Source organism: Coffea eugenioides, chromosome 3 (assembly GCF_003713205.1).
Source record: "Coffea eugenioides isolate CCC68of chromosome 3, Ceug_1.0, whole genome shotgun sequence".
NCBI lineage: Eukaryota > Viridiplantae > Streptophyta > Magnoliopsida > Gentianales > Rubiaceae > Coffea > Coffea eugenioides.
Genome location: NC_040037.1, coordinates 6,018,719 through 6,159,658, shown reverse-complemented (window position 1 = coordinate 6,159,658; position 140,940 = coordinate 6,018,719). Strand labels below are relative to the sequence as shown.

At 35.8% G+C, this 140,940-nt stretch overlaps 15 protein-coding genes across 19 annotated transcripts in view; 8 read left to right on the top strand and 7 right to left on the bottom strand.

Moving 5' to 3' along the window:
- LOC113765624 overlaps positions 1-2,603 on the top strand; it is a 2,992-nt gene extending 389 nt beyond the window's left edge. The window contains exons 2-4 of one of the 2 annotated variants that reach the window (XM_027309863.1): positions 663-888; positions 1,115-1,267; positions 1,586-2,603. In XM_027309863.1, the coding sequence (XP_027165664.1) occupies positions 663-888; positions 1,115-1,267; positions 1,586-2,262 (1,056 nt within the window). In that variant the 3' untranslated portion in view covers positions 2,263-2,603. Of the gene's footprint in view, positions 1-662; positions 922-1,114; positions 1,268-1,585 lie in introns of both variants that reach the window. The other variant, XM_027309862.1, reaches the window with a different exon arrangement.
- A 14,625-nt stretch (positions 2,604-17,228) lies between these two features.
- On the bottom strand, positions 17,229-20,428 carry LOC113765863 (putative disease resistance protein At1g50180). The gene is made up of 2 exons (XM_027310110.1): positions 19,393-20,428; positions 17,229-19,021 (listed from the first exon to the last, which is right to left on the bottom strand). Exons 1-2 carry the CDS (start codon positions 20,426-20,428, stop codon positions 17,229-17,231), a joined length of 2,829 nt encoding a protein of 942 aa, XP_027165911.1.
- Positions 20,429-25,087: 4,659 nt separating this feature from the next.
- LOC113765862 (pentatricopeptide repeat-containing protein At4g33170-like) lies at positions 25,088-26,770 on the bottom strand. Its single transcript, XM_027310109.1, has one exon. The coding sequence runs from the start codon at positions 26,768-26,770 to the stop codon at positions 25,088-25,090; it is 1,683 nt and encodes a 560-aa protein (XP_027165910.1).
- Positions 26,771-31,256: 4,486 nt separating this feature from the next.
- Positions 31,257-33,664, bottom strand: LOC113765480 (cysteine-rich repeat secretory protein 3-like). The gene is made up of 3 exons (XM_027309678.1): positions 32,584-33,664; positions 32,094-32,207; positions 31,257-31,982 (listed from the first exon to the last, which is right to left on the bottom strand). Exons 1-3 carry the CDS (start codon positions 33,365-33,367, stop codon positions 31,975-31,977), a joined length of 906 nt encoding a protein of 301 aa, XP_027165479.1. The 5' UTR covers positions 33,368-33,664; the 3' UTR covers positions 31,257-31,974.
- Positions 33,665-37,407: 3,743 nt separating this feature from the next.
- On the top strand, positions 37,408-41,950 carry LOC113765706. Of its 2 annotated transcripts, XM_027309949.1 has the most exons (8): positions 37,408-37,771; positions 38,594-39,099; positions 39,200-39,272; positions 39,411-39,491; positions 39,586-39,649; positions 40,550-40,637; positions 40,728-40,812; positions 41,586-41,950. In XM_027309949.1, exons 1-8 carry the CDS (start codon positions 37,466-37,468, stop codon positions 41,622-41,624), a joined length of 1,242 nt encoding a protein of 413 aa, XP_027165750.1. In that variant the 5' UTR covers positions 37,408-37,465; the 3' UTR covers positions 41,625-41,950. The 2 variants fall into 2 exon arrangements, 1 of the variants encoding a protein (XP_027165750.1); XR_003467763.1 differs by lacking the exon at positions 41,586-41,950 and having other exon boundaries at positions 40,560-40,637.
- A 732-nt stretch (positions 41,951-42,682) lies between these two features.
- On the bottom strand, positions 42,683-51,036 carry LOC113765018 (pre-mRNA-processing factor 19 homolog 1-like). Its single transcript, XM_027309069.1, has 18 exons — positions 50,918-51,036; positions 50,738-50,823; positions 49,503-49,574; positions 49,261-49,323; positions 48,581-48,667; positions 48,165-48,318; positions 47,976-48,097; positions 47,668-47,784; positions 46,862-46,957; positions 46,727-46,786; positions 46,320-46,394; positions 45,030-45,134; positions 44,789-44,905; positions 44,596-44,688; positions 44,397-44,493; positions 43,714-43,765; positions 43,494-43,564; positions 42,683-43,332 (listed from the first exon to the last, which is right to left on the bottom strand). The coding sequence occupies exons 1-18, from the start codon at positions 50,928-50,930 to the stop codon at positions 43,217-43,219; spliced, it is 1,596 nt and encodes a 531-aa protein (XP_027164870.1). The 5' UTR covers positions 50,931-51,036; the 3' UTR covers positions 42,683-43,216.
- A 9,662-nt stretch (positions 51,037-60,698) lies between these two features.
- Positions 60,699-64,144, top strand: LOC113767027. The gene is made up of 7 exons (XM_027311200.1): positions 60,699-60,740; positions 62,029-62,192; positions 62,265-62,455; positions 62,504-62,820; positions 63,053-63,238; positions 63,603-63,731; positions 63,962-64,144. Exons 1-7 carry the CDS (start codon positions 60,699-60,701, stop codon positions 64,073-64,075), a joined length of 1,143 nt encoding a protein of 380 aa, XP_027167001.1. The 3' UTR covers positions 64,076-64,144.
- Positions 64,145-70,379: 6,235 nt separating this feature from the next.
- Positions 70,380-74,227, top strand: LOC113765606. 2 transcript variants are annotated; one of them, XM_027309836.1, is made up of 4 exons: positions 70,380-70,537; positions 70,694-70,776; positions 71,706-73,532; positions 73,798-74,227. In XM_027309836.1, exons 3-4 carry the CDS (start codon positions 71,838-71,840, stop codon positions 73,960-73,962), a joined length of 1,860 nt encoding a protein of 619 aa, XP_027165637.1. In that variant the 5' UTR covers positions 70,380-70,537; positions 70,694-70,776; positions 71,706-71,837; the 3' UTR covers positions 73,963-74,227. The 2 variants fall into 2 exon arrangements, with proteins under 2 accessions (XP_027165637.1, XP_027165639.1); XM_027309838.1 differs by having other exon boundaries at positions 70,380-70,541.
- Positions 74,228-75,896: 1,669 nt separating this feature from the next.
- On the top strand, positions 75,897-84,865 carry LOC113765861 (probable inactive histone-lysine N-methyltransferase SUVR2). Its single transcript, XM_027310108.1, has 12 exons — positions 75,897-75,968; positions 77,328-77,566; positions 77,808-78,264; positions 78,363-78,428; positions 79,034-79,105; positions 79,397-79,492; positions 79,903-81,101; positions 81,254-81,516; positions 82,005-82,071; positions 82,185-82,235; positions 82,611-82,707; positions 84,511-84,865. Exons 1-12 carry the CDS (start codon positions 75,908-75,910, stop codon positions 84,528-84,530), a joined length of 2,688 nt encoding a protein of 895 aa, XP_027165909.1. The 5' UTR covers positions 75,897-75,907; the 3' UTR covers positions 84,531-84,865.
- Positions 84,866-86,165: 1,300 nt separating this feature from the next.
- Positions 86,166-90,517, bottom strand: LOC113765860 (probable disease resistance protein At1g58602). The gene is made up of 3 exons (XM_027310107.1): positions 89,479-90,517; positions 87,436-89,216; positions 86,166-86,808 (listed from the first exon to the last, which is right to left on the bottom strand). The coding sequence occupies exons 1-3, from the start codon at positions 90,515-90,517 to the stop codon at positions 86,650-86,652; spliced, it is 2,979 nt and encodes a 992-aa protein (XP_027165908.1). The 3' UTR covers positions 86,166-86,649.
- Positions 90,518-93,010: 2,493 nt separating this feature from the next.
- Positions 93,011-97,761, bottom strand: LOC113764876 (putative inactive disease susceptibility protein LOV1). The gene is made up of 3 exons (XM_027308916.1): positions 96,689-97,761; positions 94,196-95,973; positions 93,011-93,572 (listed from the first exon to the last, which is right to left on the bottom strand). The coding sequence occupies exons 1-3, from the start codon at positions 97,734-97,736 to the stop codon at positions 93,444-93,446; spliced, it is 2,955 nt and encodes a 984-aa protein (XP_027164717.1). The 5' UTR covers positions 97,737-97,761; the 3' UTR covers positions 93,011-93,443.
- A 2,198-nt stretch (positions 97,762-99,959) lies between these two features.
- On the top strand, positions 99,960-102,485 carry LOC113765859. Its single transcript, XM_027310106.1, has 3 exons — positions 99,960-101,414; positions 101,522-102,308; positions 102,421-102,485. The coding sequence occupies exons 1-3, from the start codon at positions 99,960-99,962 to the stop codon at positions 102,483-102,485; spliced, it is 2,307 nt and encodes a 768-aa protein (XP_027165907.1).
- Positions 102,486-109,478: 6,993 nt separating this feature from the next.
- On the top strand, positions 109,479-115,050 carry LOC113764877. 2 transcript variants are annotated; one of them, XM_027308917.1, is made up of 4 exons: positions 109,479-111,124; positions 112,783-112,869; positions 112,983-113,086; positions 114,341-115,050. In XM_027308917.1, the coding sequence occupies exons 1-2, from the start codon at positions 109,836-109,838 to the stop codon at positions 112,796-112,798; spliced, it is 1,305 nt and encodes a 434-aa protein (XP_027164718.1). In that variant the 5' UTR covers positions 109,479-109,835; the 3' UTR covers positions 112,799-112,869; positions 112,983-113,086; positions 114,341-115,050. The 2 variants fall into 2 exon arrangements, with proteins under 2 accessions (XP_027164718.1, XP_027164719.1); XM_027308918.1 differs by lacking the exons at positions 112,783-112,869; positions 112,983-113,086; positions 114,341-115,050 and having other exon boundaries at positions 109,479-110,756; positions 110,842-110,918.
- Positions 113,060-117,538, bottom strand: LOC113765858 (putative inactive disease susceptibility protein LOV1). The gene is made up of 4 exons (XM_027310104.1): positions 116,491-117,538; positions 115,476-115,589; positions 113,831-115,392; positions 113,060-113,206 (listed from the first exon to the last, which is right to left on the bottom strand). The coding sequence occupies exons 1-4, from the start codon at positions 117,536-117,538 to the stop codon at positions 113,078-113,080; spliced, it is 2,853 nt and encodes a 950-aa protein (XP_027165905.1). The 3' UTR covers positions 113,060-113,077.
- An 8,584-nt stretch (positions 117,539-126,122) lies between these two features.
- On the top strand, positions 126,123-127,517 carry LOC113765857. Its single transcript, XM_027310103.1, has one exon. It carries the CDS (start codon positions 126,123-126,125, stop codon positions 127,515-127,517), a length of 1,395 nt encoding a protein of 464 aa, XP_027165904.1.
- Positions 127,518-140,940: the final 13,423 nt, after the last annotated feature.

Genomic DNA, 140,940 nt, shown 5'->3' with positions numbered 1-140,940 from the left:
TTGTTGTTGAAGAAGAGTATTTTCGAATGAGTTTGGTATAAAAGTAGACTATCTTGGCTCTCGTAGATGAATGATTGCGTATGTATTGGTAATTTCAGATTACCAATGTTTTTATTATCACAACTTTTGCATTCCTAATATCTGTAAATAGAAGCAATTTTTGGAGTTAATGCTTATCAATTATGAGGAACCGAGCTGTTAGAAGAAACTAGGAGGATAAAGCGTAAATGGTGAAGGAAAATTTGAATTGTTTTTAATTCTCTGACCAGTGAAAGTCACTGATCAAACTATGGAAACAAAAGCTGTTGGACAGAATTCGGTCCTCTATCACCAACCAAATGAAAATTTTCTTCTTATATATGCCTTCAAATGACAATGAGTTGCTGCATCTACTTATGCCCCTTTCACGGATAGAGGAAGGGACAAAGTTGGAAACTTTTCTTATTTGTCTGAACTGCATTGATTAAGCGTTCTCGGTGCATAGCTTCTAGATGGTAGAAGAAAATAAAATATACCCTCTTGCTCCCAACTTTAGTTTCTCTTTGATAATTTGGACGAGTTTTGCACATCAATTGCATGGTTTGTATATAGTGTCTAGAAGAAAGAAGTTTTTTATATCTTACTTGGCTAGGAATATCAAAGGGCTTCAAAATTGGATGCAGGACAACATATACTGGCACAAAACAGAGAGTTGGCTTCAGCAAAGATTTGCTGAGATACATCCTTTCTGTGAAAACAATGGATTCAAGGTTATTGGTTATCAATGGCGAACTCTTCACTTTAATGATGATACTCGACAAAGCACGGTTAAAATCATGGCTGCTTATGAGAAGTCCGATCCTGCTTCTGTTTTCTATATGCAGCAGCCACATTGTCTGGCTGTTCCATGTAATACTTGCTTTTTCTTTTTCTTTTCTGGATGTATGTCACCATAATTTCTCTCAAGCTAAATACCATGTTTGTAGTTCACTGCTTCAAACTTGTTTATATTTAACTAACTGGGATATGATGTCTTAGTTACCTGTCATGTTGATTGATAACTGTTTATGAAAATTCACTAATTTAAAATGTTTGTATGCTTTAGCTTGATGCTTATACCAGAAGTTTCTTGCAGATGTGAAGAGCATGATATCCGCTGGGTTAGTTACCATCTCATCTTGCAACTTTGATCTCAATAGTGCTATTTGTGGGAAGAAAATCATGAATGTATTATGCATTGGTCATGGTGGGGGAAGCATACCTCTCTTTATGGCCAGTAAAATTGAAGGTTAGACAAGAAAATGTTTGCCTTGAGGTCTCAGATGTCCAGTATCCTCCAAACTCATGTAACAAGTTTTTCTACTTGCATTCATGCTGATGTAAATTATTGATGGTCCATTTGTAAATTTGCTTTCTGCTGGTGTGCAAGTCTGCATCTCTCACTCTCTCTGTGTTCTGGATGCCTTATTATGGTTATGTTAGGAAAAGGTTGCAATCTTGATCTTGCTGAACTGCAAAGATTGCTATAAATGGATTGGTCTTTTTCTCTTGCCATCTGTTACTTTGTATTTTAGGAAACTGACATTGCATTTCATGCTTTCTTCAGGTGCCGTAGTTCACATAGTTGAAATTGATCCCCTTGTTATTTCAGCCTCAACTCAAGCAATGGGGTTCCCACCATTTGCAGTAATGATGATGTCTGGGGAACGTGCTTGCCCAGAGCCTGATCCCGTTAATGAAGTATTATGGAAAGGGATTCATGAGAGACTCCTATTATACGAGTCAGATGCTGAGAAATTCATTTCTGAGACAACCACCCTGTATGACATTGTTTTCATTGATGCCTATGACAGTGACGACATCTTTCCTCACAAACTATGGGACCCACATTCCCCATTTCTTAAAACTCTAGCAAACAAGCTGCATCCTGAGCATGGAACAGTAGTCCTGAACCTTCATTCAGATACAGACTTGAGTGTTGATACATCTGTTTCACCTGTCTTCTCCGTTTTGCCAATGGGGAAGTATGTCTTTAGCGTGTGCAGAGCCTATAAAGATGTATTGCTGGGGGATAGGAGCTTGCATGGTGGGTTGGCATACACAGTTTCTGTGCCTTGGGTGTGTAATACCTCCCTTGTTGTCTCTAGAGGTTTTGGAAAAGCTTGCAGCAGGAATATGGTTTTCAACTCCCTTCTGTCCTCATCTTTGCAAGTTGAAAATATCCTTCAATTGCCATTTTCATGTCTGCACTATATTAAAAGAGGTTTCACCCTTTTTGATTGATCATCTAAGATGGAGCTTAATGATTTTAACTTCTCAAATGAGCTTGGAGGGGATAAGTTGAGTTTGATTAACTTTACACGTTCTCCAAGAACAAAAAACAGTAGTTGTGTTAATATAGAGGAAGAAAAGAAATCAGAGCTCTCCCCTTGATGGCAAACTTCGCATGTGCACCAGGAGTTTGGAGGGTCATCATCTGGAGATCTGCAGTTCATGCATCATACATGTCTGCTCTCGAGGTTTCTACTAATTCTTGCACAATGGACTCCTGGTGTGTTGTTGTTGTATACTTGGCGTTAGTGCCTTCCATCCTGCCATTACAGTTGTGCTCACAATTGATATGAGTTTTGACGTTTGTATGTTCAATCAATCTATAAATATACATAAGTTAGCTTGATTCTTCCATTTTAAAACTCAGGCTGCCAAGTGCCGATTGCTAGCCAAATCTATCCACTTCAACTTGACGGTTTCTATCCTCATGTTCAAGCCATTATTTTGCCATGTCAGAGCTAAAAATGCATAGCAACATAAAGCATTATGATACAAGCTCAATACGAGGAGAAAATCCTTGAATTTATGAAATGTATATCAAAGCACAAAGAAATCTTCAAAAAAAAAAGGGATAAATCTTCATCATTTACTAGTCATAAAATCCAATTAGTCGACAAATTTTGAAACAAGAAGCTGTCAATTTCCAGTAACTTCTCGGTAAACTGACCTAATTGAAGCTACCAATGCTTGTATATCATCCGAAGATCAAGGACCATCAAAATTATCAGTTTTAAAGAGAAAAAAAAAAGATCTTCTGGCTAAATTTATAATATGTTGAACCCTTCTCTCATTACGAATTGGTTTTCAGATAGAAACCTAAATTCTAAGATTTTGAAATGCAATAACAAAGATTAGTAAGACGACAGCTGACTAGGTTCAATTACTTAACCAAGATTAATTGTGAATTCAGGACAACTATGACAACTTAAGTTGGATGAGAAACACTTAAGATTATCTAGTAATTGTTGGCAAGTTACACTTGTCGATAATCCAAAGAAACTGACTTCCAAAAAAAAACTATAGTACCAGATATAATAGGGAAAAATGCACTTTTCATCCTCAAAGTTTGCGGGGTTGACCAATTTCATCCTCAAAATTTAACCCCAAACACATTTCATCCTCAAAGTTCTGTAATTTTGACCAATTAAGGACAATTGACGGGAATTGGAGGACAAATCAAATATTGGGACGGAACTTTGCACGTGAGAAGCACAATTCGTCAGATCCAACTTTATACCCAACATAACCGGGTCAAACTGAATGGATCCACTTTTTCTAACGGACAAAAAACACAAAATAGCAAAAGGAAAAAAGCTCCTGTCTTCTCCTTCTTTCTTCTCCGTTCTCAGCCCTAAAAATTTTTTTTGCCAATTGTTTCATCCATTTTTCGAGCATCTGCTGGCAAGAAGGAAGGCATAGACGGCATCCGTGGAACATTTTAGGTGAAGAAAAAAATGGCATTGCGGAAGAAAGAGCTCCACATTTGTCCACCTCCAAATTACGGTATTTATACCCAAAATCAACAACTACATTGCATAAAGATATCTATTTTTTTGGAGAAGGAAACCTGATATGTGGTCCCTTGTGTTTGTACTTTTTCCCCACTACAATTTACGGCTATTTTTTTTTTCAAATCTGGCCATTTGCATGAGGTATAAATAAATCCAAAAATTTGTCTTGTTTTGATTATTATAGTGTGAATGTGGTCCCTTATGTCTGATGATAGTTGCCGCTTGACTATAAATTTGTGATGAGAGTGATTAATAAACAATAACACTTGGTATATTTTGCCGGCCATGTGTATCTGACCATGTGTATGGAAAAAGTGCAAGTGGTCCTTGTTTGGTAGTTTTTGTGTGGGTCAACAGTTTGTTGTGCTGAAATGATGAAGCTTTTTTTTTTCCTAAAGAGTTTGATCTATATTATTTTCTTTAACTAGAAACGGGCAGCACATTTATTACATTAAGATGTCACCATGGAGGCCTCATTTCATATACTCCTGATCCCCATTACGAATGTGGAGATTTGTGTGTTTTTTACTATGTTGAGAGTATAGGTCTAAGTGTTTTCGAAGTGGATAGATTAACTGAGAGTGTTGGTGTATATGGTCATAAGGTGTACTATGATTGGAAAAATAACACCTTTAGGAGGATAAAAAGCAGTAGGGAGTTGAATGGTTATGTTAAGGGGGAGGTTGGGCCAACTAAGGAAGTTAACTTATATCTTGAAGTATCTTTTCATGAAATTCTAGTGCAACAACTTGGTTATGATCCGTATGAGGTAGATGAGACAGAAAATGAACTCCAAAATGGTGATGGTAACAATAATATTAGGGATGAAGGACAAGGAAGGTGTGCTGCTAATAATTGTGATAATGATTCCAACGCAAGTGATGAGACTTTTTTTTCAGCTATTGATTCAGATTATGAAATAGGCGATGATGCTGATGATGGTATATTTCATGATAATGTTGACAAAAATGCTGAATGGTTGGAAGTAGACAATCACAGGAAAGAAAATGTGGTTCCTGATCCTTTGAATGAAACAGAGAAGGTTCCTGATTCTGATGAAACAGAACAGGTTCCTGATTCTGAATCTGATTTTGAAAACATTCATGAGTCTGATGATGAAGAGTCTAAATTGAGGTCTCGTACTTTTGATCCTAAGCATATTGACAATCCAAAATTAGAGCTGTACATGTCCTTTACAAGTCTGAAACTTTTCAAGACTGTTGTACATAATTATAGTGTGAAACAAGGCAGGCCTTGTAAGTTTGTGAAACAAGATAGAGTGAGGGTGAGGGTTGGATGCAGAAATAGTGAATGTAATTGGGTTATATATGCTAGAAAATTAAGTGGGGATAGAACTATTCAAATAAGAACATTTGAAGATAATCACACATGTGATTTTACATATGATAACCCTCTTGTGCATTCTGGATGGGTAGCTAAGAAGTACTGTGAAGAGTTTAGGTGTAATCCTAAATTAGATTTGGAGTATTTTAGGAAGACAGTAATGAAAGAAAATAGGTGCTCCTTCACAAAAAATCAAACATATAGGACAAGGAGAAAAGCAATGAAAATTGTTCAAGGCAGTGAAAAAGACCAGTACAGCAAATTAGGAGTTTATATGCATGAAATTCTAAGATCCAACCCTGGTAGCACTGTTATAATGAAAACTGTTGATGATTTTAGAGACTCAAAAACAGGGAAAGACAGATTTGAGAGGCTGTACATCTGTTTTGCTGGAGTGAAGCATGGTTTCCTAACTGGATGTAGGCAGTTTATTGGAGTAGATGGTACTTTTTTGAAAGGATCAGTAGGAAGAGTTTTGCTAGCAGCTGTTGGAGTTGATGCCAATAATGGCATTTTTCCAATAGCATATGCTGCAGCAGAGGGTGAAAGTAAGGACTCATGGTGCTGGTTCTTCAAACTATTGAAAGAAGATTTGAAGATTGAAAAGGATTATGAGTAGACAATAATGAGTGACAAACAAAAAGGTCTAACTGAAGCATGTGATATGATTTTCCCAAATACAGCCCACAGATTTTGTGTGAAACACTTGCACAATAACTTTTCATCTGCTGGGTTCAAAGAAGAAGGTTTGGGGAGAGCATTATGGACTGTTGCCAAAGCAACAACACCAGCCCAATTCGTTAGCAGAATGGAAGCAATGGCTGAAATTTATATAGAGGCAGCCAAGTGGTTTGATGACAAACCACCAAGTCAATGGAGCAGAGCTTATTTTAGCACTCATCCTAAATGTGCTATGTTATTGAATAACATCTGTGAGTGCTTCAACAGCAAAATTCTTGATGCTAGGGAGAAGCCAATAATTGAGATGTTTGAAGCAATACGGTTGTACATGATGCAGAGAATGCAAAAAAATAGGGATCTGGCCAAAAAGAAGTGGCAGACTTATCCTTACTGCCCCAGAATTCTTCACAATATGCAGAAAAATATAGATAGAGCACCTGACTGTTTTCCATTCAAGTCAAATGATGATCTTTATGAAGTCAGTTACCCATATGATGACCAATATGCAGTGAACATTAAGGAACAAACATGCTCTTGTAGAAAATGGGAACTAACAGGTATTCCCTGTCCCCATGCCATTGCTGCATTGTGGATGGCTAAAAAGGATCCTCTGCTATATGTTTCAAAATGGTATACAGTGGAGACATATATGAAGTGCTATGAAGGATCAGTGTGTCCCATGAATGGAGAAAGTGAATGGGGGCTTACTGATGTTTGTAAAGGTCCTTTGCCACCCTTATATGGGAGAGCACCTGGAAGGCCTAAGAAGCTGAGAAGGAGAAGTGCAGAGGAGGTTCAACAAGCCAAGGAAAAAACTAAGAAGAAGGTGACAAGAGTGGAACAGATTAACAAGTGTAGATACTGTCATCAAAGGGGACATAATATGAGATCCTGCAAACTTCTCAAAGATGCTCAAGATCCTGCAGTTGCAGAAACTGATATTAGTTCAAGCCAAGTTGCTGCTTCTACCAACAATCCAGCTAGCCAAGATGGAAAAAAAGTTGTAAGCTGTTTTGATGACTTGTTACAGCTATCTTTGTTATTTGGTATATAAATGACATGTTTTCCTTTTAAACTGTAGGGAACAAAGAAAACCAAGAAACCTGCTGCTGCCACTTCAAATAAAAGGGTAGAAAAACCTGCTACATCTTTTGATTTTTTTGTCTTTATGCAATTTGACTTTTGCTACCTCATTGTTTTGTGCAGAAGAGACATAGACGTACAAGAAGAGTTACAGTTGCAGTTTGTAATGATGATTCAAACACTGAACATCAACAGGATGCTGAGCCACTGGTTGAGATTGAGATAACATCCTCTGCCCCAGATCAAGTAGACCAGGATATGTACGAAGTGTTTGGGCTGTCAAGGTCTCAAGTGAAATATAGCACCAAGGAAGCCAGAACACAAACTAAAGAACAAGTACAGATGCCCTTCAGAATTAGAGATGTTCATATGCATGTTGCTGCTGCTGCCAAGGCGGATTTAAGTGTTCCTAGTTCATCTAGATCGAAGGGAAAGGAGAAACTACTGTGATAGGAGAAACAACATGCTGAATTTTCTTCAAGCCAAGCTGCTTTTGTTCAAGCCAAGTTGCTGCTTTTGTAATTAGTGAATGACTTTTGTTGTTTCAACTTTTGCCTTGCCTAGTAATGATGGAAGTGCAGGCTGTAATGTGATAGCTGGCTTTATTTCATTTATGGACCCATGTTCAACAACAGTCATGTAGTTTGCTTTATTTTATTTGGAATGCACTTTAATTGTATTGAAGTTATGATATACATATATGGCAGCTGTTTTCATGTTCATCTGTTTGTATTATTTGCATTTATTTTTCAACTTGGTTTATCAGTACATGTGGGACAATCTTGGTTTATCAGCTTAGTTGCCAGCTTGGTTTATTTGCATTTGTTTTTCAACGTGGTTTATTTGCATCTGTTTGTATTATCAGTACATGTGATTTATCAATTCATGGCCATTTTATATATATGATATGAACAACACTTTGACAAGGACCATTTTCTTACACTCAACGCATAGCTTTACAAACAAAATAAATTGCAGAGTTCATAATTGCATTGTTGCCAAATACATTTCCCTTCCTAAATCCCACATTTTACATAAATTGCAGAGTTCATTTGGAGCCTTTGTACAAACAAAATAAGTCCCTTTCTATACCCTGCAATTGGATATTACTTCAAAGGGAAAAATGCAACTCTCGTTCCAATAACAAACACAGGCAGCTTCAAAATGTTCTTCTGCAATTTTAGCAAAATCACTCCAATGTTAGCAGCAACTTGCCTCCCTTTACTTTTCCCTCGCCTTTACTGCTCCAACTCAGTACTAGCAAAACCACCAAAAGCACAATTATCGTAATAAAAAATTTCTCCCTCTTACGCATTCTTTCAACTTGTTCTTCCATTTTGTTAATCTTTTTCAGCAAACCAGGAATGAGAACTCTCCCTCTTGGACAAATTGGCTCATCAACCCATTCAAAGTACCTGCATCTCTCGGGTCTCTGCTATAACAATAATGACATTTCAAAGAAATTAGTTAGCTAAATTAACACATTGAAGGACCAACATTTTTAGACAAATATTTCTTACCGGCCATAGAGAGCAACCAAGGAATCTTCTTCCCGGATTCTCGCTGCGCCAACAGGTGCTCATTTTTGTTCTTAACCCACGGTTGCAGAATGGAGTCGATGAACCACTGGAGATTTCAGAACTTCTGCTCCTCATTTAGGCAAAAATGAGAGCACAGGGAGCTCCACTGCCAGATGCTCTAAGGATGAAATGTTTAAAGCTGCAAAGATTGGCAAAAAAATTTTGGGGTTCAAAGGCAGAGGGAAAAAGGACAACAATGGAGCTTTTCGTCCGTCCGTTGCATTTGTTCCTTTAAAGTTAGCTCCATTCGGTTTTACCTATTTTTTGTTGGGTAAAACCGTTGGTTGTAACGGTCAATTGGATATTTCCAGTCAATTGTCCTTAATTGGTCAAAATTACGGAACTTTGAGGATGAAATATGTTTGGGGTTAAACTTTGAGGATGAAATTGGTCAACCCCGTAAACTTTGAGGATGAAAAGTGCATTTTTCCCGATATAATATCTTAGTTAATCGGTTAATAGTAAAACCAACATGCTTTTTCTCGTTCGTTACTAGTCATTCTTTATTGAGGATCAGATAGAGCAAACATTGAGAAAGTAATAATGCTTATTAAAACAAAGAATCTAATTTATGAAGCTGAAAAATCACTAGGCAGAAATTTGGATCCCGACACATACACCAATATGGACAGCAAAGTAATAGAAGCAGGAGAAGGATCACAAATAGAGCAAACTAGATGACTAGATGCAGATAGCAGTATCAGACGACATTCTTCAAAGTAATAGATGTTTGATCAAGTCACTTGTATGAAGTTTAGAATACCTTTTGAGCGTGCATTTCTTTGCCATGGCTCTGAGTTGATTGATTGTGGCCATTGATGTAGTACAAAAGAGTAACTTGAGAGACTTCTTAACACCAAATTCATTCACTGCATGAAAGTTGGAGATCAGATCGATTTCCTCCTTGAATAAAGCTTTCATCCTTCCCTCGTGCATCTTCTGAGCGGCTTGGAGATTGCTCAACTCTTCACCTTTCTTGATCAAATGGGGGAAGTACAGATTTCTTCCTTGTCCCTGATGACTGACAAGCTGAGTTTATGTTCACAGCCGAGGCAACATTGAAACTTTTCTCTCCACTAAAGTCTGGATGAGTGTCCTCTTTTACTTTTTTGTTCGTAGAGTTATTCTTGTCAAGGATCCTCCTGAAATTTTTCATAGAAGAGAGTTTGTGCACCATTTCCATAGCAAGAGATGATTCTGGAAGTAGTCCTAACTCAAAGTCAAGTATGGTTAAAGGCATGTCTGGGAGTTTGGGACTCTCTAATTTCAAGATGTTTGACTTGAATGGTTCCGTTCCAATTCCTTCAGTATGCTGCATTGGATTCAACAGTTGTGGTTCCTGTCTCTCCTTCATCAATGGCTTTCTTGCCTCTTTGGTTGTGCTATTGAACATCTCTGAAGATGATTCTCCAAATAAGCATTTGAAATCAGAAAGCCACAAATCTTCTTGCTTCATTATCAGGGCAAATTCCGTTGCCCCCAATGCTTGTGGAGTGCCTATCCAATTGGATATTTGAGCATCTGTATCATTTTCATCTTTTGTTTTGAAAAGAACTCTTCAGCTTTTGTTTTACAGGATCTGTCATGCAAACCGAAGCCATATATGCGAGCTGGAACATGTTCTGAAAAAAGAAGAAAGGAAGATACTGTTTCTTAGTCATATAAGAATCATTTCCGAAATGAAAATTTAGCTTGTAGATATTGAATCCTTATACTTTGTACGGGAAAAAATTTGTCAAAACTCAAAATAAAAAAAAAAGCATTGAGAAAGTCATAATGCCTATTAAAATAAAGATGCTCATTCATGAAACTGAAAAATCACCTGGTAGAAATTGGGACCCCAACACATACACCAACATGGATATCAAAGTAATAGAAGCAAGAGAAGGATCACAAAAAAACACACACACACACACATGTAGCACGCAATTTGGACCCCGACACAGACACCAATATGGACATCAAAGTAATAGAAACAGGAAAAGGATCACAAATAGAGCAAACTAAATGATTGGAATCAGACGGGAAACTAAATGACCGGAAGCAGATAGCAGTATCAGACGACCTTCTCTAAAGTGACTCCTAGAGAAGCTTGATCAAGTCACTTTGTTAAGTTTAGAGTATCTTTCAAGCTTGCGTTCCTTTGCCATAGCTCTGGGTTGAGCCATCGGCAAAACCTTGAGATTAATTGTGGCCACTGATGTACAACAAGAAAGTAACTTGAGAGACTTCATAATACCAAATCCATTCGCTGTATGAAAATTAGAGATCGGATTGATTTCATTATTGACCAAAGCTTTCATCCTTCCCTCGTGCATCTTCTGAGCGGCTTGGAGATTGCTCAACTCTTCACCATTCTTGATCACTGAGGGGAGTACAGATTTCTTCCTTGTCCCTGGTGGCTGACAAGTTGAGTTTGTACTAACAGCCGAAGCAACATTGAAACTTTTCTCTCCACTAAAGTCTGGATGAGTCTTCTCTTTTACTTTTTTGTTCACAGAGTTCTTCTTATCAAGGATCCTCTTGAAAGTTTTCATAGAAGAGGGTTTTGTGCTCCATTTCCATAGCAAGAGATGATTCTGGAGGTAATCCTGACTCAAATATGGGGAAGGGCATGTCTGGGAGTTTGGGAATCCTTGATTTCAAGAAGTTTGACTTGAATGGTTCTGCTCTAACTCCTTCAGTATGCTGCATTTCATTCAACAGTATTGGTTCCTGTCTATCCTTCTTCAATGGCTTTCTTGCCTCTTTGGTCGTGTTATTGAACAGCTCTGAAGATGATTCTCTAAATAAGCATTTGAAATCAGAAAGCCACGCATCTTCTTGCTTCATTATCAGGGGAAATGCCGTTGCCACCAATTCTTGTGGAGTGACTATCCAATTCGTTATATCAGCATCTGCTGTCATTTTCATTTTTTTTTTTTTTAAAAAAGACTCTTTAGCCTTTTGTTTTACAGGATCTGTCATGCAAACTGAAGCCATATGTGCGAGTTGGAACATGCTATTGAAAAAAAAAAAAAAGAAACAAAGAAAAGAAAAGAAGATACAGTTTCTTAGTCATATAAGAATATTCTCTGGAATGAAAATTTAGCTTGTAGATATTGAATCTTCATACTTTGTAGGGAAAAGTTTTTGTTAAAACTCAAAAAAAAAAAAAAATAGAGCTAGCATTGAGAAAGTAATAATACTTATTAAAACAAAGATGCTAATTCATGAAACTGAAAATCTCCCGGCAGAAATTTGGACCCTGACACGTACTAATATGAACATCAAAGTATAATAAAAAAACACACACGCATGCATACAATTTGGACCCCGATACATACACCAAAAATGGACATCAAAGTAATAGAAGCAGGAGAAGGATCACAAATAGAGCAAACTAAATGACTAGAATCAGAAGGAAAACTAAATGACTGGAAGTAGATAGCAGTATCAGACGACCTTCTCTAAAGTGACTCCTCGAGAAGCTTGATCAAGTCACTTTTGTTAAGTTTAGAATACCTTTTGAGCTTGCGTTCCTTCGCCATGTCTCTGAGTTGAACCATCAGCAAAAACTCGAGATTGATTGTGGTCACTGATGTAGTACAAGAGAGTAACTTGAAAGTTGGAGATCGGATCGATTTCCTCATTGACCAAAGCTCCCTAGTGCATCTTCTGAGCAGTTTAGAGATTGCTCAACTCTTCACCTTTCTTGATCAATGGGGGGACTACAGATCTCTTTCTTGTCCCTGGTGACTGACAATTCTGAGTTTATGCTAATAAATGAAGCAACATTGAAAATTTTCTTTCCACTAAAGTCTAGATGAGTCTTCTCTTTTACTTCTTTGTTGGTAAGAGTTATTCTCGTCAAGGATCCTCTGGAAATTTTTCATAGAAGAGGGTTTGTGCTCGATTTCCATGGCAAGAGATGATTCTAGAAGTTGTCCTGACTCAAATATTGGGAAGGGCATGTCTAAGAGTTCGGGAATGACTAATTTCAAGTCGTTCGACTTGATGAAACTTTTCCTCTTAGAAAATCACAGTTACCAATAAAAAGTTTTATCTCGCTTTAGTTTCAACCATTCATGCTGATGACGTTGATGAGTGCGCTAATTTTTTTTTTTTTTTTTGTCATCACTGTGATATCCGGGTCTACACCCCCGACTAATCGCACAGCGCTCCAGCAGAGTAGGTCCAATCGATGCTTAAGAAGATAACAACCATTGCTTTCACTAGTGTGCTAATGCTATCATTATTATTAGCTTTCACTATTGCATAAAGTATTTGAATACGTGACAATTCTTAAGGACCCGAAATTTCATCTTACTTCCAGACGGTTTCCAATTCACTTAAGCCATGTAATAGCAATTTCGTCTTCCTTCCCGATTATAAAAGGAATAATCAGATTAATGGAAGTAACAATACCACATTAATCCGCACCCTGGCAAAAAAGAAGTATTGAATGTCTCGCTTGGGAACTTTATTTCTTTCTTTACGTGAATATAAAACATACAAGTATGTAGCATCTAGAGGCAAGTCAAAGTATTATAGGTATAGTACTAATAATATGCACGTGTGTTGCACGTGGGTGAAATTATTAGTAGACAGTAGTTTAATTTTTAGGCTGAAGAAATAAAATTTGAATTAGTTATTGTTGAAATGTGTGTATTATAATGATATTTTGAATTAGTTATTTTTAAATTATATGTATATATATATTAAAGGGACAAATTGTACCATGAAATGTATATGATTTAAATCAATCAAATGTAATAAATTAAAATTAGTTCTAAGAAATGGAACTTTGGTTTCAACCTTTGATCTTCCTTTTGGTTTTTGACTTTTTCTAGAGACCATTAATCTTCTCATCCAAATTTCTTTTAAATCTTAATATTACCTCAATCACTTTGGAGTATATTATGTAAAATCACTTTCTATTATATGAGCCTTCATTAAATAACTTTTGAAGTGAAGTATGATTTATCTGATTTTTTTTTTATCAATTTGTGTGAGCATTTAGAATAGAAGCAGAATTTAAAAATAATGCAAAGAAAAAAAAGAAAATTAAATAACTAACATGACATGTAGAGATGTGAATTTCTTTCTTTTATTTTATTGTTAGAAAATGCTTATCTGTGTTAAATGAAAAACATATATTTTAAAAACTTGTTTATGTTATCTTTTAGGTAATCTAAGTTTTATTCATGATCAACTTTACATATGGGAATGCATTGTTAGAAATTAAGAAGGTTTCAGTACCTAGTAATTAGCATGAAAGAAATCATGCATTTAGAAATATAAGGTATCACTCCTCTTTATAAACTTTTTTCTCCCTTTGTATTACATCAGACTTTAGTTATAATTTGGTAATTTTTTATGGCAATTTAATCTTTGATTTCATACTTTAAGATGATGTACATGTCTCTTGTCTTTGTTATTACTTTAGAATTTTTTATATATGATATATTTGATATTCTCATTAATCTTTAATGAATTACAGTGTATAGATTGTTCTTATCCCAAATAAATTTACAAAATAATAATGTGCACTATCTCCTTTAATATGTAAATCAAGAAAGGAAAATTGAGAAAGGGAAAAAAATAGATGATTAAATTGACAATGTTGATTTTGAACTCCAAACTCCTAATGGAAATATCATGTTACAAACTTCCAGATTTTCAATAGCTTGTTACCTTCAAAGTTTGTAGTTCAAGAAGAATTCGTGCGAAGTGATTCATAGGGCTCATTTGGCAAATGAGTTGTTTGAACGTTTGTCTAAAATTTTACTATAATTTACTGTAGAATTTGTAAAAAAAAACTAGAGAAGAAGTACCCGCACATTGCGCGGGTGTTAGGTGCCTATGATTAAAGAGAATTTTAAGATAGTTGTTTGTTAGTGGTTGTGTTGTTATTTTGTGGAGTTTTGAAAGTATTTAACCTGATGAGAGAGTCGGTGAATGAAGATAAGATTGAAATATTAGAGTAAATGATAATATTTCACAGCATAGGTTTCAATAATATATTGTCTGCATTACATATATGAATCACTTATTACATGCAGCAGAAAACACACCATAACTAAATTAATTAAGGTGCTTTTTTAGTTTACCTTATTTTACATACCCTCGGGAAAACTTTTTCTTGTAGTTGCTCCAAAACTATTACATCATAACCACACCATTCAAATTACATAGACCAACCAAATTTGTGGGAAAATCTTAATATTACAACTAAATTACGCAACTCAATTTTCAAATTTTACAATGGAAGCAATCACCCGACGCTACACACCACCAAAATGACCCACATAAACAATAAAATTAAGAAACAAAACTCATCTCAATTTAAACCACCAAGAATAGTTTCACCTGAAAACCATTTTGGAACGTAGAGTATAAAGGCAGCAAAAATAACCCAATCTCGAAAGTTGAAAGGAAAAAAGACGAAGAATGCAAAGAAGAAGGCATTCAAACAACCATAACCAATACTCAGGCATAAATTCATTAAATACCCATATTTTCTTCAGTTTAATTGAGATGTAAATGGCAAAAACAACTGAATATCCTCAAGCGCTAAGATTACAGTAATGTGTCTTCATTTCAATTGCACAATAAATACCACACTTCAAGTAAATGTGTCTATGACACCATTTAAGTAATTACACCAATGCATAAGCTTGTATGACTTATACCCGATGCAAAAACGATTATAAAATAATCTCATATTCCAAAAATACCCCATGTTTTCACAAATAAATGTTTTAAATGTATAAACATGAAGAGATTTTCATAAACATACCAAAACACATGCTACCATCACTTGTACCCAAAGTTAAAAAAAACCTCCACATCATTCCACGTTTCGAAAATGTCTCTATCCATGGGGTTGAAATTCAAAACCCCTCTTTGATTTCAACTCATTCTTATATAGTATAAGAATATTTAAGATATAGTATAACAATGGGTTTGATGTTAAAAAAATGTCATTATTTTAATTTGACCCTCGTATGATAAAATAATATACAATCATCTTATATTCCATACTCTCATATTTACTTAACTGCTATTACTATACTCATCCACCATTGCATAACTGTTATTACCATGCTTATCCGCTATTACTATGTTCATCCCAAATCTTCTTGCCAACTTCAATAACCCAAAAAAAAAAATGGAAATCCTAGTGCTTTGCAATTAAATTTTTTTAATTGCAATTGATCCGTTAAAATTGGCATATTTAATAAATTCAATACATAAAATTGATGTAATTAGCACAACTTAATTAATGAAATTAGTGTTATTTGTTTAATTCAATTTACTTTATTACGCAAGTTAGTTGATAATTAGTTTATGTTATTTAGTATATGATTAGTTTAATTAGTTTAGTGATTTAATTAGTTGAATGAATTAATTTTAAGAGGTTCGATCAAATGAATTTAGATGTATTTGACGAGGCATATATTGAGTTTTGATTAAGTAGCCATTTAGTCGGGGCAATTTAAGTATTTGAAACACTAGCTGCATTTAATAAATAAAATACATAAAATTAATGTAATTAGCATAGTTTAATTTCGAAACTAGTGATATTAGTTTAATGCAATTCACTTTATTATGCAAGTTAGTTGTAATTATGGTGGTGGTGAAATAAAGTTGATAATTAGTTTATGGTGGTGCTGAAAAATCAAGACTGGCAAATGAGAATGCAAACTTGGCCAGGGAAAACCGGTGCCTTCACCAGCTAGTAGAGCAATTCACTATATGGAAAGGTGCTGAAATATTAGAGAGATAAAATCAATGGATGAAATACTAGTAGTAGTAAGTAGTAATTGAATATTTTCAACCCCTTTTCCCTTAAGAATCCATCTAGCAGGTTTTGTGCAGATTTCTTTTATAAAGTCCCTGGCTGCCGGGCCTTGTCAGCCTAGCAGCCAGGGACTTTATAAAAAAAATAAAAATTTTCCGCTGCTGGGCTGATGGTGTCAGAGCTTAAAAAAAAATAAATTTGCCTTTTTGGTTGTCAGTCCGGCAGCCATAGATTTGCAGCACCTCTTCTCAGAGCCATTAACATCTGACTTTTCTTTTTTACAACGATATTACGAGTAATTAGCCTACAGAAACAAACTAAATGGTCGTACTCAACCAAACACACTGTATTTTTCTGTTTGCGCAGCTCCTCGTCATTGCAGAATACGATAACTTGAAGCAGACGTTGAATCCAGTGGATGCTAGCTTCTTGATGCCTTGATCCCTTGCTCTCTTTTAGGCTAGTGTGTCCTTCTGTTGTGTTCCTTCAGGCTTAAGTTAGTGCGTGTTGCTGTTTCTTGCTTAATACCACTTTAGTTTTCCTCAGAGTTAAGTGGGATGCTGAAGTATTCTGAGACACAATGTGCCGCAAAATAGGAGATTTCATGGCTGTTGTTGGGTACAGGTTTGTGTGCCTTGGGTCTGTTATAAATCCGCTGTTGCCTATTAACTGTTTTGGAAAAGCTGACTGCAGAAGCATGAATCTGAACTCTCTTCATTTTGAGGTTCTTGAGCTTGTATTTCTACCAAAGCTAAGGATTCTCGTCTGTAATAGAAATATAAAGAATTAAAAGATCACAGCTGACTAGGACCAACCATCTTTGTACTCGATCAAGAGCAATTTTAAACAGATTGCAACTATTCCGTACCACATTAATGTTTCTTGGTAAAACAACTATTCGTGAAACTTGTTACCTGACAGCCTGCTGCTACTTCACTGATCGTAGTGGATAGAAATTGAAGGAACATGTTGGATTTTGTAGAAATCTGCTCCTTCTTGGCCATCTACCACCTTGACCCTGTCACAAAATTCGTTAGGCATACCACCAATCACTAGCTCTTTGAGGCCTAGAGCAGACCTTAGTCCATGTGGAATCATAGCTAGTAATTCACAGTACCAAATCTCCAGATGAGAAAGATTGGGCATACATCCTTCATCCAGCCGCCAGTATTCTAAGTTGGGTAGCCTACAAAGAATTAGAGACCCAAGTTGTGGAAAACCAGACTCATGGCAAATCAAGAAATCACCCATATAGGATTTATAACCCAGTGTGAGGGATTGCAGCTGAGGAAGCTGCGCTAGTGTTTCCATTGGATCTTCTTCCATATAATTGTCTGTCAAGCGTAATGCAACAAGGCTTTGTAGGAATGGCTGGTCATATTTTGGAAACTGGTTCAATTGTGCTTCAAAGTACAAACTTTGAAGGCATTTACAAAGAAGCACCTCCTCCAAAAGAACATGCCCTTGTTCTGAACTAATAAAATTGCAGTCACCTATGAAAAGGTCTAACTCCCTCAAGTTTGGACAGTTCAGGCTGATCCGATTCATCAAAATTTGAAGGCTTTCATCATCATTTACTTTTGCATAGAGTATCCGAAGATTCTCGAGGTGCAAAAGATCAGCAATTTCATCCGTCTTACTATCTAATGCCCAGAGGGTCTCCAACTCGCTTAACCCATGTAACTGCAGTTTGCCCCCTTCATCCATTGTAGAGTGTTTGAAACTAAGAAATAAGTGTTTCAATCGTTTCATTTTCCACAGAACATTTGGGATTTTTATCTCATTTTTCACTTCAAGATCCAAGGTCTGCAACAAGGGCAAGTCAGCTACTGCTGATGGCAATTCATCCAATTTGCAGAATTTCAAACTTAAAAGCCTCAGATGGACCAAATTTGGTAATTGTATGGGCAGCTTTTTCCCATCAAAATCAAATCCTTCAAATTTTAGAACTCTAAGAGATTTGAAATTTTTTAGGACTACACCCTGTGGCCAGAGCATTTGCGGTTCCCAAAATCCAGCAACTGCTTTCAGGCAAAACAGCGAGCGCAATTGTTGACAATCCTCTAGCGCACTGCTTACCGTAGCAGCACCATCTTCCTCATTTTGAGCATGGATGACTAATCTGTGAGCATTATTTGTGAGAGAATATGAATGCAGCAACGGTTGTGGTTGCACACCTTGAAAATCTACAACCCTGACAAATTCTTCTTCTCTGCCTTTCTGCAAACACAAGTCTCTCATCATGTCATGAAGGCGACAAGAGACAAACTTCCTGGACATCGAGGACTCGTGCAGTTTCAATTGAACCATTGATCTGCGGCCTAATTCGCTCAAGTATCTTTGTGCAACTTCCATCAGAGTTTCTCCGCTTCTTTGGTGTTCTTTCAAAACCATGCCTTCTGCCATCCATAGTAAATACAGATGTTGTGGTCTTATGTCCTCATCCTCCTTAAAATTGCCCAAATAGAGGAAACATAGCTTTAAATGATGTGGCAGCTCATTGTAACTTAAGGACAAGACTCGGGCAATCGATCCTCCATCTCTCTCTTCGTCGTCTTCCACCTTGCTTAGATATGAACCAATGTATCTATTCACCATTTGCCATTCTCTGAAGGAATTTTTGTCTTTGAGAATTCCTCCTAGTACAGTAATAGCCAATGGTAGGCCTCCACACTTGGATACCATTTCAATCCCAACATCCTGTAGATTTCTTTCAATCTTCAAATCTGAAAGGCAAATGTGACACATAATCAGTTATTGCAAGTTTAGTACTCCCCATGTGATGATCTAATATTTTTGGTTTGATTTACCCTTTCCCTCATGATAGATCATACGTTTTCCATCTATTATGCTGATATCCCTGAGAAGATGTCATAGAATTAATTAGAGTATACATGTTATTCTTAGCTGATCTCATAGCATTTTATGTACTTAGCATTACAAAATTGTATGAATTGTCTTCTCAATTGCCATATCCCTTAAATCTTGCTACTTTCGTCACACATAGATCCAAGTTTTATGTTAACCATCAACCCCAAGAAAAATTAATCCATGTAATATTAATATTCATACACCTTACTAAGACATGAATGCTGACCTGCTCGCTTTCTTGCAAAAGCGATCTTTTGTAGCAACTCCCAGCCTTCCATTTCATTCAAGCATTTAAGCTCATAGAGACATCCTTTTTTTGCAACATTCCTGTTACGAGTTGTGAGCAAAACTTTGATGTCCCGTTCAACAACAGGAAATGCCGCAAGCAAGCTTTTCCAATCATCCACTTTCCAGATGTCATCAAGAACAACCAAACATTTTTTCTCTATCTGCACTTGATGAAGTTGTTGGACCAACTGCCTGTGTCCCATGAACTTGACATCCTCCTGCTTTTGGGGATGAAGCTGCATCAACAGATCCTGTAAAATGGCTTTCATTTGACCTTCTTGCGTTACACAAGTCCAAGCAAAACGTTCGAAACTCCGTTGAACGGCAATGTGTTTGTAAACTTTCCTAGCCAGAGTTGTCTTGCCAAGACCGCCCATTCCCCATATAGAAATGACACGATGGCGTTTGTCATCATCAATTACTAGTGACACCAAATTAGCTATATCATCCTCCATTCCAACGAAGTAATCCTCAACCTCATGGGCATAAGTTTGCCGTATCCATTGTTGGAACTTTCGATCATCATTCGCTGCACTTGAGCTTTCTGCTTCACCAATAGCTCTCACATCATACATTTGGAGACTTGCAGTGAGGCTACTTAGATCACTTTTGACTTTGGTAATCTCCACTCCTATGTTATGAAGAGATCTAATCTCAGCAAATGTGCCGGAAACTCTTTTAAGAACTTTCTTGACACCTCTATGTCCTGATGATCTCCTGGACGCAACTTCAATAGCAAACGTCTCGACGAGATCTTCAATCCTATAAGCAAGACTCCTGATTTCCCTCAGCCAATTGCGAATTGTTTCATCTTTGCAGTTTCTGGCATCTGCATCTTTTAGGAAGCAGAGCATTCGCTTTAGCTCTCTCCGGACTTCTTCAACTTGATCCGTCACTCCCGACAAGAATCTTGCTTCATCTTTCAACATATTTCCAAGCGTTTGCAGAACAAGCGAGACAATAGCTCCAGCCATTTTTTTTCCCTTCTGAAATTTCGGAGAGCAAAGCAAGCTAATAGCTTTGAAGTTCTTGATAATTAATCAGCTGATAGATGATGGGCTAGTGACACATTTCCAGCATATAATACCAGTAAGCCTGAGGCCTGATTTTGTTGACATTGAAGCTGCCGAGAAATGTTCCGGTTCAAAAACTAGTAGCGTGAAAACTTGCCACTAACTATTAACTAATGATTCTGCAATTTCCAGTGCAATAACCTGTTTAGTTGTGTACGGGACCTGCAGGCCGTGTTCTTTGCTATTTTTTTGTCTCAATAAACAATCATATCATTGAAATATGGCCATTGACATTATAGTGAGTATATATTAAACCAACTTGCCTGGAATGCTGGGGGCATGGATAACTCAATAAACTAGACTTCTTCATCTTTTGGTCTTAAATTGGAATTATATGGCAACAATGTCAAGCGCACGATACTGGGGATATCATACCCACCCACTCTTCGCCCCACACCATCTTGACTGAATACCAGTATACCGCCCAACCTCACATTATCTATGAACAATGATATTGGCGTCCTCAGTCCCAACTGAAGCTATAATGAGGGACCTAACTCTGCAAAATTTTGTTGACACTGAAGTTGCTGGGAAATGTTGTGGGTCAAAAACTTATAGTGTGAAAACTTGCCACTGACTATTGTCTAATGATTCTGCAATTTCCAGCGCAATGGCCTGTTTAGTTTTGTACAGGATCTGCTGGCCATGTTCTTGTTTCTCAATATACAATTATATCGTTGAAATGTGGCCTTCCACTTTAAAGTGAGCAGTTAAGGATGCAAATGAGTCGAAATCAAGTATTAGCCTTAGTGAACCTGAATCTCAAGTGAATTTTATCAAAATCGAACTCGAACTCAAACTCAAACTCGATAAGCTTTCAATATAAAACTCGACCTCAAATTCGAACTAGTCAAACTCGAATACGAGACTGCTCGAGTTTAAAAAATGAAAAATATTTTATCTTTAAAAAATAAATAAATTATTTATTTTCCTTAATAAATAATAAAAATATTAAGAATATATATGTATTTTCACTATTAAAATTATATATATATATATTGTTTTAAATTGGAATTATGTTACAAGGTCAATGGCACAAATGCACAATAGTTGGGGTTGGCACCCACTCGTCGCCCCGCACCATCTTGACTGAATTTCAGTACGCCGGCGGGCCTCGGATTATCTTTTAAAAACGATACTGGCATCCCCAGACCCAACTGAGCAACAAACACCTCTCTCTTTGATCAAATGCAATGTTACAACCCAACACAACTCTGTAAATTGATTGAGTATTCTCCATCAGGTAAAATTGGAACCTCTCGTGCTTGTGAAACTCAAAAGAGCAGTACTAACTACCTAAAGAACCAAAAGTGCATGTACATTACTTAACCTGTAAGCTTTTCACTACGTAGAATCCTAGCTTTCCATCAACATGTAGTAATTCATCGGCTCCCCTGTAGACCCGTTCTGGTCGGTCAGATGGTGGTTCATTTTCCATCGGCTTTTCTATAGATTCAGTTGGATCTCTTTCTAAATTTAGTTGGAGTAATGGTAGAAGTAAAGTAATAAGTGATAAATGACAAAAAAAAAAAAAAAAATCAACATATAGTAATTTAGGTCACCTCAACTAAATCAAATTTACTTGTTTGACCAATAACAAGAAAGAAAAACTACATCAAATACTTGAATAGCTTTAATGCCAGCTAAGAAGAGAGCTAACATTTATGCCTCCAGGTTGAAATTTGAAGACAACATATCTAATTGTGTGCCAACTGGGCTTTGGAGAATATTGCTAATATCTAGCGGTCTTCAAAGATTGGTTTGAACAGAAAAATTTGATCAAACCATTTTAAAACAATTTATACTGTTTTAAGACTTGAGGTACACACCTCAAAAAATAAAACCTTAAGCTACACGATCCCAATTGCGGTTTTGACTTACAAAAACCGAAATAAACCAGTACTTTTGGCATTAATTTGGGTTATCTGATTTTTGGTTTTGTAAAAAAAGACAATAATGCATTTTCCCTTTTTTTTTTTTTTGGGAAAGCCTACAATAATTATATTGCTACTGGCAGTTAACTTTTTTCCCCTTCAATAGAGTAGTCAAATAATTCACCACTTGTTTGTAAAAAAAATATTCATGTAATACCCACTTAAAACATTGGTTATCATTCAATAATTTAAACTTTTAAAATTATTTAAAAAATACTAATTTCTCTTTTTATGCATCTAAGTTAAGAGTTGATGCTCATAGATACCGTACCAAAAGGGACCGTAAGATGAAGCGCTTTGTTTTACTTACAAGTCGGAATCAATTGGTTTGAAAATTTTTGGTTTCCAGATTGCAGCCCAAAATCGAGCTGAGCTTTCAGAACTAAAAGCCCAGTTTACTGACCCATTAATGCACCGCCGTCCGATATCACACGGCGTCGTTTGTTCAACAAGAAAGATCGCGATAAACCCTCCAAGCTTATTCCTAACGAAAACCGAAAGGGTTTAAGACTTCCAACTTCTATAGAAGTGCACGAGAAAAGCTTCCCTTTTGTCCTTCAATCACACAATTCCAATGGCGTCTTTCGGCGGAAAACGGGCTCCGGCGAACAGATCCAGGTCCGACCGCCGGGCGGTGATCTCCGCAAGAGCATCATCCGAGTCTTCTTCAATCGTTGATAAAGGCAAACGGGCAGCCTGCGACGCGGCCTACGTTGGAAAGAAGCTTCTGAACAGCACAGGCAAAGCAACGTGGTATTTAGCCACGACTCTTTTGATCTTTGTGGTTCCCCTCCTCATAACAATGGATCGTGAGCAGCAGCTTGAAAATTTCGAGCTTCAGAATCAAGCGCTCCTTGGGCCTGCCCCTCCTCCTCAACAAGTCCATGGCCCGCCCATGTGATGATTCTATTTTCTCGACTCTCTGGTTGTTGTGGTCGTGGAATTTAACTTGTTAGTTAGTGAAAATTCTGGGTTTTATGTTTCTTTTTGTAAGTTTTAGGGTGGCAAGAGAAAAGCGTTGTGAATTTTAAGGTTTAAAAGTAGTATAGTAGATTTTCGGTGGAGAAGACTCGACTTTCTGTTCAGATTGATGATAATTAGCTTGCTATTAGTATTTTGGTAACCAAATGGTTGATATTTTTGTGTCTGTGTCATTCTCTTCTTTTTTTTATGTGGGATATGATTGATGAATGACGATGTGATGTAGTGTGGAAATACAGCAGTAACCAAAGATTGAATCTTTTTGGCTGGTGAAGTTCAGTTGGTTGAATTCCTGTTGATGGGATATGGTGTTGAGAAGTAATCAAAGATTGGGTCTTTTTGGCTTGCTGAGTTCAGTTACATATCTGCATACAAAGGATCAGTCCTCCTGTCTTCAGGTTAACTTCTGTTGATTTTCCTGAATGGCTTATTTCTTTGACAATTGAGGCATAAAGGAGATGGAGTAAGCTTAGAAAGTTTTAAAGACGCAACTTTGGTGCGTTGGTTGAGGAATGTGGATCCTTATTAAGATTTCTTTTATGCTAGGAATTAAGCTCTATATGGATTATTATGGGCTATTGCTTTGTTCACTGAGTATATTTTGAAGGAGCTACGGCTCTGTTCACTGAGTGCATTGAAGGTGTAAAATTAGTTCCGAAATTCCCCTGCTAGTGTCGTGGCATTGTGGCAATAGGATGAGACAAGTTTGATAGCGATTTGCAGTAGATGCATTGCACATGTTTGAGAATAGGTTGACCTGAATATGGATCAAACGTATCTTCAAGAGTCATGATTTTTGCTGAAGTGCATCCTGAGTTGAAACTACAACTACAGAGCATATACCGAAGTATGCTGATTTCTTATGGGCTAAATCAGTGGCATGGGGCTTTGACTACCATCTTATTGGAAGGTTCTAAAGTCAAGACACAGAGGGAGCAGGGAGGAGGTCTTGACAAAAAAGGAAAACTCATATTTAACCCCAGTAAAAGCAAATAATGAATTAATAAATAAACTTGGAGATTTGTTTACATGAAATCTATGTCAAGGAAACAAGAAGTAAAAAAAAAAAAAAAAAATTCAAAAATGGGATTCATTGAAAGAAGTTAATCCAATGCTGATCTCATCTTCAAAGCCCCTGGAATGGAAGCACATTCATTCGTCAAATAATAATAATAAGTTTGATTCTACAATCATGTCTTTATATGTGCCTTTAACTGAATGCCTGCGCTGTCTTCAATTACCAGGAGCCATCCTGGATTGTTTGAAAGAAAGTCGATGTCACTAAATGATGCTTCAATGCTGACCCCATCTTCAAGCTCAATTATATACTTGCTTGAAAGCCCAGGAGTGAAACATATTCATTCATCAACCACAAGGTCACGGAGACAATTATATAGGCCAAGAGTTTCCCTTGCAATTCTGTCAGGGCTTTATTCCCTTGCAATGACTGCACCATCAACCACAAGGTCACTGAGATAATTATATAGGCCAAAAGTTTCCCTTGCAATTCTGTCAGGGATTTATTCCCTTTCAATGACTGCACCATGCAACCACTGCAGAAGCAAGTGAAAAAAATTCTTCTAGGTGTTCTTCTCTGGCTGAAGAGCATGGTTATGATTTTTTATTTTTTTTTTTTGTAAATAAATCACCAGAAATCTCCACAGTTACAACTACCATTAGAGAACATATGGTATCTGTTAACATCCCTGACAATAATCTCCCTCTCTACCACTATGCTGAAATACTTAAAAGCCTCATGACAGTCCCTACAAATCCTCAAATTCTTAACAATTCTAAATGCCTTCCCTGGAGGTGCTGCCTCACACAAAACCCCAAAAGCCAGAGCCAACTTCTCGCTATGAGCCATAAGTACTTCCTTCTTCTCCTTCCTGTCAACATCATGCAACACCTCATCTAAAACTGGTTTATATCCTAATTTCTCAATTTGTTGCATTAACTCGGCTAACTTAGCATAGATTGCATCCATCCTTTCATGTCTCTTATCTGCAGCTAAAAACTCGTGAAGCTCACCTTTCACTTCGATCCAGCTCCTCCCACCTTCCTTTCTCACATCCATCTCTTTCATTATCTTCCTCACATCCTTAACCTCATCCCACCTCTCTACACCTGCAAAAGCATTTGCCGATATAACATAAGCTGAGTCATCGTTGGGATCCATCTCCAACAACTTCTGACCCATCCTCCAAGCCATGTCAGCGTTGCCATGATATGCAGAAGTAGATAACAATACTCGCCATACCGCTGCGTCTGGCTCAAATGGCATTGTCAAAGCAACCCCCTCTGCCTCCTCTAACAATCCACTTCTTCCCAATGCACCAATTAAACATGTATAATGCTCAACCCCAGGCTCTACATGATAACCCACTCTCATCTTTGTGATCCAACTCCGACTCTCCTCAGCTAACCCAGAATTATACAGTGCAGTCAAAACTGCCAAAAAAGTATAATCATCCGGTTTGAACCCTCTGGCTTCCATCAACTGAAAAAGCTGTAACACATGGTCCTTATCTCCCTGTTGTGCATACCCTGCCATCAACGCATTCCATCCAAAAATGCTCAACGCCACATCTAACTCATCAAATACTCCACGAGCGTCCACGACAAGCCCGCATTTCCCATAGGCGTCAATCATCGCCGTTCCCACAACAATATCCGAATTCAAACCAGTCACCACAGCATGCCCATGAATTATCCTACACTGCTCAAGCACAGCAAGCTCAGAAACAGCCTTCAAAGCCCCTGAAACGCTCTGTATTCTCGACTCCACCCCAGACCTCCTCATCTCCCCAAAATAACACAAAGCCTGAACAGGCTTTCGATTCTGTGCCAACCCATTAATAATCGAAGCATAACAAACAGCGTCCCTCTCACGCATCCTATCAAACACCTTACGCGCACCGTCAAGAAACCGGCTTTTACAGTACAAGGAAACCAAAGACGAAGCCGTAAAGGGGTGGGAATCACAGGAGAGCTTAAGGGCAAGGGAATGGAGTTGGAGGGCAACAGATAGGGAGGAAAGTGAAGCGCAAGTACTGAACAAAGTAGAAAAAGTACGGCTGTTTGGGAGGGTGGACTGCCGGAGCATGGAAATAAAATGGTGGAAGGCAAATGGGGTGTTGGAAAAAGCAGAGATAAGAGCTGTCCATGACACAACATTCCGGTCGCGGATGGAATTGAAGATGCTGAGGGAGTTAGCGTGGAGATTGGCTCTAGAGTAAAGGGTGATAAGGCTGATAAGCAAAGTTCGGTGGTGAGTTTTGATGGCTTTTGCATGTACGATGCGGGGGTCCGTGTACGGCGAGGACATGTTCTCTGACCGTGTTGGAATAACCTAAGGCACATTTATGTACTCCTTAGGTTGAACAATAATGTGTGTGTTTGGCTAAGAGATTATTTAATATATTATTTAGAATAATTATGATAACATTTATTTTACGATGTGATGTATGTAAAATAAAAAAAATAAAAAAAATGTATTAAAAAATCTATTTATGATATAAGCAAATAATTCTTCAACAAATAATTTCTATCAAAACACACTAATATAATAGAATTAATTTTCTATGCACTGACAGTGTATACACTTTCACTATTAGATACATAACATATAATTCGAATTTGAATTTAAAACCCAAATTTTGTATATGTGTGTATCCAACCATAATAGTGCATATATTATTAGTGTATATAAGATTTACTCAACATAATAACGAACAAGTCACTAAGCATCTCTCTCATTAGACCTTCATTTTTGGCTTTTCGGCATTATCAAAAGCAAACTTTCGGGCATCTAAGAATTTGCTAATGTCTTAATTTTTTGGTTAAAACTTGGTCTTAAATTTTTCTTTTCTATCTAAGCTCTTAGGTTTTATCTTGTTTGAATATCATGAGATGGAACACTTTTAGATCGAATATTCTATGGTCAAGATCACATGCACCTTGAACCAGTTCCCTATTCTAATCTCTGAATCCATTTCAAGAACATGCATGCATCTCAATCTTGAGTGGAATTATTTTAACTCTACGTGCACTTAGACTAATTCATCCTAAGAATGAATGAATATACACAATTTGTGTCAAACTAATTCACCCTATTTTGCTAAGGCATCTCTCTTAAGCAAGTGAACACTGGGAACCATTGAGAATCGATTAAATGATCCCATCTAAGGATTAATGTTAGTAACTCGTTACTCTAATGATACAATCATACAATTGGCCTCCAAAACGTTTTGGATTGAAAAAGATCAAACACTTCAATTTCAGATGTGGTTTTCATTGATTATACACAATTTGACATCCTTCCGTTATGAAGAGGAGACACTAGTTATAAAGCCTCTAATTCCAGAACCGACCACTTCTGCTTGGAGATTGTGGTCATTGAGTCAGGCAAGATTTGAAGGTTGGTGCATTTGGACGTTTGGTCATTGAACAATTTGGGGTGGGATTTGCTGTGATACCTTCCTCACTGGATGTGTGAGAAGCTTTTTTGGATTTAGCAAATGGTATTAATCTATAGATGGCGAGCCATGTGAAGGGCTCTCATCGATCAAGAAATAGTTGCATCTCGCCTGGTGTTTAGATGCAATGGAAAATTATGGAAGGCCGCTTTGAGCATTATAGGTAGATGCTGAAAAGAACTTGCTTAGGATCTCCCTTGCAAGATTCTATAGATGAGGGCACTTTAGTTTCCTGTGAATTAGTGCCTTATCATTATCATTATCATTATTCATTATTATATAAAAAGTATGAATCTTTACATTAGGGAGTGTAAGCAATTTTTTATCTTAGTTTTTGTTATTTTTAAATTACCCTTATGTCTTTTAATGAATATTAATGCATTTTAATGTGGCACTAATTAAAAGAAATAAAACACTCCAATTGATTACATCTCAATAGTATTAATGATAATTATAATTAAAATTTGCTCATTAAAAATTATTTACCGACCTTTGGACTCCATCTCCAATTATTATATGTATCAAAATTTCTTAATTTTAGTATGAAAATTTTCTCATTAGTCATTAATTGAGATTGTAAAAAGAAAATCAATGTCAAAAAATCGATACTTTCTAGAAAATAACGAAACATAAAGGGGGAAGAGAACCCTTGTTCATCTATATATCTTCATACAAATTTTATGAGCAAATTTTATAATTATGCACTTTTTACAAATATGAAGAATTTTTCATGTTGCACTAATGGAATTTCAATATACAAAAAAATTATGACACCTTTATAAGTGAAATATCATTATTAAACTAGAAAAAGGAAAATCTAAAATAGCACCGTACAAATCATTATTATCATTAATAGCAACTTCTCAAAACAATAAAAATGAAAAGAAATTGAAAACTGTTCATAAAATGGCATAAAGTAAATAGCAAATGAATTGAAAAATTAGAATACAATTCAAATAATACCAAAGATAACAACTAAATCACTAAGACAAACATTATTATTGACAATAATATAGTAATGCTTCATTTGTATTAGTTTGAGCAAACCAAGTCTATCCATCAAGTCAAAAGCTATCTCCAATGATAAAATAAAACTTATAATACTTAAAATAAAGAAGGGTAAAAAATAAAAAAGCCCCCTGTGGTAAACCTAATACACAGAAAAGCCCCCCGTGGTTTCAAAATATACAACACGACTCCTCATACTTTGAACTAAATTGTAAAGGTGACGGAATCCGTTAAACTTAACGGAAATGGTCAAAATGACCAAAATACCCTGATATAATTAAGCAAAAGACAGCTCAAAAAAATCATTTGTTTTATTTTCTAAATAGAGAGAATTGAGGGTTAAGGGGTAGAATTGGTATATTTGATAAAAAATAGGTATAAAATTTTTTTTTTAGGTTCCAATAAGTCATTTCCGTTAAGTTTAACGGATTCCGTCACTTTTACAATTTAGTTCAAAGCATGAGATGTCGTATTGTATATTTTGAAACTATAGGGGGCTTTTCTGTGTATTAGGCTTACCACAGGGTGCTTTTTTATTTTTAACCCAATAAAGAATGATAAAATAAAAATGATATCCAAATTGTTTTCAGTGATGCCTAAAATACCCTTATTTTTCTAATGATTACATATATTTATTGTATTGCAATATTGGTAAATAATCGTAATAGTTATGAAATGAAAAACTTTAAAATTAAGTAAATTTCATTCCAATTCCATGATCATATAAAAAACTAATACTGAAATAAAAAATATTGTGCTCATGTGAAAAAAGTAGGCTTGTTGCTTTTGCCTTACATTTGATTGTGCTAAAAACATGAATAAAAGAAAAGGATAATAGAAAAAGCCCAACTATTTCTATCTATGAAATTTCAATTGTCAGAATATACAAGACAAAATTTTTACATAGTGGCTCATTTATACTCCATTATTGACAAAAATAGAATTAACATAATACAAAGAAATCAAATTACATGTATGTTTATTTTTCTAGCTTAATTATATTCTTCATTTATAAAAAAATTTAATGATTGTGGTTTATATGTAATAGAATTATGAATATACAATAATTTTGGTAAAACATGATTTTATCTGTGACGCCCCACTTCTCCCAAGGGCATCCCACGTTCGCCCTTGGGAGAAGTGGAGCGTCACATTATCAATATTTGATACGTTAGAGCTCAAGCTATAAATCAAAAAGTATTTGATTCATGATTCCGAATTCAATCATAAGAAACATGTTAACTGCATTGAAACGTTTTCTATCTCTTTTCATTTAATAAAATTTTAAAAGCAACTAGCTAAAGAAAATAAATAACATAAGAATACTATATTATGATGTTGATGAACAAAATTTCATAAAAAAATTTTAGCATCTAAAAAATAATATATTTTAAGATATTACAATTACGTTTGCACGTGAACTACTAATCAAATATTCAACAAGATTCTCCAGTCCTGAAGCAAAAACAAATGGATGTTCAATCTACCGAGGCAAAAACATTTAATTTTATGCACAAGTATGACCGCTAGTGTAACAGTTTCAACTGTCAAAGTTCGATCCCTTGAGATGCTCAATCTGCAATAGAGCTCCCATTCTCTCCTCGACTCAGTAGTTTTCATGCAATTCTTGCAGAGTTAAACGATGACTTGATCATGAAGTTCTCAACATAGGAAGCTCTCAAATTACCTGTCGCGATAACTAATTTTCATGAGGCTTTAAGCTTGATATGGCAAACGTCCCAAGGAACACCTTGAAGACGTTAAAGAAGCCAGAAGTTTTCTTCTTTTGTTTTTTTTTTTTTTTTTGGGTAAACTAGGAGTTGCATAAATAAAAACTTAGTCAGGGCAAAGAAAGTGTCTCCTGACTATTACAGTCGAAAATAATACTTCAAGGAAGACAGACTCCTCTGATGTCCTCATCAAAAAGCAAAAGAGGGTTCTTGAGGACATTGGATAAAACTGAAAGCAAGAAAACTAGATCCACAGTTTAAACTTCACCAAGTGCAACTAGGCAACAATAGCATCCATAGAATCACTGCAACCAGTCTAGTTTTACTTCCGGGCATCTACTAGAGAAGTTTTCTATATGATGGAACCTTCCATGGTTGATCTTAAGTTCAATGGTGGGAATTGAACAGACCAGTTGATTCAGTGCAACTAAACTAATAATGCATCAAACAGGCAATGAGCTGAAATAGACATCAGGGTACTAGAATATCAGACTTAAGATAACAGATACTGCTAAGCACCTGATTATAATGTTTGAGCAATTAAAACTGAGGAAAACTTCAAACATGTAGTCAAGGGCTGATCGAAAAAGTATAGATGTAACTTCTTAGTCATCAGTTCTTTTTTAGCTGATGGCCAGATATTTATCAGAAATAACTAGAGACAACACTTTACCATTTAGAAGACTCCCATCTCAGCTCATACAGGATTAAAATGTGAGGATACATTCCATCATTGTAGTTTTCTTTCTTTGACTTGCAATACTTAAACTACCCTGTTTCCTTTTTTCCTCCTTTTCCCTTTTTCAGCGGAATCAAATGAGGAAGCAGACATATATACATAGGAGTACTGAACAAACACCCTTTGACAAGGTGTTAAATGATAACCTAAGTATGTTACACTTCCAGACACCACCACACACACACAGACAGGGGGAGAAAGAGAGAGAGAGAGAGAGAGAGAGGGAGGGAGCTTTATAAAAAGCAAAAAAGTTTCGAGGAAAATGGAGGAGCATTATTCAAGACAAGGAAGAAAAGAGAAAATATGCACATGGCAGTATGAGAAAAAGGCCAAGATCCATTAGTACTCTTCCTCATCTTTTTCAGACTCGACAAGCATACATCTTACATCCTCCTTTTAGATGCAAGCATCCCGTCCTCAGTTTCATGCCCCAAAATTTGTTTCTGCCTAACAGTGAGAAGTTTTCCCGCAACTAACTTCTTTCCCCTCTCCTCCCTTCCACAATCTCTAGAAAAATAACAAACTCAGAGGAACCATTCACCTCAAAAAACTTTAGTTTACAAAAACAAGGGCTCCTTCAAGAATCTGCAGAACAACAGCACACCCATAAATATGATAGAATAAATTAAGAAAGAAAGATTTATAAAAGCAAATGATGGTACACAGGAATCCACCACCATAAATAATCATACTTACCATCATGTTTCTTCATTAAGTTTTTAGTAAACAGCAGGCAAATAACCAGAAACCCCACTCCTGCTGCCCCTCCTAATATTATAGCCACTGTCTTCCCTGTACTTTGCCCTGACCCTACATTGACCAAATGCAACCCAAATTCAATATTAATGAACACACATTGGACTATTAGCAACAAATCTAGAGATTGAGCCCGCAAATCTAGGCCAGACAAACATCTTGTTAAGAGTGATCACCATTAAAAATTAAAAGCAAATCACTCATCCCATACTCATTACATTATTCGATACACTCTTGGCCACTAGACTCATTAAAAGAGGGAGACAGCTGCCAAATCTGTAGTCAATTAAACTACACTTGCTGCAGAAAAAGTTTAAACAACTAAACAAACGCGTCAAAAAAGAAAATCTAAAACATGTAGTAAGATCATAACCAGCAGATGGAACTAAAGCAGGAATAACTGTTCCCAAAAAAAAAAAAAAAGGAATACCTGTTGAAGCAGTTTCAGGAGATGAGAATGAAGAAGAAGATGATGATCTTTTAGGAGCCCCATTGGGATAATAACTATAGCTAACAAAGCATTTGTCAAGATAGATTTGGCCGGAAATAGAGCTTCCACATTCAGACTGAGCTCTTTGAACAGCAGTTTGCACACACTGACCGCAATCAGAAGCGCTCAAATCGCCCTCACACTGCCCCAACACATAAACAGACTGATAGCTAGTGGTATAGAAACCATTTCCGCTTCCTATCCCATTTTCCAACGAACTCAAGGCGGTATCTCTTCTTTCCTCAAAACCAGCTCCACCAATATTTTTTCCACTACAAGTTTTGAACAACATTTCCATTCCTGAGACTTGAGGGAACCCTGCAACCTCATACAGCATGTAGCATCCTTGAAGCTGAATTCTTGCAGCAGTAGGCTTACCGCAGAGCTTGTCTATAAGGATAGGGAGCTGGCTAACACAGTTATAACAGTCAACATTGGAAAGGTCACCCCTGCATTGAAAAAGACCACTTATGTTGGTTTGGCCACTACCAGTGTTAGCCTTGAAAAACTTGTTCTTTGAGGATTGTGCAATAAGACTTCCAAAAAGAGCCGAAATAGCTTGTGAATAAACCCCCGTTGGATCTGATAAAGCCTGCTGAGCACAGCCCTTATATACCAAGTTGGTGTAGTCAGATGCAGATTTAGCTAATGGGATAAGCTGAAGAAATGGTAAAAAAGCCAGAGAAAGGGAGAACAAGCATAAGGGTCTAATGGGCAACCCCATTTCCGGGTAGCTTCTTGATGAATCAAATCATGGTTTTACTGTGTCTGGGAGGAAAGTTTTCAGGGTTTTGAGAGATGGGTTTTGGTTAAAAAGTGAGGAAAGATTGAAACTTGGTACCAGTATTGAATAATGGGATTCAATTCAACTACCCCAAAAATGATTTTTTTTTTCTTCTACCAAAAAAGGGTGTAGGTTTTGATGCTGTGGTGTTTGGGATTCGCTTTCTTTTTGGCTGGCACAGTTCTCACCTCACCTCAACCTATCTTTGGATGTGCAGACTGCAGAGGAAAGAAGGTAGGTCGTGTTTGAATTGTAATTTTTTAAAATTTTTATGAAAAATATAATGTAACAATCTCATATAAATGAAATTAAAAAATTCCTTTTCAGACAAGACTCCAGGAAGATGTGTTCAATGTGCAAAGTGAATTTGATAATTGAGGAGTACCCAATGGATAAAATATTATTATTGTTCTCACTGGAAATGGCAGTACCGATACTTTTGTTTCAAAAAAAAAAAATTCTTTTGCTAGGTAGTGAGTACTACATATTTTTTGAGGAGGATGAGAACAAAAAAGATTAAAATATACCAGCTCATAAAGTGGGGAAAATATTCTCTTGCTAGCACTTAGCAGAGAGGGGGGGGGGGGAGCCGATGAAAGAGAGAGAGAGAGGACAGTGATGGAATTTGGAAGTGTACAAATCAGTTTGACCAAGTAGATACTCCTTGCACTTTTAATCAATCAAGAACTTTGAATTTGAATAGTGGGGTACAATCGTGACATTTGTTCTCATCCTGTGAACATTTATTGATGATTAGGCAGAACGAAATCTATGTGACTCAAGAAGCAAGAAACAGGTGAGCTTCTTTAAAGATCATCTTGTCAACTGTCAAAAGAGATTAAAGCATTCAGCACATTGGAGGAGAACTCGTCACTAGATATTCTTTGTTTCGCTTTCACGCTTTGCACATCCATCGTGATGGTCAAGCAAATCTAAGGAGTAATGCCTTGGTTCCGCCACAAATCATTTTCTAAACCAAAATCAAGCATCAAATGATACGTACGTTACCATCATCCAAACTGGATCCAATTCTGACAAAGCTATACTCAATAAAAATAGAGTCATTTTCATACTTAAACAGGAAAAGACTCAACTTGAACGCATCAATGCAGACGTTAACTGCATTAATAAATAAATGGACAACGTAGCAGAAAAGGGAAAGGTTGCCATCATCAAGAACTAGAAATTATGCCATTGTTTTTCACTTTTTAGAAACTAATGCGTCATTGTCAAACTCAAGCTTCACGCCATTAGAATTTCTTCAAAAAAGTGACGCTTGTACAGGTTGGTTGGATGCCTTAATCCCCAACTCTTGTTTCTGCCAGGCTTGCAAATTTTTCTACGGTTGATGGTTCTGGCTCGCACCGCTAAATCTTTTGTTTTTCTAATGTTCCGTTTGGACAGTCATTTTCCTCCAAAAAATTGCATCGTTTTCCATGATCACATTTTCTTATTACCTTTTTTCCTCACATACATCAAATCGCTACAGTAATTTTTTTACAAAAAATCCAAGAAAATGCAATCCAAACAAGGTATATATATCTTTTATTCATTTATTAATTATTATAGCTTTTTCAGTTGGTTAGTTTTTTATTTTTTTCAACACTGTGGATATCCAGGACCACCCGACTAATCCCACAGCGCCCAGGTAGAGCGGACCCGACCGATACCTAGGACGGTAAACAACTGAGTTGCAAACTGGAATCGAACCCAGACAAACTTGAAGTAAGGACCCCGCCTCCACCATCCGAACAACCCAGCGCGGGCTTTTCAGTTGGTTGGTGGAAAGTATATTTTTGATGTTACTTTGACAAGGAATCATGAATATACTTAAACTTGGTGTATTTGTTCACAAATAGACAGGACAAAATGTGATTCAATTTCAGATAAGATTATGTAAAACATAACGTGTAGTCTTTTCAAATACAAATAAAAGAAGTGGTTACGTAATTGTGTTATCCAAAACCCAAACATAATTGTTTGGATTAGCTATTTTGGGGATATTTTTGAAAAATTTTACTGTATCAGAGTTTTTATAGTATATTTTGAGATATTTTTAGAAAATATTTGGAATATTTAAGAGTAGAAGAGTTTTTAGAATATATTATGAGATATTTTTTAAACATTAAAAAAAATTTAGACTACCTTTTAAAGTACTTTTTAGAGTACTTTTTAAAAATTTTAATAGTATTTGAAAAATTCAGCAATCCAAACAGAGCTAGATCTGTTTTTTTCCTTTTTTTTAATGGGAGAATGAGATTGTTTATTAACTGAAAATGAGTCCACTTTTAGAGGAGGACATAACAAAAGATGGTGAAGTTTCACTCCATTGACAAAGCTCTAAAATCAAACATGCATTCTCGGCAAAAAAAAGAGCAGTAGAAGTCTGATTTCTGGACATCCAGTAAACCTCCCAGCTTGATAAACTTTTATTGGAAAACAGCTGTCTGCGCATCTTCCTCACCTCAGCGATGGTTCGCAAAGAAGGTCTAGATTCATTTTCTTTTTCTTTTTTTTGGAAGGATACAAATTAAATTTTCTAGTAGACATTAAAATTCAACATTTTTGTGTTAATCTCCAACTTTTTAATTTATGAAAGGGATAATTTCAATAAACCTCCTTCGAGATTTCTTACAATTTCAGACAAATATCTCTAATATTGAAAATTAGAAACTGGCCTCCCCTTGATTGACATGTTTTTTATAACAATATCAATCATTGTCATATACCTCAAAAGTAAAACAAAAGTACTAAAATACAATTTTCTTCCAATTTTGTCCTTTTTGTCTTCTTAGAACAAAACAATTAACTCTTTTTGGTGAGGAAAAATCTAATAAAAAGAAAAAGAAAAAATTTGCCACTGATCCAAGTGTATGCATCCTCATAGATAGCCCCCAAAAAAATCAGTATAATAAACTATACTTTTGACCATTAATCCTAGAAGAGCCATTGGTAATAGCAACAAATCTTTCGTGCCAAATGTACAAAACCTAAGTTAATTTCTTTTTTTTTCATATTTCTTAGGCACAAATTTTTTAAGGTCAATTTGATCATTAAAGCTCCGAATGGTGACATTTGGTCACATCCACATGAAAGGGAAGTCACCATTTCACATGGTAAAGTGCATTATATGAAATTGTCAGGAGATGTTTCCGAAGTTAGAAAATGGCACAAGGACATGCACGTAACAACCTTTCCTGAAGGTTGACGGCTATAATTTGGCCAAAAAAAAAAGGCTAGATCATATTTTGTACGTCCATTCTAATATTGTATGTGAGCCCTACAAAATTTTATTTTATATTTATAAGTCGTTAAAAGTTAGTTACATTTTAAACAAATGAGATCATATCTCGTGCAATTGAACAAAAACCCGCCTAAAGGGTTTTTTTGACAATGATTTAGCCCCCTAGTCCCTAAAGTTATCCCTTATAGAAATGCACAAAGTAATAAAACTAACGCATAGTACAAATAAAACGCGCGCGCACACATACACACACAATGATGCTTAATTTATTCACGTCCGGCCCAACTAAGGTGCCAATTTTTCCCTACTCAAGTGTAAGGATATGCCTATCTTGGGCCAGATCGGCCCAACTTACTCAATTTTTTTTCCCTTCAATTTATCGACCAAAAACAAATGTCTACAAATTTGAATCAATTGTGCATTGGCTCTTCGGTTCACAAATTACCTTAATTCACTCTCATTTTCTGCCCATTGATACGAAGGTAATTCCTCCTAACCCTTTTGACCTTTTTTTCAATTTTAAGCTAAACAAAAATCTAAATTTTGAAATATATCCAATCTTTCTTAACTTTTTTTTTGGTCTTTCGTGATGGTAAAAGTAGTAAAACCAGACAACTTTTCCCATGCAATCCAACCATTAAAAGCGTCGTTTTTGTCCTAAAAAGTTAATTACCAGCGAATCAGTCAAAATTCAAAACACTCAAAAGACTCTTTACTTGTCTTAGGATTTGTGCACTCTTACCGAACTTTTCCCTCATCCCCGCTTGATTTCTGGGTCGGTGACCTCCGTTTTAATGCAACTATTTGTCCACTCGTCCACCTTTCCTTCAACTCTCAAAAGCGTTTCTTTCTTCTGCTTTTGTACCTTTCAATACACCGCTCAACACACATTCTTTGATCTGGAGAACCCTCTTTTTTTTTTTTTGGGACTATTCTCTATTAACTCGTATTGCAATTCAAAAAATCAAGAATTAATAAGAAAAGGGTATAGAAAAAAAAATCCCAGAAAAGTTATGCATGCTTTGAAGGACACAGTTTCGGAAAAACTATCACAGCTTTTTTCTGATTCCCCTTCTCAGAACTCAGATCAACAGCCTCAGGTAGCCTCTTCTTGTAAAGTTCGAGATTGAAATTTTTTTATTATGAAATGTATATTGTGCTATTCGAGTTCAAGTTTCCGGGGATTCTGAGTTTTGATTTGGAGTAATGACGGTAATTCAGGATGACTCCTTATCTCAATTCTGTGTAAAAGCTTGATCTTTTTGTTTTTGGACAATGTGATTTGAGGAATGTGGGAGCTTTTGGATATTTAGATTGGTTTTGGTGGGAAATTTGAACTTTATGATACTGGTGACTTTTATTGTTGATTATTTGAATTTTGTTTGTGGTAAAGCTGATGCAAGTTTGATGAATGGTGAGAAAATCAGCTGATATGTATCATTGAATTTTGAGAGAGTGTAAGAAGAGTTCTTGTTCATGAGTATGAGCTTTAACAATTGTACTGAATACTTTCAAAAGTGAATATCGGAGTAAAGGTCCCATTCCCTTTTCAATTTCTGCGTATCAAATGAAGTATTTGATGATGAGTTATTGTATCTGTTGTTCAATGATAAGGTGTTTGTCTTATAAAACTTAGAATCTGCTAAAGGGATCTAATTGAAAAGAAAAGCCTGATTTTTCTGTGGCCCTTTGTTAATGTAATTAAATCTAGAAAATTGATGGAGCGATCAGCAGCTAATTTCCAATGTGCTTGAACTTTTGTTTTCCAATTTGCATTATGAAGTCTCACATAGGAAAATGAAAATGAAACATCCTTTGGTTTCAGGTAAAGTTTCGACTTGCTATACTTTTGATTTGTCTGTTAATTATATTACTGGGCAGTTTTGAAGAGAATTTTGTAACACTGGTTCATTAATGTGTAGGCCGGGCAGTTCATGAAGGAAAGAAAATCTTGGTCTTCCATATTCTCTTTTGGTCTCCCTTCTTTGAGCTTTGAATGGTTCAGACCAAATAATCATAAAAATGATATCAAACTACAGCAGTCAGATTCTTTTAGTTGGAGAAGTAAGAGTTTCTCATTCAAAGACAGACCTTTGGACAGACACTCAGAACCATATAATGAGTACGGGAACAGTGGATCACTAAGTGTTCATGAAGAAAATGGGAATCATGTATCTATTAGAAAATTAGATTTCCAGAAGAAGGAATATTCAGATACCCATATTGAGAACGGAGAGCCTGGCTCTGGAAGGAGCACAACTAGTTGTGGTTCTGATATCTTTGAAGATGCTACTTGTCCAAATAGTTTTCAGAGGTCATTGTCCAATCTTACTGATGATTCTGTCTTCATATCTCCAGACCTATATGAATTTTTTGAGTCATCCCTTCCTAATATAGTAAAAGGTTGCCAATGGACCTTACTATACACGTAAGTTTAAATAAATTTCTCTCAATTTTTCATTGAAGTTCTTTTGTTAGTTTTGCATCACAATCTTGATTTAGGATTTATTGATTTCAATGAAGGGCAGTACTGTGAGACATGGTATATCACTTCGTACACTCATTCGCAAGAGCGCTGAGCTTTCTGGTCCTTGCTTGCTGGTATGCTAACATGGAAGATGACAAAATCTCATCTGCCTAAAGTCGTTTATGTTTGTTCTTGAATAGCTAGAACAATTGCCCTTCTTTTTTGTTGTTTCACTTCCTTAAAGGTATTAGTGGCAATCCTGATCTGTGCAGATTACTGGTGATAATCAAGGTGCTATATTTGGTGGGTTGCTTGAGTGCCCTCTGAAGCCCACTGCAAAGAGAAAGTATCAGGTGGGTTAAAATCATGACCTGCTATTTAACTGATAAAAAGCATAGAGTTCTATGCTATTTTGTACACTGATTTCCTATTTGTCATTTTGCACAGGGGACAAATCAATCATTTGTATTCACAACCTTATATGGTGAACCAAGGCTTTTTAGACCAACTGGTATGGAAATGATTTTGAGCATTCATGTAAACCACTATCTCGATGTTCTCCGTAAAGAGTGATCTTGGAAAAATCTGTTGTATCTGACTTTGTGGCATCCTTAGTCATTTGCTAGACATTTCCCAAAAGCATGACCTAATCAAATGCTGGTTATTACTTGTTCATGATAAGAAGACACTTGTACAGATAAGTGACATTTGTTAATTAATGTCAAATTGGTGACTCTTAATTGATCTCATGGACACGAAGAGTGTAGGAAGAAGAATATGTTATGATTATTGAGGATTTTTGGGAAGTTCCATTGGCTAAATTGAAGGGAATCACTAGTTTACACAAAGTGGAACCAGGTGCCAAGCTTGGGCTAATAGTTGACGAGGAGTTGCTATTCCTGTAATATAAAAAGCTACTACACAAAGCCGTGCTGCTTTAAGCTAATGGCTTTTTAATTTGAGGCCTTTTACACTTCAGCAAAAAGATATCATTCGTCTGTTTCTTTTCTAATTATGCAGGAACACACGCATTGTACATGTGCAGTATGCATGCTTGTACATGACTATTAGTTGCCTTATGTGTCTGTTTATATCTTTAAGCATGTATTTACATGTACATATATCAGCATGTTTATGGACAAGTATGTATGTACATTAATGTGTAATTGCTGTTTCTATATGATTATTCTGTTTAAACTTTGGGCCTGTTTTTCCATCTGAGGTTGGTTATTCACATTTGATTATTGAAAAATGTATTGATATGTTAAATAGCAGTCTTAATATGCTACTCCACTTAACCTTGATAACATTTGCATTCTGTGCAATTGAGGTTGGAGAGTGCGAATCCAGCTAAAGTTTATGTCATTGCACTGAAGACAAATAAACTAATTTTGAGGCCTCTTACTGCTAGGTGTAAACAGATACTTTTACTTGTGCTTGAATGACTTACTAGCACTTGGAGGTGGTGGAAGTTTTGCTCTATGCTTGGATGGAGAACTGTGAGCCGCTTTCTCACATTTGGTTATTGTCTAAATATTTTCTTTAGAAAATTGCGGATTTATCTTCATCCCAAATTTTATCGTGAAAAGGTTAACTGGAAGCAGTGGAGCTTGTGAAACCTTTGGAAACTTATGCTTGGCACATGATGAAGAGTTCGAACTGAGGAATGTTGAGGTATCCAAATTTTGACCTTTTGCCTTCTCTATTATTTGGCTATTAATAATTCGATGGCTTTGGCTTTTTCCTTTCTTTTGCAATTTGTTTTTGAAGTAGAACCTTTTGTTTTGGGGGAGGGGGGGAGGGGGTGACCTCTAGCAAGCTTTTCTTCATGTTGTTTTTATGCATGCTTAGCTTAACCCTATGCCAAAGCTTCATCTAGTTAGTAATGGTTATGCAATCTAGATCTACAAAGTTCTATAAGAAATGAGAAGTTTTCTGTGTATAACATTCACTTGCTGTATATTTAGGAATTCAAAGTACTGGTTTCAGTTCAGAATGCAAGTTCTCTGAATTTGAAGAAAAGAATGACTAAAGATCCTTGGTTGCTTGGTTTTATATAGGATCAACCTTTTTCCCCAGATGCAAGGAAGTGTATACTCTTGCTTTTTTTAGTGGGTTTCCTTAAATCATAAGTGAAGGCGAATAATATTATCAGCTAAAACGACATGACCGAATCTTCATCCTGATAATTGTTGAGGTCATTATTGTTCTTGGCTAAGTATCGAATTGTTCAGCATATCTTTTGTGTTGCTCATTTCAAATTTTACTTACCCTCACTCCCCCACCCCCATGGGGGCATCCAAAATGAAAAACATACAAGTGACAGGGGAAAGATCAATATCAATTCATTGTGAATTTTCATGACTGAATTCTACAATGTGCTTTTCACAACAGAGATTGTTTCAAGTATCTCTAAGTCTCATTTTACTTTTCCTTCCCTTTTGCAGCTGTGGGGTTTTACACATGCATCTCGGTACCTTACCTAGTAGAAGATCAAAATGGCTTTCAAAACTGTTGATATTGGATTCATTATTCTTTGATGTCTTATGCAGTGCTCTCCTTGATTCAGGAGGTTCCCTGCTGTATATACCCATGTTCTTGTAGTTCATTGATTGCAAGGCTTTGCTGTCAATTGTGTTCCTTTTTGCATTGTGTTGCCTGATCTGGTAATATAGCATTCATCCTAAGTTGAGAAGGTGTCCGTTTTTTTCCCCTGTTGCTTTGCTGCGAATTGCGTTTTGTAATTTGTATCATGACTTTGCTGGACTGTTAGCGATGCCTTGCTTTATAAAGTTAAGCAATTGTAGTTTGAGTGTGCCCTTTTATACCCATCCATGAGTGAAATGTTTCTTCTCTTCGAGTAGATCATTTATCTTAGGACATCCAAACAGGCACTCGAATACTGGAACGGTTATTATAGAAATCTTGGGTGACTAGTGATGAGAAAACAAAAGTAAATTGCTTGCTCGTGTAGTTTCTTATAGCTTCTGGATCACGGCCATGCCCGCTATGCAAAACCTTAAAATGTTGCAGACTTTCTTCCTGGTAGATTTGCGTACTCTTTTTTTGGCTATTGATTGGTAATTTAAACGAGTTCTTACCTTGGAAAGACATCAAACATTCCTTCCCCCATGCATGGCTTCAATTACTAATTCTAGCATGATCTATGGCGAGTTAAACAAGAAGGAAAAAAAATACTTAAAAAAGAGTAATCGAATGTACTTACCTAATCTTATTGAAGGTTTCATTTTCAGTTGTAGGTTGGATATTATTTGTATCTTCAAAATTGTAAATATGAGACAACAATGCCTCCTCCTCAGTCAAGACTCTGTCGTAGAGAGGATCTTGTATGTATCTTGACAACAAAATTAAGTTATTACTGATAAAACATTAAAGACTTCCTTTCCTCTAATTGAATGCCTCAATTTTTCAATGAAAATTTTAATTTAGTTTGTTCGGAAGAGTTTATGCAAATTCTACCACTGGGACGACACAAATTGCTTAACAACTGCCCGCCACCAAAAGCAAACGCCGACGAAAAAGCGAAAAAGAGACGACTGCCAAATTCTTCGGTTAGAAATTTGTGATGTTTCCACAACAGAGCTCCGGCCAATCACATCAGCTAAAGAATCGCAGCACATTTGCAATGGAAAAACAGATTGATGAAATCTCATCCGCTCCACTAACAGCACAAGCACTAAATATTCAAATAACAGCAGAAATTTTCAGGGACTGTTTCCTAGCATGTCCCCTAATTATCTTCTCTCTTTCTTGTTTTCCTGAAAAAAAATTAATCTTAGTAATGGTACACAATGCTACAAAATCAATACCGACTATTGAGTGCTGAATAGAATTCCATTACACTCGTGCTAAGTACACCAGGTTGTCAAGAATCGTCCGGTTCATTTCTCTCTGATTCTGTGAACTGAGGCAAAACCAAGGAGGTTATATGCTCCGTTAGGAACTAGTTCAAATGTCCGCCTCTATAGCCCATTGGATACAGCCACCCTGGATAATCAATAAAGAAGCCGCACAGAATCACACAAATAGTTGAGCATTGAATGCATTGAGATGGAGATCAAGACTCTGAAGGACCATCCTCCTCTGGCAGGCCAAAAATTCTTAAATTTCGATCCATTGATCCAACAGCCAAGTATTTAGCATCTGGGCCAAATTTCACACATGTTGCTTTACCTGCGCCCATCAAAACAATTCAATCAGATTTCTAATGTAATTTGCATGCGCAGAGAAGGAAAATGCTTGGATGCCTGGGGTCTGAGGGCCCATTAGATATCTGAGAGTGCCACAGCAAATGTCATCTTTTTTTAATTTAGAGAGAGAGGGAGGGAGATTACCAGTGCCTGACAAGTCCGGGAATGTTTTGACCAAATTCCATTCAGCTTTCACGTTGGCAACTTGGAACACTCTGTTATGAACCATTGAATACAATTATACTTCAAAATGCACCAAAAAGTGACCATACTTTTAACCATCATAACAAACAACAATTACTGTTGCAGAAATCAAGTTAATTGAGTAGGATAGGGTGGATTCACTGTTCAAATGGAAACTCACCTTATATCTGCACCACCAAGTGCAAGGTAGCTTCCAGTATGGTCAAATTCCACTGCAATATGCGGAGAAATAGAACATCAGAAATTCTGGATGGGCAATGTTGCAAAACTCCGAAAACACAGGTAGTATGCCAAATCAAACATCCAGGCTGTTAGGAAAGACCCATTCGCTGAATTTTTGAAAGAAAGCAGTCAATGGGGAGTACAAAAAATTACCCATTTCTCAAACCACCCAAACCTATGCTCATTATTCTGCCGTCAAATTTCTCATCAAAACTTGTCCAATCATCTAGATTGAGTTGGCAAAGACATTGGTCTAGAAACCAAAGATGTCACATTGGACTTCTCTCCCAAATGTATCAAAAAGCTTCTCATTAGAAAATGAACTGTGTATTCAAACTTTTCTACCCAGAAAATGATGCTATACTGACGTATCTAAAGTTCCAGGTGACTGCAGGATACTACCTGTCAGAGGTTTAGAGTTCTTCCTCAATTTTCGAAAGGTTAACAACAATCTTAAGATGTGCAAAAATTTGTCTACCATTACAATTGTTTACAAAAAGGAGTGTCAGCACACCCTTGTGAAAAAGAATTGGTCAAAGGGAAAAGTAAGATACAATAGAACTTATTAGAACCAGATACTGCATCAGAAAGCACAAAAAATAACATGAACCTGAGCCATACCACATTGTGTCGATGTATTTTCATCATAAGGGGAAAAAGTTCTGAAATTTTTCAGTTTACGCAGATCAAAAATTCTGACACCATCATGGGCAGCAGTCTGCCAAATGAAAACAACTATCAGAAACAAGGCAAGCTTCCTTATCAATCACAATTCAATTCCACAGCAAAACATACAATTTAATTCTACAGTAAAACATACCGCTAGGAAGTAACCATTCTCAGAAAATGACATTGCTGTAACTGGTCCAGTAACTGGTCCATGACGATGATCATCAAAATTGGCAACATTTGTCTACACAGATACAATTTAAAACATCATAAACAAAGGATGCATAATATTCTGTGATTGGGGTTAATCTTGAAAAAGAAAATGAAAAGGAAAAAGAGATCACCTGGCTTTTAACATCCCAAATCTTAACCCAAGCATCGGAAGTGCCAGTTCCAAGGATGAGACCATCAGGATGAAAAGCTGCAGACGCGAAACCATCATTTGTTGAACCATTGGAAACCTGCCAAAGGAAATTTAAAAGATGTAAAAGTCCTGACAATGTAATATTGCTTTGAGTAGGTAGCTTTTAGATGGATGCCTAAGCATCCACTTAAGATTTCAGAGAGAGAGAGAGAGAGGTGAACCTGAGTGAGGCATAGACCAGAAGCAAGATCATAAAAGCACCACGTGTTGTCAAGGGAAGCTGTAACAAAGTAGTTATTGGTTGCATGAACGGTTACTGCTTGCACCTACAGTATTAACAATATTCACGTTAAATTGTGCTAACCACTCAAAACTTAGGGCTGCAAACCAAATTTGTCAAAGGAAAGGCCGTATGACAAATGAAAATAACAAAGCCAAAGGACGAATTATCTTCCTTTAGCAGATTTGATTCATCAAAATCAGATCGGGAGACAATTTAGCTCCCATCAAATGGTACCCACAAAAGTCCATCTTGTAACCGAGGAAACCATGTTTCACTATCTACTAGAGATATTCATTCACCAGTACTATCACAAGCATATTCGATATAGAAAGTCACTGATACTAAATGCCATCATGGAAAGAACTTCACTGCAGAAAACACTATCAATGAAAACAAGATAATACACCTGATGATAACTTTTCCGTATCAGATACTTCCTAGAAGAGCTAGGTTAATTGCCACGAGGAATAATAGCAAATAACAAAGAGCAACAAGAAACAGATGATGGAAATGATAGAAACATCATATAGGTAAGAAGCACTAAAAACAATAGAACAAGCAAAGAGAAACTTAAAAAGAAAAATATTTGATGAATCCTCATGAGCACTACATTGCTCCAACCACTAACATATCCGTCAAAAGAGATTATCCACAAGCAACAACAATTACAATACCACCAAAAATGACAATCAACATGTTGCAGAAAAATTTTGTTTCTTGCGGAATGACTGGCAGATTAAAGTAATCAGCAGTTAACGTAACAGTGAAATGGCGCTTAAAAATTATTTTGATGTGTATTCAAAAAGGTCAAGGATGCAAAGGGCCTGTTTCTTCAGCTGTTCCAAAGCTTCTTAAAAATAGTGTTTCCACAAAGCCACAAAAAAGAAGAAGAGATCTAATCTAGCAGTTTCAAAATAAAATTACCAAAGAAGACGTTCTCACCTTTTTCAGCCTAAGGCTCAGGACAACAGTGAAAAGCAAATAGAACAACTCAAAACAATTTTCAGCTTAAGAAAAAGCTAGAACTTGCTTATTTCAATTAAAAAAGAAAAGTTCAAAGCAAAACATTACACTATGCTGACGATCAGATCTCTATCTAACAGGCCAAATACCAGTACTTACTATTAGCCAGCAGCAAAACTTTAAAAAAAAATTAAAATAAAATTAAAAAAGAAAAGAACGACTAGTCACTTGGTGACCAAGTTGAATAAGACAGAACAAGATTTACCTCTGCATCATGGTCCTTCATGATGTGCCTACATTCATAGTTGCCATCTTCCGATCCTTGCCACAATCGAACAGTCTGGAACAGCAAGGGACATTTAAACACACCAACATTGCAAAGACCGACAAAAAGCAGGTTATCGGCAATATGCATGAAAAATAAAAAATAAAAGGACAATAAGGCACTCAGAAATATTTTTACACAAGTCTGAAGCAATCATCTCCAATGCATTAATAACCGATAAGGATTCCCTTGAAGCAAGTAGTTAATGGAAACTCTCATCCTCTCAGAAAAAGTTTTTCTAGCTTGATATAAGAAAAAACCAAAAGTTGAACAAGAAAATAGTATGATGATACAACTGCCAGGAATGGAAAGGTGTGCTTGACTCCATCAGATATCAAGTGATTTACCTTATCAGCTGATCCAGAAAGCAACAGTTCCCCATCCGCAACAAATTTAACACTTGTTACCTACAGAAAAGAAACAGGTTAAACTTTTTAACTCAAAAGATATACATGGGTAGGAAACAAGATCTTTAATTAGACCTTCCTCGAATGACCACTCAGTGTAGATAAAATCTCTCCTGAAGATCGACCAAAAACGACGACATTTGTATCCACTCCACCGGTTGCAATTATATCCTGATTTAAAAAAAAAAAAAAACTATTATTAGAACTTGAACACGCTGGATTCAGATTCAGGAAACTAGAATAAAAAAATGCAACTAAATTGTCCAATCAAATTCAATGTGGTTTTCAAATTTCAGTAAACTTTCTATGGCTTATTAGCTATTTGAAATCCCAAATGCTACTAGATCTATTGCTGTTATCTGGACTGGTAAAGTCCATCCATGAGATCATACATCCAACATGACAGCTAAAATAAACCATAAAGATTTAGCTTCTTCATTAATTACCAGCATAAAGCTCTCTGTTCAACAACACTAGTGCCTGTGGTTTCGAATTTAAGTTACTTTTCAGACACCATGTTTGAAACACTCGAACCGGTTTTCGAGTCCAAATTAATATAAATCATCATGAGTGCATTTTCTCCTCTTTTTCTTTTTTTTTTTCCTTCTGCCTGAAAAGGTCAAAGAAAGTTTATCCAGGACAACTCCACTAACACAATATGGTTTATGATCACCATAAATTCCTCAAGTTGTAAAACAGCCTCTAGCTAAGAGGAGTAATTTACTTTATATCATGGTCTTTCATTCTCTACGACCAAGACTCATAGTGGATTAGATAACCTCGAGAATGAAATTCTTTTAATTTGTCAGCAATCTATCAAACATGATTACAAGAAATGAAACATGAAGCAAAAAACCATGATGGTCGGAGAGTGTGCATACCTTTGAATACTGCACGTCCAAAGATAATATACCAGGTTTGTTGGTTTTGTGAAGTGGATAACTATTAAGCTGTGTGTATCTCTCCACAGCATCAATGGGAGCCAACGTTGGAGGTATCTAAATATACAAGGGAAAAAAAAAAAGATCAGGCCATATGCAGAAATGCCAAAAATAGGTGTGGAGACACCTTCAATTACACAAGGAAAATTAAAAGAGAGGATCTTCAAAATGAGATGCCAGCCATGAAACAGCAATGTTCCAGTGCTATTTTCATGAAGCATTTGCAATAAGAAATCATCAGTCATTACCTGTCTCTTTTTCCTTTGCTGTGAAAGTGCAGCATTACAGTTTGTGAGCTCTGAAATGATACTGGCTGAGATTCCTGGTCGAATCCTCTTCCCATCAGGACCAATCTCATCATCCTCAGCAGCTGTAAACACAAATCAGCCTCCATGTATAGTAAGATGTCAAACAACAGAGCCTAGAGAGGGAAGAACCTCTTTTGCCATTGCTTAAAGCAGCAGCATTAGCTGCTGCTGCTGGTACTGGTGCTGCTGCAGCAGGCATTTGTCTTTCAGCCTGAGCCAGTATTGCCCTTGCTTCATCCCTTTCCTTTTTCAACCTTGCAATAACACGACAGGCTGCATCATGCTGCCAAACATGAAATCATAGAGTATATTAAAACCATGGAGAAAATTATGGAGCAAAGAGCACATTGAAAGAGTAGCCTGGGGTCTGGGACAATATTAATGATGCACAATATATTTTGTGTCTGCGCTAAAATTCCTGAGTACCAGAAAACTAGAGACAATAAACGATTGAGATGCAGAGAATACCATCGTACAAATCAATTGGAGAACAAACATGAATTAAAGGATTCTTGTTTTAAAAGAGCACAAGTCCTCATAATTACCTGGTACAAAGCATGACTCAGCTCTTGCCTCGCTGTATGTAATTGTTGCTCCAAAGCAAAATTTGACAGCATCAAACTATCCCATTCCTAGATTGAGAAAAGAAAAGTAAAATGACCACGTGAAAAATTATTCATCAAATCATTTTAACTCCAACAAAAATTTTATGTTACAAATAGAGAGCTAAAATAGTGGACTAGCAAGCCACAATAAGTAGGTTTTCACTACAACCAGCATCCAACAGCTTGTGTAGATTACTTCACATAGATATGATTTGACCAGGAAATAAAACCTACAAAGATTCTAGAATCCATGTAGATAATATTGCCCAACATCAACAATAACAACTAATAACTCTGAAGTGAGCTTCTTTGACTCCTAGAATCCCTTTCAAGGCTTTTAATGGAAGGATGGGTCCTAGAGACTGTTTCAGGCGACAAGCAACAGTTAATGGAGCTTACTGACACCAAAAAAGAAGGCTACGCACAGCAGAGAACATAAGCCTAGGTCAACAGAAAGTTAAATATTCTTCTGACAAATTTCTATTCTCCTAGGAGCCATTTGAAACAAACTGACAATAAGAGCATAATATCACTTAGACAAAATTGGAAGTCATGATATAATTCCATCACAAAAATGCTTTCGCAAAAAAATCAGGAATAGAAGGACCAGAAACACGTACAATCTGAAACATTCCCAGCATTCCAGGTATACTAGCTGCTTGTACTGGTCGAGGCTTCACTATCTGCATTTAATTGAAGAAAAAATAACCTCTCATGCACCATGTCGCTTTCATGTACTTCTAAGCCTAAATGTTACAATTCAGATCCACTGTACTTAAACCACATGAGAGAAAAGCACTTTTCAACCTGATACAATAAGGGCAAAATCTAATATATATTGCATTAACAATGTATATCATACCTTTCCGGTCTTAATTGGAACAATGTCATCCATTGTTAGAGGTTCCCCAGTAACCGGACACTTCCCATAATCCTATGAGATAAAAGAGGTGAAAGAAGGTAATAGAAGAAGATAGGAACAAATGCAAGACAGAAAACACAGCTTCTATTAGAAATAATTTAATGCCTTCCATCCCTTTTAAAAAAAAAAAAAACGTAACAGTTCAATCACGGTAAAAAGGAAAAACAACATGTACATGTTTATGAAAGAGAAAAAAGATTGTGCAATGTTCCAATTTTTTTGCTAGATAACTCAGTTATATCCAAACGCCAAATCGAGACACGGACAGCCAAATAGTTTCACATGATCTTTTCTTACTCATATCTATTTTCTCTAAATTTCTTCCCAACAGATGTAAAAAAGAATTTCCAATACCACTTTCAGTTCTAGAAGGATCAATGGTTAAACATTTAAAGTTGATTGCCTAAATATTCCTGTTATTCTGTTTTGTCTTCACCTAATTAGCAGCAATTTTTTCATATAAGAAAACTTCTAAAAAAAGGCTCCTTCCATCATATTTGAAGAAAGAGTCAGATACAGATAGTTCCACTGCAGAATAAATAAGGATCCTTCCACAAAAAGACTCTACAAAGAGCAGGATATAAGTAGATCAATAACCACTGTGTGTCAGGACAAAAAGAGGCCACCGTATAACTGTCAAAAAAACTGGTGACTAATCTTACTTCCTATGAAGGGAAAAAAAAAGTTATTGGTTACCATTCTCATTACAATCGTAATTCCAATGCTTCTCCATTCACAATTACAATCTGATCTCGAATCCTAAAAAAGATTTCCTAGGCTGCCAATCTCATTTGAACCTACAAGACTTTCAATCTTACTTCCAACACGTCCTAATTTACCAAATTTGAGCTCATCTCCCATTCTAGAAAATGGCTTCCTTTGCTACCATTCTTTCTCGTACTTATGATACTTCTAATCTTACTTCCATTGCTTCGTGACTCAGACATTTAAGCCATCCTCAATCTATTTACATTACTCTGCAAAAAATCTTTCTGGTTCTACGAGCTCACTACCGCCCACAGAGTCAAAGTTGCAAAATTTTGGCATACTAAATATCATAACCACCTTCAAAAGCTAAACAAAAGTTCTGAAGTAAACCCTAGGACTTAATGACTACATACAGGAAATAATGAAGAGGGATATTAAAGAGGGAGAAACAGGAAAGAGAAACGAACAGAGATGTGTCGCTCGATTAAACGCTTCTCGTAAAGGAGTCCGGACTTCTTCGAGACCACTGGCTCCTCCGGCACCTCGCCGGAAACTGTACAGTCAATAAAGCACCGTAGATCAGAAAAAGTAGCTGAAAATCAAGCAAAAATGAGTGAAACGTGAACTAAAAGGGAGAGAATTCATACTTGAGCAGTTCATATTGGAGAATGAGATGTATTGCTAGAGTTTTCTCCCGGGCGATTTGACAAGCAAAAGCAGCTGCTGGTGAGAGGGAAGAAGAAAACGATTTTTTCGAGGGTTTTGGGGAGATATAGGTTGGTCCGGTTTGAGTTTTTTATGGTTGGCCCGGAGAGTGGAGTATTGGGCCGGGTTTCGAAGCAGGCCGAGTCTTTTATTGACTCAAAGTCAAAACGAAAGGGAAGGAAAAGAAATTTTCCTCGAAAGCCTTTTATTGTTTCTTTTTTCCCCCCCTAATAAGAGAAGGAATTGTTGTTGACGTGTTGAGTTGCTTTTTTCAATAATGTCCGCTTGAATTTTGTTTTTTGGTGTTTGTTAAAAATTTGACTGTATCTCTTCTTTTTTTTTAAAAAGGGTATTGGTCCAAAACATTCATAACACGATTTGCTTCAATTGTATATTTTTCTTAAAAGTAATTTACTTGCATTATAAATGTATTTTTTAATTATTTTTATTTCACATACATCACATTACAAAAAATATCGTAATATTTTTGAATAAATCTTATATACATTGATAGTATATACACTTTTCACGGTTAGATGTATGATATATGAGTAAAATTTGAATTTTAAATTTAAATTCAGATGAATTGTCGTGCATTCAATGATGATGGTATATACATTATTAATGTATAAAAAATTAATCTAATAATCCAATATTTTTTAAAAAATATTTTCAAATAATCTTTAATCCCAATAAACCCCTTTCTTTTCAAGACACGCTCGTTCGATTCCTGCACCATTTGGAGTCACAACTTAGGCATGTCAATCGGGCCTAATGAGTCGGGCTTTGATGAGTTCAAGCTCAACTAATTTAATTTGAATCATTTTCGGGTTTCGGGCTATGAGTTTCGGGTTCATAAATGTGAAACTCATATTCATCTCACATAATATTCGGGTTGTGAGCCTTAATCGGCCTTAACCCAAGCTCACTTATTACTCCTTAATTTTCTTAATATAATTACTATAACTATTAAGTTGTAAAACTAATTTAACATTTACAAGACTATAATATTAAAACTAAACATGAACAAATAATAGTTCTTAAAACGTATATAAACCAAAAAATTTTCAACAATATTTATATTTAATCCATTCAAAATAGTAATAAAACATGCGATCATAAGCCAATACATCTTTAAAAGTTGAAACTTTTTTTATAATCTTGTGATTTAAATCCAAATATGCTTGATGATTTTTGTGTTTGTAGACTAAAAAAAAATCAACCAATATTATGCCAATACAAAAATTTACTCAACCAATAAGAAAAATTAGAAATTTAGTTATGCATTACCAATATTGGCTCTCAAGAAAGCTCATGAAAGAGTTTTTAGATGTATTTTTGTGTTTTGTAATTTATGTATATATAGTATTTAATAATAATATATTTGTAATAATAAATTTGGATATATAATTATACATAATATCAAAATATAAATATTATATATATAGGTAATTAAAGGGCCGGGCCTATATCGGGTTTGAGCCTAATAAGGCCCAAGCTCGGCTCACATTTAATTCGGGCCTAATTTTTAGGTTCGGACTCGGACCGGCTCACTAAATGATCGGGCTCATCGGGCTTTTTGTCGGACCGAGCGAGCCGAGCTCGGGTTGGTCCAGCCCCATTGACAGTCCTATCACAACTAGCTCTAAGGTTCCTCCCCTCTCCTTTCATTAATCCATCTCCCTCTTGCCTTATCCTCTTTCCCTACAAGCCTTCCCTTCGATTTGTTAGATTTTCATTGGAGATGTTGTTCTAAACAAATTTTGTATTTTAATAAACATACCAAAAACAGGGTTGTCAAGAGAAATATAGTAAATTACCAAAATATTTGCCACTAACATCAAAAATATGTGAGTCAGTTAATTGCAAAGTGTACCATTTGAGTTTGATATAATAATCGATTGTTCAAGATTTCATTAGTTCAAGTTTGCATTAGGATTGTAGTGGGACCTATAATAGGTAGCAATCAAACTCCACAATTGCTCGATTAAATCATCTATCTGAGCTCAGCTGGAATCCAGCTTTGATTAATACTTGTTTAATCTATATTTAACTTGATCATTCAAGCTCTTGCCTCCAGTGTAATGAATCTTGGTTTTGATCCTAAGTAATAGTAACACATAGTAATACATTAATTCCTTTTTTTTTTTTTTTGGAGAGAAAGCAATCCATTGGTTGAGTGAACAAATGTATAAAGCATTTCAAGGATATACTGTGTAATTCATTCTATTCACATTGTCTCAACAGTCAAATTATCCCGTTATTTCAAACGAAATGCATTGACGCTATCCACATTCTTTCAGTCAAGTTATCCCGTTATTCAAACGAAATGCTTTGAACATCAATTGTGCTTTTAGAATATGTTTCCTCGTATACATAGATTTTTAGGAGTCAAATCATGATACGGCATAATTTAAGTGGCGGATATGTTCTTTTTATATAAAATTCTGACATCGCCGGAATCATCAGTCTCTTCCTTGGGCGTTTGATTTAATTTAGGAGTATTAAAACTTTGCCCTCTTAAATCTGTGGGGCGGTAATAATTCACCACCCTGAACTTAAAATATATACATTTTATCGTTCCAAGTGAATTATATTTGTACTTTTATTTTTGACAAACTCATGTGTATATTTTTCTTCGCAAATTATCTCCAATCTTCCTATTTTCTCAATGATCAACTCTCAGCTTGTTACATTTTCTTATTATGTATTCATCAAAATGTTCGGCTACTATATGATGTGATGTTGAACAGCAGTTTAATTAACTTACTGTGTAGACTTATGTATACTTTAGTAGCAATTTAAATAGGACTCCACTAGCCCTGCCTCCGCCTTATATGTAATGCATTATAGTACTAATGTATTTATATGCATATATATTTTAATTTAAAATTAACAAAATGGTACTTGTTGTGATAAAATAATGGAGAAAATTCCATGATTATGATGAATTCTAAAATTATTTTTCAAAAGGGTAGATTGTGATGTGTGCTTCCAACAAGAGAGATCTTCATATTTGCAAAATGCGAACTCGTCAATCTCGCATTTTTCAAATGCGAGGTATAGCTGAATTCACCGAGTTTTGATCCATATTTCAGAAAAAAGGACAGCATTTGCTCATTTGTGGTTGCTGACTCTTGTTATAGAAGATGACAAACATTTGTTAAAGAGAAACTTGAATTATTTAGTTGGATATAATTGATAATTGTCAGAGAAAGGAGGAAGAAATACATTCTCTTGCTTGGAACAGAAGGTCTGCTATCTTCGCACTTGCGGAATGCGAGCTGTAGTCGAAGCCGCCACAACAAAGAACCCTTTTGCAGAACAATTTTTTAAATCCATCATAATGTGGGGATTTGCTCTAAATAATGTAGCTTCTCTTGGCAATTTTTTGTGTTTGTAGTAAAAGTATGATATTGTTATGTTAATTTGCTAGACTTTTTATTTGTCACATGTTACATATTGTTCGTAAGAAAAATCCATGGATATTGATTTAGATTTTGCATAGTATCAAATGCGAAAAAATAACTGATAATTGCAATTACTATTTTTAGCTAAATATTCAAAAGACTAATAATTGTGATTTTTATTGGTATTATATATATATATATATTTTAAAAATTTATGTCAAATAAAACATAGAAGTGGTCACAAATTGGAGCACCCACAAGATAGTGAAAAAGGGCGGGGATAAGGCGATAGTTAGGGGAGTTTTTTTTTTGTTGGTTTAATATATACTATAATCCAATATCAGAGCATGCAATAACATAATATTATAGTGAATACATAATAGGAAAATACAACAATATAAAAGTTGACTGTTGAGAAACTAGGAAGTTTGGGGGTAATTTGGGAAGAAAAATATGCACATGAATTAGCGAAAATTAAAAGTACAAAACATTATTCATTTTGGGAGGGGGAAGGGCAAATTGTATATTTTTGAAGTACATGGTGATATTGCATTACCACCCATTGGTTCAGGGCGCAAATTTTGTACCACCAGCAGCATGTCACCATTATAGGAGTAGTTCTAGTACTCTCAAATACTGCAGCCTCAGCATCAGCATGAGGACTAATCTCATAAATTACATATGCAGAAGTAATTAGAGTCCTTCTCGTTGCTAAAATCTCATAAATTACATATGAGAGGGAGTGTAAGGAAGAGGTCATGGGTTCGAATCCTCCTGTTTACACTAAAAAAAAAAAAGAACATACTACAAGATGTTTTCAGTAAGTTTGGAACATACTACAAGCGGGATGCATGCATTTCGGAAAACAATTTCAGTAAGTTTGGAAGGGAAGTTGTTTTCCATAAGATGAGTGAAAATATTTTACATAGGAAAATGTTTTCAGTAACTTTTGTGCAACCAAACACGGGAAATTAGGAAAATATTTTCCTGGAAAACATTTTCACCCGAAACAAACGGACCCTTAATCTCACTAAATAAATCAATTTAGTGATCAGGAAATAGAGATTTCTAACATTACAAGCTTAATGCTTCACTTATAAAAGTAATTTATGGCAATACATATAATTGTGCATGGATACCGTTTAATATACTAAAATCTTAAAGCAAACTTGGCAAGATAAGATTAACAGTTGGGACTAAATTACAGCCTAATATCCATGTGTGTGTGTGTGTGTTTAACAAAAATTTACACCAAAACATGGCCATGCAGAGCTTAAATGAGGGAATTTAATGGCTGGTTGATTGTGTCGGGGAGGTAAGGGAAGAAAAATGGGAGAGTTGGAGATATTAAACAAGCTTCAAATCAACCAATAGATAAGAAGTCCTTTCATCTTTGAATCAATTGCTTGTTAGCACTCAATGTTGATGCTCGATCTAATCCATAATCTTAGCATAAATGCAGACATCTGAGCATATGGGTTTTCGACTCAGAACACAATTTTTACAGCCATCCTGTCTGCAGGGAATATGTTTCCAACATCTAGAAATTGATGAAAATTTAGAACATAATCTAAGATTCTAAATGACCCGATCTTCCATTCACAAAAGAAAAATTCAACAAACACTGCAAATATCTTCATGCAATCGAATTTTTGCCAAAGCAGGATATAGGGCAAATGTCCTTGAAGCCAAAAAGGTGTCATGTACTTTGCCATTTATAGTACAAGAGTTGACTGTAAAGACAACGAATTGTATCCGTTTAGCCATGTTTAGCATCAGGCGTCGGCTCAACTCAAGATTATGGACACCTCTTTTACCATGCAAACCCACGAGGCCTGTCGATTCTGTAACAAATATGCCTTCCTGCAACAAAATTTGGGAAGGGATCATCTTCGAAAGGAGTCCAGGGAACTGGCTAAAGATTGTTTCTGATGCAAAGCCACCTGGAAAGTGTGCCTTTTTTTCTTCTGGTGCCTGGAAGTTGGACCATCTTCTATCACAAGTCTGGAATAAAAGGTGGCTTCAGAGATTAGCTTTCTCTAAAACCTGTCCCCTATATATCTCAATTCTTTCATCCTTGTAAGCCTGCAATTGTTGATTGTAGTTACCATTGGCCTGTTTCATGCTTGGCAAGTACTTAGGTAGGCAGATCAATATGCTTTGAACATCTATACAATTTAAAACATGTACAGTATTACAAATAGCATAATCACTCAAAAACACTTTATGTTTTACAAGATTAAATTTCCATTTTTGTTTTTTTTTTGTTTTACTAATATCTTATCATTCCAGTATACAGCTTTAAACAAAAATATTAAAAACTAAGTTGCACTTACTTTGGACTCATTGAAGTCCCATCCTTCCCAAATCGTGAATTTGATCAACCTTAAACTCCAAAAAAAAAAAAAAAAAATCTTATTGCAGGTGCATGAATCCAAAGTCAATATTCTCTTATGTAGCCAGGTGGGGATATAGTGCTAACCATTGAACTAATCAATCATAGTTTGCTGAAGTAGTTTGGGATCGAGCATATGAATGTTAGCCACGTTAGTTGTAAAAGAAATTACATAGGAATCGATGAATCTTGAGTACTATTTAACTTTTACAGTTGATACACCAATCGTTTATAGACAGCTGAAGATGGTAAAGGTTGGAGTTTTAGCTAGCCAGCTTTTAAGCATATAATCTTCATGATTTTAAGCCATTCATGGAAGTATAATAGTGTAGAGAGTCAATTTTGACACATTGTACAGCATCATCCTAAGATATCCTGTTACAACTCTAAGAAACTGTTGAATTTTGCATGTTTCATATTTTTCACTTGAGTACAAAGAAGGTCAAAATTGTCAAAGTAGGTACTAGTTGTTCTGAATATAATATATATATATATATATATATATATATTACATACATATATATTAAAATTTAAATTTGACTGCTCCTAGGATTACTACTTATAACCCACTATTTCAAAGCCTTTAATTGAATTTTATGCATTGAAATAATTGAAAAATTCAAAAGAAAGAATGAGAGGTTTTGAAGCTATTCAAGAGGTCTACATTAAAAATCTTTTGGATTTTTCAATAATTTTAATGCATAAAATTCGATTGAAGGCTTTGAAATAGTGGGTTATAATTAATCCCACGAACAGTCAAATTTAAAATTTAAAACTTTTCGATATCTCCATGTTAGATGGATCAATCGAGTGTTTTATAAACTCGTGTATAGCACAAGCTAGAATACTAGTTGTTTCAGTAGCTATCCACGCATCAATTCTTCTTGACAATGCCGACAACTTGAAAAAAGTTGAGATAAGGATAGAACTGAGCTGCGTGAAACTCTTGAGGTCTATGTCTGATACAAACAGGATAAGGACCCAATAATTCTGCAAAAATCACAGTCTTGAATGGTTATATTACCAAGTACCAAGGTCATCTTTAGGAATGCCAACTCTCCTTGTCGAGAGCTGCCTAAATGAGACATATATTCGAGAAAGCGTGCTCTACCTTGGTCTATCCAAGTGAAGAAAGTTCTCCATTGAGTAGTCCATTTCAAGAAGTATCTGTTCAGCCAAAGTTCTATGTCATGATCAAGTGTAAACTTTATCCTCGGATCCACATAGAAATAATACAAAGAAAAGCATCACGCAAATTACCATGGAACAAAATGCACCTTTTTTTTTTTCCCTTCTTCTTTAATCTGATGCAAAGTCCAGCTTAAATGCCCATTTTCTTTTTCTCTATCATTTTCAACATTCTATAGAATAAAGAACAGAGTCATTTGAAGAAAAATTCCTAAAAGCATTTTGTAATTCTGTAGTCCCCAATAAGTTTGAAGTTAAGAGGACAATTTTGTGATTGAGAAGTAATCAACCCCGTGAGTCTGGATAGAAAGAAAACAAGGAAAACTAAGAAAGACGAGAACAAGAAAAATAAAAGAGACAAGAATCCTTGCGTAAAAGAGACAAGAATCCTTGCGCTTGAGAATGTGGTTTCCTTGACTAGGAAAAAGTATAGGAATAAAGTTAAGTGCTAAAAGGGTATCGCATGTTTTCATCTAATGGGAGGTTTGAACCAAAGGCCTCCTGCTTACAATTCCATAATTTTTGCATCATTTATGCATAATTTTTCATTTTGTTTTGGATTTGTCTAATGGGTGTCCATTGGATACTCGTTAAAATATATTTTAGAAGTCTTATTTTTAAAAATGTAACATTAATTAGGAAAAGTATATGAATATTATTACGTATATATACATGATAGGTTAGGTGAATTTTAAATATGTTAACGATACGGACACCTGTTAAAAAAATCCGTTTGTTCTTTTTATAACATCATTGCTACCGCACTTATTAACAAAAATTTCCTACCATAAGAAAGCACGAAAGTTGTAATTTGTGGCTTAAAAGTAAAGCAATCAATTTTAGTTAGTATGGATGAATCATACGTTATAAAGAGGATTAGAAATTATTCATGCCACTGAAATTACTTGCCAGATTACAGTATCCATAATTTTTCTGCAAATTGAAGTTCGACAAAGACTACGAGCCTCATTGCCTCCACAATTGTTGTCTAGAAACGGTCAAGAGAAGCATCTATACTAATCTTTTCATTATCTCATTAGGATTCTATTCATATCCAACCAAGTTAGATCAGAAAGGTGGATTTCAATGATACGTAGTTTTACTAGGGAATTAAAAAAAAAGGTAATTTTACTAGGGAATTAAAATTATACGGCTATTTACTCGATTCACATGTGGTGCTAGCTTGATCCCCGTTAAAAATCTTGATGCATTTCGAAATTCTAGCTGATACTTCTATTTTTTTTAATCTCAATTTTAAGGCTGATTATTTGTTCAATCATACTTTTTGTGATAGAACAAAAAAAATACCAATTCCAGTTTTTTAATTCCTACTTTAATTTTCTAGTAGATGTACTAAAAAAAAAAATAGGTTTAAAGGTCTGGAAATCTGAAAGAAATGAAATTCTTACTCACCCGAAAAACCCGAAAAGGTGTAAAAATTTCAGGTTACGATCAGAAATTTGTACTTAAGTGTACTTTTGTGCCCTTTATGCTTTACCTTAATATAATTTGAGCCTTTTTTTAACATATACGATATACCCCCTTATCTTCCCCAAGCAAACAACATTACACAAAAAAAAAAAAATTCATTTTTTTAACGTAACACACTAGTAAACTACAGAGAAATACAATTACTGATATTAATCATTTGTTAATGTAGACTGATGAGATAAAATCTCTATTTTAATCGCCTTGTTACCTTAATCATTTCCCAATCAGAACTATAAGCATAGATTGTACACTCTTTTTTTTTATTCTTTTATCTAAATCTATTTCTAAAATTGTTCATCACACTATAATCCCAACAAAAGTCCATCTTTTAATCTCCAATAATTTATTTCTGCACATAGATGTTTCTTCTGTATCTAAACTTTACTCCTACGAATGTATTTCAAAGGTGAGAACTATTCTAGAATTCTGATTAATTTCTCTAGTCATGGTTGCCTAATCCACTTTCTAGACAAGCTCCTAACGATCATTTTCTCATGATTAAACTAAGCCTTGTTTGGATCGTGATTTTCTGTAAAAAAAAATTTACTTTTTTTATGAATATATTTTTTAATCATTTTTTTATCTCATATGTATCAAATCAAATCATCGCTGCGTTACATTTTTCTGTAAAAACTATGAAAAGTAGCAATCTACCCTTCTCTCTTCAAAAAGAAAGTTCCAGTGCTAGTTAGTTAGATATAATAGGGAGATATAAACTATTTTCTCTGGAAAGAGAAAAATCAGTTTGGACAGGAGTGCATGTGTCAGCAGATGAATGGGTTTACTAAACAATGCCACGGAGACATAGGTCAATGTGCGGCCTGACGACAACCTCGGTTTGACTCGATGTCCGGAGTTCCCACAAACCTTATATAACTAACTTTGTTCTCAAATTTACACCACCTTAACAACTTTCATCTTTTCCATCCCATGCTGGACGTCCTTTCTTCTTCATTTCTCTAAAAATTTCTCACTCTTCCTCCTTGAAAAAAAAAAATTAGAAAATATATACTTAATGTATTAAATTTTTTGTGGGGTGGAAAATTTTGTTCCTTCAGTGTTTTTTCAGCCATGCAATTTGGGCTAAGGGTGAAGAAATTTGATCAGGGCTATTTTTTTTGGTGCTCGAGATTTGTTTGTTAGGGAAGAAAAAGAAAAATCATTGAGCTCTTGAGGAGGATTTGGAATTGTTTTCACTTTGCGGCAGCAGCAACGTAATTTTGCGGAAGATATAGAACAATGTTGCAGGACATGGTTCACCATCAAGAACAGCTTCCCCTTGTAATAATCTCTTAGACTCTGAAAAGCCCTTTCTCTCTTTATCATGTCTACGATGAGCTGCAAAATGATGAAAATTTTACTGGGATTTGATCGTGCATGCAGTTTCCTCTTCTTATTTATTGTGGATAGACGTTGTTATTGTTCTACATGTGATATATAGAAGAGTCACTCGTGCATCCATGGGAACTTTTAAATCTGATCCTCAGGGGTTCTGGTAATGAATCTGATTTAAATGATTGAAGTGTGAAAAAGTTTCAATAGCTTTGAAATGGTTACTTTTTTTTTTTACACAATTAATGACTCTGCAATCTATTCAACGCACAGATTGCAGGATGTTGTTCTGTAGTTCTTTCATTTCTTTAATCTTCTCTCTTTTCACTTTTTGATGTAGATTTCTTTTCTCAATTAGACATAATCTTCTTTTCCATTACTTTCACTTTGAATCTTGATCCTTTAGCTATCAATGGAAAGTTGAGGCTCTTTCTGTCGTGCCAAAGGGAATATATTAGCTTACTTTTAGCTACGCCTGTTCACATTTTCAAACGCACTTCGCCACTATGGACCTTGGTTCTACTGTTCTAGTTCTTCTGATGTTGAACTTACACAAGCATCAAATTCAAAAGGGCATATATATATATATATATATATATGCAGCTCATGATCCTTTTCTGCAACTTAATAGTGAGTCAATAAAGTTTGCATTCTCAAATCTTCTTTGAGAAGATGATTTCAGTCTTGCATTCCAAGTTTGCTCAGCAAATTGTCATTTTCCTAAAGCACTTCGTCTAATGCTTGTCATGATCCATCTTAATGGCAACTTCCGTTATCTTTTTGGATTTTGATGGAATATAGCTTTTTTGGTACACTCACTATTGCTTAAGGTTTCTAGTTTTGACAACTTTAATTTAGTTAGACTGAATATAGAATTTATTGGCAGCACTGCACATGCACGACACAGGAGACTATTAGTGCCTTGAGGTTCCTTTTGTTTCCCCAGATTTGACAGTTTCTCTATTTTGCACTAAGTTCAAGAGCCACCAGCTTCCCTCTTTACCATTGCCACTAAACATCTGTTTTCATAGTATAATAGTCCCCACAGGTCACATGGAGTATAAAGTCCACCTACATCTTGGTGTTTTGCAAGACATTGATCACCAAGAAGTTCCTCCTCCTTTCAAGAATCTGTCTTTGCTTGATGAAATTTAGGGGCAAAACTTAATGCTTGAATTAATTGTAAGAAGAATGCCGTGTTAAAGTCAATGAATTAATTGTTGTTTCTCTTGTGCAGGAAGAAATTTCAAGCCCCATTAATGCTCAGATTTTCGACTTCTGTGAGTCTGAATTATTTCCAGAGACTCTACAAAATTCTGAAGTTGCTTCCAACTCAAACTGTTGCTATGAAGAGCACTCTTCCTATTCTACAAATCTTTCCCTTACTCCTGACATGAACAGATACACTAACAACTTACTAGTTAAAGATGAACCACCCGAGACTGCCACCACAACTCATACCGTGACCTCCACCATGACCTCCACCATGACCACAACCACAACTAACAACAATAGTAATCTATCTGTAATCTTTGACTCCACAGATGATATTGAAAATGACATCTCTGTTTCCATAGACTTCGGTAATTCTACAGCATATAACATTCCTCAGTACGTCCATAACCAACTAGACCAGTTCGATTACTCTTCCTTGAATGCTCGAAGTTCAGTGACAGACGTGGCTGATGGATCACTTGCTCAGTATCCTGGAGAACCCCCTGCTGTCCCACTTATGGCGCCTCCGATGCCTCCTGTTTATGAAGAGGAATGCTTGTCTGCCATGCCACCTTACATGCGCTTGAGTACATCTTCGCCTTCTTGTTCTCTACTTGATCCTACTATTGGACCATACCTGCCAGGGAATCTCAATGCTGCATTAGCAGCAGAAAATCCAGGAATTTTCTCTGGTGGTTGCCTTTTCCTTGGCACTGAATTGCCACCTCAGGAATTAGAATTCCAAGGAGAAAATGGTGGAATTTTTTGCCCGGATGCCATGCCCCGAGTTTATAACTGCAGCACTGAGCTTCAGGTAATCTTCTTACATAAACATCCTACATATTGAAGAAATTGGTAAGTACGTACTTGACTGTTAATTCTCCTCCCCAATTCATGGGATACAAGAAGATTTACTATTAGTACTTTCACATGATACATATCGATGTTATTTCTTTCTGAGCGCCAAAGAGTGATTTAACTGTAATTTGCATTCACCGATCATACTCCTTTTACTAAGCAATCACTGATCAAATTCCTTTTACTAGGCAATTAGTAATGAGAGTCAACAGTTTGTTAATGGAGCTGGAAATTCTACTCCCTTGGCATCAGAGATATCAAATCTAGATGATCCAACTTTCAAGGTGGGCAAGCTCACTGTTGAAGAAAGGAGAGAAAAGATACATCGGTATATGAAGAAGAGAAATGAAAGGAACTTCAGCAAGAAAATCAAGGTGCATACAATCACATTTAACAATATGCATGTAACTTTTTTTTTTGTAATCAATCAAGAGATTCGGATTATGCATCCTTCCTTGTCAATAGGGGAGAGTCTTCGTAGTTGAGTTCTCATATGTCAGCTTCTGCTGCATCCTCAGCGTTATTACATATACAACTGCAGAAGGTATCCGTTAAATAGGCATCATCACCTTCTTTGCTATTAATTCATGCAGCCATATGTAGAAGATTCATTTGTCTGCTAATATAACGAACACTCCATCTACAAAAATATATATGTCCACCAACTTTCTTTTGGAGCATACTGAATTTCATGCCTGAATAATATGTGGTGTACTAATATTGAAAGCCAATGTGCAGTATGCATGCCGCAAAACACTGGCAGACAGCAGGCCTCGTGTTAGGGGAAGGTTTGCAAAAAATGATGAGCTGGAGATGAATAGAACTGCTTGTAGCATCAGCAACCAAGAAGAGGACACAGATGAGGATGTGAGTTTAAATTTTCTCTTCACCTATCATCACTGACATGAACACCATCATGAACAATCAAGAGATGTGATCGTCCTTCCCTTACCTAATCCACCAGCTTCTGTCTCCTTTTTTCCAATCATCAGATCCCAAAATGCCTGTTCACAGATTTTTTTACCCCTTTCATTGTCATATAAACTGGAATGTATACTTCATTATGCCTAACAAAAGTTTCATTTTTCTGCTTATAGGTGGTCGTGAAAGATGAAGATGATATGGTTGATTCCTCAGATATTTTTGCACATATCAGTGGCGTGAACTCTTTCAAATGCAATCCTCTCCATCTTGGAGTTGAACAGCTTTAACTTTGTGCAGCCTTCCTTTCAACAATTTTGCAGAGGCCTTTCTTTCATCAGCAGGAGTCATTAATCCTAAGATAGAGATAGAAGATGAACATATTGGGTCCATATGGTTAGTATATCACTAAGTCATAACTACTACATAGTATCAAATAACAGAGAGGAGTTTTTGTATATATATACATATATTACAAGTCATCAGTCCTACGCAAATCTCAAGCTAATCATTTGCGGGAACTACAAGTTTAACAATATGTTATCTTTGTAATCAATTGATACATGTTGTAGCCACAAGCATCGTGCATCTTGACAGTCATTTTTATTTGTTAAAAATCGAGATCAGAGTTGTATAAAGATTCATACAGCAATATAATGTTCTAGTTTCTTTTTTTTTTTTTGAAAGTTAAATATAAGTTAAATATTTCCATCTATGCTTCTCAGGAGTCCTGATTCCCAACCACTTCATCCAATGATATCTGATAGAATTTGACAAGAATACATATCTCTGGGCCAAAGTATGCCTAAATTGTAAGGACATTTCTGCTACATGCCTTGAGGTCACCAGCAGCAATGAACCGTCTTAGTGCATTTTAAATCATTGCAAGGCAAATAGATAAAGAAAATACCAAGAGTTGGACTACTTTTTTTTGGGTTGAAGGACCAGTGTTTTTTTTTTTACAAACAACTATATCAAAACATGCAATCCAAAAGGAAAATATTTCTAGCTCAGGTCTTTTGCTTTCTGGATTGGGCTAGTGTTACTGAATAATGATTAGGTTCCACAGGACTACCACAAGGATTGGCCACCTGGGTCACAAACTTCAGCACCAATTGGCCATTTCTTGTTCAACTGTCCCTTCCTTAGTTACTCTACCTTCTCGTGGTCTGGCTTATTTGCCCATCCTGCTTTATATTCTAGAAATGATGTGAACTGGACATAGATGATTTGTTGCAAGGTTTTGAATAGGTAACTCAGCATTCAGATCACGTTTAAATCCAAAACAAAAGCATCATCCTTTTAAACAATGGAGTCAAATTTCATAACCAAATTGCAGCAACTTCTTTTTCAACACCATGTTGGGTTGTCCTTTTTTTCTTTTGTATCTGCTGAAATTTCTTTCTGATTGTCTTCCATTCTTGCCAAATGAGAGGAACTGGAATGTTACAGAATGTTTTGGAAGCCCTGCAGCATGCCCCTTGATACCTAAACCTTAAACACAATCAGGGCTTCACAATTCACATACGGGTTAAAATCCTTTCTCTAGAGTTCAACTTAGGAATTCTCATAAAACAGCAGAAATAGAAAAGGCCCTGTTAGATTAGACCGGACTTTTCTTCTGTGCCAGATTTAGTGCTGGAATCATGAATCAAGAAAGCTACCTATGATTAGTCTACTTAATTACTTGTCAAAAGACTCAAAGCTAATATCATTAGAAAATTATTGTCCCTTAAACTTAAAAAAGGCCCTGGTCCTGGTCAAAATCAAATGTTGGCTGCATTCAAGAAATGCACTTTTCAAATCCCAGATTTTATGGCTAAAGAAAATGACATTTTCACAGAAGAAAGCGCGTATTATCTTTAAACTGACAAGATTAAAGTAGCTTAATCAAAAAGTTACCTCAGGCTCAAAAGCGTTACTCCATGTAAAATGGTGCTGCAGAATTTTTTAGTTTAGTCTTCTCTGGAATGATTTCAAAACCTAATCCTAGCCCGTGATATTGAAAATTCTATGAGAGGTAGGAATATTTGTCTGACTAATCATATAATACAAATGAAATTGTTTGACTTTATCTAACAAAACAACAAAGATTTATGTTCATTTTTTTCTTGGGGTTGTTGCTTAGACAGCAAAATCAGGAAACAAATGTCTGTCCCAACCAATCAAATGTTAAAGTAAAATTCAAGCATTCAGCCGATGGAGACTTGAATTGTCCAAATCCAAGAATTGAAGATTTGAAAACTTTTGAATCTATGAAACAGTTACCACTAACCCAATAAATTGGTGCACTGAAATGGTAATTTAATTAGGTATAAAATAGGTGCATTCATAAGTGTCTATTTGACCATGGTAATTTAATAAGTTGGTGTACTCAAATGATAATTAATAGGAAGAAAAAATGTATATATATTTGACAGCCGTCAGAGAAAATTCTATTATATTATATATAAAAAAAGATGGATTAAGCTCACGTACATGGAAATGTCTCTTAGTGCTTGTTGAAGCACCCGTTAGACAGACCCTTCGTCGAAAATTAGTACTAGTAAACATGTGGTATAGAAAAAGGCAGAAGGATAAAAATGAGGCACCTGAGGAACTTGGAAAGCATTTAAGAGAAGCAGACAGCTTCTTAAATTTGCAATGTTAAACAGTGGATGCAAGGATGGGACTCAAATCACATAAAGTCAATGGATTATTTGAAGGATTAATGAGCTTCACATGGTGAGTTTCAGAGAAAAATTTTGGTCCACTGAGTTACTGAAAATGACATGTTTCAGCATTTTGGGCTAATTGAACCATCACATGATGACTTTCAACTGAGCAGATCACTGAAGATATGTTCATGGACCAGGGATGGATGGGTATCAACAAGACGATGATTTTAGTCAACTGGTCATGAATTCTTCTGCCTTGGCTAAAGTAGTAATAAGTTCAGCATCACTACCATAAATTGTGGAAAAATAACTATTAGTGAAAATATACCATAAATTAATTTGCAACCAACTCACTTAGTTAAATTAGCAATAATAGTTCTTTCGATTTCTTTCTTCTTTTTTTTTTTTGTTAATTAAATCGGGTTTGTTTGGATAGAGAATTATTAGCCAAAATTTATTTGCTTACATCATCATTACAATTTCCAACACACCTTTTTATCTTTCCAATTACCTTTTTATCTCACATACATTACATCACAAAAAATGCTAAAGTAAAAATATCTCAAATAATTTACAATCCAAATAGAGCCGAAAGTGAACTTGGTCGTGTATTTGGAAAAATCCCATTATCAAGAATCCAATACTTATTCTCTCATTATTAGTAGTGATTAAAACGTAAGCTTGTACTGTCTGTTTCTCGATTATATTCGCTAAAATAAGCATCTCAGGATTCTTTGCTTGTAAAAAGATAAATAAACTATTATAATTAAAGAAATTGACTTCTTCTTCTTCGTAAAGAGTATAAAAACAGATGGATACAAAATTTAAAGGTTTCTTTCTTTCTTCAGAAAAGTTTCAAGGGGTTAATAATGGCTATTTCCTGTGGACCTCTCTCTAATAGTGACCGAAAGATAGTAGTTTATATCCATCGAAATAACCTATTAAAAATAATGGTAGGCCATGATTCCAATGATGCTATAGACTTCTACATCTTGTTGACTTTTAAAAGAAAAAAAACAAAAGAAATAAATTACATTAGGTGTTGTCGCATTTTTGAAGTCACTTCACTTCGATCGCTTTCATTTGCATCTTTCAAACACATCATTTTATTTTTTTCCAACAAACGTTCAAACACATCATTTTATGGTTCATTGTATTTCTAAAGAAAATCCCCTTTCTTCGAAGAAATAAAACTTCAAGAGAACACAATCTATACTACAATCAGAAAATTGTAGTTTTGATAACAAATGCTTGGACAAAAGCAAATTTAGTCATAAATGTTTCAATTTTCAAATACATTTAGCCCAATTAATTGATTTTAGCAAATTATTATCGAAATTAGTCCAATTATTAGTCCAATTAATTATTATCAAAATTAGTCCAATTAATTGATTTTAGCAATTTCCAAGCACATTTAGTCCAATTAATTGATTATCGAAATTTGATCACAACAAAAATTAGAAAAAAGGAAAAAATATTGGTGGCCATAATTTGCAATTATAGAGAACTAATTAGTCGCAAGCTAAGTAATTAGTCTTTACTTTTTAGCCACACGACTACTCTGTATGTGAGTAATCAGTACCCTGTAATTACGGATTATGAGTTATAAACATTTTTTTCTTTTTTTAATTAATTTTCAAAATTTAGCTGCCTACATGATCAAATTCCGATAACAATTTGTTAAAACCAGCCAGTTGGAATAAATGTACTTATAAATTAAAACATTTAAAATTGGATTTGCTTTTGTCCAGATTTTAAGGACTAAAACTGCCAATACTCCAAATATTTAGTATTAAAACTGCAAAATTTTTCACACTATATTGCTTTAGATCAAATTCAAAAAAAAAATAAAAAAAAGAAGCTCTATGCATATCTTAGACGTTACAAATTTCTTCATTTATTACTTCAAATTCAAATTTGTATTGCCTTCTCCAAGAAAAAACAAAATTCAAACAATTGTTTCAAAAAAGTACCACAAAAAAACGTGTCAGAACAGCTGACTGTGCATGACCAGGATTTGTTTGCACTTGGAATGAGAGAGGTGGGAGTAACATACAGGACGTATTATTGGACTCAAATATTTATTGCAACCTATGCCATACATACATATGATTTCAAATATCTCGTGCATTCCCGCCGCACATAACAATTAAAAACAGTCGGTCAAAAGAAAAAGAACATGACAGCTTTAACTCTCTATTACTTCTGCTCCATAAATTAATTAATTACCAACCCCCAAAACATAAATTATTATTATTGTCCTTGATTCTCCCAACATCATCCCCTGTACCAAATCTTTGCATACATAAAATGTGGCTGCTGTTAATACCCCAAGCCACAAAAGTCTATTTTGGATTGCATTTTCTGACGAGCTTTTGATGTATATAAGATAAAAAGTGATTGAAAATTGTGTACAAAAAATATTCACGAAAACGCAATTCAAACAGGTTATTCTTACAGCAATTTTTGGACAAAATATGAAATTTTGAGTCGGAATGCAAATTTGGACTTAAAAAGGAGCAGTTTTGTCGTTTTAAGAACTACACAGTATTATATCATTTGAAATAAGGCATCTACTATTGGTGGAAAATGACATTTTTGGCATCCCCATTTCTCAGTGTTTTTTCCTCCTTTATCGAAAAGGCTATTTGAAGGTCAACTTCAGCTTTTTGATGTAGTATTAAAATAGGGCACTAATAAAGAGCAAAAAAAAAAAAAAAAGATAATGAATATCCGGGTAAAGGAAAGAAAAGAATCAGAGAGTCAGCCTATTATGTCTTTTCTGGGGTCCTGTTTTTTGTGTTAAACCTTTTCTGTGTGTCTGTTTTCATTCGGTTGGGCTCTCTGTCTGAAGGATGGCTCCTTGTTTTGTGCTTCGGTGATTTCCTCAGAGGCCTTAGTTGTGTGCACGAAAGAGTGCAGTTGCTATCATGCTCACCAGCTCATGTCACGTAATACAATTCCCATATCTTTCCTCCCACTTTCTCCACTCGAAGAAGATGCAGAGTAGCACGCTCCCCTCTCTCCCAAGGAAAAATTTGGAGCTCCTTCGGATTAGAGCTGTCTAGTTTCTGTAGAAAAATAAATTATAGAAATCTGATGATGTGATATTAGCAGTAATTGAAAAATATGTCAAGAAAATATTTTACATTTTTATAAAAAAAAATAGCAATTCGATCGGCCTTACATCACTTGAACTTTACATGACAATGAATTTTATGTTTGTCTAATGAGTGTTCAATGGACACTGTCAAAAGAGGTGTAGGTGTTAGTTTTTTGTGAAAGTGAAATTAAATAAGAAATGCATTTCACTCTAAGGTAAGCAATAGAGGCGACTTTAAGCCTTTATATACTAATTTAGGTGTACATTGAGTATATTAACTAAAGCCCACTAAACACCAGTTTAAAAATTTTATAAAATTTTCATTGAGAATTTCTAAAGTAAATCTTTACGCTGTGTATCGAAAAGCATGTAAACAAAAATCCAGGTATATATAAGAATAATCTAGCTACAAATGCTTTTTCGGATTGCCAGAGGAAATAGTTTTCAAAAAGCTCTTAACACCTTTTCTTTCTTGTTACCTTTTTTACTTTGTATTCATCTATACCTTTTTCACTATTTCTCTTTCCTTTGTTTTTTCTTTTTTGCAGCTATATGGTATGCCAAAGTCTTTCACCACATAACGCATATGACCGGTGTCCATATCCGTGTCTCTTTGTCTGTGAAATTTACCAATAGGTGTTTTCAACTTTTGATAGGAGAAGCAAGAAAATTTCAAGAAATTGGCATTTGATGTAGGACCCACCCATGTAGCACCAGAATTTGATGTTTTGATGATTGAGGTCCAATATTTTCTAAATCCCAAAACGTGGCTTACATCAACCATAAACCAGTACAGTTAATCTTGGTTTTAGCTTCTTCTTACTTTTCCCATCCCATCCCATCCCATCTGCTCTCTTTGTTCTCACTCTTTATCTATTAATGTAGCACTTCAAAGTTGAAACTTTTTGGTTCTAGAATTGTGTTCTTTAATACAGTTATTTCTAGTTGAGGACTTGAAAGTGGTGGAGCTTATTCTTCCATGTGTTTTGCTGGTTGGTAAAGTTTTCTCCTTTTTCTCATTAGTACAAAATTGACTTTGGAAGTTAATGTTGTACTATTTATCAAGTGCTAGGGTACCTGTTTTTGCTTTGTGGGTTTGGCTTTTGCCTGAGTATTAAATGGTTTTCTTTAATGGGTTTCATTTTCAGTTGTTTAAGGAGAAGTTCTAAGGTAAAGCTTGCTGTGGGAACAGAGTTGAAGTGGGTTTTCGTTTGTGAATCCAGTTTCTGAGGTAAGAAAGATTCACACTTGCATCCCTGTTTTGTTTATTAGTGTTGATTGATGAAAGTTTGGAACTTTATTGTGTTTGGTTGAGAAATGTTTGATTGGTGGGAAGCTGAGGCTTCTTAAATTAAATTTGCTACTCCATGTTTAACATGAAGTTGCTGTTTAGAGTCTTAATAAGAAGTATAGCAATAGGGCTCCTTCGATTGGTTGTATTTTCTGTTTATATTTGCAGTCCGATATTAATTACATGCAATTGCAATTCTTTTATACGTTCTGTATAGCTCTAAATATCACCAACCACCCCCAACCTCTTAACTGTCTGTTTTGTTTTTGTTGTTTGGGGGGAGAGGTGTATATATATATATATATGTATATATATCTTCATTTTAGTTGTATAACTTTCAGTTCACGTTTGTTTTATTGAGGTCTGTTTATTGTTTCTACTTTTGCTTGTTTCTCATACTGGACTTGTGGTTCCTTTGTTCTGGTTGATGTGTTTTTTGATTGTCCTGAGTTGGTTCTTGATACCCGGATCTATTACATGTTTTGCCTTTGCTTTCTAGTCTTTTATTTCAATTTTATACTGCATTTGTTCTGACCTTGTGAAAGAGTTCTGACATTTCAATGATGTTTTTACCTAATTTGCTAGGTATTTTCTGTTGAAATCAAGGTTGACCGTTGGGCAATTAGCCCTCTATTTCTGAATCAGAAGTATACACTAGCTCTTGTACCAAAATTTCTTGAGGGTTGAATCATAAAAAGAGATTGCAGCTTTCTTGGCTTTGACAAAATTATGCTCTTTGTCCTTCCTTTTCTCTAATTTGATAGCTGATGCTAGTTACAGCATAAAAAATTTGCATCCATCCTCTACTCATTTCTTAAATTAATTTTGGCACTTCATAAAATAATTATGTGGTGCTACTTGATTTCCAGATTATCAGTTGCACATCATCAAGGTTGAGGCTGAGTTGTTTTCCACTTGATGCTTGAACTTGGCACCTAAATTGAAATTAGATTAGGACATTTGAGCGCAGTAGATGTTTTCAACTCGATTACAAGCAGAAAATGAGAAGCAAAGATGTCCTGGAGAAAGATGACCTGGAGGAAGAAGATTCATTGCAGTCTGTGAGCAAGAGTAGAGACTCAGCAGAAGGGATTACTTTGTCTGAAGATTTCCTGCCAAAGAAAGAGTCTGACCACATAGTTGTTCTAAGCATATCGGGAAGAAATAGTTGCAGTAGGCAGTGGTTCTTCCAAAAGCTCTATGGTCTAGATAATGCAATTCCGAAGCACATTATAACTTTTGATGAAAAATACCTTCGTCGCTGTCTGGAATGGATGCATATCAGTGCGTTTGGAGTATTTTCATGCAATTTTTCGTCTATTGGTGTCTTTCACAATGACTTAAGTTCAAGAGGAATTAGTAGTAGACGTGCATATGATATGGCTAGGTTAGTTATTGAACATCCATTGGCTCTTTTAACAGATAGTGTTGCAATAAGTTCTGCAGGAGAAAGGATTCTGGGCACAATCTCTGCCAGCAAGAGCATGATAAACATTTTGAGGAGCCCGTTGCTTCATCAGTTGGGAGCCCTCGATTCTAATGCCAGCAATGGAGGAAGAGGTCTAGTGGACATCAAAGAAGCAGTTGCTTCTGATTTTATTAGCTCTCCTGTTAAATTCAATACCAGTAAGCCTAATAAACTAAAGGACGTGGTGCTTGGAGACAATGAATATGGATCTGAGCCAGTGCACAAGAGACTGGCTTCTGTATCAAGCACAAATTCTACCAGCTCTGATCAGTCTTCTTTCTCTGCATCAGCTGCTATTTTCCAAGGAATGCTGCAGTGCACGTGGAAGGATGGATGCCCCCATTATCTTTTCTCTGTGGATGATCAAGGGGAGGTTTATGCTGCCAACTTACTGAAGATCCAGTCACCAGAGGACAAGTCTCTCGACTATATTTACTCATTTCATTTAAAATCAGGTCCCAAGAGAGACCTGAATATTCGGGATAGAGAGTTAGATCTTGTTGCTAAGATGAAAGTGTCTACTTCAATTACATTGTGCCCCAGGAATTCAGAAATCATGGAGACACAATTTGTTTTGTTTGGTTCCAGTGAAAGTTGGATGCAAGAGACCCAAACCTCAGTTAGTGTTCTTAAAAAGAACAAAGGGCTGACAAAGAAGGTAGCAGATGTTTTCAGGACAAGCCAGTCTCGTAAGCAAAGAACGTCTTCAAAGTTATGGGGAACGAGTATTATCCTTGAAGACACATCCTGGGAGTCTTCTGATGATCTATGTGACAATTTTGATCAGAGTCCGGCCAATCTTCTGGAAAATGACATTCCACCAAATCTTGAGTTGGCTGCCATAGTTGTGAAGGACCATATACCTCACAAACCTAAGGAGCCAGAAATTGGTGGTTGGGGTTTGAAATTTCTGAGGAAATCTGGCAACATCCAGATTGATGCAGTTTCAGAAAATTCATCAATTTCAGAACGTGGCCAACGAGATGGTGGAGAATGCTCAACAAGCATGAATATTCTAGTTCCAGCAGGTTTTCACGGTGGACCAAGAGCCAGGAAAGGCGGGCCATCAAGCCTCTTGGAGAGATGGCACTCCGGTGGGCATTGTGAATGCGGAGGTTGGGATATCGGGTGCCCGCTCACTGTAATCAGTACAAGAACAAACAGAATTGAGAATCTGCCCCATTCAGATAATTCTGGAGAGTGCAAGACAGTTGACTTCTTTGTAGAGGTATGCCAAGTTTCTTCCTTGTTCTCTGGTTGTCTTTCTTTTATCCCATTTGTATTATTCAAAAATTTTAGTTCCGCCAATGGCTCATGCCTATCTAAGCAGAACTCATATCATTCTTCCATGAGGAACTCAGACAGATGCTTTCTTTTGCTTTACTAAGCCTAATTGGTCAAGGAGAAATGAAAAGGAAGGAAACTTCCTGCAACACAGCCATGCGTTCACAGATGAAGAATCAGGATAACTTTTTCCCCTTTGAATTTTGCAGGGTTCCCGGCAAATTTCACCTATCATGAAAATGACAAACATTCATGATGGCTTATACTATATTCATTTCCAGTCGACTCTGTCAGCCCTCCAGTCTTTCTCAATTGCTGCAGCAATTATTCATAGTAATAGTCCTTCGCTTCGACCCAAATTGTACAGGAGTTGAAACCACATAATTCAGGATTCAGGATTAATGTAGTTCCATCTCTCAAATCATATCAAAGTTCGTAGTTTGTAGTTAACATAGTATACATAATGTTGAGGTACCAAGTTTGATTGTCATGGTTCTGGGTTTTGTGCTGTCCTGCTGTATTTGTAGTTGAGGCTACTCAACTCAACTGTATCTAAACTGTCTGCTGCTGCCAACAGGAAAAAAAAAAGGGAAACAGAATTCTTGATATGTTTATACTTGCTCTAGTTGTGGTCTGTTATGCTATGATCTCCACATGTTTTGCTTTTACTACCAAAAGGATATGAAATTTGTGAGTGCTTCCAAGTTTTCTGGTGAGTTGACAAAACACAGTTTGTAGCTAAGGGCCAATGGTTTGTACGCATAAATTTGAATGGTTATCTACCACCTTTTATGGGTTTGTTGTCAAAAGATTTATGTTTGGGCATTACAAGGGGAAGGGAGTACTCCACAGCTTGGGCATTGCACCAAAAGAAATGTCCCCTAAAACTTGAAAGAAAATAAATTTGGTCTCTCAAGTTTCAATTTGATCATAGTGGTCCCCGAACTTTGACAAAAACAAAATTTGGTTCCTAATATTTTCAATTTTGACACGATCGGAGAATTAAAGACAAATGGCCAATTCAAAGATCAGGGGTCGTGTAAACTTGTGTTGAAAAATTAAGCTACAAAGCTTAGAATTGTCCCTGCAAATCACTTTGCACCTGTAGTCAAACATCCAATTTCTCTACAAATTGAATTTGGAATTTACATTACCATCTAATAAAACATTCAATTTCTCTAAAACATCTCCAATTCTGAATCTGAATTCAACATTACCCTAGAAAGTACTAAAATGTACAAGGAATGAGTCCACAAATAAATTTTAAAATTAACAAAATTTTATTTTATAGTTAAAAGAACATCTTTATTGCTTTTGCCTAACTGAAAAACAAATTAGCCATTCATTGTGCGTCACTTGAAATAGTAATATTGTTCAATGCAACTTTTAATGAAAGTATAATATTTTATTAAAAAAAAAAATCATACATCTTTACGTCGCATAAATTAAATGCGTAACTTGTACCGATAACATTAAAACTTGTACAAGATGTAGATTTAGTAATACATCTCTACCTTTGTAATATAAATTTAAGATCTTACACAAGTCTATTCATATTCTTGTCTATCTCTTCTCTTCTTTTCTCTCCAACTTTCTTGACTTCAAAGAAAAGTCTCTCACCTCAACTCCAAGTGGGGTAAGCTCCTATCCCTCCTTCATCCTATAATATTAATGTTTTTTACTTGTGATTTGTGCAAAATGTATAGTCAAAATCTCAGATTTAGGGTTTTAGAGTTTGCTTTAGGCCCTTGAACTAATCAGTGCTTCTTCTTGTTGAACTCTATTATCAATCATTGAGCTAAAACCTGGACAAAAATGGATAACTCGTAGTGCGGGCTCTGTTTTCTACAAGAAATTGCTTGATTTTTCTTTATATTATCAGTGAGTATTTTATGCTTAGAAATGATTATTTAAAATGGGCAAGTCAAACCCATATTCTTAAGTAATCCTGGAACCCCCCTGTTTTCATAAAGCTGGCATGTAAAAATGGTAACTCTATAAATATTATTGATGGGTTTTTTTGGTCGAAGGGTTTAGTAAAAGGAAATTTGATCGTAGAATTTTACTGGGTTTTTGGTTTTTGAATATTTCTTCCTTTTGGGATTTTTAACGTGCTATTTATTTTGGCAAACTCTTTGGGTCATTTTCCTTTTCTCTTATAAAAAAGGGTTTTTTCTTTTAGTTAACTTGTATCCTTTTTTAATGTTTTCTTTTCGTTTATGTCACAAAGAAAATGGGTCGTTTCGTTTAAGTTGATTTCTATCCTTAACTTTTTCCTTTTTTGGGAGTGTCTCGTTCAATTTTGTAGATTTGGTAAAAATGCTTCTTCAAAATGAGGTAGTTTTTGTTTATTCATTTATTCTGTTGGTGGGTTCTAAAGGTATGCTTCCTGTCATGAAATAATACAAGGGAGAAAAAAAAATTAGTCGAAATTATTTAGTTCTTGTAGTTATTGTGGTGACGCTTGACTAGTTCGAGTTAGAGTAAAAGTGTTCTTTAAATTGAGTTACAGGACCGTTTGAGCTCCAGTTTCGAATATGTACTAAGCAGCATCAAAAATGGCGGTAGCTTAACTTGACTAGATTGCAGTCCTATTAAATAGAATAATTAATAGTTGAACCAGAGGTCAATTGGAACCAGATATGTTGAATATCTCTAGTATTTTGTCATTTTTCTTGTAGCTAACTGGCTGATTATGCAGCTGACACCTGAATAGGTTCATTGCTGAATTATGCTATATGAGTGGGCACAACTTGATGAGATGTGTATATCCTTAGTTAACCAGATAAAAAAATAAATTGATTCACTTTGATTAGTAATTTTATTTGAAAGAAAAAACTGAAGCTTTATGAACTCTGGCTAAAAGACATTAAAAATTGCTAGCTGAATCGCTGATCTTATAGCCAGCAGAGTTAAATAGGAGTCGCATAAAGATGATAGTCAAGGGAGGGGATCGTGTAGTGAACTTCATGCTCTATTTTGACATTGGTTTGTTCATGTTTGGAAAAACTCAACCATTACCAAACTATTTGGATGTAACAATCTCTGTGTTTCCTTTGTCGAATTGTAATTAAACTTGTAACTTGAGGCGAATCTGCTAATGTTATCAACTTTTAGAGTTTGTCGACTCCATATATCACTACATATATTTATTTTGTCAATTTTAGTTCCAAAATAGCTGCTAGAAGTCGTCAATTTTAGTTGTGTGGCCCTTTCTTAATAAATAGTTTATCCTAGTTTTGTTGATTTTCTGGAGCTGAAGTGTCAATTTGGACGAGGTTGGCACTTATGCTTTTAGGAAGATTAAAATTTATATTTGTTGTAAGAGATTTAAATTTTCCTAAGCATGGATTTCTGGTTTAGATCAGAGGTGGATCATAACTTTCTCTGATTGTAACTGGAGTTGTGGTGTTCATGGTTTGGGTTTGGGTCGATAGTAAGGCTGCTAGCAGTTCAATGTGCCAAGGGAAATATAATATAGCACTCCACTTCCACTGTCATTGTTAGTCTTCTAATTGTTCTAATTCTTAACCTGTTTATTACTCAGCTTAGTACCGTTACTTTTTTGCTTTTCTGTCTTATTAACTATGTTCAGAATCATCACTTTGATTGTAAATTGTAATTGTGCTATTATTATTTTCTTTTGCATTAGTCCTTGGATGCAAATCCTTTAGTTGCATCCAACCGAAGTGTTGCTTGTATTGTTTGTGTAGCTTTTGAAGCTTGACATTTGTTGTAGGGCTGGAAACTAGAGCCTTTTCTGCGGTCAATGTAGAAATCCAGAATTACAAACTTATGGCGCCAAATCCTAAGTTTGCAAAGGCTTACAAGGCTATGAGAGCTCTCGGTTATCCTCAGCATATTGTAAAACCTGTATTAAAGAGTCTTTTGGACGTGTATAACCAAAATTGGCAGCATATTGAGGATCAGAACTATACTGTTCTGGTGGATGCTATTCTTGAGAGTGAGGAATGCAAGGTTTAACCGTCTTTATTGCATTTACAAATCCTTTGATAACTTGAGTGCTTGTTATATCAGGTTGTCCACATAGTTGTCATATATTTGCTCAACCCCTTGTATCAGTTGAGGAGAAAAAATTTTGCCAATTAACTAAGTTTTGGATGTGCAATCTATGTACTTCTGGTACATCCATCCAAAGTTGACATACCATAAGCTATGATATTTATGCTTATTATTAATGGTTTTATTCTCGAGACAGGAAAGGGAACAGCAGAAATTCCACTTAGTAGATGAGCCAGAAGAGGATGAGCCACCATTGAAAAAGTCAAGATTGAGAAGTCAAGCTGTTCAAGCTTTGTCTTCTCCTGGTGATTCCAGCCCAAGTTTTAAAGGAACTATGGATAAGCCAGTTCATCATGTTGAATATGTAATTCCTGAATCTAATGGGAAGGAAAAGATGATTGAGTCGGTTCATGTTCATCTCTTTGATAATGAAACAGAAGCCAAGGTCCTGTCTCCGGTGCCACATTATCGAAGAGAAGTGAAAACCACTACTCCAAATTCTTCTTCAGGATCAAAACCAAAAAAGAAAATTCAAGTGTCGGCTCATGATAAAACCAACGAGTCTGATTTGCTCTCACCAGGAACACAACTTAATGAGAATTATGATACTTACACCTCCTGTTCAATCGTTCCCAGAATGGTAGATGAAACAGGCAAGCATACTGTTTCCTAGGGAGAGAACAGTGTTTTACATGATAGTAATCTTTTAACCAGACAAATATGCTTATGGAAAATTATTCCATTATTCCAGGTAAAAAAGAGCTGTTGCCTGATGACCTATCAGAGCTTGAGGTTCCTCTCTCTGTAGTTCTTCCTGGTATTTCTTCCTGCCTTAAGTTACTTGGACAAATATTAAAATAGAAAGCTTTGACTGAATGCATAAGGTATGAAACACTTCAGGAGTACATAGAGTTCCTCTGCATGCACTAGTTGCTTAAAAGTAGGCATCCTTGATTCTCTGGCAGACAAACATGCAAGGAATAAAATTAATGGGGAAAGTGACATATTAAGTGGAAAGGGAGAAAACAAGAACTTAGAAATAGTAAATAGGTAAGGAAGATAAATGTTAGGTTTAAAGAGAGATACTAAGAAAAGTGTAAGACTGTTCATCTCAAATTTTTTGTCATTTCTCCAGGAAATATGATAACAGTAAAGATAACTGCTCTATGTCCAATGAATGTCATTAAACACCTGATTCATATTTCATTGCCTCTAATCTCCTCTACTTGTATCCTTCTGTGTAAATTGATTTTACGATTTCCCCTGGCAGTATATGAGCAGTAAGATAACTGCTATATGTCCAATGTCACTAAACACTTGATGTATCTTTCATTGCATGTAATCTTCTCTAATTGTGTCTTTTTGTGTAAATTGACTTTATCTTGTGTCCACGTCCTGATAATGTGATGTTGTTGACTCAAGGTGATTCTTCTAATGCGAAAGTACATATTTCAACATCCCTTGAAGTTATTGATCTCGACATGGAAGATACAAGTAAGATAATATTTCCTATTTGAGGCAGACAAGAATTTAAGACAAGTAAATAGGTAAGGAAGAGAATTGTCAGGATGAAAGAGAGATAATAAGATAAGTGTAAGAATTTTCACTTTGCGAAGAAAGAGAATCTCAAATTTTGTGTAAGTTTCCTGGAAATATGTGAACAGCAAAGATAACTGCTCTATGTACAATGAATGTCATTAACACCTGATTTATCTTTCATTGCCTCTAATCTTCTCTACTTGTATCCTTTTGTATAAATTGATTTTACTTTGTCTCCATGTCCAGATAATGTGGAATTGTTGACTCAAGGTGATTCTTCTAATGCAAAAGAACCTTTTTCAACATCACTTGAACAGATTGATCTTGACATGGAAGATCCATGTAAGAAATTGTTTCCTTTTTGAGGCAGAATTTATATGTCATTTTATTAGCCTTATTTTATAGTCTCAAAATAATGAGGTACATTGTTGACTTTTTATGCAAGTTATGTTTGAGAATTAACATCCCACAACTCCAAGAAGGAGCATTCTCTAAGTGGAACTCCTGAGTTGCATAATATGACACACATGTACTTGCACAATGATATGCTATTTACAGCATGATTGCATGTTGGCTTCCTTTTCCAAGCACAACCTTATTTTGGAATGTGAAATGGAAAGGTTCTCCCTCATTAATCCAGTACATACTGTTCTTGAGTCAATTTAAGTTACTTGTGATAATCTGATATTTTCACTTTAGTGATTTAGTAATGTGGTGCTTTTTGATGTATGCTTTATCTGTACTCTTTTTAGCTGCATTCTCTCTATGTTATGAAGATGAATCTTCAAGTGGAAAGGATTCTCTTCCTCAAGGAAATTGTCTGGAATATGAATGTTCAGTTGCAACAAAAGAGGAAAATAAATCCTCAACCTCTTCACAAATAGACATTGCTTCTTCTTCCAGCGGGGAGGTTAAACTTTCTATAATCTATGAATCTTCCCTTCCATCAAATTTTTGTATTCCAAGTTTAGATGCCCTCTTTAGGCGGATGGAGGAAAAGCTTCATAAATCATACAGAATCAATCAATCTGGTTTCTCTGTGATGAATCTGATGAAAGATATATGTGAGGGCTTTTTAGCAGTGGGGACCAACACCACTCTTGATGAAGGAGTAAGTTCTGCTGAAGCACATGCCAATCCAGTTGCTCCTAGAATTTTAGATACTCAAGATGTTTTAAATAGGAATGTCAGTCATCAAGTTGGTTTTTGCGTTGCACCGAATATTTCACTGGGGCCTGTAGAGTTTCAAAGCCTAAATGAAGCTCCACCCAAGATTCCAAAGTTTCAAAGTTTGAATTGTTTTGACTTAAGCCGCTGCAAGATAGATTTAACCATGCAGGGGACCTTCAGTGAACGGAACAAAAACAGTCTAGCACTTGGAGACCAAAAATCTTCAACTTCAACCAGTATGGTGATTGTTCAGACGCAACATTTTTCTAATGACATGCTCAGTTCTGCTTATTATATTGATGATATTACAAGAGGGGAAGAGAATTTGGAGATTTCATTGATAAATGAAATTAACAATGAGCATCAGCCTATTTTTAAGTACATTCCCAGAAACATCACTTATCAAAGTGCGTATGTTAAATTTCTTCTTGCTCGTATATCTGATGAGAATTGCTGTTCCAATTGCTTTGGAGATTGTTTATCTTCCAAAATCCCTTGTGCTTGTGCTGGTGAAACTGGTGGTGAGTTTGCTTACATGCCAGGGGGTATTGTTAAAGAAAAGTTTCTTGAAGACTGTATGTTGATGAATCGGAGTCCCCAGCAGAAAAATCTTTTCTACTGTCAAGAGTGTCCACTAGAAAGGTCCAAAGATAAAAACTTATCTGGCAAATGCAAGGGCCATCTTGTCAGGAAGTTTATAAAAGAGTGCTGGTATAAATGTGGTTGTATTAAGGATTGTGGCAATCGCGTTGTTCAGCGAGGCATAACATGCAAATTGCAGGTTAGACATGTTAATGACATAACAGTCTCACTGTTATGCTGATATAAAACTTGTGCTGCATATTGTCATCCACTGTGTTATGTATGTTATTTAATCTAGATCATGATTATGCTTTTATTGGTGATTGAGATATCAACGCTTCCTATGTTCAGGTGTTTATGACACCCGAAGGAAAAGGATGGGGTCTTAGAACCCTTGAGGACTTGCCTAAAGGTGCCTTTATTTGTGAGTATGTGGGAGAAATAGTGACCAACATGGAACTTTTTGACCGAAATTCACAACACACTGGAAAGAAGCACACATATCCTGTGCTGCTAGATGCGGACTGGTGTACCGAAGGAGTCCTGAAGGATGAGGAAGCCCTTTGTTTGGACGCTACCTTTTATGGAAATGTTGCTAGATTTGTCAATCACAGGTATACTATATAAGGGCTTAAGTGTTTCTGGCAATGCTTCTGTTGTACTAATAGTCTCTGTCAAAGGATCTTTGTTTTCTCTGAGTTGTAGTAAATTTAGCTTTCTTGGTTTAATTGATAAACCTTATATTCCTTGGTTCCTTTACTATGACAAAGTATATTAAAACTTTTAATGATTAAAACGGAATAAAGTGTTTAGGTCCACATCCAAGTTGATACTCTTATCAATGTTTGGTCAGCATAGGTTGCACTGTTGGAAGATAAAAGATATGAGACTAATTTTCAACAGCAGGACCCTAGTGCAACTTTCTTGTTTTAAAGTTTGTCTTTGATTGTTTTTCCACTATCTTGAATGTATTGATGGTCTGCATCTAGTTAGTTCTGGAGGCTTTAAGCTAATTCTCTGGTTTAGTCTTATGAGGCTGAGTCTCTTTTATATTTTTGCCTATCTGTGTGTAGCAGTATTTATATTTCTTTCTTTTGTTTAGATGTGACGATGCAAACTTGGTTGAGATTCCAGTTGAAGTGGAGACTCCAGATCATCACTATTACCATGTATAGTTTATGTAGCTTTGTCTTGAAACATTTTCTCTTTGAATATATGCCTAAATATGGTATATTCGAGGGAGTTAACAGCCAGAATTCTCTTCCTTTCCTACAACCTGCAGCTTGCTTTTTTCACGACAAGGAAAGTTGATGCTTTTGAAGAGTTGACGTGGGTAAGTATGCTACCATAACTTTGTATCTTTGTCATAAGATGGTCTTAGAATCTATTATGGTAAAATGATGCAAGGCACCTGTCAATTGGAATGGGTAAATGATGTCCCGAAACAGAATCTTGTTCTTTGTGCCTTTTGTCTGTCCATCTTGTTCAAATTTTCAAAAGCAGTGGTACTGTAGATGTATGGAGAAGAGTCCAAAACCCAAAAGAGTGGTGAGTCGAGTGTTCTCATAAAATTTTTCATCAAATCTCAGTTATAAAGTAGTTTCCTGGCATGGGTCACATCGTAAAACTGCCCTTGAGTTTTAGCGCATTTATGCTCATTTACATTCATATTCAACAATCATGAAACAAGTTTTTTTGCGTGTTGCAGGACTATGGCATTGACTTCAGTGATCATACTCATCCAGTGAAGGCTTTCAAGTGTGGCTGCGGTAGTCAATTCTGCCGAGACAAGAAATCTTTGAAAAGTAGGTGTGCCTTCTCATCTCTTGTCATCTTTATATGCTTCAGCAGGTTGACACGTAGTAGTGGTCGTTTAGAGGTTACAATTACCTGAATGATATTTTGGGATTTTAACAACAATTGCTCTCTTCAGTAGGTTCACATAATAAAAGCAAGAGATGAGTTGGTGCCAGATTTTTATTGCTTTGGAAGGAAAACTGAAAAGTTATTTCAATGTCCTTCGGGCATCATGAAGATAATATGTGAGATAGTGTCTTTTATAGAATCAAATGAAATATTTCGTTTAGGGACTTGAGTAGAAACTGTAGGAAGAGACTGTAATAAGCACGTGTGCCTTAATGTATTAGCTCTTTGTATGGATAAATGATGTGGCTTAGATCAAATTTTCCAGTTTTTTCGTATGTGACAAACTTCAGCAGATTTCAGCTTGGCATTTGATCTACAAATTTTTTCTACAGAAAGCTGTATAGTTGTTTGTTAGCTATGAGGGTATGCTTTATCCTCTATTCTCTATAAATGACGTCTCCAGTAGTAGAACCACAGCCTATTTTCAGAATTTTTAGTCTCACCATTTAAACTGTGAAGATTGTGGCTGCAAGTGAACATCAGAAAGTCAATGTTGTTGTTGGGTTATATGATGTCTTTATAGGTAAGGATGGGAACTTTTGTTCCTTTTGACCTACGAGAATCAGGTGCTAAACTTACAAGGGTTGCTAGAGTGACTTAGTGAGCTCTGAGCACCTGACTTTGAATTCAACCTGATTTTGGTAAACAAGATACGATCACTTAATTTTCCATCTATATTTTGTGGAATTGTTTGATCTTGTTGTCTCTGTTACAGTTCATGCAAAATGGTTTGCTTTTCCGTGCTAACTGTTCCATTAATCATGCAAGGTGCTGTGACCAGAAAACTCTTAAGCAGAAAATCTTCCTATTATTTTTGTTATTTAATAGTTAGAAATTCATTAAGCTTAAAACTTTCATGTTATAGCAGCGTTGGTGAAGTTCAGCTTCCTGTGAATTTATTTGAGAAAACTAAATGTCTTGTTTGTTTAGTAATAAAGCTGTACTAACCAAACCAAACTGAGACACTATTTGGTTTTCTAGGAAAGCAAATGTAAATCTTCTTTTCTTATATGGCTTTGTATCCTGTTAAAAGTTTGAAAAAGCCGACTTAAACTGTTCCGAAGTATTAGTTAAAGACTCAACAGTCATGTTCGAAACAAGTTCTGAGTCTTAAACTGTTCTTAATGTTGACGCTTGTAAATGTTATTACACGACAATGGTACTAGTCTTAGATTACATGTTCACTTTACTAGTTAATAACAAGTCATTAGAAGTTGTGTTATAATGTTTTAATTGTCATGCAGTGTAACTTTCATATATTATTTCTTTTCGTTGTTGGATCAGTTAGTTGTAGAAATATGAGGAATTCAGTAATTGCATGAACTGCTCAAATTGAACTGCAGAATGCAAACACACTTTTAATGCATTACTCATCTTGATTTTTGGCTCTATTTACGGGCAAGTAATACTGCCAGAATGCTCAACCATTCTTCTTTCTCTTGTCTGATTCCAACATAGTACCTATAGATTTCTTATCAGTATATATTTCTGGCAACAACTGAACTGATAGTTGCATCAGTTTAAGTTACTGGTTACCTCACCTGGGTTTTTTCCCATCAGTTAAAAGAGCCTTTCCGACCTTCTACTTAAATGCTTTCCGTAGAGCTAATCCAACTCTTCAATTTTATGGTACTTTCTTTGTATGACTGACTGACTGACTCACTCATTGTCTCTCTCATTAGGTGTTAGATCTCGCGGATAATTCTCAGAGAATGAAGCTGGAAAAGGGTGTCCATGCTTTGATATTCTGTGTTGCAATCTTTTTTGCTTGTTTTTAAGGTGGTCTATGCTAATTAAGAGATCAATTGCATGTAGTGTTATGCACCATACTTAGTCATACTTCTGTCAAATTCTCAACAGTGGCAAGGGATAACGGATGTAGTTGGCGTGCGTAGTACAGAATTGGTTGATTAAAAGAATTTCCATGTTGAGAGCTACAATTTACAGCACTCTATGCAAACACATATGGTTTCAGTTGCTAAAGTTTATTGGTTTAAGGGCGCATACAGTTATGTACAATACATTTGTCCTTTTTGTCAAGATCTTTTGTCTGAGCATTATTTTACATTAGTTGTAGCTATCAAATAACGGATTAGGGCCTCACACGCGGGGAGTTCTATCCAATTCAAATCGTTTGCGTATTTCTTACTATATTTGGTGTAAAATTTATACTATGCTTTTAGCGTAATCAATGACTTAGTTAAAGGAGTTGATCAGTTGAAATTTACACCAAAATTTAAGGGACCAAATCTGGTCAATGGAGAAGGGGGAGAGGTAGCAGGAGGGGTGGGAGAGAGGAGGGCGGTAGCGGGAAATTAAGGGAGAGAAAGAGAGAGAGAGGGGAGGAAGAGGGGGAAGAGGATGAGGAAGGGGGAAAGAGAAGGAAGAGGAGGGAGATGGTGTCGTGGAGAGGGAGAGAAGAAAAAAAGGGATGTGGTTGTGGTGCTGGTCGGGAGAGGGAAAGAAGGTGGTGGTGAGGGGAGAAAGGAGGTTGTGGATTTCTTGTGACAAAGGAAAAATATATAAAGCAAAAGAAAGAATTAAAATAGGAATTATCTCGTGAAATATCACTTTTATAAGTAACAGCGTGTTATCGATTAAATTTCAAATTAGTTTGAATCATAAGGGGATATTACAAACATTATTCAAACTAATTTGAAAAGTTTGTTATTAATTAAATTCCATATTAGTTCGAATTACGAGAGGTACTACAAACATTTTTGAACGTTAAGAGGACATCCTAATTTTCAACCATAGCGTTTTTATGGATTTTATCCAGAAAAATATAGCCACCAATCTTCAACCATGCCTGCTTGAATCCACTTTGGGATCAGAGAAGTTAAAATATGGTTTAAAATAATCGCATGACCTTATATAGAATTACAGAAATTTGGCAGAAGCTTTTTATGGTTATAAATTTTAGAACTTATTTGACGATGTGATGGTGTCAATGAACCTTGCTAGATGATGCTATCTACCGGCTTTTGCTATGCGTGTTATCATGTCTTCTGTAAAAATATGGTAATCATCTTCTTTCTAACCTAAGATACTGGATGAATGTACATCTAAACGGAGCTACATGCATCTCTAATCCAAATAGCTTTCTACACTCCAAAAAACATGTCTGAGCTTCTGCAAGTTTCCCTTCTCCAATGACAGAAAGTAAAAAGAAAAAGGCGAAAATTGAATGAGTCGTACCTCTATAGCTATAGTTTAGGCATAAAGAAATAATCATTATGCATAGAGACAACAGAAATCAACTGGAAGCAATAACAGAGCCAAGAGCATTTTACATCTGATAAAGGAGAGAAGCATAAGCATAATACTATTTTAGACCAAAAAATGAGATTGTATGGCCAACATTATTCATGCAAAGAAGAGCCTAATCCACACTCAATGAAGAGATTGTCACAGGAAATGAGCTCATTTACTATTACATAGAAATACAACAACAGAAATTCAGAATACAGCTTTCATAAGTGAAAGTCTTTTGACATGATAAAGTTCAAATTAACAATTGAAAACTCATTTAACCAATGGCAAAATATTGAAGCAGGGCATTTGGTGAGTGATTTGAAGATTACGGCGCAAGAAAGAAGCCTTTCCTCAAGAACAGGGATTGGCTAGTGCAACTCTCGTTAAGGTAAACATCCTCCTTCAATTCGTTTCTTGGAGTCTAGACTGAACTTCTGACAGTGTCTGGAGCTTGAGCTTGACCGATATCCATCTTTCTTCTCCGGTCTGACTTCTGAGAAGAGCATACCTTGGCCATGCCACAATGTTGGAGCAGGGCACAAGCAAGTTAAAGTGGAGATGAAAGTTCACAATTTGGTACATTTTCTCAACTGGGATAATTGAAGGTAAACATCTCTTTCCCTCTCAGTTTCTGGTAAGCATGCAAAACTTCCGGTTATGTTTGGACTATGAGTTGAACTTGAAGCCTGAGATTCGGTGATTCTGCCATCAAAGGAATTGTTTTGCTGCAAAATAAAAAACCAATAAATAAATAAATAAAAGAGGTTAGGATGTCTAATCTGACAACATCTCTATTAGACTTATAACATTATTCAAGGAATGCTCTCAAGTCATACAAGCTGTTTCTGGGATTGGGATTCAATCGTAGTTAGTGTTATTGTTTCTGGGAATTCCTGTATTGCTAGCTGCAATGTGGAGTATTAAACACAGTAAACTAGCTTGTTACTCTATATTCCAAGCTTGAATATAAGACTGAAGAGGCACAGGAAAATTTTGAGTCTGTGCTAGTTTATTTTGGTCCTGAAAATTGAAGATTCAAAAAAACCCAAAAAAGGTATGTGATATCATAGGTGTTTAGGACTGCTTTTATATAGAAGTAAAATTTTATTGACCTAAAAACTGAATCTAGAGGGATTCAAAAAGGAGGCCTTCTCTGAAGTATCAACTACAGTGACAGCTAGTGCAATGTATCCAACTGTACATTACTTCCATCTTGTATTAACTTAGTCTAAGAATGAATATTTACTAGTGTGTTTGGCATCGAGAAGTCCTACCTGTAGCAACAAATTTTCTTGAAGGATGAAAGATTTGACATGTAAATAAAATTCCACGGGGAGATGGTGAAGGATTACCTGACTTGCTGAATTGGTGGACTCAAGCCAAGGATCATCACTTCCAAATTCCACGGAACACTTCGAGTTGATTTTGTGAAGATCTTCTCCTCCTGTGCCGCCATTCTTCATTTGTAGCCTGCCTAAGAATTGTTGTGGCATCATGCTGATCTTCAGCTTTCTAAGAGTAATGATACTTCGTAATCCCTCAGGAAGCTTTTTCATTCTCCTGCACATGGAAACCTCTAAAGTAGAAAGCTTTTGCAATGCTCCTTTGCCCACCTCCCATTCTTCTAAGTTGTACAACTTGGAGAGCTTTAAACTCCTGAGTTCAGGAAAACCTGTATCAGAACACCGCAATTTCTTTCCTAAGCATGCCTCGACTTCTAAGACAAGGATCCTCAGGTTGGGAAGGTTCTCCAGTGTTGGCGTAGGATCGTGATCAAGTTCAGAACCATTTAACACAATCTCAGTAAATCTTCCAGAGATTGTACCAATGTCTGACAATTTTCCTATGTGCCCTTCTATTTGCAGAGTATCAAGAACAGGACAGCTGAATAATCTTTGTATGAAAGACAGCCGTTCCTCAGAGTAACAATCAAACTTTTTAATGTCAAGCGATGTCCTCTTCAGGTGGCTTGAGTTGATGCCTATGTAGCGGATGATGAGCTCCAAGTCCTCGAGGTTTCCTTCTGCAGTTGCTGCTAGAATCCGAAGGTTGGTCAGCTTTATGAGGTCCTTTGCTCTGCACACACTTGTATTCAATCCCTCAAGTATCTCTAGTTGTTTCAAGCTATCTAGTTTCAACATTCCACGATGATCAGGAGTTTGAAATGCTAGAGGGAAATACAGATGTCTTAATCGCTCAAGCTTCCAAATGACATTTGAAATGGTCATTATGCAATCTTTTTGAACCCTTAGGTCGAGGGTTTGCAAGTACAAAAGGTTGGCAATATGTGATGGTAAATGCTCCAGGTAACATCCTCGAAAACTCAAGTATCTCAGGTGGACTAACTCTCCTACTCCCTCAGGAAGATATCCATCCTGAAAACTAACTCTGTCAAAATCCAGAACTCTTAGCAATCTGAGTTTTTTGAAATTAAAAAGTCCCCGTGGCCATCTAGATCCTTGCCCTGATTGTTCAGAGTTGAGGCATAAAAGAGACCGAAGGTTATAAGAGGGGAAAACATCAGATACGTTGTAATATCTATTGAAATATATAGCACATCTTTGTGCCTCTGACCTCATTTGTCGTTGATAATAGGAAGTTCCCTCTCTTTCCATGATCTCAAAAAATTCTACCTCTGCCCCAACCGATATGCAGAGATCTCTTATCAGATCATGAACGTGGCCGGACATGAGCCTTAAGTCTGACACTTCATCTTCTTCCAGAGTTACCAAGCTCCTTACTACCAATTCGCTGAAATATTTTGCTGCAACATCCATCATTGTTTCTTCACTTGCCCTATCCTCAGCTGATATCAGACCTTCAGCAATCCAAAGCTGGCACAACTTCTCTACTTGTATTCTTGAATTGTTTGGGAAGTTTCCCAAATAAAGAAAGCACGCCTTAAGGCGCAGTGGCAAAGCGCAGTAAGCTGACCATAGGTAATCAAGACCTTGAGGACCTTCATACATCCAGCGGCTCTTAGTCTTAGGAAGACTTTGAAGCACCTTAAGCCACTCATCTTCTTTTGCAGTTCTTAACATCCTCGCACATAAAATAATAGCCAATGGTAAGCCTCCGCATCCATCTAATATTTTCTTTGAAATTTGCGCCAGTTCTTCAGGGATCGGACCCTCTGTAGAGAAAACCAGAAGCCAATTAACCAAAAAAAAAAACAAGACGTTGACAGCCCAATGATTGTTATGTCTTCTTTAAAAATCTACCAACAGGAACATCTGTAAATTACAATCTTGCCAGCCAGGATTTTGCCCCAACCTTGAATATTTCTTTAAACAATGATAGTAATTAAGCAGCTACTGTTATTGCCATTCCTCATTGGCGCTTATAGAAAACTAGATAAAAAAAACCATATGAAAATTCATTTGCAAATGACGTACCATGATTATATCTTTCTCCTAGTGCTTTCTTTTGAAACAGTTCCCAGCTTTCGTCAAAGGACAAAAGTCGAGGCTCATGGTGAAAAGCATCCATGCGTATCACCACATCTTTATTACGAGTAGTAACCAATATTTTGCTTCCCTTCTCTCTAGTTGGGAAGGCACTTTTTATGCATTCCCAAGCATCAAAGGACCAAATGTCATCAAGAACAATCAGACATCTTTTATTCTTCTGGATGTGGTAAAGTTGCCTGACTAGTTCATCAGCACTCCAGGATTTCACAATCTCATCTTTCTTTTCAGGAATTAGGTTAACCAAGATCCCTTGCAAAATCTCTTTTGTTTGCCATTGTTGTGATATGCAAAACCAGGCAAACCTATCAAAATGACGCCTCACATTTGGGTGGTTATACACTTTCCTGGCAATAGTTGTCTTCCCCACACCACCCATCCCACAAATAGAAACAACTCTATAGTGGCTTGTCCCATCTTCACTTACCACCTTCGGAACCAGCACTTCGACATTTCTCTCCAAGCCAACAAAATCCTCCTCCTCAACATGGGGATAAATCCTCCTGATCCATTGCAGTTGCCTCGAACTTGGACCTTCCTTCTCCACTATTGTTCTTATCCCATAATCTCGAAAACAACTGGTGAGATTAGAAACTCTAGTGTTGAGGCCCTGAATATCTACTCCAACTCTGTGCCTCATATAGCACTCTTTGAAGATGCAAGTGTATCGTTTAAGGACATTTACAAGACCACCTCCCCTTCTGGATCCAACTTTGAATGCAAATGTTTCGATCAAGTCTTCTGCTTCATATGCAAGATCTTTGCTTTGTGAAATCCACTCACGAATTACAGCATCGTCACGTTGCTTTGCATCAGCATCTCTTAACAGGCCTTGCATCAGCTTTAACTCTGACTGAAGTTGCTCAGCTTGATCGCTCGCTCCATGTAGATGCTTGCCTTCCTCAATCAATAGATTACTGAGCCTTTCTATGATAAAAGATACGACGGGCTCTGCCAATTCGGCCATTAATTTGGATGGTGCAACTATAGATGAGATATGTAGTTTATCAATTCAGGTTGCACCCAAGTGCTGTGATACGTAGTTTCTTCTATATTTATGTAGATCTTTGTATACCTTGCTCACAGATGCAGCAAGGCATTTTACTTTCAGTGTCTTTCCCTGTTCGCCAAGTTTTGGCTTTTCCAAGTGCTCCTACAATCGCTTTTTTCTGGTTTTTTTTTTCCCGGTCATCAACATTTGGCCCTATGTCCTAGTTAAAGATACTTGAGCTATCAATCTCTTCTTTTTCTCAGTGTCAAGCCAAGTATATCCTCCCAACGTGCTTTAGTGAATTATCAAAACAAGTGTTGCATAAGATCCAAGCATATTTTCCTAACGTGCTTTACTGAATTATCAAATCAAGTGTTACATATGATCCAAAGTCCTGAATCTCCTAAAGTACTCAATAGAGTGTTTTGTCTGAGAGCGCTCGTATCTTCTTTTCATCGGTGCCTGCCTGAATGAACTTATTACTCTATGGTAAGGGCAATTTAGTTAAAAGGCAATATAATCCTTTTATTATGATGAAAGTAGGGATAAATCAGTCAAAAAATTTAAATTAATTAATTAATTAATAGGGGTAAATTTTTCAAAAAAATTTAAAATAATGAATAGGGGGTGCCAATTAGGCAAAATTTTTTAATATAATTAGTATGGATAAATTAATCCATTTATTATCATATTATTATGTAAAAGTATGGTTATGTAATATTCAGTGCGAATTTGTTTCATTCGTAAGGGCAAATTAGTCCAAATATTTTTTTTGTTGGTAGTAGAGGCAGATTAGTCGGAAAAAACTTTAAATTAATTAGTAGGGTCAAATTAGTCCATTCATGTTATATCATCGTGTGAGGGTAAGAATATTTTATTATGATTGTAGAAATTTAAATTATTTGTAAGGATAAATTAGTCTAAAATTTCATCATCCTATCTCTAAGTCATCCCGCAATGACTAATACCATTTCCCCTATATGTAAAATGCAACCAAACATGGGATGACGTACACAAAATGATTAATATACTAATTTTTTTTTTGTAAAATTTTGATTGTTAACGTGATATTATCTAAGAAATTATGATAAATAAAATGTAGAATTTGCCAATCGTACTCAGATATAACATGGACAGAAATATAGCCTTGTTGAAATAAACAAACACGGATACCAAATATTTAGCACATATTTTATCATTGGTTGTAGAATAACATTTACGGTACATATAATATAACACGTGATTATATGAAGCAGCTTTTTAAAATTACCTCTATCTTTAACATGAAATATAAGAATTGACAGCCGTATGTATTCTTTTTTTATAGATAATATGACAATGAGACAAGAAAACTTTAAGGATCCCTTGAGATTATACTATGGAAAACTTTAGATGGGGGGTTAAAATAATATTTAAACATTCTCCAGGTGCACTCTCAAGCATGTGCAATTTGAGATTCTGAATCCAAACTTTTCTTTACTTTAACAACATTACCAATTTCCAATGCCAATCCAACAATATTTAATTACCCTCTTCATAATTGAGTCTTATTTTTCATGTAACTTGAAAATTTATTTGTATATTTACTCTTCACTAAATTTTGATTTAAGCCATTTTTCATGTATATTATTTGTATATTTACTCTTCACTAAATTTGATTTGTAGCAAAGCTTTTTTTATTTGTTTGTTTTTTTTTGGGGGAGGGGGGGTACGAACAAGAAGAAAAGCATGTGCTTTAGTAGAAGAGTAGACTTGCAGCTTGCTTTATTTTCCCAACAAGCAAAGTATTTTTTGTTTGGGACATGAATAAGGGCAAATATTTAAGTAGACCTCGTGTATATTACACGGATCTAATAGTTCAAAATTTATCACACCATCTCGTCAATTCAAATATTAATGACGTGATAAAATTTGGATCATTAGACTTACAAGACCAAATGTGGAAGGTCACTTGGGAGCTGGGATGGTTCAATAAAATATACCCTTGACAGAATCTCGTTGCTTGTGCCTTTTGGCTTTTGCTTGTCCATCCTGGTCAATTTTCCAAAAAGTAGAGTGGTACTCTAGATGTGTGGATGAGAGAATCTATTATGGGAAAAAGTCGCAATGACAGATAGAGATAACAGTGTTTGGATTGTAAGTTATTTGAGATATTTTTACTGTAACACTTTTTGTGATGTGATGTATGTGAGATAAAAAGGTAATTGGGAAGATAAAAAGGTGTATTGAAAATTGTAATGGTGATGTAAGCAAATATATTTGGACAAATAACTTACAATCCAAACACGTTTCGGCCTAAATAGTCGTTATGCATAGAGATAACAATAATCAACTGGAAGCAATAACAGAGCCAACAGTATTTTACATCCTATCAGGGAGAGAAGCATAAACATTAATACTATTTTAGACCAAAAAATGAGATTGTATGGCCAACATTATCCATACTGAATGAAGAGATTGTCACAAGAAATGAGCTCATTTACTATTACATAGAAATACAACAACGGAAATTCAGAATACAGCTTTTATATGTGAAAGCCTTTGACATGATGAAGTTCAAATTAACAATTGAAAACTCACTTAACCAATGGCAAAATATTGAAGCAGGGCATTTGGTGAGTGATGTGAAGACTACGGTGCAAGAAAGAAGCCTTTCCTGAAGAACAGGGATTGGCTAGTGCAACTCTCGTTAAGGTAAAAATCCTCCTCCAATTCGTTTCTTGGAGTCCAGACTGAACTTCTGACAGTGTCTGCAGCTTGAGCTTGACAGATATCCATCTTTCTTCTCTGGCCTGACTTCTGAGAAGAGCATACCTAGGCCATGCCACAATGTTGGAGCAGGGCACAAGAAAGTTAAAGCGGAGATGAAAGTTCACAATTTGGTACATTTTCTCAACGGGCATCATTGAAGGTAAACATCTCTTTCCCTTTCAGTTTCTGGTAAGCATGCAAAACTTCCGGTCAGGTTTGGACTATGAGTGGAACTTGAAGTCTGAGATTCGGTGATTCTGCCATCAAAGGAATTGTTTTGCTGCAGAATAGAAAACCAATAAATAAATAAATAAAAGAGATTAGGATGTCTAATCTGACAACATCTCTATTAGACTTGTAACATTATTCAAGGAATGCTCTCAAGTCATACAAGCTGATTCTGGGATTGGGATTCAATCGTAGTTAGTGTTATTGTTTCTGGGAATTCCTGTATCGCTAGCTGAAATGCGGAGTATTAAACACAGCAAACTAGCTTGTTACTCTATATTCCAAGCTTGACTATAAGACTGAAGAGGCACAGGAAAATTTTGAGTCTGTGCTAGTTTATTTTGGTCCTGAAAATTGAAGATTGAAAACAACCCAAAAAAGGTATATGATATCATAGGTGTTTAGGGATGCTTTTCTATAGAAGCAAAATTTTATTGACCTAAAACTGACTCTAGAGGCTTTAAAAAACGGGACATTCTCTGATGTATCAACTACAGTGACAGCTAGTGCAATGTATCCAACTGTACATTACTTCCCTCTTGTATTAACTTAGTCCAAGAATGAATATCTAATATGTTAGGCATCAAGAAGTCCTACTTGTAGCACCAAATTTTCTTCAGGGTTGAAAGATTTGACAAGTAAACAAAATTCCACGGAAAGAGGGTCAAGGATTACCTGACATGCTGAAATGGTAGACTCAAGCCAAGGATCATCATTTCCAAATTCTATTGAACACTTTGAGTTGATTTTGTGACGATCTTCTCCTCCTCTGCCATTTTTCATTCGTAGCCTGCCTAAGAATTGTTGTGGCATCATGCTGACCTTCAGCTTTCTGAGAGTAATGATGCTTTGTAATCCGTCAGGAAGCTTTTTCATTCTCCTGCACATGGAAACCTCTAAAGTAGAAAGCTTTTGCAATGCTCCTATGTCCACCTCCCATTCTTCTAAGTTGTACAACTTGGAGAGCTTTAAACTCCTGAGTTCAGGAAAACCTGTATCAGAACAATGCAATTTCTTTCCTGCGTATGCTTCGACTTCCAAGACAAGGATCCTCAGGTTGGGAAGGTTCTCCAGTGTTGGCATAGGGTCTTGATCAAGTTCAGAACCATTTAACACAATCTTGGTAAAGCTAGGAGATATTGTACCAATGTCTAACATATTACCTTTACCAATGTCTGACATTTTTCCTATATGCCCTTCTATTTGCAGAGTATCAAGAAGAGGACAGCTGAATAATCTTTTTATGAAAGACAGCCGTTCCTCAGAGTAACAATCAAACTTTTTAATGTCGAGCGATGTCCTCTTCAAGTGGCTTGAGTTGATGCCTATGTAGCGGATGATGAGCTCCAAGTCCTCGAGGTTTCCTTCTGCTGTTGCTGCTAGAATCCGAAGGTTGGTCAGCTTTATGAGGTCCTTTGCTCTGCACACACTTGTATCCAATCCCTCTAGTATCTCTAGTTGTCTCAAGCTGTCCAGTTTCAACATTCCACCATGATCAGGAGTTTGAAATGCTAGAGGGAAATACAGATGTCTTAATCGCTCAAGCTTCCAAATGACATTTGAAATGGTCATTATGCAATCTTTTTGAACCCTTAGGTCGAGGGTTTGCAAGTACAAAAGGTTGCCAATATATGATGGCAAATCCTCCAGGTAACATCCTCGAAAACTCAAGTATCTCAAGAAGACTAAATTTCCTACTCCTTGAGGAAGATTTCCATCTTGAAAACTAACTCTGTCAAAATCTAAAACTCTTAGCGGTCTAAGTTTTCTGAAATCAAAAAGTCCCTGTGGCCACCTAGATCCTTGCCCTGATTGTTCAGAGTTGAGGCATAAAAGAGACCGAAGGTTAGCAGAGGGGGTAACATTTGATACGCTGTAATACTTATCGAAATATATAGCACATCTTTGTGCTTTTGAAATCATATATGGTTCCGAGCCAGGCATGATCTCAAAAAATTCGTCCTCTCTTCCCTCTGTTATGCAGAGACTTCTTATCAGGCCATGAATGTGGCCGGACATGAGCCTTAAGTCTGACACTTCATCTTCTTCCAGAGTTACCAAGCTCCTTGCTACCAATTCGCCGAAATATTTTGCTGCAACATCCATCATTGTTTCTTCGCTTGCCCCATCCTCAGCTGATATCAGACCTTCAGCAATCCAAAGCTGGCACAACTTCTCTACTTGTATTCTTGAATTGTTTGGGAAGTTTCCCAAATAAAGAAAGCACGCCTTTAGGCGCAGTGGCAAAGCGTAGTAAGCTGACAGTAGGCAATGAAAGCCTATGGGAAATCCATCCATCTGGCGGCGGCTCTGAAGAAGATTGTGAAGCACCCGCTCACCTTCCCTTTCAGTTCTTAACATGCTCGCCAGTACAATGATAGCCAATGGTAAGCCTTCGCATCGAGCTAATATTTCCCATGCAATTGGCACCAGTTTCCCTGGGAACGGACCCTCTGTAGAGAAATCCAGAAGCCAATTAACGAAACAAACCAAGACGTTGAGATTCAAATGAGGGTTATATCTTCTTTAAAAATCTACAAACAGGAACATCTGTAAATTACAATTTTGTTAACCAGGATTTTGTCCCAAGCTCAAGTATTTCTTTAAACAATGATAGTAATTAAGTAGCTACTATCTATTATTGGCATTCCCCATTGGCGCTTTTTAGAAAATGACATGAGATAGAAGTGTCATGAATAATAACAATTGGAATGTCACCAAAAAATGCCTTGCGTAAAAGTTAAGATTACTTTCAACTGTACAAGCGTCAACACCCAAGTCTATGAAGTACCATGTAACAAAGAATCAATTGTAGTTGTCATATATTTGTTGTTAATTCTCTCATCAAGTAAGGCTCCTCATGAGCAGTAGAACAATGGAATTTTGATTTTCTTTGATTAATTTCTAGCTAATTGTAGAATATTAATGTACCATGTATGAGAGGAGCTTAATTTTGATTGAAATTGCAGGCAAATTGTCTGAGTTTGTAGCTAAATCTCTTGTTAATACCACTTTGCACCATGAAATTATTGGGCTTCTTCTTCTTCTTTTTTCTTTCCCTTAAATCTATTAAAAAGTAAATGAAGGCGAGAACACCAAAACAAGGGAGAGAGAGAGAGCAAAGATGATTGTTCAAACAATTGAAGTTTTAAGTTGAGAGAGACTGACCCTCTAGCTTGCGCCAAATATGAGAGAGTAGATCCCAGCTCTTCTTTTCATTCAGTGATTCCATGCGCAAGCTGTATACTGCACCTGGATCAAGAAATCTGCTTAAATTCCGGTTTCGAGTGGTGAGAATGAATTTGCTAGCACTAGCACTCCTCACCGCAAATGGGAAGGCAATGCTTAGGATATCCAAGAGTTCACGGTCGGAACAGTCGTCCAAAACGACCAGGCAACCTTTTCGCTGTAGAATTGTGAACACCTGTGGGGCCAGCTCCAGTTCCTCGGATTTCATCATCGACTCCCGTTTCTTCCTCGGCAAGGAGGACAGTTGGTCGAGTATAGTTATCAAGATATCTCCGGTGCTCCAGTGACCACCGACATAGACCCAGGCGAAACCCTTAAAATGATGCCGAACATCAGGGTGATTGAACAGTTTCTTGGCAAGGGTTGTTTTGCCGATTCCACCCATTCCGACTATGAAAACAACCCTGGGATCAGTCTCCTCACTTACTAAAACCTTTGTCAGCTCAAGTACTTCCTCCTCCAATCCAAAAGCTTCATCTCCCCAGCGGCCGCTAGAGAAATTTGCTCGAGAGACGAGCCATTGGGACCTTTGTCCTAGCTTTCGATTCTGTTGATATTGATTTTGTTGTGCACAGTAGGATGTAACGCAATCCTTGAGTCCATCAACAGAAACTTTCAAGTCAGCTACGAGCTTCCCAAACGCTGTATTCTCACCACCACCACCACCGCAACATGCTTCACGACTACTGCTAGTTGCAGATCCAAGTTGGAGGGCATACGATTCCACCTTATCCTCAATAGAAGACAACAGACTTCTGGTCGTTCTTCCAAACTCCAGATCATCCTGGGCTCCTTTTACTCTTATTTTATGGGCTGGTAGCCCCATCAACATTTCCTCCGACTCCTGCAGTCTCGGCAACACAGTGCTCTTGACCTCCGGTTCTAACTGGCCTAAAGGTCTCGCTTCGTCGAGCAACAATTCTTGAAGCCTCCTCACGGCAGCTGAGATGCTTGCCACAGCGGTCATCTTCCCAAAATCAGTAGCCTGCGGATCGTGCTGCTGTCCTTCTGCTTATTTATCAGCAAATTGAAATTACAAGATCGATGGAGAGACCAGATTACGTGTCAAATTAAAAGGAAATGAAAAGACTGCGTGACAAGAAATAAATAATGAAATTGATGATTGAAATAAGTAAAAAACTAAAGATGCAAGATTTATCATATTTTGTTTATTATTAAGAAAAATTTTCATAAATATAATTACATAAAGATTTCTTTCATTGGATTAGAAATTTTTTATTATAATTTTCTTATGGAGGTAGAATTTATTCTCTGCTTTTGGGATATTTTTAAAATCATAGAAGGAGTATAATGGAGGTTCTAGATTAGATTAACTTATATTAAAAAAATATTTGAGCATTGATATTTAATTTTAGGATACAATTGGTTGTCAATGGTGTTTGTATATGTGTTTTTTCTTTCTTTTTTTTTTTTTTTTGCTTGGCAAGTATTGATATTGTATATACAATTTGAAATTTTTTCAATGGTTACTTGATTTTAGAACTTATACTTGAATGGTTGATAGGAATTAGGCTTTTTGATTTATACAAAGCATGGAAGAAAATGATTGAGTATATTATATATTTTTCTTTTTTAGTTTTGTGCAAGAGGGTAATTTAGGATTTTTGTGAAAAAATCTATCTCATTAGACCTATATTATTACTAAACAGAAAAATAAGGAGGTATATGTAATTTTTAAAACTTAAAGAAAGTTTTCTATAATTATTAAAAATTCAGGGGAGGTTTGTGAAATTATCCCTATATAAAAGGTATGCGTCCTTCCTAATCAATTTTTCAAAAGTAGTGGTACCCATGTCCTCAAAAAGAATCTCCCCCTTGTCTTCTAATAATAATACTCCATCCCAAAGAGAGCTTGTCACGTTGCTTGTCCTTTTCCCTGTTCATCCCGTTCAATTATTATTATATAAAAAGCATGTGTCCTTCCTGATCAATTTTCTGATCAATTTTTTATAAGTCGGGTTCTCCTTCCCGATCAATTTTTTAAAAGTAGGGTAGTGAAAAGTGTTGTTTCGTCCTATTCAATTGTTATTACATAATATATAAAAATATGCGTCCTTCCTGATCAATTTTTCAAAAGTAGGGTGACTTCTATGGTGGAGTCAATTTTTTATAGGGATAATATCAGAAACCTCCCCTGAGGTTTTTCCAAATATCACTAAGCTCCCTCCACATTTTGGAAATCTCTCCTACCACCCCTCAAGTGATGGTGGGGTCAGAAGTCACTATGAAAATTCATCAGTTGCCAATAATACCCTTGTTTCTGCTGTGGTCTTATTCAGCTTATAAAAGGAGAAAAAATGACAATATCACTAAGCATGCAACTGTATAAGGAGCGGGAAACCATTGCCGCCTAGAAGTTGAGTTCCGTACGTGTAGCATGGCGCCATTTTGCTCTGATAAGACATCTAAGTGCCCGGGAAATGCCAAGGAATGAAATACTACTTATAACTGTGATTGTTATTTGTAGCTTGGAGAACCAATTGAAGCTATGTTTCTGGAAATCTCTTGCTGGATATTGCAGAGGAGGAGAAATATGGCACTTGAATGAATTGCATGCGTTCGGTTGGACCGAAAGTGTGATTGTCAAAACTAAGCTGCAAAACAGGTAAAAATCTTCCATTGCTGGTTGATATGATCAACATGTAATTGGACAAAATGCAGGTGTCATTAAGCTTTCTGTTTGATTTGCCTATAATATCTCTGTTTTCCTTATATTTTTCTGTTTTGTTGGACTTGATGACTGAGTTTATAATCCAACCAGACCCTTTGTATGCTCTTGTTTTATTAAGTATTATTGATGTTGGATGTTATAAAAAATGTGTGATTTGATGATGTATGCCTGACCTTTATAAAGTTGATGAACAAAAAAGTTGATGAATATTGAGTTTTTTGAAGCTGTAATACATAAGAAGAGCTTAGCTTTGTAGATTAAAGTTGCAATACATATGACAAGCTCTAAGTGTAGTGTATACTGTTGGTTAGTAGACAAAAGTGAAAATTTAAATGAAAAGCTGGTGAGGGTGATGATGTTCATGAAAGCTGCAATGAAGGTTCTGTTTTGCAACCTGAGTTTGACTTTGAATAAGCATGCATGTGTTATAGCCGTCTGAGTATGTGATCCATATAGCAACTGATTGAGACTTTTCTTGGGAACACACTGATATGTAGGATGGGAAGAATTATTGCACATGATATTGTAGTTCATTACATGGGAAACACTGTCAGAATTCCAAATGTCGATCCAAAGAACTACCAATATATTGACCTTCTCGGTGATGTTACTGATAAGGCAATGAATGATTTGCCTGGAAATTTGAACATGCTTGTGCATATGAAATGTGCGATTCCTAGAACAACAAGCTTTATGGACATCAGTAGTGACAAATCAGTATCTGATATGTTCAAACTTCATGAGCAAGATCTTGTTATAAACTTGTACTTGTTGCACCTGGATATTATTCCTACTACAGAGGAGAATATGGTAGACAATAGGAATAACCAACTTCAGGATGCACAGAAAGACAAAGGAATCGAAAAAGCTCCTATTCTTGTAGTTGACAGTGAGGGTGATGATGAGATTTATGCTTCTAGTTCTGATGACTCTTGGAAAGATGACATGGATAGTGACTTAGAAGATGTCATAGCTGAAGATAGGGCCTTAATTTCTTCCAGTGACAAGGAGGAAAATGACTTGTCTGATTATGAGGAGATTGAGGATGCACAAGTTGGGCCTGATTCAGAATCTGACCAAGAATCAGATCCTTTGAGAGCAATCATGCTGTCAAAAATGTGGACTTACAATCCAAGAGAGGACATTGAGTTTGAGAAAGGAATGCTATTTACTAATGTGGATGCATTTAGAGCAGTGTTAAAAGACTATGCTATTCAAAAAGGATTTCCATTGGTGAGGTTGAAAAATGAAAAAAGCAGATGCACTGCTAAGTGTGGAGCTGAGGGTTGTAATTGGAGGATTCATGCATCCCCAGTTGCTGATACAACCACATTCATGGTTAAGACATATACACCTGAGCATACGTGTGTGATGGATAGGAAAAACTCAGAAGCAACATCAGATTGGATTGCAAAAAAATTAATTTCTGTTATGAGAGATCACCCAGAGATGACAAGCAAGGGAGTAAAGGCTGAAATGCAGAAGTATGGAGTCTTGCCAAGTAGAATGCAAATTTACAGGGCAAAAAAGAAAGCCTTGGAACAAATAGAAGGCTCACACAGTGAAGCCTATGGAAGGTTACCAAAATATGCTGAACTTTTGAGGATTAATAACCCGGGAAGCATCATGAAAATTCGCTACGATAGGCCAAACCTTCTTATGGAGCCTAAATTTCTGAGATTGTTCATAAGTTTCAAGGCACAAAGAGATGGTTTCCTAGCAGGTTGCAGGCCATTTATTGGATTTGATGGCTGCCATTTGAAAGGTGCATTTGGGGGCATTCTGTTGACTGCTGTTGCTCTTGATGGGAACAACAGTTTGTTTCCATTAGCTTTTGCTGTTGTTGAGTGTGAAAACAAGGAAGCTTGGAGTTGGTTTTTTTACTATTTTCAGGATTTCTTTGGACCTTTTCCAAACAATATTCCACTCACCTTCATGAGTGATAGGCAGAAGGTATGTTTCCTGGTTCTATGTTTTATGTATAAGATTTCTTCCATTGTTGTTTTGCATGGCTGTCAAGTAACAGAACAGGAATTTGTTTCTGTCCATTCTCTGTTTAGGGACTAAACCTTGCATACGAGGAACAAGTGCCACAAGCTGCTGCACGATACTGTGATTGGCACATCTATAGCAACTTCAAAGTGAAATTTCCAGGATTGCTTCTAAGAAGATTTTTTTGGCAAGCAGCTAAAAGCTATGATCTGATAGGACACAATGAGGCTATGGAAAAAATAAAGAATATTAACATAGATGCTTGGAGATACTTAGCAAACATTCCTAAGTGTAATTGGGCAAGGCATGCATTTTCTGTTGAAATTAAGTGTGATCATGTCACCAACAATTTCACAGAATCTTTTAATGCATGGGTTGGTGAACTGAGAGGAAAGAATATACTTGCTCTGGCTGATGGACTGAGGCAAAAATTCATGAAGAAACTACATAAGAGGTATCAAAAAGGCTGCACATGGACATCTAGACTTACTCCACATGTTACTGGTAAGCTGAAGGATATTGCATCTGAATCAAGAAAGTGTTCATTGACAATGGCAAGTGAGAACACATTTGAAGTAGCAGATGTGGATAAGTCCTATATAGTCAAGCTGCATGAGAGGACATGTGAATGCGGGGCTTTCCAGTTGACTGGCATTCCTTGCAAACATGCTGCACTAGGAGCTATTTACAGAAGGGAGAAACTGGAAAGTTATTGTGATGCAGCTTTTTCAAGAGATCAGTATTTGAAAACATATGCATTCATGATCAACCCAATTCCACATATGAATAGGTGGCCTCCTATGGAAGATGTGACACCAGCAGTAGTTTTGCCACCACCACTTAGAAGAAGAGCTGGTAGACCAAGAAGAAATAGAAGAAGAGCACCTGATGAAGGAGCTCCTGCATCTCAACACAAGAGATCAATCAGTTTTAGGTGCTCTAAGTGTGGTGCATTTGGACATAATAGGAGAACTTGTCAAGGAGCTCCTGTTGCTGAAAAAAGAGGCAGCAGTACCTCTGCAAATCAGGTAGCAGAACGAAGAGGAAGACCAGGAAGAGGCATTGCCAATACTGGATTAGCAGGATCTGTTCTATGGGTAATTGTAGCAGTTGTATATTTACAGTATCTTTATGTGTATTTGGGATTGCAAATGAGCTTAGCTTTTTGTCATGATTTGTCAGGAACATGCACAAGGAAATGTGCCAGTGATTGTGTCAAGTCAAGGCAGTAATGGAAGCACTCAAAATCAAACTACTGGAGCTAATGTTCAACTTACTCATTCTGCTAGCACTAGTACTAATACCAGAAAGGTAATGCTAATCAGAAATTAGTTTCATTACCTATTGCTAACTATTTTAACTGTCAAGGCCATTAGTTTAATAGAATTTGTTGCATGGCTTCAGAGAGGAGGACCAAATGCATGGGTTGGAACTACTGTTGCTAACAATAATAAGAGAGCTAGACGAAATGCAGCTCTTAATCCACATCAAACTCCAGCAGTCACTGCATCTGCAACAGCTCCAACAGTCACTGCCTCTTCAATATCCACTTCTGCAACTACCACTGGAACTCACAATGACAATAGCAGCATCAGTATGTGGTTTTAATTAGTACTAGTAATATGAGTTTTGCTTTGGGAGACTGATCTGGTACAGTTATATATGTAGCAATCCTCATCATCTAGAATGATGTTTTTAGATGATGTTTTCAATTCTTGTGGATTGCTATATACTTTTGCTAAGTATTATTTGTACCGTATGCCAAGTACTTATATGCATTCCCAGTCCCAGTGAACAAAATCTTAGACATATGTTTTGGTGCAATATGGTGGAATTTCAATTTACTCTTGCCAAATATGCTCTGCTGCTATCCACAGATCTTGGAACATGATGACTTATTCCATTGTGTATGGAATTTGCTAACTCCAACGTGTATGCTGTGTTTTTTTTTAACTCTATGTCTCGGATTCCTTACCATTATGTATGAAGCCTTATTGTTATAATTGGAATGAACTTAGCAGTAAAGTATTGTTATACCTAAGGAACTACACCTGATAGCTTAATGCATTTTCTGTCTAGCTTAACTTTGGTATAACACTGATAGGCAACAAATATAGGGGCATACGTATGAAGTAAAACATTCCTTCAACTCTTTTTCACATAGCTTAACACCATCTCCAAGTTACACATGCCTTCTGGTTCTTTCATGCATGGCCAATAAGGGCCAAACAGCTTGGAACACATCTACTATTACTGGAACAAGAAACTGTGATTGCTTTAACAATTTGAATGAAAAGATAAATTGCTAAGAGTACAAGATTGATGATGAACAAGAAAGTGATGCATGCATTCTGTTGAGGCACAAAGTTACATTCCTGATTTGCTTTCCTCAATGGAAGCACTGCAGAATCAGCACCATTTCTTGTACGCTGCACTTCTTCAACTTCATTTCTTTGCCTCTGCAACTCTTCACCTTCATTTCCTTCATACCACTGGAAGTAGTTGCACTTTGAACAACTAAAATATAGCTTATCCGGATTTCTTTCACTCTCTGAGATTCGTAATGTAGCCTTCCGGTTGCATTTGCAATACCGGTTCTTCATGCTTAGTGATGAAGGTGAATTGTATGACTGACCTTAGAAGGATGAACTAGGCATTTCTTTGCTTGCTTTCCTCTTTAAGTTTTGCAGCTACTTCATGCGGTTCCGTCACCTTTTAATACCACTGGAAGCAATGTCAAATTAGCCGTTGCATGTCCAACGGCATGCAACAGTGCTCATACCACAAAATTTTTCTCCAATTCACATTCCACCCACTGCAACTTTCTTAATCACAGGATTCAGTCAAACTAAGGGTATGAAGGGAATTAAAATACTCTCCCTCCTCCAAAACCAATATTCTAATGTTACTTTAGACACCAGGGGCTGACATTGTTAAGAAAATGTCAATTCAAAGGGTGGTAAGAGAAATTTCTCATATGTGAGGGGAGCTAAGTGATATTTGAAGAAACCTCAGGGGAGGTTTCTGATATTATCCCTTTTTTATAAGTAGGGTAACTTTCAACCCTAGAAGAAAGAATATTATTTTTGTTAGATACGATAAATACTATTCTACGTCTATTCATACTTTACATATTCATACTTTATATTAAGGGAATTGGGTGGACAAAAGGGGGTTAATGGTGAATCAAAGATGATTGAACTCCCACTGAATCAAACGAATGCCTTTGTATCCGTTGATAAAATTTTCAGAAAATCTTAAATTAAATTGCAGGCTAAGGAAGCTTTAAGGCCTACAAGCAAGGAGAGCTTCAAGGCTCTCCCGGTGGTGAATCACTCTAGTAGTAGTTGGTTGGGCAGAAAAAATATTAACAAGACAATTCAGCAGGCATGGCATCTTTCTTTGTGTGTTTGGGGCCCAATTCAGATAAGATAACCGGCACAAGCCCAAATTAAAAGACAAATTGCGGGTTAGTCTGAGGGAGTGAACCGCAAATACAAATGCCTTTGTGGTGGATGGAAGCTGGAAATCCCCACTGATGAAGCCGCCAACTACTTCCTCTGTCCCATAAAATTGGGACACTTTTTGGGAATAGCACTTGTCTTATTATGTGCAGTAAACTGGAGAGCCGCACCTTTCATATTCTTCCGGTATTACTCATTGTTTGAACACAGTAATAGCCCGCTAAAAACAAAAGGTCACCGGACTTGTGAAAGTGTGCATCTGTTATGGTGGGTTATATGTAATTTTTTTATTATTAATTGATAAAATCTTGTCATTATTATTAAGGGTGTATTATTCGACTTTTGTCATGAGACTCATATTTTGGGACAATAAAAATGTGAAAATATGATATTAACAATGAAACGGAAGGAGTACAATTCTCCAAATAATAGCGGTAGATGAAAATTAAAATTTTCAAGATTCAGCAAGGGGTAAGGGTAGATGGGTGAAATTGCGAAAGTCAACTATATTCGCTAACTACCGGTCGCCAAATCTTCACCCAAAATTACTTGGATTGATATAATTAAACTTCACTATTAGATAGACTTAAGTGAAAATTAAAAAAAACATTACTTATAATGGATAAGTATCACCCTCTAGTCTGCAAAAAAAATGAATACAGGATTGTCAAAATGGGTAATTGACTTAAAGGGATAAATTCAAAGAAAAAAAGACAACTATTTTTGAATAAAAAAAGAAGAGATACCAAAAAATTTAAAAACAAATAGTAGGGTATAACTTAAGGGGATAAATTTTATTTGACCAAAAAAAAAAAGAATGTATCACCTCGAGATTTACCTTAGAACACTATTAAACCTTGCAACATTAATTTATCTTAACCTTTACTATAACTCGATCATTTAATAATCAAAACTTGAGTAGGTAATGTAGTTCTAAAAGATTAGTGTAATGCATACCTAGTAAAACCCATACAAAAGCAATATCTTATGGTTTGGATATATGAAAATTAATGAATCAATCTTTTCTCCGTTCAAATATTTTGTGTAAATTGAATGCCAACATATTCTCAGCACAATACTATATCATCCACAATATAGTACGTGGTTTTTGCCAGAAAACAAGGTATTGTGGATTATTAATAATCTTAATTATCTTTTACATTCTGATTACAATCACAATACTTAATAGCCTAGTTACTTAATAGCTACTCACACATGAACACACTATGATATTATTATCAATTACTAATTTACTTAGAAAAAAATACAAAGGTTAACTAGAACCGAGATTGGTGTTTTAACCAAATTTCAATATCGATAAAATATGTTAAAAGATCCATATTGAATTTTGATTTCAATTCAATTCAATTCAACTTTGATTTGGTGAATATGAAATCAAATTGTTATTCTAATAAAACAATGAAATTGTTAACATACAGAGATAACATAAACTAATGAAATGGTTAACAATGAAATAGACAAATTTATTGTTCAATCAACTCACATTTACTCATATTCATATTATTCGTTTCAAATTTGAAATTATTCTCCAAGAATTTCATGCATTAGGCTGATTGCAAACATTTTTCACTATTACTTGATTGCCAATTTTTTAAATCTTTCAATCTAATTGCCAATTTTTCAAATAATTTCAATCTAACGTCCATAACTTTTGTGACTCAGTTGCTTAGACAATAATTTGGTTCAATGTAAAAAATTCAATTCCACACTACATAAACCCCCCTCCCCCCAGAAAAAGGATTATGATATCTATCTTAGTTTAGAACATGTGAATTATGATTATGATAATTCATCTATGCTAATTGACCAACTTAATCAAGTCCAATTCCAATTTATCTTCAGGTGCATTTGTTCGGATATGTATGTTAATTTGAACACATGATTTTAATTGACATTTATCTAGATATCGTTGCTGGCTTGTTTCAATTGATTTGCTATCATTAGATAATCCATATGAATATCCATATCACAACAAAATCTTTAAATTTATCACTTACTTTTAAGAGTAAATTTTGATTTTTACTATAATTTGGTTAGCCTTATCGTTAGATAATGTTAATATTTAAAAAGCCACTATCTATGCTATATATAAAGTTAGAGGGATCCCAATTAGTGTAAACTTTTTTATGTCATTTTTTAAACTTTCTATTTTATCCTTAAAGAAAAACTAATTTTTACTCTGACTATTTAATCACATTTTGCTACTATAACTGCTCGTAACTACTCTAAATATTGTAACTACTAAATTGCAATAACCTTATAAACCAAAATTCTTTAATAAATGTAATTATGTAAAAAATAAATTTGATATACAATTAATTTCTTTTAATTATTTATATATATAATTACTCATCTATGTCAACTAACAATTAAATTTAAACCATCGTTAACTCTTTTGTCAAATAGTAAGCATTTACAAATTAAGATTAGAGTACACATGGCTTCATTTTCGCGTATCCCAAGGATTATTGCATCAGTGATCAGACCAATTTTTCCAACTCTTCCCGCTCTTTGCAACTTGTTTCCCGCCAATTAGACATGGAGAGCTACTCCCGAATTAATGACAATTTTTGAGTGCACACAAATGTCCATAAGTTGTTGAGGCATATATGTTATTTCTCCTAAAAGTGTGACGGACCTCGTCTGAAACTTCTTCTACCCGATTCCCGTCACTACTTTTAATAGCTTTTTTTTTTTTTGGTCCTGCTCCACGGATTTCCTTTGCTCTTCCCACCATACATAGGTGAGTCAGCTTTCCACCATAGATGAAACCGATTCTTATGTTCGCCAAGCTTAAGAAAGAAGGGACAGCATAGGTAGAAGACTGCATTTAGCTCTGTTCCTCATTCTAAACTTGTCTAACTTCAGTTTGATTTCCTGAATTATTTGAGCCGATTCGGGTCAAGATAAACAATGCCTGAGATATCTGCGTGGATGGTTTTTTTAAGATCTTATATGGAAAAGTTTACTATGGTTTCCAATAATTGTTTGTCCCGTAAAAGGGTAATTGCAAATGTTTCTAATAATTAATATAAAGTTATAATATAAATATAAATATATAATTATATAATATATAAATATTAATTGTACTAATATTTTATATAAATATAATGCATATTAATTAGATATAGTTATTATATATTATTATATTTAAAATAATAAATATAATTATAATTATATAATTTATTAATATTATATACATGTATTTATTTTAATTATATGCACATATAATATACATTTATAGATATACATATATATTATAAATATATTATTATATAATATTAATAAATTTATAATATATATTATATAATTATAATTATATTTAACTAAATAATTATAATATATATTTATATAATGTACTAATATTATAATTATAATATATTATATATGTATATATTATAATATATAATATATATAATATATATAAATATTAATTATATCATTGTATAATTATAATATGTAATTGGATTTGTTTCTTAGAATCAAACTTGGGAATCGGACAAAACCCACCAAAATACTTGGGAATGGAGAAACACCAAATTTTTAGAAATCATTCCAAGATTTCAATTCCCATTCCAGTGAACCAAACACCATTTATGGGGTTCATTCCATTCCCCGAATCCGATACCCTCTTACCAAACGCCCCCTAAAAGTTAGAAACAATTAATATATACATTTCACCATTCAAAAAGTTCACATTTAATAAATTAGACAATACAAACAAGTAACACAACTATATTAATGATCACAAGGTTCAATAAAATAGACTAGTTATCTCTTTTAACATGATATTTGCCATGAATTTTGTGATTCTAAACAGAAAAACTTTCAAATTTTTGAAAAAAAAAATGTCCCCACGATCAACTTTCTTTTTGGGTTGTATTTTTTATTCTATCAAAACCCTTCTTCTTATATTATGTACAACTAATTTCTGATCATTGGTAAATTCTACCAATCACTAGAATTTGAAAATTCTATCAACCAGAAAGGAGGGAAAAGAAAAACAAAATTTGGAAAATTTTTCTTTTTAAAATCACAAGAATCATAACAAATATCATGTTAGAAGAGATGACTAATCTTTTTACTGAATCTTGTGATCATTAATGTAGTTTTATTACTTATTTGTATTTTCTAATTTATTAAATGTAAACTTTTTGAATGATAAAATGTGTGTACTAATTATTTTTAACTTTTAATTATTTTTATTCTTTTACTAATACAACTTATATACATGCATAAAGGGTATTTATGAAATAAAAGTTTCATCTCTCCTCTTAAAATACTTTTTTAATGTTACTTTTTTCTAATTGGACTAATTTTGTTACCAAACCTTAATCTCAGGGGAGGTTTTTGCAATTATTCCATTTTGCAATTATTATATAGTGAAATTATGTGAAACCTTAGGGGAGGTTTTTGCAATTATTCCATTTTGCAAATTCTTATTAACACCAAATTCTTGCAATTTCTTGATTTTCTCATTTCTGTGAACGGTCAAGAAAGATTCTCACTAAATTGGACCTGCTTCCGAGTTCGAACTAGGCAACTACAAACGACTCTGTTCCTTTTAGCTCTTTCTTCTTCAACCTAGCATCATTGCTACTATGAACTTTCACTCTCTCATATTGTTTTTCCAGCCAAGAATTTCGTTGGAGCTGAGAAACCTTTAACCTAGACTAAACTGTTCTTCCATCTGCATAATTCACGACATGCTTTTCCTTTCAACTGTTTTCCTTTTTGAGGTCCGTTTCGGTGAAAAGGGGTAACTGGTTCTTGTTGATATGAAACTCCTAAACGTTTTTCTTTTCCCAATTTTATTGGTCCAACAGAAGTAAAATTGTTGTATGATAAGGAGCCATAAATAAGTTGAATCTACGTTTTGACCTGAGGCAGATCGAATATGTCTACTTCTTGGCACAAATACGAACTGGTAGACGGCTCAGATGACCCTGAAAACATTCCATTAGTCGCGGTCAATGAGAAGCCTGTTCGTAGGATATGCAAGTGTCACCCTTCAGTCCTTGATGAACTTGGAGAAAAGGGAAAGCTCCAAGTGTCGCACCCCAGATTTGGCCCATTTTACCGTGAAGACGAATCCGAGGTCAGTGGAAAGAAGGAAGCGTGGGATAAAGTACTGGAGAAATCTGGAGACAAGAACAGAACCATAGAAAATTACTTGTTTGCAACGAGAAGGATAGAGAAAAGAGCCAGAGCAAGTTATGCTGATGCTGGAAGAGTCCTGCATAACTTGACAGAGTCTCAGTTCCGGTGGATGATGATTGAAGATGGTTGCTTCTTCCTCCAGTTGGCATTATTCATCCTCGGAGTTTCTTCCAAGCAGCTGGGTTATCCCGACAATCACATTATCTTTGGCAAAAAAAAGACGAAAGAGGATGTCAACAGTTGGATTGAGGCGATGTTCTTTGTTGGAAATCAAATTCCACTTGTGGTGCTCAATGAATTTATGAAGCAGAGTTTTTTCCAGAAAATACTAAATCAAGTGAACAGTGAAACCCCATCACAACTGCCCAAGCGGATCTTGTATGAGTTGCTTGTTCTGCCTGCTCGAGAACATGTTACCAATCAAACTGTTGCATCACCAAAGCCACGGGGTGAAGAGCGGCAGCCTACTGACTTGCTTCATGCGCTCCACTCATTCATGCTTGATCCAGCACGAAGTTTAAGCAATGTCAACCTCGTTGAAGCTGACACAGGGGATGTTGATTTGGGGGACAGCAGGGGAGTCCATGGGGCGAAGAACCTGACTCTTAGCGCCTCCGAGTTGAATAAGAAGGGAATCCGTTTTAGGAAAGTGAAAGAGGTGGGCTGTACAGAGATAAGTTTTACAGACTTCTTCATCTTTGCTCGTCTTTACTTGCCGGTATTCACAGTTGGTGATGATACAGAACTAGTTTTCAAAAGCCTGAAGCATTACGAGGAGAGTCAACAACAGGGCAAGAGCAAACGCGAGGTGAGATCCTATCTGCAGTTCATGAACGATCTCATTTGTACCTATGAAGATGTCAAGCTGTTAGCCAAAAAAGGAATCATCAAAGCAGACAACCCCTACCATAAAGAGAAGTTGCCTACAATCTTGAGCAATCTGGCCGGCCAGGACAAGCACACCACTCCAAACCTCCACCTTTTGAGGATCCAACTGAGAGACTATAACATTGCTCCCTGGGAAAGGTTCAAACTATTGGCTATCTTGCTTTTCATCCTCACCTTAATCCAGACAGTCTTTGCTGTGTTAGCTTACTTTAGACCCCCACACCAAAAATGATGGTTTTCCTATATATGAGTGCAAATGTTGAGACCTCTTTGTTAATGCTTTTACTTGGTTCTAATGTTTGATTACTTTGATGGCGAGAGGTCTTTGTTCATCCTTTTGAAACGGTAAAAAAGTAATTGAAGAGCAAAGGAACGTAAAGGCAAAAACCATAACCATTGTTGATATAACTAATGAAAAATTACAAGTTTTAACATGTCAGTGCCTTTATATTATTCTACTTTAGTGGCAAATTACAAGTTTTCAGTAATCATGAGCAATCTGGCTGGTCAGGACAGGAACACCACTCAAAGTCTCTCCATCTTTTGAAGACGCAGCTTAGGGATTAGACCATGGCTCCCCAGGAAATTAATGTTCAACGTATTGCCGCTCTTGCCTGTTAATTCTCACCTTCACTCAAAACATTCTTTTCTATGTTAGCTTACTTTAGAACCACCATCCCAACATTAAAGGGCTCACACGAATGAAAGAATTCAATGATGATCAGAATCCTTTGTTGGTGGACGTGGGGGTTATAGTGATCAGTGTTGGTGGTGTGGTGGTACTGGTGGGATGGGGTTCGGGGAGAAGAAGAAAAGAAGGAAACAAAGGAAAAAATTATAAAGCAAAAGAAAGAATTAAAAAAGGAATTTGGGACAAAAAAAATGGTGTAATATGGATAAAATGCATTTTATCATCCCAAAAATGATATCACTTTTATAAGTAACGAGCTTGTTATCGATTAAATTTCAAATTAGTTTGAATTATAAGGGGATATTACAAACATTTTTGAAAAGCCTGTTGTTAATTAAATTCCATATTAGTTTGAATTATGAGAGGTGCTATGAACATTTTTTAACGATAAGAGGACATCCTAACTTTCAACCATAGCGTTTATATGGATTTTATCCAAAAAATATATATATAACAATTGTACATAAACCACCATTCTCCACCATGCCTGCTTGAATCCACTTTGGGATCAGAGAAGTTAAAATATGGTTTAAAAAAAAAAAAAAGATTCCAAGTCAATAGGTCTCATGACACGTGAGTGAGAGTTGGCACAAGGGCTAAATTGAGAAAAATAAAAAGATAGATTCCTTAGAAAATAATCGCATGACCTTATATAGAATTACAGAAATTTGGCAGAAGCTCTTTATGGTTATAATTATAAATTTTAGAACTTATTTGACGATGTGATGGTGTCAATCAACCTTGCTATAATTATAAATATAGTTTAGGCCTAAATAATCATTATGCATAGAGATAGCAAATAATCAACAGGAAGCAATAACAGAGCCAACAGCATTTTACATCTTATCAGGGAGAGAAGCATAAACATTAATACTATTTTAGACCATAAAATGAGATTGTGTGGCCAACATTATTCATGCAAAGAAGAGCCTAATCCACACTGAATGAAGAGATCGTCACAGGAAATGAGAGCTCATTTACTATTACATAGAAATACAACAACGGAAATTCAGAATACAGCTTTTATATGTGAAAGTTTTTGACATGATAAAGTTCAAATTAACAATTGAAAACTCACTTAACCAATGGCAAAATATTGAAGCAGGGCATTTGGTGAGTGACGTGAAGACTACGGTGCAGGAAAGAAGCCTTTCCTCAAGAACAGGGATTGGCTAGTGCAACTCTTGCTAAGGTAAACATCCTCCTTCAATTCGTTTCTTGGAGTCCAGACTGAACTTTTGACGGTGTCTGGAGCTTGAGCTTGACTGATATCCATCTTTCTTCTCTGGTCTGACTTCTGAGAAGAGCATACCTAGGCCATGCCACAATGTTGGAGCAGGGCACAAGCAAGTTAAAGTGGAGATGAAAGTTCACAATTTGGTGCATTTTCTCAACTGGGATCATTGAAGGTAAACATCTCTTTCCCTCTCAGTTTCTGGTAAGCATGCAAAACTTCCAGTTAGGTTTGGACTCTGAGTTGAACTTGAAGCCTGAGATTCGGTGATTCTGCCATCAAAGGAATTTTTTTGCTGCAAAATAGAAGACCAATAAATAAATAAATAAAAGAAGTTAGGATGTCTAATCTGACAACATCTCTATTAGACTTGTAACATTATTCAAGGAATGCTCTCAAGTCATTCAAGCTGTTTCTGGGATTGGGATTCGATCGTAGTTAGTGTTATTGTTCCTGGGAATTCCTGTATTGCTAGCTGAAATGTGGAGTATTAAACACAATAAACTAGCTTGTTACTCTATTTTCCAAGCTTGACTATAAGACTGAAGAGGCACAGAAAATTCTAAATCTGTGCTCGTTTATTTTGGTCCTGAAAATTGAAGATTCAAAAAACCCAAAAAGGTATATGAAATCACAGGTGTTTAGGACTGCTTTTATATAGAAGTAAAATTTTATCGACCTAAAAACTGAATATAGAGGGATTAAAAAACGAGGCCTTCTCTGAAGCATCAACTACAGTGACAGCTTGTGCAATGTATCCAACTGTACATTACTTCCATCTTGTATGAACTTAGTCTAAGAATGAATATTTACTAGTGTGTTTGGCATCGAGAAGTCCTACCAGTAGCAACAAATTTTCTTGAAGGATGAAAGATTTGACATGTAAGTAAAATTCCACGGGGAGATGGTGAAGGATTACCTGACTTGCTGAATTGGTGGACTCAAGCCAAGGATCATCATTTCCAAATTCTATTGAACACATTGAGTTGATTTTGTGACGATCTTCTCCTCCTCTGCCATTTTTCATTCGTAGCCTGCCTAAGAATTGTTGTGGCATCATGCTGACCTTCAGCTTTCTGAGAGTAATGATGCTTTGTAATCCCTGAGGAAGCTTTTTCATTCTCCTGCACATGGAAACCTCTAAAGTAGAAAGCTTTTGCAATGCTCCTTCGTCCACCTCCCATTCTTCTAAGTTGTACAACTTGGAGAGCTTTAAACTCCTGAGTTCAGGAAAACCTGTATCAGAACAATGCAATTTCTTTCCTAAGTATGCCTCGACTTCTAAGACAAGGATCCTTAGGTTGGGAAGGTTCCCCAGTGTTGGCATAGGGTCTTGATCAAGTTCAGAACCATTTAACACAATCTCAGTAAATCTTCCAGAGATTGTACCAATGTCTGACAATTTTCCTATGTGCCCTTCTATTTGCAGAGTATCAAGAACAGGACAGCTGAATAATCTTTGTATGAAAGACAGCCGTTCCTCAGAGTAACAATCAAACTTTTTAATGTCAAGCGATGTCCTCTTCAAGTGGCTTGAGTTGATGCCTATGTAGCGGATGATGAGCTCCAAGTCCTCGAGGTTTCCTTCTGCAGTTGCTACTAGAATCCGAAGGTTGGTCAGCTTTATGAGGTCCTTAGCTCTGCACACACTTGTATTCAATCCCTCAAGTATCTCTAGTTGCTTCAAGCTATCTAGTTTCAACATTCCACGATGATCAGGAGTTTGAAATGCTAGAGGGAAATACAGATGTCTTAATCGCTCAAGCTTCCAAATGACATTTGAAATGGTCATTATGCAATCTTTTTGAACCCTTAGGTCGAGGGTCTGCAAGTACAAAAGGTTGCCAATGTATGATGGCAAATCCTCGAGGTAACATCCTCGAAAACTCAAGTATCTCAAGTAGACTAACTCTCCTACTCCTTGAGGAAGATTTCCATCCTGAAAACTAACTCTGTCAAAATCTAAAACTCTTAGCGGTCTAAGTTTTCTGAAATTAAAAAGTCCCTGTGGCCACCTAGATCCTTGCCTTGATTGTTCAGAGTTGAGGCATAAAAGAGACCGAAGGTTAGCAGTGGGGATAACATTTGATACGCTGTAATATTTATCGAAATATATAGCACATCTTTGTGCTTTTGAAATCATATATGGTTCCGAGCCAGGCATGATCTCAAAAAATTCGTCCTCTCTTCCCTCTATTATGCAGAGACTTCTTATCAGGCCTTGAATGTGGCCGGACATGAGCCTTAAGTCTGACACTTCATCTTCTTCCAGAGTTACCAAGCTCCTTAGTGCCAATTCGCCGAAATATTTTGCTGCAACATCCATCATTGTTTCTTCGCTTGCCCTATCCTCAGCTGATATCAGACCTTCAGCAATCCAAAGCTGGCACAACTTCTCTACTTGTATTCTTGAATTGTTTGGGAAGTTTCCCAAATAAACAAAGCACGCCTTAAGCGCAGTGGCAAAGCGTAGTAAGCTGACTGTAGGCAATGAAAGCCTATGGGAAATCCATCCATCTGGTGGCGGTTCTCAAGAAGATTGTAAAGCACCCTATTCCGCTCACCTTCCCTTCCGGTGCTTAACATGCTCGCCAGTACAATGATAGCCAATGGTAAGCCTTCGCATCGAGCTAATATTTCCCATGCAATTGGCACCAGTCTCCCTGGGATCGGACCCTCTGTAGAGAAAACCAGAAGCCAATTAACGAAACAAACCAAGACGTTGAGATTCAAATGAGGGTTATATCTTCTTTAAAAATCTACCAACAGGAGCATCTGTAGATTACAATTTTGTTAACCAGGATTTTGTCCCAAGCTCAAGTATTTTTTTAAACAGTTATTATTGGCATTCCACATTGGCGCGTTTTAGAAAATGACATGAGATAGAAGTGTCACGAATAACAATAATTGGAACGTCACCAAAAAATGCCTTGCGTAAAAGTTAAGAGTACTTTCAACTGTACAAGCGTCAACACCCAAGTCTATGAAGTACCATGTAACAAAAAATCAATTGCCCAACAGCCTCTTGGGTTGCGGGTTGTTGGTACCACCAGACATTTAAGTCTTGGTGGGAGTGTCTCTTGCCAGTTTAATTGTGGCAATACAATTAGCTTCCTTCCACGGGAAATCCCGTCAGATTCTCTTCTATTTTGATTAGCTTAAAGCAGGTTATACAAATGTAACACAGAATCAATTGTAGATATAGTATATTTGTTGCTAATTCTCTCATCAAGTAGGGCTGCTCATGAGCAGTAGAACTATGGAATTTTGATTTTCTTTGATTAATTTCTAGCTAATTGTAGAGAATTAATGTATGAGAGGAGCTTAATTTTGATTGAAATTGCAGGCAAATGTTCTTCCCCAAGTGATTTGTTCGGGAATGTTTATGAAGATTCATTGTCGAGTTTGTAGCTAAATCTCTTGTTAATACCACTTTGCACCATGAAATTATTGGGCTTCTTCTTCTTCTTTTTTCTTTCCCTTAAATCTATTAAAAAGTAAATGAAGACGTGAATACCAAAACAAGAGAGAGAGAGAGAGCAAAGATGATTGTTTTGTTTTAAGTTGAGAGAGACTGACCCTTTAGCTTGCGCCAAATATGAGAGAATAGATCCCAGCTCTTGTTGGGATTCAGTGATTCCATGCGCAAGCTGTATACTGCACCTGGATCAAGAAATCTGCTTAAATTCCGGTTTCGAGTGGTGAGAATGAATTTGCTTGCACAAGCACTCCTCACCGCAAATGGGAAGGCAATGCTTAGGATATCCAAGAGTTCAGGGTCGGAACAGTCGTCCAAAACGACCAGGCAACTTTTTCGCTGTAGAATTGTGAACACCTGTGGGGCCAGCTCCACTTCCTCGGATTTCATCATCGCCTCCCGTTTCTTCCTCGGCAAGGAGGACAGTTGGTCGATTATAGTTACCAAGATATCTCTGGTGCTCCAGTAACCACCGACATAGACCCAGGCGAATCCCTTAAAATGATGCCGAACATCAGGGTGATTGAACAGTTTTTTGGCAAGGATTGTTTTACCGATTCCACCCATTCCGACTATGAAAACGACTCTGGGATCAGTCTCTTCACTGACTAAAACCCTTGTCAGCTTACGTACTTCCTCCTCCAATCCAAAAGCTTCATCTCCCCAGCGGCCGCTAGAGAAATTTGCTCGAGAGACGAGCCATTGGGACTTTTGTCCTAGCTTTCGAATCTGTTGATATTGATTTTGTTCTGCACAGTAGGATGTAACGCAATCCTTGAGTCCATCAACAGCAACTTTCAAGTCAGCTACGAGCTTCCCAAACGCTGTATTCTCAGCACCACCACCACCGCAACATGCTTCACGACTACTGCTAGTTGCAGATCCAGGTTGGAGGGCATACGATTCCACCTTATCCTCAATAGAAGACAACAGATTTCTGGTCCTTCTTCCAAATTCCAGATCATCCTGGGCTCCTTTTACTCTTATTTTATGGGCTGGTAGCCCCATCAACATTTCCTCCGACTCCTGCAGTCTCGGCAACACAGTGCCCTCGACCACCGGTTTTAATTGGCCTAAAGCTCTCGCGTCGTCGAGCAACAATTCTTGAAGCCTCCTCACGGCAGCTGAGATGCTTGCCACGGCGGTCATCTTCCCAAAATCAGTAGCCTGCGGATCGTGCTGCTGTCCTTCTGCTTATTTATTCTTTTATGGTTTGTTTGTTGCAGAATCTTTACGCTCTTTAATGAACTACGTAGTTAACTAAGAGCCATCACGTGTTGCGCGAAAGTTTTGGTTTATACAACCAACCAAAGAACTAGTAATTAATTTACTGAGCCCATAAACTAATCAAGCTCATACGTTTTATCGAAGTTTGTTCATTCACGATAAATGATAGTAAAAACTAATTTTCAGCCGTTGACTGTGAAAGGAGCTCGATTTCACAGCAGGAATTTCCTTTAAAAAAAAAAGTTGGTAAGTTTTTCCGTCTTTGATTGTTCACCAGAATCTTTGTATGGTGTTCGTCTAGTTAATTCTAAGAGGCTTTGATCTAATTCTCTGGTTGAGTCTTTCTTATAAAGCTAAGCTAGAGTCTCTTTTTTACTACTATGTTGCTGCATGCATGGGTATAGGAGTTTCTATATCCTCTTTGTTTCTTTCTTTTTGTTTAGAATTTAGATGTGACAAAATGCAAACTTGGTTTGAGATTCCAGTCCAAAGGTGGAGACTCCAGATCATACGCATCATAGTTTGTGATAGCTATGTCCTAAAACATTTCCCCCTCTGACTGGCTTCATGCCTAAAGATATGGTAGTAGGTAGAGTCGAGAAGGGAGTTTACGGACGCAGGGTTGGAGCGGTTGTCAGAACAACCGCTCCGGAAGGTGTAACACCATTTATACATAGTGTAACATTATCTGTACAAGGTGTAACAATAGAACAACAGCGAGTAACAATAGAACAACATTTTTGTGAGTCCCACACGGCGTGAAAATCGAGTTACAAGACGTGATCTGAGTTGCACAAATTTTTAAGGCCACATCCAGGCCGTGAACTGCCTGGGACGGTTGTCAACCGTCCAGGCCCCTCGTCCGGAGTTTACACCCCAACCAACCAGAGTTTGTCTCATTGCTTGTCCCTTTTCCCTGTCCATCCTCTTCAATCATTACTATATAATAAAAAGTAGGGATAATTTCATAAACTTCTCCTAAGGTTTCATAAAATATCACTAAGCTCTCCCACGTTTTCAAAATCTCTCTTACCACCCTTTGAATTGATATTTTGTTAACAATATAAGCCCCTCTAACCAAAAGTATTAATAGAAAATGCATTTTGGAGGAGAGAGAGAGTGTTTTAGTTCCCTTAATACCCTTAAGCTGACAAAAAAAAATCTATGTAGAAAGTGAGGGGGTCAAAGAGTGAAATGCATGAAAATTGAATTGCAAGTGAAAAAGGTGAACGACCGTTAGGAAGGCAACGGTTAGTTTTGGCTTCCTGGCAGCAGTATTAAAATGCAGAAATAGCTTCAGAAAATGGGCAGATTGAGAGAAAATTGGTAGAAGAAAATGACTAGCTATCAAAAAGTATGACATTTTACTCTTGTTTATTTGTTTGTGCTTTTTTATTTGTACACCTTCTTGGAACTTTAAAACTTTGTAATCAGCAATGTAAATAGAAAAATATATATTTAACTTTTTTTTAGAAAAACTCCCAAGGACAACCATTCAAAACCATCCCAGTTTTTTTCAATATAAACAAAGTTAGTTTCCTTTCAACTAGCCTTTGTTATAAGGGTATTATTATTGGACGTATGCACAAAAAAATTTGGTATTCCAAAGAACATTATCATAGCCACTTGTTCTGATTATATCAGTGTAAGGAAGAAAATTCAAAGAAAAATAAAAATAAAACAAAACATATTAATAAAGATATCAAAAGGGTAATAATAAGGATCTTATTCTCGTTTCTATACTTGCTACCAGTGTTGGATGTCAAAAGACATGGTGCGGATTTCTTTACCCTAACTAAGGATAATAGATTAAGAAATAACTAGTGAACTAAGGTAAGTATGAAACCAAAAACAAAGGTGGCCATGGATACATTTTTTTAAAAAAATATTTGGTTATATTAAAAATTATCAAGACGCTTGCACAATATCAATAATGATTTATACTAAGTGCATATGAAAAGTCAACACTATTATGTATTGGCCTCAAATTCAATTCAAATTATAAAGTCCAATGTTAAAGAAAAAAATTGAACAAGAAATCAAAACAATTTCTATTTTGTAAGTGGGCCAATTGTTTCCCAGACTTTAGGCTATTACATGCTTTCTTGTCTTTTTTTTTTTGCTTTTCATATGCTAGATAATTGCTAGAAGAGATGAGGTTATTGTTGATAATTCATCCATTTTGATGTTGACATGTGACACCACAATCACTTGAGGGGTGATAAGAGAGATTTTGAAAATATGGAGGAAGCTTAGGGATATTTCATGAAACTTTAGGGGAGATTTCCAAAATTATCCCTAAAAAGTATGCATCCTGCCTAATCGATTTTTCAAAAGTAGTGGTACCCATATCCTCAAAAAGAATCTCCCTCTTGTCTAATAATAAAATAATATACCCCAAAGAGAGCTTGTCTCATTGCTTGTCCTTTTCCCTGTTCATCCCGTTCAATTATATAAAAAGCATGCGTCCTTCCTGATCAATTTTTTAAAAGTGGGGTCGCTTTTAGGATGGAGAGTTGCGTCCTTCCCGGACAATTTTTTAAAAGTAGGGTAGTGGAAAGTTGTTTCGACCTATTCAATTGTTATTATATGGTATAAGAAAAAAAAACTATGCGTCCTTCCTGATCAATTTTTTAAAAGTAGGGTCGCTCTCTTAGGCTTAGTTTGGGAGTTTAGGATAGAAAAGAAAAGAAGGGAAAGCTTAAGTTATGAAAGAAGAGAAGAGAAGGGAAGAGATTGTTATGTTATTTGGGAGTTTTGAGAATTAGTGGAATGATTTTGGACATAGAAGTCATTAAATATTTGTTCAAAACCTTTTTAAGGACAAAATAAGCATTTTATAAAAAATATCAACCTTTCTCCAAACTTTCTTCCCATTTCTTTCCGATTTGGGAGGAAGCATTTTCATAACTATTCATCCTTCCATTTCTTTTCTTTTCTTTCCTATTTAAAACTAACAAATGAAGCAAAAGTAAACTTTCTCTTCTTTCCCTTTCTTTTCTATCCAAATCTTCCACTCCCAAACGAATCCTTAGGGCGGAGAGTTGCGTCCTTACTGATCAATTTTTCAAAAGTAGGGTAGTGGAAAGTTGTCCGTCCTGTTCAATTGTTATTATATAAATAATAAAAAAAAGTATGCGTCCTTCCTGATCAATTTTTTAAAAGTAGGGTGACTTCCAGGGTGGAATCAATTTTTTAAGATTAGTGTAACCTTCCACCCTATGCAGAAAGAATATTATTTTTTTTGATACGATAAATGTTATTCTACACCTGCTTCTACTCTACATTAAGGGGCATGGGTCGATCAAAGGGAGTTAATGGAGAACTAGAGAGGACTGAGCTGTCATTGAATCAAACGGGTGCCTTTACATTCACTATTAAAATTTACAAAAAATCTTGTATTAGAATGTAGGTCAAGAAATTCAATCTATTGACGTATACTCAAGAAGAGTTTTAAGACTCTTCCTGACAGTGAATTACTCTAGGTTAGAGTAGTTGGTTAAGCAGAAGAAATATTAACAAGACAATTCAGCATGCATGGCCATATTTCTTTGTGTGTTTGGGGCCCAATTCAGATAAGGTCACCGGCACAAGCCAAAACTAAAAGACAAATTGCGGGTTAGTACGAGGGAGTGAACAGCAAATACAAATGCCTTTGTAGTGGGTGGAATCTGGAAATCCCCACTGATGAAGCCGCGAACTACTCCCTCTGTCCCACAAAATTGGGACATTTTTTGGGAATAGCACTTATTTTATTATGCACAATAAAATGTTGGACTGCACTTTTCATAGTCTTCCAATCTTATCCATTGTTTGAACACTGAAATAGCCAGCTAAAAACAAAAGGCCATATGACTTGTGAAAGTGTGCATGTATTATGGTGGGTCATATATAATTGTTTCTTATTAATTGATGTAATTATTTATTATTAATTGATGAAATCTTATCATTATTACTAAGCGTGTAAAAGAAAAATTGTATTGAAAGTTGTTTGACTTTTATCACAAGACTTTTATTTTGAAACAATAAAAAAGTGAAAATATCACGTTAACAATAAAACGAAAGGGGTACAATTCCCCGAATAATAGAGGGTAAATGAAAATTAAAAATTTCAAGATTTAGCAAGGGCTAAGGGTAGAGGGGTGAAATTGCGGAAGTCAACTAAAGTCGCCAACTACCAATCTCCAAATTTTCACCCAAAATTACTTGGATTGATATAATTAAACTTCACTATTAGATAGACTTAAGTGATAATTTAAAAAACAATATTTATAATGGATAAGTATCACCCTCTAGTTTGCAAAAAGAAGGAATACAAGATTCTCAAAATGGGTAATTGACTTAAAGGGATAAATTCAATTAAAAAAGATAACTAATTTCGAATAAAAAAAAGAAGAAGAGAGACCAAACAATTTTTTTTTTAAAAGTAGGATATACCTTAAGGGGATAAATTTTATTTAACCAAAAAAAAAAGAATGTATCACCTCGAGATTTATCTAAGAACACTGTTAAACCTTGCAACATTAATTTATCTTAACCCTTACTATAACTGGATAATTTAATAATCAAAACTTGAGTAGGTAATACATTGAAGATGTAGTTCTAAAAGATTAGTGTAATGCATACCTAGTAAAATCCCATACAAAAGCAATATCTTATGGTTTGGATATATGAAAATTAATGAATCATTCTTTTCTCCGTTCAAATATTTTGTGTAAATTGAATGCCAACATATTCTCAACACAATACTATATTATCCAAAATATAGTATGTGGTGTTTTGCCAAAAAAAAAAGGTATTGTGGATTATTAATAGTCTTAATTATCTTTTACATTCTGATTACAATCACAACACTTAATAGCCTAGTTACTTAATAGCTACTCACACATGAACACACTATGACATTATTATCAATTACTAACTTTACTTCGAAAAAAAATACAAAGGTCAATTAGAACCGAGATTGGTGTTTTAACCAAATTTCAATATTGATAAAATCTGTCAAAAGATTTATATTGAATTTTGATTTCAATTCGATTAGACTTTGATTTGGTGAATATGAAATCAAATTATTATTCTAATAAAACAATGAAATTGTTAACATACAAAGATAACATGAACTAATGAAATAGTTAACAATGAAATAGCCAAATTTATTGTTCAATCAACTCACATTTACTCATATTCATATTTTCCTTTTCAAATTTGAAATTATTCTCCAATAATTTCATGCATTAGGCTGATTGCAAACATTTTTCATGATTACTTGATTGCCAATTTTTTAAATCTTTCAATCTAACTGCCAATTTTTCAAATAATTTCAATTTATCATCCATAACTTTTGTGACTCAGTTGCTTAGACAATAATTTGGTTCAATGTAAAAAGATCAATTACACACTACATAAAACCCCCCCCTCCCCCAGAAAAAGGATTATGATATCTATCTTAGTTTAGAACATGCGAATTATGTTTATGATAATTCATCTATGCTAATCGACCAACTTAATCAATTTCAATTCCAATTTGTCGTCAAGTGCATTTGTTCGGATATGTATGTTAATTTGAACACATGATTTTAATTGACATTTATCTAGCTATCATTGCCGGCTTGTTTCAATGGATATGCTATCATTAGATAATCCATATCAATATCCATGTCACAACAAAATCTTTAAATTTAGCACTTACTTTTAAGATTAAATTTTGATTTTTATTATAATTTGGTTATCCTTATCATTAGATAATGTTAATATTTAAAAGGCCACTATCTATGCTATATATAAAGTTAGAGGGATCACAATTAGTGTAAACTTTTTTATGTCATTTTTTAAAATTTCTATTTTATCCTTAAAGAAAAACTAATTTTTGCTCTAACTACTGAATCACATTTTGCTAATATAACTACTCGTAACTACTCTAAATGTTGTAACTACTAAATTACAATAACCTTATAAACCAAAATTCTTTAATAAATTTATAATAAATGTAATTACATAAAAAATTAATTTTATACAAAATTAATTTCTTTTAATTATTTATGTATATAATTAATCATCTATGTCAACTAACAATTAAATTTAAACCATCATAACTCTTTTATCAAGTAAGCATTTACAAATTAAGATTGGAGTACACATGGCTTCACTTCGGCATATCCCAAGGATTATTGCATCTGACCAATTTTTTCAACTCTTCCCACTCTTTGTAACTTGTTTCCCGCCAATTAGGCATGACAGGCTAATCCCGAATTAATGACAATTTTTGGTGCATACAAATGCCTATAAGTTGTTGAGGGGCATACATGTTATTTCTCCCAAAACTAAAATGGACCACCTTGCGTGAAACTTCGCCTTTGGCAGACAAGTTTTTTGCTAAGTTTGTTTATTATAAGTTTTTTAAAAACTTTAATTATAATGACTTCAAAAAACTTCTCAAAGTTTTTACACTATACAGTTCAAAATATTCAAAAATTTACACACTCCAAAATTTTTTAAAAAACTTCTACAGTAAGTTACAGTAAATTTTTAGATAAACATCCAAAAAATTCACTTATCAAACGGGACCGAAGTCTACTCGATCACTACTTTTAATAGCTTTTTTTTTTGTCCTGCTCCACTGCGATGTGTTGTCCTAATTTCCTTTGCTCTTACCACCATGCATAGGTGAGTCAGCTTTCCACCACCATAGATGAAACCATTCTTATGTTCACCAAACTTAAGAAAGAATGGACAGCATAGGTTCCTCATTCTAAACTTATCTAACTTCTGTTTGATTTCCTGAATTATTTGAGCCGATTCGGGACAAGATAAACAATGCCTGAGGTATCTGCGTGGACGGTTTTTTTAGGATCTTATACGGAAAAGTTTGATATGTTTCCAATAAAGTTGTTTGTCCCGTAAAATGGTAATTGCAAATGTTTCTCAAATCTAGAGTATTAAATTCACTCGGCACAGTGGCCCAAAGGGCCCAAACAGAAAGGGGAAGGGGTGGGGGCTAGAAAATTCACTCTGCATAGTTTATATAGGGCAACCAATAGGTAAGCTAGAGGGTATCAAATTTTGCGAGGGATAATTTCAGAAACCTCATACAATTTCACTAGTCTTCCTTAAAATTTATAAAATTACACAAAGCTCCCCTAAAGTTAAAATTTTGATAATAAAATTAGTCTAATTAGAGAAAATAACATTAAAAAAGAACTATAGGGAGACAGATGAAACTTATATTCGATAAATACCCTTTACGCATATATATAAATTGTATTAGTAAAAGAATAAAAATAACTAAAAGTTAGAAACAATTAATATACACTTTTAACCATTCAAAAAGTTCACATTTAATAAATTAGACAACACAAATAAGTAACACAACTGTATTAATGATCACAAGATTCATTAAAATAGGCTAGTTATCTCTTTTAACATGATATTTGCTATGATTTTTGTGATTCTAAACAGAAAAACTTTCAAATTTTGGAAAAAAAAAATCCTCACGAACAACTTTCTTTTGGCTTGTATTTTTTCTTCTATCAAAACCCTTCTTCTTACCTTGTGTACAATTGATTTCTGATCATTGTCAAATTATATTAATCACAAGAATTTGAAAATTCAATCAATTAGAAAGGAGGGAAAAAAAACAAAATTTGAAAAAAAATTTCTTTTTAAAATCACAAGAATTATAACAAATATCATGTTAAAAGAGATGACTAGTCTGTTTTGCTGAATCTTGTGATCATTAATATAGTTTTATTACTTATTTGTATCATCTAAATTATTAAATGCAAACTTTTTGAGTGGTAAAATGTGTGTACTAATTATTTCTAACATTTAATTATTTTTATTCTTTTACTAATACAACTTATATACATGCATAAAGGGTATTTATGAAATATAAGTTTCATCTCTCTTCTTAAAGTACTTTTTTAATGTTACTTTTTTAATTGGACTAATTTTGTTATCAAAACCTTAATCTCAGGGGAGGTTTATGTAATTTTATAAACTTTAGGGGAAGCTAGTGAAATTATTAGAAACCTTAGGGGAGCTTTCTGCAATTATTCCATTTTGCAAATTCTTATTAACACAAATTCTTGCAAATTCTTGCTGGTTGGTTCTCTCATTTCCGTGAAGGGTTGCTTCCAAGTTCCAACCAGCCAACTACAAACGGCTCTGTTCCTTTTAGCTCTTTCTTCTTCAACCTAGCATCATTGCTACTTTGAACTTTCACTCTCTCATATTGTTTTTCCAGCCAAGAATTTCGTTGGAGCTGAGGAACCTTCAACCTAGACTAAACTGTTCTTCCATCTGGTTAATTCACGACATGCTTTTCGTTTCAACTGTTTTTCCTTTTTGAGGTCCGCTTCGGTGAAAAGGGGTAACCGGTTCTTTCTGATATGAAACTCCTAAACGTTTTTCTTTTCCCAATTTTATTGGTTCAAAAGAAGTAAAATTGTTGTATGATTAGGAGCCATAAATAAGTTGAATCTGCGTTTTGACCTGAGGCAGATCGAATATGTCTACTTCTTGGCACAAATACGAACTGGTAGACGGCTCAGATGACCCTGAAGACATCCCATTAGTCGCAGTCAATGAGAAGCCCGTTTGTAGGATATGCAAGTGCCACCCTTCAGTCCTTGCTGAACTTGGAGAAAAGGGAAAGCTCCAAGTGTCGCACCCCAGATTTGGCCCATTTTACCGTGAAGACGAATCCGAGGTCAGTGGAAAGAAGGAAGCGTGGGATAAAGTACTGGAAAAATCTGGAGGCAGGAACAGAAACAGAACCATAGAAAATTACTTGTTTGCAACGAGAAGGGTAGAGAAAAGAGCCAGAGCTAGTTATGCTGATGCTGGGGGAGTCGTGCGTAACTTGACAGAGTCTCAGTTCCGGTGGATGATGATTGAAGATGGTTGCTTCTTCCTCCAGTTGGCATTATTCATCCTCGGTGCTTCTTCCGAGCAACTGGGTTATCCCGGCAATCACATTATCTTTGGCAACAAAAAGAAGAAAGAGGATGTCAACAGGTGGATTGAGGCGATGTTCTTTGTTGGGAATCAAATTCCACTTGTGGTGCTCAATGAATTTATGAAGCAAAGTTTTTTCCAGGATATACTAAAAGTAGTGAACTGGGAAACCCCATCACAACTGCCCAAGAGGATCTTGTATGAGTTGCTTGTTCTGCCTGCTCGAGAACATGTTGCCAATCAAACTGTTGCATCACCAAAGCCTCGGGGTGAAGAGCAGCAGCCTACTGACTTGCTTCATGCGCTCCACTCATTCATGCTTGATCCAGGACGAAGTTTAAGCAATGTCAACCTCGTTGACGCTGATACAGGGGATGTTGATTTGGGGGACAGCAGGGGAGTCCATGGAGCCAAGGACCTGACTCTTAGCGCCTCCGAGTTGAATAAGAAGGGAATCCGTTTTAGGAAAGTGAAAAAGGTGGGCTGTACAGAGATAAGTTTTACAGACTACTTCATCTTTGCTCGTCTTTACTTGCCGGTATTCACAGTTGGTGATGATACAGAACTAGTTTTCAAAAGCCTGAAGCATTACGAGGAGAGTCAACAACAGGGCAAGAGCAAACGCGAGGTGAGATCCTATCTGCAGTTCATGAACGATCTCATTTGTACCTATGAAGATGTCAAGCTGTTAGCCAAAAAAGGAATCATCAAAGCAGACAACCCCTACCATAAAGAGAAGTTGCCTACAATCTTGAGCAATCTGGCCGGCCAGGACAAGCACACCACTCCAAACCTCCACCTTTTGAGGATCCAACTGAGAGACTATAACATTGCTCCCTGGGAAAGGTTCAAACTATTGGCTATCTTGCTTTTCATCCTCACCTTAATCCAGACAGTCTTTGCTGTGTTAGCTTACTTTAGACCCCCGCGCCAATACCAAAACTGATGGTTTTCCCATATATATGAGTGCGAATGTTGAGACTTCTTTGTTAATGCTTTTACTTGGTTCTAATGTTTGATTACTTTGATGGCGAGAGGTCTTTGTTCATCCTCCTCCTTATATAAAACGGTAAACAAGAAATTGAAGAGAAAAGGAACGTAAAGGCAAAAACCATAACCATTGTTGATATAACTGATGACAAATTACAAGTTCTAACATGTCAGTGCCTTTATATCATTCTAGATTAGTGGCAAATTACAAGTTTTCAGTAATCTTGAGCAATCTGGCCGGTCAGGACAGGAACACCACTCAAAAAGGCTCCCCAGGAAATGTGCAAAGTATTGGCACCCCTGCCTATTAATTCTCACCTTCGCTCAAACATTCTTTCTATTGTTAACTTACTTTAGAACCCTCCCCATCCCAACATTAAAGGGTTGTCACAAATGAAAGAATTCAATGATGGTCAGAATCCTTTGTTGGTTCTTTTTTACCTGCATCCTCGTTTAAATGTTCGTTTATAGTACAATTTGGAGGTTTCTTTGTGCTTCCATTTGGAAAAGTAAACGAGACCCAAAAAATGCAATGTTAATAACCACACGGAGTTCACTAGCTTTGTTCGCATGAAATCTCCAAAGCATAACAATACCTAAAGGTAGTCCCTTACATTAATTGTTCGAAAGTTTGTCTTCCAGCTCCTGCGTCATTTGATCGACTTTGACATCTGCGAAGAAGAAGACACAACCTAGCTGTTGCTTTATGAAAAATTTGAACATTAAGAAAAAAAATTGTACATTTACCTCTCTATACATATTTTTTGACCTTACTAGTAGTGTTTTAATTGATTTATAAAATTTAACTTGCCATTAATTATTTTAGCGTTACCTGTTGACTTGTTTAAATTTTATCTATTATGTCAAGAAAATTTTATTTAAAGCTAAATTGCATGCACCTTTTCATTAGTTATTTCATTTTCTTATTCATTTTTGATCTAAACACTTTGTTCTGCGTACATATGATTTTCTATATATGAGCTGAAACTAATAAAATTGGAAAATTCCTAAAATTTTTCTCCTTGAACATATAAAACCAGCATTTGTAGCTGTATTATTTGTGTAAGTACTTTCCATTTGCACTTTAAATATAATTTTCTCTTCAAAGATTAATAGTAAAGAATAGTCAACCACTTTTTTCTCCTTGGGATTGTAAGGATGAGAAGATTAAAAAATGAATACTTGTACTAATACATAACTATTGTGGATAAGGGGCATGGACGGTCATCAGAAGAGCCGTCCCTGCACAGTTCATAATCAGGATTTGGTCACAAAAAAATGTATGGTCCAAATTATGTTTTGTATCTTGATTTTCACAACGTGTGTAGGGCTCACAAAATTTTGTTCTAAAGTTACACGTTGTACAAATAAAGTTATATCGTGTGCAAATAAAGTTACGCCATGTGCAAAATGCACAAAACCGCTAGAAACGGTCAGGAACGTTCCTGCCGTGGTCCAACTATTGCATATTTCAGTTTATCAATCAATACATAGCTTCCTTACTAAAGTTCCGTACACCTAACTTTGCTGTTGCTTTGTTAAAATAATTCAGTAGGTAAAACAAATTGTTGATACGGAGACTTGATTAAAACTTTTCATTTCAAGTGCAATTAGTTTCCTAAGTGTCAAAAAATGAAAAAGAAAGGTAGAATCCAAAATTTGCCCTTGTAAAATTATAATTTCTATCCATATAGGGCCCCTCCCCAGCCTTCCTCTCCAACAAAAATTTGAAGGTTGAAATGCAAACCTCTTCATCATATGGTTAATATTTAGGGTAATTTTTTTTATACACTATTAATATATACACGATGCTTGTCACATAATCTAATTCAAAATTTGAAATTCACTTTTTATACAAGTAGCATACATCTCTACCTTTTATTTATTAGTGTAAAAAATTCACTATATTGACACTGGATAAAAATTTAATCCTAATGCTTAATAGTCCTACTTATTTGGGCAGCTAAAGAACTTCCAACGAAAATTGGGTTTTGTAAACGCAACATCTCTCCGCCCAAATAACGGACAGACTTAGAAATTGGGTGAGACAAACGATCATCTTAACATTCAATTTCCACAAAGGATGAAAGATTTCTTGGTTCATAATTTCCACTGTACTCTTTTCTTGGCTCATACTTAAAGAGTATCGAAAGTTTTTCTTATTGAGGGAGACTATTTTTTGGCCCTTTTCTCCTTCGTTCTTTTGGCTTTTAATTTTCAGCATAGTTGGATTAGATCAGTTAAGTATGCTTATGCTTGGAAGCATGTTTATGTTTCTGTTGAGGACTTGGTTTCTTCTCAACGCATTAGGTACATTAAGCCTCTTCAAAGAGATGTTCAGATAGGGTTAATTAACAACAGCTCCCATAAAAACTGATTTATACTTTTGCTTGTCCAAAAAAATTAACACTTAAGACCATAACCTGTATCCATCAGGCAACCATTGCTGTTGGACGAAGCCCCCACAAAAAATGACCAGAAGCTTGACTTCATTCAAAAGAAAATTCTAATGTTTCCTAACGCAAATCTATCTAAAAACTATACTTAAAAATCCTCCATATAATCATAAGATTTTACTCTAAAATTCTCTTTGCCAAATTTAACAAAACAAATTACTTTAAAATTCTATAGATCCCTTTAAATTGAATTGTATTATTTAATACTGTCACATAATTGATTACTATTACCACATTTATCAACTGATAATTCATTAAGTGAACAAATCATATTCTACCACATGGCAATAAGAGCCTCTCATTAAGGAGAATGCTTTCATTTTGCATGAACAAACGAGCGCTTCTACATCTATCTATTCATAACCCCTTGTGGTGCTAATTACTGGGTTGAGATCCACCCATTGCGTTTTTCTCCATTTATCCATCTAAGTATTTCTTTGTACATATACACAATCAAAATTTTGCAATCCCCTAGACCTAGTTTAACTTGCGAGGACATTAATTTTGTGATCATAAGATCCTTATCTCAACTCTCAAACCCTTACTCTTCTTCTTTGGTAAGTTCAGAATTTTGTAAAATAATCTACTTGTGTTATTAATTTGATTTTCACAAGTAGATCATTATCAACATACTCAAAAAACAAGTTCATCTATCATCCAAGTGTAATGGAGAAAAAGTTGTTTCCAATTAATGGAGAGGACCCTAGTTGTTTTTCTTTTTACTACCTAGCTTGCTTTATCTTCTCCATTTTCTCTCTTTAAGATTGCGTAACTCGAGCCATCTGTGTTTCAACCGGCAACGATCTACAATATCAAGTAACTGATCTAAAAGTTTCCGACTCGTTTATAAAGTTCTCATCCAACGCGAATGTTAGAATGCTTGATTCTTCCTGAAAGATTTATAAGCTGGAACCTAATTAAGACATCAGGTAACTAGTATAGAATTCCATGGTTCTTTTCACATGCAAAAATTCATTGATATAGTAATGAATTCCGTCATAAAAAACTTGTTTGTAAGATATAATTGAAATTTTTTTTTTTTTGAAGAGTGCAACGTTGTGTGGATGAGGTTTAGTCTCCTAGTCTTCGCCACGCATATGATGGGGGATTGAGGGTAAGAAAAGGCGACAAGTTGGCTGCTTTTCCCTTCCATTATTCTTTGCTTCTTGTCTTCAAGCTTCAAGAATGACAAGAAGAAGAGAAAAGCAGCCAACTTGTCGCCTTTTCCTGAAGCTTGAAGCTTGAAGCTTGAAGAGCAGCACAACAATGTGAATCCTAATTCTTAGCCATGTTCGATAATTTATTGTAAACCCTTTTAGCGAAGTAACTGAAAGGAAACTTCATCCGTTGGAAGAGAAAAGCAAAGGCCTCCTCCCAAAGGTATATAAGAGGTTGGCACTCGAACACCCCCAAAAAAAGAATCACGGCTAGTCATGGTGGAGAATTAAACATATTGGTGACCAAATTATTCAATTTAATTTAATTCTATTGGAGAGATTAAATTCTTAATCGAAAATTCTTAAAATTCTTCTTTTCGACACGTTGAGACAAAGTTGGCACTCACTAATTTGGAGATAAATAGGTTATCAACAGATTACTTACTTAAGAGTTAAGATAGCTTCATTGCAGTTCATCATTATCTACACGAGCACAAAAAAGAAGGGTGAAAAAGAAAAGGTCCGCAATATTCTTATTGATTAGATTATATATGTTGTAATTGGGTAGCCAATGTAGCAAATACAGACTTCCGTGTTATTTGAAAGGTTGTTCTGGATAACATTACAAATGTTACTTCCAAGCTCCAATTACGCCTTTTCAAGATCTTTGAGCATAGACCCAAAAAAAAAAAAAAAAAAAAGTTTATCATACTTCATGCGATCAAGAAACATTTAGACATCAATCTTCCTCTTATATATAGTTATTAGCAGTGAAATGCACAAATTAATTGTATGAAGGCACCTTGTACCACCATACAATTAATTTTGGTTTTTGTTAATTGGGTGGCGTGCTTTTTTCTTTTTGGTTTTTAATTTCAACATATAAAACCATTCCAAAATAAAACAGAGATATGAAAAAACAGCCCATTTCCATATGACAATATACGAGGTATAAATTGATACTACATGGGTTTTCACCAATTCAAGGATAGCTTGCACGCCATACTTGTATGGGTTCTTACCAAATCAAGGATCGATAGAGTGTACATGCCCTATAAAATCTGGAACAAGTGAGAACATGAAAAGAAAATACAACACACAATATAATCTTCTTCCATGAATGAATAAATGTGCAAGTAGTAGTCCATTATACCCAAAAGAACATATGCAAGTGGTAGTGCACTTTTTATTGGTTGCACTGCAACCTTTGGCATAAGATTTGGAAATGAAGTTTCCTCCTAATTTAGCAATCAATGCAATTGAAGTTCATGGTTGAAGTTGAGTGGTATCCCCTTTTTATGTTAATTCCCATTTTTTTTTATAACTGAATATTTGAGATATGAATTTTCATTTAGGAAACTATAAAAATTCCGTTTGGATTGTAGTTTTTTTTGAGGGTTTTTTTTTTAGAAAATATATTATAACATTTTTTTAAAATGTTATATGTGAAAGGTAAAAATATGATTGAAAATTTTGATAAAGAATATTCTTACAAAAACTCAAAAAAAAGAAAAGAAAAAAACAATCCAAGCAAGTCCTTAAATCTATACTAGAGAGGTCATTGGTAGAATTTTCCTTTAATTTTCTGGGGTACATCAGAGGGATGGCGCGACCCCATTCATATCTTTATACACAAACTTTCTAATCTCGTTGGACTATTCCTGCAGCAGTTCCTTGTCTAAATTCCTTCTTTAAGCTCTTCTTAGCGAATGCTTCCAGCCAAAATTCCTTCTTTAAAGTTAAACTCCTCTTAGCAAGGCCATCAGCTACCTTGTAAACATTCCCTCCATGAGTGGTTGATATTGCATTTCCAGTCTCTCTCCAGCCATCTGTAAATCTTTCTAAGGTTCCATGCAAGGAAAGGAACATCTGCAATATGTGAGGAGGAAGGATGCTGGCCTATAAAAGGTAAGGGGAGAACTTAAATGACTCTTAGGGGGCAAGTGGTAGTCACCACGTGGCAGGTGGAGAGATTGATAACAGTTGTGTCTTGGCAAGTCTTGTCTTCGTCAACAAGTAAATAAAAGAGTGCTTGTGATGCGAATCGATAGACAACAAAAGATGAGAGACTTCTTTCTCACCAATCCCCTTAAATTGAAAAAAATGGCTTACTCTTTAGATAGAAAGATATTACATGGGTTCCTATCCCTCGTTTTGTTACTGTAAATAGTTCAAAGGCCCGGTGAGCCTTAAACCCTAGGACTTGAAATGGAAAATATAGAATAATGATGGTAAGGATAGGGTTCTTATAGCAAATGATTTATCCTTTACTCTTTTTTTTTTTTAGTCATTGTAGTACCTAATAAGTTTATATGTGACTCTTGAAAATAGTTGAAAATAGTTCCTGTTTAGACATTGTGCTAACGAAGACTTTCGTCGTGCTTTTTCACAGCTGCAGCACCAAAATCGTTTTATATTTCCAAAAGCTTGCTCCGAACATATTCTTCGGTCTCTCCTCCTTAGACTTTGCGGTAACGAAGACCTATGTCATGCTCTTTCACAGCTGCAGAACAAATTCGTTATGTCCAAAAAGTTGCGAAAACATACTCGTCACTCCTTTTCAAGAAAGAGAACAAATTCTGATGTCTTTTCTTACCTTACCTTTCGTTTTTTGGCACGAAACATCCTAGTCTTGACTCGTTGTTATATACATAAACAACCTACCTAGCTTAAAATCCACCAACTGCACGGCTCCACCTCAACTACAAGTCTGCAACCCTTGCATACATGCATCTTCAAAAATCTCGCTAATCTCCCTTCCCTCACCCTCTTGCCTCCTCTCTCGTCCTGTCTTTTGTCATATTACTGAGGTATACGAGTAGCTAGCTATTAGCTTTAATTAATTTTTGCCTGTCTTTTTCTATTTTTATGTGTTGATAGCTCATATGGCTGTGGGGTGTGGGCCTTTGGCAGTCAACGCTGTCCCGTCGCAGCAGATCAAACTTTCTTTATTAGTTCTTCTACCTGTGCTCCCAGACCTGGGGCCGAATCCTCTTCCTCGTACTTTAATACCATAACTGGTTCTAGCAATGCTATTCTCTTCCTCGTACTACTCTGAAGCTCTAACTGACGAGACAAGAATGGAGTTCCATCTTCCGAAATCAGAAGTTATTGGCCACTCCCTCAGTCCCTCTCCCCTCCCGATTTTCACAAACAACCTGCCCTCAAAGCTTTTTATCAACAACTTACTTCAAATAATTCTGCTTTTACCACAAATATTAAGCGATCGAGCCGGGCCTCGTCGTTTTCGCCTTAAGTGAAACTACTTGTATCAGTGCGTCGTGTGTTTGGTGCCATGCATGCTGCTGCTAGTTAGCTCAATTAACTATCTGACTTTTTTTTTTTTTGGCTGTGATCTTTCAGTTTTGATAGTGAAACACATGGGATCGTAAAGGTTGGCTTCTTCCATTGATAACAAGTGCGGCCGTTATAAGCAGGTGACTTACATGCACAAAATTTCTTGAATATTTGCTGTTCCTGGCTGTTTCTTGAATGTTCATGCTCAACTCGTCGGTTGGGTTGGTTTCTTGAACATTTAAAAAGGGGCCTTAAAAATTAAAAGCTCTTCCATTGTGGTGTCTCATTTGGAATTGGACCCTTTCTATTTCTCATCACAATTGAAAAATTGGGTTCTCCCCATATTTTTTTTTTCCTTTGAGGTTTTCTCTTGTTCCTCCGTTTGTTTAATTCCTTGAAAAAGAAATTATGGTTCTAGAGCAAAGTTGGTATTTTTGCCAAACAAAAGAAAATGGATATAGTAGGAAACAACATTGTGCTAGACTCATTCCGGGACTCAAGCCTTCCTACTATCATTTGCAGTTTTTTATGATAAATAAGTTGTTTTCTACTGTTGGTAGACTTAAGACAGTAATTCGGTAATGTATTTTTTTTTATAGAAAATTATATTTTGATTTTTTTTAAAATTCTATTTTACAAAAATTCGAAATTCAATGTAGATTGGATTGGCCGATTTTTTATTATTTGGAAAATATGAACACCCCTTAATCAAGCGTTGTCCACACTTAAAAAGTGAGAACCAAGTGCTTTCTCTTTGTTCAATAAATAGTGGCGGAGCTACATTGTGTTGCCTGTCAACTTTATAAAATTTAAAAAATAGCCATGAAATTATTACAAATTTTTATGTTTTTATTATAATTGTACCCCTTCAAATTTGAAAAATACTCGTTTCCTTTTACATTGCCCTCTATATTGTAAGAAATCTTCGCCCTCATATGATCTCCCCTAAACAACCAATTTCTTTTAGACAGTCTCTTCTTCGGTATGGTGTTTTAAAGCTATTAAAACACAAAATTGATTACTACTTGAATCAATACTTCCACAACACAAAACTCGTACAAAACATGTTTTTTAATTAAAATTTTATTTGCACAGTAATAATATCATTTTAGGTGTATAATATTGCCTCCACTGCCCACACTGATTGTAGGTCCTGATTCTGCCAGTGTTGATTACGGCATCCACCTATCTTGAATATATTCAAGTGGTATGTAACTATGATTATTGAGGTCCCCTCCATCACCTCTGTGTGTTGGAGAAGACATTTGCAACTTACTTGAGTTTCTTTGAGTATGATACCAGGTGGGACGTGGGAACTGAATCTCTTTGATCCTAATGCAAAACACATGTGAACCAACCAATAACATACCGCGCCAAATACGCATCTTTTGGCCAGAATATCATAATGGCCAATTTGGACAGTTTTGGAGATTTGGCCCCTGTTATCTGGAAAAAGAACTGAAAGGAGAGGTGGACATCAGACAAAAAGAGAAGAAGCTAGCTTTGGATTTCGTACTGGAGAAGTCGGGTTCTACTCTACCAGAACTTTTGAGCAGATTACAGGAGAGTGAAGAAGAAGCAAGAGCTGCTTATCCTGAGTGTGATCTAAAGGATATCGATGGAGACAAATTTAGGGAAATGATGGCAACTGATGGTTGCTTTTATCTCTTGGTTGCGTTTTCCATTCTTGGAGAGGGAATGGATGGTTTCAAACTTGAGTTTCCGGATAATCATCGCTTTTTTGGGATAGGATGTGTCAGAGAAGCCACGGAGATGTGGCTTAGTTCCATGTTCTTTGTTGGTAACCAAATCCCATTTGTAGTGCTCAAGCAATTGATGAAACTTGGGTTCTTTCAGGAACTAATAATGAAAAACAAATGGAAGCAACCATTGGAATTGGCAAAAGGAGCTGTACACATGTTACTCGTACCGGAGCTGGACCAGAAACCAGTCGATCTGATACATTGCCTCCAGACATGCATGCTTGGAACAAAAAGTGGCTCAGATGTAGCTATCACAGTAAGCGGCAATAACGTGGGTGATGAAGTTGATGATTTACCTTCAGCCAGGAAACTTTGCAGAAAAGGCATTGCATTTGCAGCACTAGAGGAAGACCTGGGAAGCAGAGGTATTTATTACAAGCATGGTCCCTTCAATGGTGTTCTTTATTTGCCTATCTTCAAGGTTGACAGGTACACAGCGTTGATGGTGGAATGTCTTCGCAAATATGAGATTGCTCAAAAGCCGAGAGGGATTAAACCAGAATCAACCTCCTTCTTTAAGCTTTTGAGTGAGTTAATTCGTACAGAACAAGATGTTGAACTATTTTCCTCCCAAGGAGTCATTCTAGGCAGTGCAGAGGCCTTGCCAGAAATTCTGAGCAAGTTTGATGACATGGTACCATGTGATTGTGAGCACTTTCGCCACATAAGGAGACAGATCAAAACATACCCCCCAAAACAATGCTGGATATCTACAAAACGCATGATTGGGTACATTATGAGAAACCCTCGTAAATGTATTATTTTTTCACTTCAATTCTTGCAAACATACTTTACTATTCTGGCCTGCTACAAGGCACATGGTTGATCAGCGCTCACTGATAGCTGAATAAAGGTGATCTAACTCTTCGCTGTCTCTGCGTTGGAGTAATAAGCGTATTAGTGAATTGCTACAAATTAATAAGACATTGAAGACTCAACACTGATCCGTGGAACTGTGGCAGGGGATTTTTTTTTTGTTCTTCTTGTGCTTCTGCAAGCTATAGTTTTATTGGCTTAGATATATGTTGCCTCGGCACCACTGCATGTGGACAGCAAAAAGACAGAAAAAATTTGTCATGACCTCTAACTCTTAGTTCTTGGTACTCTTTGTTGCAACCTCAACTTTTTGATCGCATGATTTACTGTTGTTGTTGTGTCCTTTGAAAATCATGAATTTGGGAAAATTGGGTGAGGGAAATAATTTGCTCCTCTGTTTCTCCAATTGCAACATGCATAATCCTTAAACGTAAACAGCTGTTTTTAATGGTGCATGTGATGTGCACGTAAAGTGTAGTCTAATTTTCCATTAAAGGTTTTAAATTGCCTTTAGTTTGTGAAGACGAGGAATTAACGGATGGATATTGACACATAAGGAACAATTTGATCACGGTCTCAAAATTAAGCAACTAAAATGATCCATTTTACCTCTGGTTTTTCCTGACTATGAGCAATTAGCGTCAAGGAGTTAACATGTAAATGATCACGGTCTAAAAAATAAGCAACTAAAATGATCATTTCACCTTTGGTTTTTCTTGACTAGGAACAATTTGCGTCAATGAGTCAACACGTGGGGACAACTGATGCTAAAGACCAAAGCGCGATCGATCGGTTAAATAAAAGTCAAAATTGAATAGGCCAAGACTGACAACAACATCATTTGGACTGTGTTTTTTTTTTTTGGATAAGATGCAAATTTTATTAACAAATTGATGAAAATAGTTAATATAATTTGATTTATATCACTATCCTAATGACGGGTTAAACCTATGCAAATTTAGAATAAAATACATAAAAATTCTGATCAAAGGTCATGGAATCCCCCTATCATCATTAAAAAAACACGCAAAAAACCTTTCTGTACTATGGATTAATTTGGACGGTGGATGGAAACCGTCTTTTTAGATGAAAGTGCATCAAATTCCAACACTGCTCTCCTTTAAATATTTATATTTTTCATACTTATTGACTTTACTATTTAGCAGCAATTTTTCCCTTCTTTCCCTTATCTTGTTCTTCTTCAGCAATTCTTCTTTTCACCTACTGTACGGACCCAACTCTACACCAACAATACTCCTTTTCAAACTCCTCAAAAATCTCTCTCTCTCTCTCTCTCTGCCAGTAGCACTATCACCACCGCCTTATCTGTCTCTTTTTCCTAAGTTATCTAGTAGCTCTAGATTCCGTCATTGCCATTGATGACATCGAATAGGGTGCAAACGAGTCGAATCGAGTCAAATTTCGACCTAATCGAATCGAATTTCAACGTAATTTTACGAATCTCGAACTCGATCTCAAACTCGACAAGTTCAAAATGCCAAGGTTGAGCTCGAGCTTTAAAAAAATATTTAAAAATATTTATTTTATTTTTAAAAATAAATAATATAATAATTTATAATAAATAATAAAATATTAGGAATATATATAATTTTACTATTAAAATAATATATATATAATCAATTTTGAGCCGGCTTGCAAGTTAACCAATTTAGTATTTTTGAGTTCGAATTCGATTTGGTCAGCTCGAACTCGATTCAAGTTCGATGTTGATTGAGATCGAGTCAAGCTCAAACTCGAGCAGCTTGCGATTAGCTCGTGAGCGGTTGGATTCGTTTGCAACCCTAGCATCGAACACCACCACTACCACCACCCAATTATCCTTTTTTCCAAAGGGATAATTTCACAAACCTCCCCTGAGGTTTTTGACAATTTCACTCAACTCCCTTTAGATTTAAGAAATTACACTAACCTCCTTTGATGTGATAATATGATTATAATGTCCTACACTTAATAGATAATTCACAATATGATGCAAGGGTTAAATAAAACCAAGAAAAAGAAACCCTACCTCTTTTATTCTCCACCAATCACCATTCCTTTTTTCTCCCTTTCTCTTACTCTTGTAAGCAACGATTCTTTCTTCCTTTCTCTTATTGTCTCTTTGCCTTTTCTTTCCTCTTACATTTTCTCTATATTTACATATTTATTTATCTTAATGATGACCTATCATACCATAACCATTTTTATTTACTTGATGAATATGACACTATTTTACTTGCAGAAGCAGATTTCATTGTCAATTAAAAAGAAATGAATATGCTTTAGTGATGATAAAGGAATAAATAATGCAATTGATAACTAAAAAGCATGGAAGAGGAGGGATTAGTGGGAAAATTGTTGGGTTGATTATTATCTTGAAAACTTGTGTAGCATGTTAATAAATGCATTTGATTTTCTTTACTTGATTAATATTGTTGGTTCTGATTTTGTTATAGATGGCGTTACTCTATTTTACGATGTTAATATATATTTCTATGGAGCTCGGAATGTTATTGAACTGGTGGTGGTACGTTAGATTATTATTTGTTTTATGATAGTGCTGGGTATTAAATTGAAGTTTAGAGTGCTAGTTTGGTTGTTGGTTATCAAGGGAAAATTGATTTTCAAAAACATTTAGCCTGAGATAATATTACAAGACAGAGCTTGGGATTTTTGGAACTGCTGAAATTCTTGAACTGTTCAAACTATTTGCGTGGTGGTATTGTTGCAAATTTAGAAGAAAGTGTTGAGAAAACTAATTTTCTTTTGTTTTTTATAGAACAAGGATAATTTAGGGTATTTGAGGAAAAATGTAGCCTGATTGATCTATCTTGTTACATAAACAGTAAAAGCAAGGGAACCAGGTGTAATTTTTAAAACCTGAGGGGAGCTCTCTGCAAGTATCAGATACTTCAGGATAAGATTGTGAAATTATCGCTTTTCCAAATTCTTTAGTGGCCTTAAGCTTCTTTCCGATGATTGACACTAATTATGAATTTATCCTTTGCTGGAGTTAGATTCGAGATTCCTGCTGCCGAGATTCTTCGTGACTTTTGGGTTTTTCCTCGTTGGAAATTTCTAAACAACCGTGAGTCATTCTGTCACTAGACAACTCCAAGATTCCTTTATTAATCAAATCTAGAGCTATCAGAATCACCATCACCAACAAATGCCCACCATCATCACTGGCCAATTCTAGATCTAATTTTGTGATCGGTGTTTCTATTCAATTTGGGATTAATTTGAGACCAATAATAGAGCTACTATATTTGCGAGTTTTTTGGTGTTATGTTGGGATAATTTGATTGGAAAAATTTTTGATAAAATTTTGAGATAATTTGACTGAGGATTTTTGTTGTTATTTTGTGATCTATCTAACTGGAAATTTTTCGATGTTATTTTGGGATCATTGGGCATTAAAATCACGTTGAAATTAGTGATGCTTGGTGGGGTAACTGCTGGTGATCGGTGGCGGTACTGGTGATGATTGGCATTCATCAGTGCTTTTGATGATTTTGGTTGTGAAGGAAGGAAGAAATGGAAAAAGAAAAGAAAAGAAAAAAAAAAGGAAAAGAAAAATGTAATAGCAGAGGAGAAATGACCCAAAAGAAATTAGGGAAAGAGGAGAAAGTTTGGGAAAGTGGAATCTGATATCAGACGAGGAAGAGGCAGCAGCAGGTAAAGGGAAAGCAAAAGGCAACATTAGGTAAAGGGAAAGCAAAAAAGAAAGGAAAAAGCAAAGAGAAGGACAAAAAATTGCAAAATACTAAATTATCCTTGACTATGTAATTTGAACCCCACTTTACGTCAAACTCTGCTAATTTGGATGATTTCCATCCAAGTTTCAAATAAGTACAAACTATAAGGGCATTATCTAGGGGTTTTTAAAC

What these genes read in the sequence shown, in the direction of transcription:
- LOC113765859 (XM_027310106.1), top strand. Translation starts at nt 99,960, where the DNA reads ATGGGAAGAATTATTGCACATGATATTGTAGTTCATTACATGGGAAAC. An exon ending in TCATGAGTGATAGGCAGAAG is followed by an intron (nt 101,415 to 101,521) that starts GTATGTTTCCTG and finishes TTCTCTGTTTAG; the next exon opens with GGACTAAACCTTGCATACGA. An exon ending in ACCACTTAGAAGAAGAGCTG is followed by an intron (nt 102,309 to 102,420) that starts GTAGACCAAGAA and finishes TGGACATAATAG; the next exon opens with GAGAACTTGTCAAGGAGCTC.
- LOC113765018 (XM_027309069.1), bottom strand. An exon ending in TTTCTGGATCAGCTGATAAG is followed by an intron (nt 46,395 to 46,726) that starts GTAAATCACTTG and finishes TTGCTGTTCCAG; the next exon opens with ACTGTTCGATTGTGGCAAGG. An exon ending in CCCGGACTTGTCAGGCACTG is followed by an intron (nt 43,333 to 43,493) that starts GTAATCTCCCTC and finishes TGATGGGCGCAG; the next exon opens with GTAAAGCAACATGTGTGAAA.
- LOC113765860 (XM_027310107.1), bottom strand. Translation starts at nt 90,517, where the DNA reads ATGGCCGAATTGGCAGAGCCCGTCGTATCTTTTATCATAGAAAGGCTC. An exon ending in AGGAGAAAGATATAATCATG is followed by an intron (nt 89,217 to 89,478) that starts GTACGTCATTTG and finishes TTTTCTCTACAG; the next exon opens with AGGGTCCGATCCCTGAAGAA. An exon ending in CCACCAATTCAGCAAGTCAG is followed by an intron (nt 86,809 to 87,435) that starts GTAATCCTTCAC and finishes TTTATTTTGCAG; the next exon opens with CAAAACAATTCCTTTGATGG.
- LOC113765606 (XM_027309836.1), top strand. Translation starts at nt 71,838, where the DNA reads ATGAGAAGCAAAGATGTCCTGGAGAAAGATGACCTGGAGGAAGAAGAT. An exon ending in CAGTTGACTTCTTTGTAGAG is followed by an intron (nt 73,533 to 73,797) that starts GTATGCCAAGTT and finishes TGAATTTTGCAG; the next exon opens with GGTTCCCGGCAAATTTCACC.
- LOC113764876 (XM_027308916.1), bottom strand. Translation starts at nt 97,736, where the DNA reads ATGACCGCTGTGGCAAGCATCTCAGCTGCCGTGAGGAGGCTTCAAGAA. An exon ending in TATTTGGCGCAAGCTAGAGG is followed by an intron (nt 95,974 to 96,688) that starts GTCAGTCTCTCT and finishes ATTTCTCTACAG; the next exon opens with AGGGTCCGTTCCCAGGGAAA. An exon ending in CTACCATTTCAGCATGTCAG is followed by an intron (nt 93,573 to 94,195) that starts GTAATCCTTGAC and finishes TCTATTCTGCAG; the next exon opens with CAAAACAATTCCTTTGATGG.
- LOC113765480 (XM_027309678.1), bottom strand. Translation starts at nt 33,367, where the DNA reads ATGGGGTTGCCCATTAGACCCTTATGCTTGTTCTCCCTTTCTCTGGCT. An exon ending in TCCTGAAACTGCTTCAACAG is followed by an intron (nt 32,208 to 32,583) that starts GTATTCCTTTTT and finishes TGGTCAATGTAG; the next exon opens with GGTCAGGGCAAAGTACAGGG.
- LOC113765863 (XM_027310110.1), bottom strand. Translation starts at nt 20,428, where the DNA reads ATGGCTGGAGCTATTGTCTCGCTTGTTCTGCAAACGCTTGGAAATATG. An exon ending in TTTTGCAAGAAAGCGAGCAG is followed by an intron (nt 19,022 to 19,392) that starts GTCAGCATTCAT and finishes TTTGCCTTTCAG; the next exon opens with ATTTGAAGATTGAAAGAAAT.
- LOC113765862 (XM_027310109.1), bottom strand. Translation starts at nt 26,770, where the DNA reads ATGTCCTCGCCGTACACGGACCCCCGCATCGTACATGCAAAAGCCATC.
- LOC113765857 (XM_027310103.1), top strand. Translation starts at nt 126,123, where the DNA reads ATGTCTACTTCTTGGCACAAATACGAACTGGTAGACGGCTCAGATGAC.
- LOC113765861 (XM_027310108.1), top strand. Translation starts at nt 75,908, where the DNA reads ATGCTTCTTCAAAATGAGGTAGTTTTTGTTTATTCATTTATTCTGTTG. An exon ending in TCTCTCTGTAGTTCTTCCTG is followed by an intron (nt 78,429 to 79,033) that starts GTATTTCTTCCT and finishes TGTTGACTCAAG; the next exon opens with GTGATTCTTCTAATGCGAAA. An exon ending in TCTTGACATGGAAGATCCAT is followed by an intron (nt 79,493 to 79,902) that starts GTAAGAAATTGT and finishes TACTCTTTTTAG; the next exon opens with CTGCATTCTCTCTATGTTAT.
- LOC113767027 (XM_027311200.1), top strand. Translation starts at nt 60,699, where the DNA reads ATGTTGCAGGACATGGTTCACCATCAAGAACAGCTTCCCCTT. An exon ending in CTTACTCCTGACATGAACAG is followed by an intron (nt 62,193 to 62,264) that starts ATACACTAACAA and finishes CGTGACCTCCAC; the next exon opens with CATGACCTCCACCATGACCA. An exon ending in ACTTCAGCAAGAAAATCAAG is followed by an intron (nt 63,239 to 63,602) that starts GTGCATACAATC and finishes GCCAATGTGCAG; the next exon opens with TATGCATGCCGCAAAACACT.
- LOC113765858 (XM_027310104.1), bottom strand. Translation starts at nt 117,538, where the DNA reads ATGACCGCCGTGGCAAGCATCTCAGCTGCCGTGAGGAGGCTTCAAGAA. An exon ending in GTTAAGCACCGGAAGGGAAG is followed by an intron (nt 115,393 to 115,475) that starts GTGAGCGGAATA and finishes CATTGCCTACAG; the next exon opens with TCAGCTTACTACGCTTTGCC. An exon ending in CCACCAATTCAGCAAGTCAG is followed by an intron (nt 113,207 to 113,830) that starts GTAATCCTTCAC and finishes TCTATTTTGCAG; the next exon opens with CAAAAAAATTCCTTTGATGG.
- LOC113765706 (XM_027309949.1), top strand. Translation starts at nt 37,466, where the DNA reads ATGCAACTATTTGTCCACTCGTCCACCTTTCCTTCAACTCTCAAAAGC. An exon ending in ACTCAGATCAACAGCCTCAG is followed by an intron (nt 37,772 to 38,593) that starts GTAGCCTCTTCT and finishes ATTAATGTGTAG; the next exon opens with GCCGGGCAGTTCATGAAGGA. An exon ending in TCGAACTGAGGAATGTTGAG is followed by an intron (nt 40,813 to 41,585) that starts GTATCCAAATTT and finishes TCCCTTTTGCAG; the next exon opens with CTGTGGGGTTTTACACATGC.
- LOC113764877 (XM_027308917.1), top strand. Translation starts at nt 109,836, where the DNA reads ATGTCTACTTCTTGGCACAAATACGAACTGGTAGACGGCTCAGATGAC.